The 144179-nt window shown below is 36.4% G+C and overlaps 2 protein-coding genes, 1 long non-coding RNA gene and 4 pseudogenes across 3 annotated transcripts; 2 read left to right on the top strand and 5 right to left on the bottom strand.

Annotated features, from left to right (window-relative positions):
• LOC140524905 (CCR4-NOT transcription complex subunit 7 pseudogene) overlaps positions 1–281 on the bottom strand; it is an 852-nt pseudogene extending 571 nt beyond the window's left edge.
• A 20038-nt stretch (positions 282–20319) lies between these two features.
• On the top strand, positions 20320–21360 carry LOC140514539 (olfactory receptor 13A1-like; annotated as a pseudogene).
• An 18815-nt stretch (positions 21361–40175) lies between these two features.
• On the top strand, positions 40176–40999 carry LOC140524897 (CCR4-NOT transcription complex subunit 7 pseudogene; annotated as a pseudogene).
• Positions 41000–43267: 2268 nt separating this feature from the next.
• LOC140524888 (olfactory receptor 13A1-like) lies at positions 43268–44195 on the bottom strand (annotated as a pseudogene).
• Positions 44196–71255: 27060 nt separating this feature from the next.
• Positions 71256–137819, bottom strand: LOC140517312 (uncharacterized). Its single transcript, XR_011971541.1, has 3 exons — positions 137487–137819; positions 99749–99904; positions 71256–79043 (listed from the first exon to the last, which is right to left on the bottom strand). It is a non-coding gene; the product is annotated as an uncharacterized lncRNA (long non-coding RNA).
• On the bottom strand, positions 95469–99369 carry LOC140517311 (olfactory receptor 13A1-like). The gene has a single exon (XM_072628450.1). The coding sequence runs from the start codon at positions 99334–99336 to the stop codon at positions 98407–98409; it is 930 nt and encodes a 309-aa protein (XP_072484551.1). The 5' UTR covers positions 99337–99369; the 3' UTR covers positions 95469–98406.
• Positions 127822–132036, bottom strand: LOC140517310 (olfactory receptor 13A1-like). The gene has a single exon (XM_072628449.1). It carries the CDS (start codon positions 130342–130344, stop codon positions 129403–129405), a length of 942 nt encoding a protein of 313 aa, XP_072484550.1. The 5' UTR covers positions 130345–132036; the 3' UTR covers positions 127822–129402.
• Positions 137820–144179: the final 6360 nt, after the last annotated feature.

Genomic DNA, 144179 nt, shown 5'->3' with positions numbered 1-144179 from the left:
GTTGAAGTTCCAGGAGGGTATTCTCCTTGCTCATTCATAAATGTCAATCCAAGCTCAATTATCTTTAGCAAGTCTACATTACATCTCAAAAGCTGGCACTCATAGTCAGCATTGCTTCTGAATTCTCCAATGGTTCTTGCAACCACACCTGGAAACTCGGTGTCCATGGCAACGTAATTATACTGCCGTATAACCTGAAGAATTTTCTTCATCTTTTCATCCAGGTTGCAAGCTCAAACTTCATAAATTCTTTGGCTGTGATCTATGGTTGATGCTAGCATAGTGGGGACACAGTGGATTAAATGTCAACAAGAACCAAAGTATTACACTTGATTGAAGAGTCGTCTTAAAAATTAAGCTTTTTTATCCTTTATTTTTGTACCTCCGCTAGTGCTGATGTCATCTTTGTCCTCCTCTGTCTTCTCCATGCCAGGAAGTCAAGCCTAAGCCACAGCTCCATGGACACTTCTCACTGGCCCAGGAGAAGAGGATGAGGGAGCCACACAGGGTCACCTTTCCTCCTCCTTTTTACAAGAGTAATAGAAAGAACTCAGTATTCTTCCAGGTCACATTTAGCTTTTGTTAGTATTTATATATCATCTTTCTCTCTCTTGACAGAGGCTTGATTTCACCTCGGAGACAAAAAACCCAGGCTTAATTTCAGTGTCTTACACATGCAGACTCTACAGCTCATAGTAAGCCCCTTTACTTCTTAGCACGCTAGGAAATTTTAGAGTAAGCTTTGATCTGCCTTGATGGAGGTGGTTTCCTCCCTGAATGTTCTCTCTATTAATAAAATCATAGGACCAGTTCCAATTTGATGGGTTTTACCTAAACCACTTCATTTGTTAGACATCATCCCTATTCAATTACCAAAAATTATTTTACTGAACTAGAAAAAAATGACAACAAATTTATGTGGAAGAATAAAAAGCCAAGAATATCAAAGAAATTAATAAAAATGCAAAGGAAGGAGATTTAACAATACCAGATCTGAAACTAATATGAGGGAATAATTATCAAAACTCTCTGGTACTCTCTAAGAAATAGAAATGTATGTCAATGGAGCAGAGAAGACATATACATTACAACAGCAAATAAATTTGGTAACGTATTTGACAAGTGTATAGACATGATTTTGGCCTAAGAATTAATTACTTAGCAAAAAATTTTTGGGAAAATTTGAAAGCAGTAGGGCAGAAATTTGTCATAGACCAATATCTTATTCTATTTACCGAAAAAAGGTCAAAATGGATACAAGATATAGATATAAAGCCAATAATACCTGAAAATTTGAAGAACATGGAACATATTGCTTATCAGATTTACGTGTAAGCAAATAATTTCTTTTTGTTATTTTAATTTTTCGTTTTTAACAAAGTTTACAACAGATAAAACAATTCAAACTTTTGGTCGGGTAATACTTCTTTTTAAAGCATTTGCAATATGGACCACAAAAGAATTTTTTTTTTAAGCATTAACCAACTGAGACACAAATAATATTTTTGTTGCTACCTTCATGAGCTCTTGACCTAATTGTCTCCACAGTATTACTAAGAATTAAAGGACCCTAACTTATTGTTGTTGGTCTAAAGTTCTATGCCTAACAGCTTAATTTTAAACTTTAAAGTGGCTGCTGCCACTGCCCCTGGGGCTAGGGGAGGACACTGCTCCCTTTTCACCCAGTTGAAAAAGTCCTCCCCACTTACTGTTGTAGCTACCTGGGGCATTTGTGAGTTGAGGGATCCAAGAATCACTGCTGCTACTGGGGATTCTTCCCCTGAGGCCTGTTCTGGTCCTGTTCCTCCCAGGGCCACATGGCCAAGGCTGGGCTGCACTCTACTCCTAGTCTTGTGCAATAGACCTTTCCTGTCAGCCTTCCAGGCTACCTTGGACTGGAATTCTCTTTCCCTCTGTCATGCTGTGGCTTCTGCTGCTCTAGAATTTGTTGAGTCATTTTTTACAGGTATTTTATGGGCTACTGGGGAAGAGTTAGAGTATGTGTGTCTTTCTTCTCTGCCATCTTGGCTCTGTCCCCTCTAAAAACTTTCAAACCACATTATCAATTCGTACCCCCACAACTTAAGTCTCTACACTTATTAAATAGAAGGCTAGTATATTTATTTACTGCTGCAAATTGTATGTTTATCCTAGTTTATTTATCTAACTTACTATTTTTTAGCCAGTACCAGAGAGTTTTAATAATTCCTGCCTTATAATATAGTTTAAAATCTTGGAAAGCTATATCTCCTTCCTTTACATTTTGAAAAAATTACTCCCTTTGATATTCTTGACTTGTTGTTTTTCCAGATAAATTTTATTCCAACTGAATTTTATTGAGCAAAAAAAATGGTAATGTAATTGGAATGGCATTGAATATATAAATGAGTTAGGTAAAATTCTAATTCTTATTATTTTGTCCTGCCTTGACAGGAACAATAAATAGTTCTCCAATTATTTAAATGTAATTTAATTTGCATATTTTAAAAATAATTTTGTTTATATAATTCCTGGGTTTATTTTGACTGGTCTACTCCCAGGTATTTTATACTATCCAAAGTTATTTTAAATGGGGTATTTTATTTTACTATCTTATCTTTCAGAGTTTTGTTTGTGACATATAGTAATACTGATTATCTATGTGGATTAACTTTATATCCTGCTATTTTGTTAAAATTATTGTTTCAGCTAACTTTTTAGTTGTCTATGGGATTTTCCAAGTATATCATCATATTGTCTGCAAAAAGATATGGCCTTATTATTTCATTCCCTCTTCTGATTCCATCTATTTCTTTCTTTTCTCTTGCTGTTATTGCCAGGATTTCTAATACAGTATTGAATAACACTGGTGTTAGTCTGCATCCTTGTTTCACACCTGGTCTTACTGAGGTGGCTTCTAGTATCTCACTATTGCAAATAATGCTTGCTGGTGGATTTAGTTAATTTTAAAAATGAATTTAAGGAAAAATTCATTTACACAAGCACATTTAAGTTCATTGAATTAAAATGAGGATGGAATTTTATCAAACAACATTTTTTGCATTCATTGATATAGTCATATGATTTTTAAAATTTTATGACTGATATAATCAGTTAAGTTAATAATTTTCCTTATATTAAACCATCCTTGCATTCCTGGTATAAAACACACTTATCTTTTAGCTAGTATTTTATTCAGGATTTCTGCATCCATATTCATTAAGGAAATTGGTCTATAATTTTCTTCATCTGTTTTTACTCTTTCTGGATTATGTATCAGTATCCTGTTTGCATCATAAAAAGAATTTGTAAGTCCCCTTCTTTGTCTATTATTCCAAATCGCTTATTTAATATTGAAATTTAGTTGATCTTTAAATGATTGATATAATTCACTTGGAAATCCATTTAGTCCTGGTCTTTTTCTCTCACAAAGATCATTTATGGCCTATTCAGTTTCATTTTCTAAAAAATGTCTATTTAGATATTCTGTTTTCTTTTCCGCTATTCTAGGCAATTTATATTTTTGTAAATGCTCTTCCATTTCACTTAAACTGTTAATTTTATTAGCCTATTATTGACAAAATGATTTCTTATAATTACTTTAATTTAATCTTTGCTAGTGGTGTATTCCCCCTTTTCATTTTTGATATTAGGTATTTGGTTTTCTTCTCTCTCCTTTTAAAATATGTCAATATCTAGATATAATCTTACTTTTTTTGACAAAAAGACAAGTTACCTAGAAAAATATAATAGTAAAGTTGAAAAATTTGGATTCCTAATGAAAAGAATAACCATTAGAAATCTTTAAAGTTCAAACACAGGAGTTAAAAAATAATAAATAGGTATACATATACACATATATAAGTGTGTATGCGTGTATATGAAACAAAAGAAGGAAAAGTACTTATGTTAAAATATGGAGGAATAATACAAGTGTTTTTTCTGTACCTTATCATCATCAGTGCTCATAGAGAGGGTCTGGTCTAAAAGCCTGAGAGAACCTGTTATGTATTGATGATCTTAGAAGAAAGAAAACAAAAGGGGAAATTAATACTTAGGAGCAGGAGTAGAGCAAAAAAAAGGTAACAGAAAAGCATCTTACATAATGAGAGTACACAAGTACCCATCTATTTAAACAAGGCAGGGAGGGAAGAACGACTGATATTTTAACCTCACTATCATCTGAAGTGGTAGAAGGAGGAAACACACATACACACACACACACACATACATACATTTGCGCTTCACACAGTCATGTGCTTATGACCCTTCTTTACTTCTTCATGTTGTGTACCACATCTGAACTGCTTCTTTACCCACTCATGGAAAAAGCACGATTGCCATAAATACTGTGTATTTTCTTGGTGTCTAGAGCATGCTACAGCAGTGCCCTTATTTATTCAATAAATACTATTCTGATAATGCAACTTTCCTATTGTGAACAAAATGCCATCTCATTTCCTGTGAAATTTGCTCTCCCCAACCCTCTCGTTGTCCTCATGTACTTCCATCTGTATACATAATGCCATGACCCTCTCTTGGGAGATGTCTTCTATGAGGTTGTACATTTCCTGCTTACTTTGATGTGCTATGTGCTTGTTCATTGCTATAGTATAATTAAAATACAGACAGTACTGGGGAGAAAAGACCATTTGTTGTGCCATTCTGTTATTGATATGTTTTAATTCTACTCTACATATGTAAGACCTAGGCAACTAGTTGGCAAAGTAGATAGAGCACTGAACTTGGAGTTAGGAACAAATATCTTGATGAGTTTAAATTCAGCCTCAGACACTAGCTGTGTGACCCTGGGCAAATAATTTAAGCCTGTTTGACTCTGTCCCTCATCTGTAAAACAAACTGAAGAAGGAAATGCCAAACTACTCCATTATCCTTGCCATGAAAATCCCAAATAGGATTGCAAAGAAACAATTGACAAAATGAGTAATCAAAATTTAAGGATTAAATAATGCTTACGTCTAATTAAAAGTTGTTATCATCATCACTTTATTGTTTTCATTGATGGAATACAGATATTAAGTCCACGTAATTATGTTGTTGCTGTTCTTTCGTATTAAATATGTTATGGACCTTTGGGCAGGCAGAAAACTCAATGCCTTTTGTAATTAAATATTGCTACTAGAATGTACACTGTTCTTCTGAGAATTCAGTTAAATTATCTTTAGGATATCTTAAGTAGAGTAGATAGAATGATGCAGATGTGTCATAGGGTTTAAAACTCTTCTAAGTCTTATTACCATGCTTTGAAAGATTTTTTTTTTTCAAATACTTGGGCAATTTGGAATACTTGATATGGCAGCACCTATTAATAAGCTTCTTCTCCAGCATTTACAAATTAAAGTTATATTCAGGGAGTTGTAGGCCACAGTTCTGTCTCTATTCTTGCTCAACTTCCATCATATATTTTTTAGAATTTTCATGTATGGTTTCAGGTATGCGTTTGTAGAACAAACATTTGTCTTAGTTTACAAAGCCTCACTTGCAAGCTTCTGGTGGACTACTTATCAAGTTTTTTTAGGGATCCTGCAGATTTTTATTTTGATTGTTGTTTTTATATTCTGCTATGTTTTTGTTTAATTTCTAAGATGAAAAGAAGTAATGATTTGTGTTAGTTCTGTTAGCATACCTTAGAGGCTTGTCTATTTCAGACTCCAACACCCTATCACTACAGTCAATTCACTTTGTTAATTCACTAGGGTAAAATAAACCCCCAAACATCAGTTACATCAGTTCCTTACTGTCATGTAAATCAAAGAAGAATTTAGCACTTGCATTTTCATTTGACTGGAATTATAGTGCCATAGCTTCAACATAGTTCAAGATAAGTCATAGTTTAACTGTTCCTCTAGGGGCTAAGTTGACAGCATTTCCCAGGGCTCTCTCTAGCTGACCTTTGGAAAAGGAATGGGCATAACTGGATCCCTGTTCTACCCCTACTTATAGACCAATGAGCACACAACCTAATGAGCATTGAATATTTTTTAGAAAAAAAGAATCTTCCAGTTATTACCCTCTAGCAGAAAAAGCTAAGTTTGAAAACAAACGAGAAATTGTGCTTTCTCTGTTATAAGATGAAAAAACTGACCACAAGAGGGGGGAATGAAAAAAAATGCATGTTTAAAATTTAAGCATATTAATACTTTTATGATAGATCTCTTCATATCTATGCAAATTGTGAAAAGTAGGAGTGAGAGATAGAAAGGAAAAAAGAGAGATAGTCAGATAGATAAAAAAATGAGAGATGGAGATAGGAAGGGAAGGAGGAATGAACAGGAGAGATAGAGGCAGAGACAAAGAATTTTCAATAGAATAGGAATTATATAATTGTTGATAAAAGCAAAAAGTGTAACTTCTGTCTTTCCTTTTAAAATTTCATCTTAAAGTTGGTAATTGAATCAAAGAATCAGGCTCAAGGAATTCTATATTACCAGACATTTCCTCAACCATAATTTGCTATTACTGCCACCATTACTATGACCACAACCAGGACTACGACCATGACTATGACCACCACCACCACCATCACTCCCACCACCCCTACCACCACTGCTACTACTACTGCTACTAATACTAATACTATTACCCACACCAATAATTTCATGGTGGTAGGGAACATTTAGTTTGTCACCTGCTGTAACTTAATTGTTTCAGTTGCCTGCGGTATTAAGTATAAAGCCCCTGACCCATTCAAGTAGGTGTCAGATGTAAGACTTAAATTCACTTATTCCTGATGGTGAAGTCAACCTTCTGTCTACCATTATACACTGTCTCTCATATCATATTTGAATTTGTGGCAATAATATATTATGAACTCCTAACATTTTAAAATTATCAAAGATGAAATTTTGTTGTATGTGGTTTTGGTATAAAGCATAATTTCTACATCTCTCTGTCTATAATTTCTACATCTATCCTCCTCCTTTACCACTGGTAATTTCCTTTATGCAAGCACATATTAAAATAGAATAGGATACAATACAATATAATAATATGATAGATGTATATAGATATTTATATTGTATATAGATGTATAATGCATTTACACTTACATATATATGTAAATATGTATCACATTTTAAATTTTATATATTGAATTTATATTCTATTAAAAATAATTTTTAAAAATTTATCTAGCTTAGGTCAGAGAATAGTGATTACTCCCTCTCAGTTAAGTGATTTCCTTCTTTGGGATCATACAGCCATGCCAGTGTTTAAATCCCTTATTTCAAAGATACAATGAGGCATAGTAGAAAGAGAATTGAACTTAGAAAAAGCTGGATCTGTTTAGAAATGCAGTTGATTTGATCTGATTGGCTATAATAAAATTAGAAATTGATCTGATCAGAAATTAGAATCAGAAGCATCTAGCTTTGCAACTTATTTCCATTTTCAGTAACTCAGGTGAGCTCTGGAGGCCTGATTTTCATTTCAAAAGTGAAGATAATTTCTTCTTTCCTATGTTTTGATGATGAGTGATGATGAAAAGAAAGGTTACAAAAAAAAAAAAAACCTTTGCTTTATGCAGGCTTATAGAGTTCTTTAAAATCTTAATTCTTTTATTAGAAGAGAGATAACCTGAGAGTTCCAGGAACTTTTTGTTGCATCTTTGTTAGGATTTTATGAGAGAGAGCTAGTTAACTTTTCTTTCCTAAATTATTATTTAATAGGGTCCTAATATAATTTATTGCAATCTAGCAATTGCCAAAAGCATAGAGTGGGCTATTCTGCATTTATATGGCTACACCTTTTGCTTTTACCTAATTGTCTTCTTTGGTGGGTCCAATGATAAGAGGTGGAACCAGGCATGGAGATCATAACAGAAGGATGAAAACTGAGAAATGAGAAGTAGTAAAAAACAAAACAAAACAGAAACTCAAACATTTACTGCTGGCCCACATTCTCCACCCACCCACACCCATTGCATTGCTTCATCACAGATGGTAAGTGACAACAAAGCTACCTACTCCTTTGTCTTGCAAATCTATAGTCTTAGAAACTCACCAGGCTTGTCAATTTCAAATCTTTGCTCAAGTACCTAACTCCCTTCTCTACTGGCTGTTAGTAGTGATGTATGTGTTAGCATATAAGATGAAGGGACTTACTCATCAGTGAGCAATGACTTGACATTGTTGCAATTTTAGAAACATTTTCAGGACAAGAAAGCTGTCATTTTCAGAAGGGAATATAGTCTTTCTTAACCTTCTCATTTATAAAAGCACCATGAACATATTTTTAATTCTGTTTTCTTGATGGTATAGAGGAGCTGCCATAGCTGATGTGTTTGCTCATAACAGATTGTACAGAATCAAGTCAACAAGTCAAGTTGATAAGCATTTTCAAGGGATTACAATGTGCCAGACACTATACTAAGGGCTGACAATGCAAAGACAAGTAGAAAAACAATGAAGCCCCCATTATCATGGAGTTTGTGTCTTAGCAGTGGAAGACAAACTATAGGCATGTCTTATTGAGGAAAAAGCAAAGCAAAACAGGGAAATAATCACCTCAATATTAAATTGCGTTCATCAAAGACATCTAGAATGCAGTGAATTCAGAGCTGGGAAACTGAGTCTAGAAACCTAGAATCTACTCTGAGCTCTGTCATTTGCTGTGAGTTGGAATGTCAGGGGTCCTAAATTTAGAGTAGTATTGGGGTTTATAGACTACCTATAAGCTTTTATATCATACTTTCTTACCAATACAATCTTCTCATTTTACAGGAGTTGGGGTGGGAAGAGAATAAGCAATGCAAGTGACTTGTCTAAGGTCAAAAAGCAGTAAGTTGTCAATTAACTACCTGGTTTCTCAGTTATCTGTAACTTAAAAATGAAAATAATATTATATATCCTATTTTTATCCTATTATATATTATATATCCTATATATTATCAATATATATTACTATTATATATCCTATTATTTTTATCAGATCAAATGACATAATGTATACTAAATCCTTTTCAACACTCTTATCTCTCTCTTTGCTCATTGTCTTCTACCATCCTCACCTGCAAATGTTTTAAATTTATTTTCATTATTCTTACTATTGAATAATGACAATGACAGCTGACATTATATAGTACTGTAAAGTTTCTGAATAATTTTTCATTCATTTTCTCATAGGAGTTTTATAACAGCCTCCTATAGCAGCATATGTGATATTTATCCCCCTTTTGCAGATGAGGACAATGAGATTCATAGAGGTAAAGTAAGAGACTCATCAGTGTTACCACTGGTAGTTAAATATGGAAGTGTGCTTCAGATCCATACTTCTCCAGGCTCCAAACTTACACATATAGCTATTCCTTCACATTTCTTCATTTATTGTTTTTTTAATACTCAAAAGTCAATGATTGTTAAATATCCTCTTGAGTCAATCAGCAAATTTTAAGCGCTTGCTTTCTGCCAGGCACTGTGTGCTTAGTCCTGGGAATGTAAACAAAGGCAAAAATAGCTCTTCCCTTCTGTAAGCTCAGATATGAATGAGGGAGTCAACATTCAAAAAAAAATGTGTGAACATGATAAGTAAAGGCTGAACTGTAGTTAATCTGAGAGCAACTTTTACATTAAGGGATCGAAGGGAGTGGAATATGATATTTCCGAAGTCAAAGGAACTAGGATTAAAACCAAGAATCACCTCCCCAGAAAAACTGAGTATAATACTTCAGGGGAAAAATGATCATTCAATGAAATAGTGGACTTTCAAGCACTCTTGATGAAAGGAACAGAGCCAAAAAGAAAATTTGACTTTCAATCACAAGAATCAAAAGAGATATGAAAAGGTAAACAGGAAAGAGAAATCACAAAGAACTTACTAAAGTTGAACTGTTTATATTCCTACACGGAAAGATAATATTTGTAACTCTTGAAACATTTCACAGTATCTGGGAATTGGGAAGGATTATACACACACACACACACACACACACACATATGTAAAGAGAGAGACAGAGAGCACAGGATGAGTTCAATAGGAAGGGATCATATCTAAAAAAGTAAAATTAAATAGTTAGAGAGGAATATACTGGAAGGAGAAAGGGAGAAATGGACTGGGACAAAATATCATAAAAGAGGCAAAATAAAAGCTTTTTCAAAGCGGGGGAAAAGGGGGAGGTGAGAGGGAAAAATGAAGCTTGCTCTTATCACATTTCACTAAAGGAAGAAATAACATACATTCTCAATTTGGTGTGAAATTGTATTTTACACTACTGGAAACAAGGGGAGAAGAGGATAAACAGGGAGGGGGGGGATAATGGAAGGGAGAGCAAATGGGAGAAAGGAGCAATTAGAAGTAAACACTCTTGGTATACACTCTTCATTTCCAACAGACACCCCAACACACACACATACACACACATACACAATTATGCTTTACAATCAAACATATACGATCCTTCTCTGCTTCTTCAAATAGTCTATACCATCAGAAGTGATTCTTTTCTCAGACATGGAAAAGCATGATTACTAAAAATCCTCTATATTTTCTTAGTGTCTAGAATATGCTATATTTGTGAGTTTATTTATTCAATAAGTACTCTTCTCATAATGAAACTTTCCTATTATGAACCCAATGCTATTACTCATCTTCTGTAAAATTCCCTGCCCCTGCACTCTTATTCATCTCATGCTCTTCCTCCTGTATAAATAAGGGAACTACTCTCTTGGTAGATACCTTCTTTGCGATTGTACATTTCCTGATTTTTTTGGTGTCCTATGTGTTCACTGTCTATAGTATAATTAAAATTAAGACACCACTGGGGAGATGAGAGCATTCTACTCTAAACATCTCATTGTGTTCTCCATATATTGCTGATACATTTTAATTTTACTATACATATATCAGGCTTAAGCAGCTAGATTACACAGTGGATAGAGCACTGGACTCAGAGACAGGAGAACTCATCTTCGTGAGTTCAAATCCAGGGCTGTGACGCTCAATAGTTGTATGACCATGGGAAATTTCTTCACCTTGTTTGACTCATCTGTCCCTCATCTGTAAAACAATCCAGAGAAAGAAATGTGAAACTACTCCATTATCATTGCCAAGAAAACCCCAGAAGTGGTCAGAAGGAGTTGAACACCACTGAAAATGACCAAAAAAAGTATAAGCAATACATAAAGCTTTTATCAAATCAAAAGTTGTTATCACCATCATCATCATCATCACTTATTGTGTTTCTTGATGGAATGCAGATAGAAATGTTCAAGGCAATAGGTTGTTATTTTTCTTTCATATTAATATATTATGGACCATGGTGCAAGCAGATAAAATGAATGCCTTTTGTAATTGAATTAGACTACTAGAATGTACGCTTCTCCTATGATTATTTAATTCAATTTATTTAAGAAAATCTGCAGGAGTTGTTAGGATGACATAGATGACATTCACATAACTCATGTCACAGGGCTTTAATGTCTTATAGGTCTCATCTCCATGTTTTGAAAGTTTTCTTTCAAATACTTTGGAGATTTTCAATACTTGGTCTAGCCACACCTATTAAATATCTTGTTCTTGAGCACTTAACAATTTGAAATTGTATTCAGGCATTTCTAAGCAAAATTTCTGTCTCTACTGAGGCTCCACTTCCAGCACAGATTTCTTGAATTTTCAAAGACAGTTTGAGGTTTGCATTTGTAGCATGGAGCTTTGTAGTGGTTTATAAAGCCTCACTTCTAAGCTTTTGGGGCCTATTTATTAGGTTTTGTAGGAAACCCATAGATCCTGGTTTTTATTGTTGCTGTTATATTCAACTTTTGTTTCTGTTTTATTTCTCAGGTATTAAGAACTCAACACGTGTTAGTTTTGTTAGTATGCCTTAGAGGCTTGTCTATTTAAGACTCATTTTATTAATTCACTAGTGGAAAAATACAGCCCCAAACATCAGATGCATCTGTTTTTTAATGCATTGAAAACCTAAGTACTTGGCACTTGCATTTTCTTTTGATTGGAAATATAGTGGCATAGATTCAATATAGTCCAAGTTAAGTCATAACTTAATTGCTCCTCTAGGGGCTAAGATGACAGCATTTCCCAGGACTCTCTGTAGCTGACCTTTAGAAAAGGACTAGTCTTAATTTGATCTCAGTCCAATTCCTACTTGTAGACCGATGTACACACAGACTATTGAGTATAGAAGGTTTTCTGGAATAAAAGAATCTTCCAGTATTCCCTTCTAGCAGTAAAGGGTAAGTTTGTTTATTTTTCTATGATAAGTCTCTTTATACTTAAGTAAATTGTCAGAAGGATGAGTGAGAGATAGAAAGAGAGAGAAACAGAGAGAAAGAGAGAGAGTAAGAGAGAGAGAGGGGGAGAGAGAGAGAGAGAGAGAGAGAGAGAGAGAGAGAGAGAGAGAGAGAGAGAGAGAGAGAGAGAGAGAGAGAGAGAGAGCTGGAGAAAGAAGAGACAGAGGCAGAGACAGAATTTTCAATAAAATAAAAAATGATGTAGTTGTTGATAAGAATGAAAAGAGTTATTTCTGTTTTCACTTCTAAAATTCTGTCTTAAAGTTTTTGATTGAATGAAAGAATCAGGTTCAGGGAATACTTTATTACCATGCAGTTCTTTAATCATTATTTGCTCATTACCACCACTACCAGCACCACTATTTACTACTACTCCTGCTGCTGTTAGTACTATTAATATTGCTACTACTACTACTACTACTACGACCACTACTACTACTACTACTACTGCTGCTGCTGCTGCTGCTGCTGCTGCTGCTGCTGCCACTGTTGCTGCTCCCAATACAAGTAATTGTACTACTGCCCAGACCAATACTTTCATGACAGTAGGGAACATTTAGTATGGAAATTCATTTCACTACTGTAGTTTGCCACCTGTTGTAACTTGCTGCCTAGTTGCCTAGTGTACTAACCAAGTCCCTGACTTATGCAAGTGTATGTCAGAGGTAGGACTTAAATCCAGTTCTTCCTGAGAGTGAGGCCAGCCTTCTCTCTACAGTTCTGCACAGCCTCTCTCATCATATATGAAGTCATTGTAATAATATGTAGTAAACACTCAACATTTTGAAATCAATAAAGATGATTTTTTTAATGTGGTTTTGGTATAAAGTACAAGTTCTATGTCCTCCTCCTTTAAAATTTGGTAATTTCCTTTATTCAGATACACATTATAATTCAATAGAATAGAATAATATAGGGTTGGATTATTATAACATAATAAAATGCAATAATATTCCAGATGCATATACACATTAATATTGCATATTAATGTGTAATGCATTTATACTTACATATTTATATAAAGTCATAATATGTTTTTAGCTTTATATATTACATTTATACACTACTAGTATTATTCTGTAAAAATTTATCTAGCTTAGGTAAGGTAACAATGATGAATGCCTTGCAGTTAAGGGATTCCTCTCACTGGAATCATACAGTCTTGTCAGGGTTTAAATCTTTTATTTCAAGAAAGACAACCTGACATAGTAGAAAGAGAATTAAACTTAGAAAAAGAAGGATCTAATTAGAATTATATTGATTAAATCTAAAAAGATTAGAAACAGATCTGTTTAGAAATTAGAATAAGAAGGATCTAGCTTTGCCACTAATTATTTCCCTTTTCAGACAAGATGGTTGAACTCTGCAAGCCTTATCTCTCATTTCCGAAGTGAAGATAATCACATCTGTCCCATCTTTTGTAGCAAAGTATGAGGATGAAAAGGAATGATGAACAAAACCATACTTTGTACATGCATATAGATTTCTTCAAAATTTTAATTGTTTGTATCAGCAGAGAAATAACCTGAGAGTGCCAAAAACTGTCTGTTGTGTCCTTGTTTGGATGTTATGATAGAGAACTGATTAAATTAAAGAAAGTGCTAACAATGTCTTTCAACCTAGCAGAATCCTAGAGTGGGCCCTTCTACATTTCTATGTCTATAGCTCTTCCTTTTAGCTAATTTCTTTGGTGTTCTTTGGTGGGGAAAATGGCAAGAGATGCGTCATGAGATAAGGATCACAAAGGAAGGATTAGGAATGAGAGATGAGAAGTGAGAAAAATTACTAATTATTACCAGGCAAGTATCTAATCTTCTTTTTCAATTGACTGATAATATTTTGCAACTTTGGGGACAGGGATGATAAAAACAAAGGGTGATGTGTGTGTGTGTGTGTGTGTGTGTGTGTGTGTGTGTGTGTGTGTGTTAAGGTAAAAGAGGAAGGCAATTGGAATTCACTAGTCAGTGAGGAAGGATTTGTCATTGATACACATTTAGAAACATATTCAGGAGAGGAAAATTGTCATTTGCAAATGGGAACATACTTTGTACTAACCTTTTCATTTACTAAACCCTATCAACATGTTTTGATTTTGTTGTGTTAATGGTACAGAGGAACTACCATAGCTGATGTGCTTGCCAGTAGGAGATGATATTTGAGTGAAGTCACTAATTCAAGGAATAAAGTATTTTTTAAGGTATTGCAATGTGCCTGATACTATATATAGGGCTGACAATACAAAGAGAAATAGAAACAAACAAAGCCCCTGTTATTAAGGATCTTACATCCTAATTGGGGAAGAAAAACTCTGGCCATGTCATATTGAGGAAAACAAAACAAAACAAAACAAAACAGGGGGGAACCATTATGTTAATACTAAGTTGCATTCAGCAAAGAAATTTACATTGCACTGAGTTAAAATTTGGTAAACTGAGTGTAGAAACCTAGAATCTATGCCCAGTTCTGTCATAAGTGAGCTGTAGCAGTTTGAGTAAGTCAGGGATCCTAAATTTGGAATCACAATGGCGTTTAGAGATTATTTATACGTTCTAATATCATATATCTTCTCATATATCCAATGTTCTCTTTTTACAGGGACGAGAGTATTTTAATTGTTTTAATTTCTACTCAGCCTAACCTTCTGTGAGACATTGATTAAGTTCCTCCCCTGTTTAATACACTCCTTTTCAAATGAAATTAGTAAATTAATGAGCTCTCAAGCTATTTTCCAGATTTAAAATTTTGTAGCTCTAGGAATCTTTTTATGTCCTTTCACGTGGAGAGATTGTGTGGTGTAATGGTAAAAACCTGAATTTAAAACTAAGAAGACCAGAATTTAAGTCTTATCTTGGACACAAACAGGGACTATGATGCTGAGCAAATCAATGTTTTAGGCAGCTTTCTTCTTTTTTATTTTATTTTTCATTTTTAACACAGTTTAGAACAGATAAACCAATTTAAACTTTTGGTCAGGTGATACTTCTTTTTAAAGGATTTACAACATGGTCCACAAAAGAATTTTTTTAAAGCATTAACCAACTGAAACACAAATAATATTATGTTGCTAACTTCACAAGTTCTTGACCTAATTGTCTCCACAGTATTACTAAGAATAAAAGGACCCTAACTTATTGTTGTTTGTCTAAAATTCTATGCCTAATAGCTTAATTTTAGACATAATCTTGGATGTTCCTCTACCAATAATCTATAATTTAATAGATCTGGTATTAAACTTACAAACTTTTTGACCATAGGAAATTGTCACCAAGAGTAAGAACATTGCAGGGATACAGTATCACCCCAACTTCATGTCAGTTCCAGGCAGGATTAGATTATCCATTTGCATTCAGTCAGGCTTAAATTCTGCCAGGTGTCAGTGGGAAAATTGAGTCAGGAGAATCTTACCTCAGGCCAGGATGAACAGCCACTCTCCCACCCTTCCTATGAGATCACCTTTTGCAGTTCATACCATCATCTCACAGGCTTACCAGCATCATGGATTGGAGGCTCAGACCACCTTTCTTGCTATCCATACCTGGAGTAAGACTCAGAAAAACAGTCACTTAATAGTCTCATGGGATCTAAAAGTGTCAAGTTTCAATAACGAAGTTTAAAATATGATTATAATTTCACTTTGGCTAAGGAACATCTTTTGAGGCAAGTCTTAAGTAAATTCCATGCCTTTCTATACATCTTCTAGTTCCTCATTAAATTGCAATCATAAAATCAAATTTACCATTAAAACCTTAACTTTTCCATCAATGCCAAATTTTACCGAAGGTTACCTTCCTCTAGGAAATTTAAACTAAAATTCTTTTCCCCAAACTAAAGATGTCATTGATTTATTCTCAGTAATTAATACAGTCAATTGTTTTAATACTAATTGCTTTCATCTCATTTTGTAACGTGTCCAATTTTTCTCCCCATCACTCCCCTCCTTCCGCTTCCTAATATCTTGCATTCTGATTACTCCTTCCCTCAATTCATCCTCCCTTCTATCACATCCCATCCTTCCGTTATCCCCATCTTCTCTCTTTTCTTGTAGGGCAAGATAAATTTGTACACCCATTTCCCTGTATTTCTTATTTCCCAATTATATACAATAAAAATTCTCAACATTTGTTGCTGATACTTTAAATTCCAACTTCTCTCACTCCCCCCTCCCTCCCCAGCCCCACTGAGAAGGCAAGCAATTCAATATAGACTAAATATGTGTTGTTTTGCAAAAGACTTCCATAATAATCATGCTGTGTAATACTAATTATATTGCCCTCGGTCCTACTCTATCCCTCCTTTTTTTCCCCACAGTTGACCTTGTCCCTTCTTGAAAGTGTTTATTTCTTATGACTCCCTTCTCCCATTTGCCCTCCCTTCTAACATTGCCCTCACTCCACTTGTCACCTCCTCTCCTATTTTCCTGTGGTGTCATGTAAATTTTCATATCGAATTTAGTGAACATGTTATTCCTTCCATCAGCCACATGTGAAGAGAGTACCTTCATTTTCCCCCTCTCCCCTTCTTCCTTTTCTCCTCCATTGAACAAGATTTTTCTTATCTCTTTCATGAGTTATAGCTTGCCATGTTCCATTTTTCCCTTTCTCTTCATGATATTTTCCTCCTTCACCCTTTAATTTTTATTTCATTATATTATATTTTTAGTGTGGATATCATCTCTTCTGATTCAACACACACTGTACTCTCTATCTATATATATGCATGTGTGTGTGTGCATGTACAATCTCTCCATCTATCCAAATACTGAGAAAAGATTCAAGAGTTATACATATTTTCTTTCCATGTAGTAATGTAAACAGTTCAGCTTTAGAGAGTCTTTTATGATTTTTCTTTCCTGTTTACCTTTTCATGTTTCTCTTGATTCTTTTCTTGGGAAATCAAATTTTCTATGCGGATCTGGTCTTTTCCTCAGTATGAATGATTGAAAGTCCTCTATATCACTGAATGACCATTTATTCCCTTGAAGTATCTTACTCAGATTTGCTGGGTAGGGTGATTCTTGGTTTCAATCCCAGTTCCTTTAACGTCTGAAATATCCTGTTCCAAGCCCTTCAATCCCTGAACGTGGAAGCTGCCAGATTCTGTGTTATCATGATTGTATTTCCACAGTTCTCAAATTGTTTCCATCTAGCAGCTTGCAGTATTTTCTCCTTGATCTAGGAACTCTGAAATTTGTCCACAATATTCCTGGGTGTTTCTCTGTTTGGGTCTCCTTCAAGAGGTGATCAGTGAATTCTTTCAATATTTATTTTTGTGCTCTGATTCTAGAATATCAGGCCTGTTTTCCTTGATGATTTCATGGATAATGTCTAGGCTCTTTTTTTGATCATGACTTTCAGGTCTTCCCATTATTTTTAAATTGTTTCTCCTGGATCTATTTTCCATGTCAGTTGTTTTTCCAATGAGATGTTTCACATTATCTTCTACTTGTTCAAATTTTTGGTTTTGCTTACTATCTGCTTGGTTTTATTCATAGTCATTTGTTTCCCTGAACTCAATTCTCTCTTTCAACGAATTATTTTGTTCAGTGAGCTTTTGAACCTTCTCCTCCATTTGGCCAATTCTGCTTTTTAAAACCTCCTCCTTCTCATTTACTTTTTGGACCTCTTTTTCCAATTGAGTTAGCCTCTTTTTAAAGCTGTTATTTTCCTCAGCTTTTTTTTTCTCCTGTAGTATGTTGCTAACTTGTTTTTTAAGGTCTTCTATTGCCTGAGCCCAGTTTAAGTCTCCTTTGGAGGCCCTGGAAACAGAGGCCTTGCCTTGTTCTTCCTCATCCAAAAGGATGGGGAGAGGTACCTGTTCCCCAAGAAAGTAACCTTCTATGGTATTATTTTTTTCCCTTTTTTGGGCATTTTCCCAGCCAGTTACTTGACATCTAAGTTTTCTCTCCACAACTACCTCACCTCCAGTTCTGCCAAGCCATCACTGGGGGCTGAGATTCAGATGGGCTGCTCCAAAGCCTCAGGGGCTTTAGGCAGGGGAAGGGCCGCTATTCACTGTGAGATTAAGATCAGCTGCTCAGGAGGGAGCAGTGCTGCCACACGGGGTTCAGTACCCTCAGGGGGTTTCACATGAGACCTTCAACAATGTATGTGGGCTACTGCCTTCTTTGGGAGCCCCATTTTCTACTGCCTCTACTGTTGCCACCTGAAGAGGCCTGAGTTATGGGGACTTCTTGGCCAGCTACAAAGACTCTCTCACTGACCTTTGGCACCTGTGCTTAATAGACCTCTCCTGTTGGTCTTTCAGGTCACTCTGGGATATAAATCTCCTCCACTTTGTTGTTCTGTGGCTTCTGCTGCTCTAGAATTTGTTAAGAGTTCTTCTTTACAGATATTTTATGGGCTGTGGGGTAAGAGCTGGCATATGTGCATCTTTCTGCTCTGCCATCTTGGCTCCGCCCCCTTAGGCAGCTTTCAAAGACTAAAAGTATGAGGGAAGGCAGACTCTGTAAGTAGAGGCAGTTTCTTTACCCACCAGTTTCCTATGTTAATAAGGAAAATGCCTTAACTACCAGTAGTTTTGCCACAGACAGAGCATGACTCAGGGCCAGTAGTATGGTTGGTGTTACAATCTTACAAAAGGTTTGTGCTTTACTGTACCATTTAATATGGTTTGTTCCACATGAAATCTAATCCAATAAAACAAGTAGCTATACAGATTTATGGACAAGTGATAAGTACATTTTGGTAACAATTTTAGAAAGTTCTTTTGATGAATAGGAAAATCCTCTTTCAATTTTGTGGTCATAATCATAAAATTGGTGGATAAAAGCCTTCAAGAAGTCAATCATCATTTAGTGTTGGAAAGGGAGGATTTCCTAGACTTAGAAGAGTGAGTAGCCTCTGGTCAGTTATTATATGAATTCACAGAAGGACTAGAAAAAACTCCACTAAAACCTCTATAAAGGCTGGCAGATTTTTCACATGATACTACCCTTTCTCCCAGTGGTTTTTGTCCAATCACAATTACTTATATAGCTAATATATTTGTTCTGAGATCAAATTTGCCTCTTTGGTATAATTTTAAGTCCATTTTGGTTACTCTTTGGTTTATAGGAAAAATTAAAAATGATGCCTTTTTTGAACTAATGATTTGTTAGAAGACAGTTTGTATTGAAGATGTAACTGCATAATGCCAAGACTGGTAACTAAAATGTGAACATTTCATGAATAATGGGGTATAGTACTGAGGAAAGAAAATACTTTCATCTTATGTCTAATCAATATCATATCTGACACTGAGTATATCACCAAGAAAAAGTAGGAAAAGGGGAAAACTAATCAACCTGAGTCAAAATGGCACAAGAAAATCCTTGGGGTGAGGGTGGGGGGGTAAAATTGGGTTATCTACATCAAATTTGAAATTACTTCATAGTAAATGATTTTAAACTATATTTCAAAAATTCCTTTCTGTTATGCAGATTGATAAGAGATATTGCCAGTCACTTCAAGGGACCATTGTGATGAAGAGTGATGAATGCTTTTCAAACAGCTGTCCAAGTATGGTGAGATTAGAAGAAACTGAAAAGAAAGTTGGTCCCACATAGACAGGCATAAAAGAACAATACCTATGAAGCACACTAAGTAAATTTTATATTGAAATTGCATTTTATCTATATGTTGAACTGAGAAAGGGAAGGGAACTATAGTAATGATAAAACTGAGTGTTTAAATAAAAGTAAAGATCATAATAGCAGACAGTGACTAAGTGACTTGACCAAGTCATATAAGTAACATAATATAACATGATATGATATGATATGGTATAATATAATATAATGTTATAATATGACACAATACAATTCATTATAATACAATATAATATAAATGCAATACAATACAATGCAATATAATACAATACAACATAATATAACATAACATACCACAATGTAGTATAATACAGTATAGTACAGTACAATACAGTATGATACAATTCAATGTAATAACTATTTGCCTAATTTTAATTCAGATTTTTATTTTCTTCTTTATAATGAACAAAATAATCTATTGTGGGTTGGATTTTGTGGGTGTACACAAAAGGAAACCTGACAAGAACTCATATGGCATCAAACAATTATTCCATAGTGACTGAGTTCATCTTACAAAGTTTCTCTGAAAATCCTCAGGGTCAGATCCTTATCTTCAGCCTCTTCTTAGGACTGTTTGTAGTGGCATTTACAAGCAACTTACTCATTATCACTATGATTAGTCTAAATCCAGGCCTCCATACACCCATGTACTTTTTCCTTATAAATTTGGCCTTGCTGGATATCCTCTCCACCTTAACTATGGTGCCTAAATTGCTGCATAATCTAATAACCAAGAACACCATTTTCTATGGTGGCTGCTTAGCTCAGATATATTTCCTGACTTGGTGTTTGGTGGCTGAGCTCTTGCTTTTCACAGCCATGGACTATGATCGGTATGCAGCCATCTGCCAGCCCCTCCACTATACCACTATCATGAACAAGACAGTTTGATGTCTCATGGCATCTACAGTATGGGCTAATAGTGGGGTCAATATAACAATACAAATCACCATGACTGTTCACTTATCATTCTGTGGCCCCAATGTCATTGATCATTACTTTTGTGAGATTCCTCCTCTAATACCTCTCTCTTGCTCCTCAACTAATGTCAACAATGTAATGGTAGTTGTGGCAGACTTGTTCTTTGCTGTTTTCAATTTCTTCCTTGTCCTAGTGCCCTATGGCTTCATTATCTCCAGCATCTTGAAGATTCGGACCAAGGAAGGGAAAAAGAGAGCATTTTCCAATTGTTCCTCCCACCTTATTGTGGTTACACTGTATTATTGCACTATAATTTATATATACATTCTTCCTGGTTTAGGTCAATCTCTGAAGAAAGGCAAAGTAGCCTCAGTGATTCATGCCATAATGACCCCAGCCTTAAACCCTCTGTTCTACTCCCTGAGAAACAAGGATGTGAAAATAGCACTCAATAAATTATGTCCTTTCTTAGGAAATAATTGGCCATTTGACAAACTGATAACGCTAAAAAATGGGATTGAGAATATATTTGAAAGAAAATTTTGTGTGTGTCACACCCTGAATAAGTTTACATATCATTTGTCCTGGTAGGCAATGCTTGTGAGCTCAGGATGTGTTCTTAGGTCAACCAGCAAATTTCCTGGTTGTATTTTTTCATGAAGACTTTAAGGTAGGAAAATTTAAAATGTTTCCAATGAATGGCACAGAAACATTCAAAGCACCATATCATGTCAGATCTATTGTTTAAGCAGAACAGAATTTTGTATACAAGAAGTGTTCGAAGAGATAATTCATTTGACGATGTGATTGCCTATACTCTATCATGTCAAAGAATTAGGTGAGACTCTGAAATTTTTATTATGAACTGATAGGCTTCAGGTGCAATGGAAAAGACTTCAATTAGATCTCTTACAACACAAGAAGACTTGATTTGATTTAACTATGAAGTAAAAAAACCCTCTGGTTATTCTTTCACCTCATCCAAAAGAAAAGACTTCAAGTAAGGCTGATATTACTAGAGAATTTTGGTGACTGTTGAAATGAAAAAGGAGTAGAGAAATGTCACTGTTATGAATTGGTCATCCACTCCATCTCCTGAGTAAAGGAGATATGTAACTCAGCTCATGAGACCTCAGCAACAAAAATGAGCAATCAAACAGGAAAGAGCAAGACTTTTATTGTGGCAGGAAAGATCAAAGCACCAACCCAGAAGAGAAAAATATTCAAAATAATGCCCCCCATAAATAGAAACTCAAAGAAATAAGTATGCCTTCCAGAAAAATTAGAATTCTTCAAAGTAATGATATATTTTTTAAATTATAAAAGTAATGAGATCTATGGAGTAGAAAAGAATAAGCATTTTAAAAATTAATTTTATTTATTTTCAGCGTTCTACATATAACTTAGATTATTATTTTCCCTCTCTCACCCTGTCTCCCCCCTCCCTGCTCAAGACGTCATACAATTTTATATAGGTTCTACACATACTTTCCTATTAAATACATTTTCACTATAGTCATGCTATGTAGAAGAATTAAAATGAATGGGAGAAATCATAAAACAAGCTAAAATATAATACACACATACAATGAAATGATCTGCTGCATTCTGTGACTGAATTTCATAGGTCTTTCTCTGGATGTGGAAGACATTTTGCCTTAGAAGACCATTGGGAGTTTTTTTTTAAGTCCTTGCATTGCTACGAATTTCAAGTCTTCCAGAAAAAAACTCGCATACTGTGGTAACTGCTGTGCACAAAGTTCTCCTAGTTCTGCTCCTTTCATTCAGCATCAGATCGTCTAAGGCTTTCCAGCCCTCTCTGAAGTCTTCCTCCTCATCATTTCTTATAGCACAATAGTGTTCCATTACATTCATATACCATAAGGAATAAGCATTTATATATTGGCTACTATGGACGAGGCACTATGCTAAGCACTTTGATCCTCTTAACAACCTGAAATATATGCCCTATGATTATTCACATTTTGTAGTTGAGGAAACAGAGGAAAAAGAATTTAATTGATGTGCTCAGGGTCATAGATATAGTAATTGTTTGAAACCAGATTTGAACTCCAGGCTTCATGATTCAAAACCCAGCACTGTACCTTCTACCCCACCAGCTGTCCTCAGAAAGAAGTAGAGCAAATTGGAAATAAAGCCTCATAGTTCAACAGAAGAGGTATAAAATCTTACTCTAGTCAAAAATCACTAAAAATCAGAATGGTACAAATTAATGCTTCTAGGAATCAACATGAAATCGAAAAAAAAACCTGTAAGATATTTGATAACAAATTTGATAGACTTAGAATATAGATCAAGGTGAGATAGCTGAAAACTTATTGGGTAAAATTTGCCAAGAAAGTTGATGCATCACAAATTCCCTTTTGGGATTTATAGATATTTCACAAAGAAAACTAATAGGGGTAAGCTCTTGATTGGGGGAAACGGAGGGTTGAGGTGTTTGCAGCATTTGTTTTCACTCACAGTTACATTGTGAGTATTGGGATTCTCAAAATTGTGGACCTTATTTTACAAATCTCACCTAAGTTTCCTCAACCAGGTTACAATAGGATGACCTGATCTTCACACCAAAAAAAAAAAAAGAGGAACTTGCATGTCCTTTTCAGGAAATGATTTTTTAACATACTCAAATATATGAGAATAAGTAGGAAAATTGAAAAAAGAAATAATACACTGATGATCTCCTAAAACAAACCCCAAATTTAAAATTCCTAGATATATTATTGCCAATATCCAGAGCATCTAGAGAAAAGAAAAAAAAATTGCAACCAATCAGAAAGAATTAAAATATTGAAGAACCACAATCAAGATTGAGTTAAATTAGTAGCTGTCACTCCAAAGAAATAGAAAACATGGAATGAAATATTCTATGAGGCAAAATACAAAGGTCTACAACCAAAAATATTTTCCCCATTAAAACTGGATATATATCCTATGACCAAAAATGGCTTTTGAATGAAATGGATTGTCAATTATTCTTGAAAACAATAGAACTGAAGAGCAACTTTGAAATACAGACATAGAACGGTTTATATTCTAATGGAGGTGAAAGAGAATGTTAAAAAAAAAAAACAAAAAACACTTTTGGAACCCTGTGATCACAGGGGTCATATCAGAAGTCAACTAGGAAAAGACTGATAAATAGTTTTGTTTTGAAGATGTAAGAAAAGAAGGGAAAAGAGGTGGTTGGAGAATATATATTAAGGGGACATGGGAGAAAAATGGGATCTTTGTCAAGACGTTTTTCTTTTATTTTCTTTTTTTTCTTTTTTAATGTTTAAAAATCACTGCCATACAATTGAGATTTTATCCCCCCCACCTACCCCCCATTACCCCCCTCCCTCCCCACGACTGCATACAATTCTGTATAAATTCTACATATACTTTCCTATTGAGTATATTTTCACTATAGTCATGCTATGTAGTCAGACTAGAATAAATGAAAGAAATCATATAACAAATCAAAACATGATACACAAACACATACACATACACAAACATGATCTTCTACATTTTTTGAATGGCTTCCATATTTCTTTCTCTGAGTGTGGAAGGCATTTTGCCTTGAGAACCACCATTGGGATTTTTTTTTTTTTACAAGAAGTTCTTCCATTATTACAAAATTCCAAGTCTACCAGAAAAAACTCTCGCACACTGTGGTCGTTGCTGTGCACAAAGTTCTCCTGGTCCTGCTCCTTTCACTCAGCATCAGGTCATATAAGTCCTTCCAGGCCTCTCTGAAGTCTTCTTGTTCATCATTTCTTATGGCACAATAGTACTCCATTACATTCATATACCATAATTTATTCAGCCATTCCCCAATTGATGGACATCCCCTTGACTTCCAGTTTTTGGCAACTACATAGAGTGCTGCTATAAATATTTTTGTACATGTGGGACCCTTTCCCATTTTTATGATCTCTTGGGGATATAGTCCTAGTAGCGATATTGCTGGGTCAAAGGGTATGCACATTTTTGTAGCCCTTTGGGCATAGTTCCAAATTGCTCTCCAGAATGGTTGGATGCGTTCACAGCTCCACCAACAATGCATTAGTGTTCCAACTCTCCCACATCCTCTCCAGCATTTATCATTTTCTTGTTCTGTCATGTTTGCCAATCTTATAGGTGTGATGTGGTACCTCAGAGTTGCTTTGATTTGCATCTCTCTAATCAATAGTGATTTAGAGCATTTTTTCATATGATTATAGATAGCTTTAATTTCTTCCTCTGAAAATTGCCTGTTCATATCCTTTGACCATTTATCAATTGGGGAATGACTTGTATGATTATACATTTGAGTCAGTTCTCTATATATTCTAGAAATGAGGCCTTTATCCCCGAGCTTAGCTGTAAAAATTCTTTCCCAATTTACTACACCCCTCCGGATTTTGGTTGCATTGGGTTTGGTTGTGCAAAAACTTCTCAGTTTAATGTAATCAAAGTTATCCATTTTGCATTTCATAATGCTTTCTATCTCTCCTTTAGTAAAGAATTCTTCCCTTCTGCATAGATCTGATAAATACACTATTCCTTGCTTCTCCAGTTTATTCATGGTATCAATCTTTATACCTAAATCATGTACCCATTTGGACTTTATTCTTGTGTACAGTGTCAGGTATGGGTCTATGCCTAATTTCCGCCACACTGTTATCCAGTTTTCCCAGCAATTTTTGTCAAACAATGAGTTCTTATCCCAGAAGCCGGGGTCCTTGGGTTTATCAAACAGAAGGTTGCTATATTCCTTGCCTACTGCATCTTGAGTGCCAAGTCTATTCCACTTGTCTACCTCTCTGTTTCTTAGCCAATACCAAGTGGTTTTGATAATTGCTGCTTTATAGTACAGTTTGAGGTCTGGTAGCGCTAGGCCACCTTCCCAAGCATTTCTTTTCATTAGCCCCTTTGATATTCTGGACCTTTTGTTTTTCCAAATGAATTTTGATATTATTTTATCCAGCTCTAGAAAGTAATTGTCTGATAGTTTAATTGGCATGGCACTAAATAAGTATATTAATTTAGGTAGAATTGTCATTTTTATTATATTAGCACGGCCTACCCATGAGCAACTAATGTTTTTCCACTTACTTAAATCTGATTTTATTTGTGCAAAAAGTGTCTTGTAATTGTGTTCATATAATCCCTGGGTTTGTTTTGGCAGGTAGACTCCTAAGTATTTATACTGTCTACCCTAGCTTGAAATGGGATTTCTCTTTCTATCTCTTGCTGTTGGACTTTGTTGCTAATATATAGGAACGCAGAAGATTTGTGTGGGTTTATTTTGTAACCGGCAACTTTGCCAAAGTTGTTTATTAATTCAAGTAATTTTTTACTTGAATCTCTGGGATTCTCTAGGTAAATCATCATATCATCTGCAAAGAGTGATAACTTAGTTTCTTCTTTGGCTATTCTTATTCCTTGAATATCTTTATCTTGTCTAATTGCTACAGCTAACATTTCTAGTACCATATTGAATAATAGTGGTGATAATGGACAACCTTGTTTCACCCCTGATCTTATTGGGAATGCATCTAGCTTATCCCCATTGCATATAATGCTTGCTGAAGGTTTTAGATAGATGCTGCTTATTATTTTATGGAAAGTTCCCTTTATTCCTACATTCTCCAATGTTTTTAGTAGGAATGGATGTTGTATTTTGTCAAAAGCTTTTTCTGCATCTATTGAGATAATCATGTGGTTTTTGTTAGCTTTGTTGTTGATGTGATCGATAATGCTAATAGTTTTCCTAATATTGAACCAGCCCTGTAGTCCTGGTATGAATCCTACCTGATCATAATGTATTAATCTCGTGATAAGATGCTATATTCGTTTTGCTAAAATCTTATTTAAAATTTTTGCATCTATATTCATTAGGGAAATTGGTCTATAATTTTCTTTCTCTGTTTTGTCTCTTCCTGGTTGGGGTATCAAAACCATATTTGTATCATAGAAAGAATTTGGGAGGACTCCTTCTTCCCCAATTTTCAAAAATAGTGTATGTAGTATTGGAATTAACTGTTCTTTAAATGTTTGATAGAATTCACTTGTGAATCCATCTGGCCCTGGAGATTTTTTCCTAGGGAGTTCATTGATGGCTTGTTCAATTTCTTTTTCTGAGATGAGGTTGTTTAAGTATTCAACTTCCTCTTCTGTTAATCTGGGCAATTTGTATTTTTTAAAATATTCATCCATCTCGTTTAGATTATCGAATTTGTGGGCATAAAGTTGGGCAAAGTAGTTTCTAATTATTCTTTTAATTTCCTCCTCATTGGAGGTGAGTTCACCCCTTTCATTTTTAATATTAGTAATTTGATTTTCTTCTTTCTTTTTTTTAATCAGATTGACCAAAGGTTTATCAATTTTATTAGTTTTTTCATAAAACCAACTATTGGTTTTACTTATTAATTCAATAATTTTCTTAATTTCAATTTTATTAATCTCTCCTTTGGTTTTCAGTATTTCTAATTTGGTATTTACTTGGGGATTTTCAATTTGTTCCTTTTCTAGCTTTTTCAACTGCAAGCCTAAGTCATTGATCTCCTCTTTCTCTATTTTATTTATGTAAGAATTCAAAGATATAAAACTTCCCCTAATAACTGCTTTTGCAGTATCCCATAAGTTTTGGTATGTTGTCTCACTATTGTCATTCTCTTGAATGAAATTGTTGATTATTTCTATGATTTCTTCTTTAACCCAACCCTTCTTTAGAATTAGATTATTTAGTTTCCAATTGATTTTTGGTTTCTCTTTCCATGGCCTTTTATTACATGTAATTTTTAATGCATTATGATCTGAAAAGAATGCATTGATTATCTCTACCTTTCTGCACTGGATTGTGAGATTTTTATGTCCTAGTACATGGTCAATTTTTGTAAATGTTCCATGTACTGCTGAGAAAAAGGTATATTCCTTTCTATTCCCATTTAATTTTCTCCAAAGATCTATCATATCTACCTTATCCAGAGTTTTATTTACCTCCTTAACCTCTTTCTTGTTTATTTTGAGGTTGGATTTATCGAGTTCAGAGAGGGGGAGGTTGAGGTCCCCCACTAGTATAGTTTTGCTATCAATTTCTTCCTTCAACTCCCCCAACCTCTTCTCTGAGAATCTGGATGCTATACTACTTGGAGCGTACATGTTTAGTAAAGATATTGCTTCATTGTCTATGGTGCCTTTTAGCAGGATATAGTTTCCATCCTTATCCCTTTTGATTAGATCTATTTCTGCTTTTGCTTTGTCTGAGATTAGGATTGCTACTCCTGCCTTTCTTACATGAGCTGAAGCACAATATATTCTGCTCCATCTTTTGACCTTTATCCTATGTGTATCCCCCCATTTCAAATGTGTTTCTTGTAAGCAGCATATTGTTGGATTATGGCTTTTAATCCATTCTGCTATCCGTCTCTGTTTTATGGGAGAGTTCATTCCATTCACATTCACAGTTATGATTACAATCTGTGTATTTCCCTCCAACCTCTTTCCCACCATTTGTGCTTTTAGCTCTCCCGTCTCCCTTCTCCTCCTCAATAGTATTTACTTTTCTCCCCCTCCTCCTGCAGCCTTCCCCTCCTTCTTTTAGCCCCCCTCCCTTTTACTCCCCTTTACTCTTATTGCTTCTTTCCTCCCTTTTAGCCACCCTTCCCTTTCTTCCCCCTTCCCCTCCTACTACCTATAGAGCTAGTTAGGATTATCTACTTAAGATTATTGTTCCCTCCTTTGAACAAATCAGATGAGAGTACCTCTCAAACAATGCTCATCTCCCTCCCCTCCTTCCCTCTACTATAGTTTTGTACTTCTTCCTGTGATATAATTTGCCATTTTCTGCTTCCCCCTTTTCACACCTCCTATTACAATCCCTTCTCATACTTAAATCATATTTTTGACATGACATCATGTACTTTATGCCCGTTCCCTCTACATATATCCCTTTTATCATAATAGCTGCACAGTTCTCAAGATTACCAGTTTTCATCTTCCCTTATAGGGAGGTAAACAGTTTGCCCTAATTGAGTAGCAAGTTTTTGTTTTTGTTTTTTCCCCTCTGTTTACCTTTTTATGATTCTCTGGAGACCTGCATTTGAAGATCAAATTGTCTATTGAGTTCTGGTGTTTTGGTCAGGAAGCTCTGGAAATCCCTTATTTCGTTGAATGACTTTCTCCTTGTCTGAAATGTTATGCTGAACTTTGCTGGGTAGTTGATCCTTGGTTGTAGTCCCAACTCCTTTGCCTTACGGAATATTGGGTTCCAATTCTTTCGATCTTTTAATGTAGAAGCTGCACGGTCCTGTGTGATCCTGACTGTGTGTCCTTGATATTTGAATTGTTTCTTTGTGGCTGCTTGTAGTATTTTCTCCTTCACTTGATAGCTCTGGAATTTGGCCACGATATTTCTTGGGGTTTGGAGTTTGGGATCCCTTTCGGGAGGGGAACGGTGGATTCTTTCGATGACTATTTTGCCCTCTGAGTCTAGTACTTCTGGGCAGTTTTCCTTGATGATTTCCTGGAAGATATTGTCCAGACTCTTTTCTTCATCATGGGTTTCTGGCAGGCCAATAATTCTTAAATTTTCTCTCCTGGATCTATTTTCCTGGTCAGTTGTTTTTCCAATTAAATATTTTACATTTTCTTCTATCTTTTCATTCTTTAGATTTTGTTTGACTAATTCTTGTTGCCTCATTGAGTCATTAGTTTCTACTTCCCCAATTCTAATCTTCATCGTATTGTTTTCTTCAGTTAGCTTTTTCATCTCCTTTTCCATCTGACCAATTTTTCCCTTTAAGGAGCTATTTTCTCCATTTAATTTTTGTACTTCTTTTTCCATTCGACCAGTTTTCCCAGTTAGGTTTTGGGTTTCCTTTTCCATCTGATCAATTTTCCCAATTAGGTTTTGGGTTTCTTTTTCTGTTTGATTAACTCTTCTTTTCAGGGAATTATTCTCTCCAGTTAATTTTTGAACTTCCTTTTCCATTTGTTCAATTTCCTTTTCAGAGTGATGTTCTCATCAGTGAATTCTTTTTTTATAATTTTAAGATCATTGGCCAGTTTTTCTTTTATATCCTTCTTCATATGTTCCAGGTAATCTAGTTGTGCTTGTGAGAAATTCATAGTCCCATCTGAGGTTTCAGATGGAAGTACAGTCTCAGCTCTGACCTCTTTGGTGTTTGTGTTTTGGTCCTTATCCCCATAGAAAGATTCTATGGTTTTTTCACTTTTCGTCTGCTTTTTCCGATTCATGATGTTGACTGAGTGTTGTAGCTTCTGGTTCTTTCAGTCAGAAGGTGCAGATCTTTAAACTGAGCTGATGTGTGTCTGGGCTAAAAGCAGGCTTTTGTTTTTTGTTTCCCAGATCAACCCTGGGGTTAGCTTGTTAGGTGTGTGGGAGGGGTGGTCTGGTCTCAGGAGATCTCCTCAGCTGACCTGAGGCAAAGGCAAGGTCAGGGGATGGTGATCCCAGCTTCCCTATTGTCTTCCCTTTTCCTCTGGAGGGCTGAGGCACGCCTAGATGCTAATGAGTGTTCCCGCCCCTCCTGGGGCTCGTCTCCCGGCACTGAGGCTTGCCTGGGTCTCAGTGTGAATTTTCTCTGCCCTGGGTCGTCTGTCCTTCCAGATCGCCTCCGCCACAATAGGAAGAATCCCCCTTTGCTATTTTTCTAGCCTCTGGTGTTATGAGACTATTTGCCCCCTTTTGCTGTTCCTGCTGATCCAGGATTTATCTGGGGAAGAATTTTATGGTTCTTTCACGGTCATCAGGGGGGAGGAGAGAGCATTTACTGATCACTCCGCCATCCTAGCTCCCAGAAGTTCCAATCTCAAGACAAGTTTTTCAAGTAGACATATATACAAACATGGATTGAGTGGGGAAATTGAATGTCCCTTTTATTAGACTTTAATCTAAACTGCTCAAAAAGAGAGCAGGACACACATAGACTTTAGTATATAATTATATTCAACTGAACAAATAAGAAAAAAAAAAGGTAAATTAGAAACAAAAGCAGGAAGCTATCCGGGAAGTTAATACTTTTTAAATAAAACAAACCTTAAACTTGGAGAAAGGATTGTATAGAAAAGGTTAAAAGTGGAGAAAAGAGAAATAACTTTAAAGAAACAGGAATAAAAAGAGTATAGAAAGGGAAATGTACAAGAGAACAAAACAGAGAGGAGTAAACAATTATAACTATGAGCACACATGCATTGAATTCACCTATAAAAGAGGTTAGAAGAACTAACTAGAAAGCAAATGTTTTAAAATTTTTTTTCCAATAAATATATTTGAAACAGAGAGACATATGCATTTGAAATAAAGGCTTAGAGAAAAATCTATTATTCCTCAAACGAACACAGAAAATCAGTGGTGTTGATTATAATTTCAGAAAACACATCAGAAAAATAGACTTTATTAAAAGAGTGAAATGAGTAAACTGCATTTTGTTGAAAGGTATAATGAATTTGTTTCAATATTTAGTACATATTCATCCAATGGCATTGTTTCTAAATTTTTTTTTTTTGATTATGAAAGCTTTCAAATCCTATCTATTTTTCAAATATTTATTTTTACTTTTCAACATTCATTTCCACAAGATTTTGATTGATGGTAGAACTGTATCCCCAAGAGATCTTAAAATGGGAAAGTGTCCCACATGATATTCCAGAAGGCAAAGGAACTAGAATTACAACCAAAAATAGTGTACCTGGTAAAAATGAGCATAGCCTTTTAGGGGAACAAATGTATACTTAAAAAAAGAAAACTTTCAAGGGTTCCTGGTTAAAAAAAACCAACAGAGCTGAATAGAAAATTTGACATTCAAATACCATACTCAGGAGGAGCATACAATTGTACACATGAGAAAGAAATAAGAGACTAGATGAAATTCAGCTTTTTACACCACTATGCTGGAAGACAATTTATGTAATTCCTAAGATATCTTTTATTATTAAAGCAGTTAAAAGCAGTCTACATAGACAAAGGGAAAGGGTCTTTTATGCTGGGATGTTACCAAAATAATGAAATGGGAAAAGGGCATACACGGGAAGATGGGAGAAGTGAGAAGAAAGAAGTAGAAAGGGAAATCATCTCACATAAAAAAGAAATATAAGTAAGATTTTTTAAAATGGAACAAAATGGAGTTGAGGACAATGCTTGAACCTCAATGAAATCATAAACATATATATTGCTGCTTTTTTTCCCCTCAGTTGTGTATAGAAATCTATTTTAACCAACAAAGAAACAGGAAATGAAGAGAATAGGAGAAGGGGTGTGTGTGTGTGTGTGTGTGTGTGTGTGTGTGTGTGTGTGTGTGTGAAAAGGGTGCTATTATAAGGTAGTGAGGATTAAAAAAGGCTGTAATAAGAAGGAAATGTAGTTTTGCAAAAGAACAGGATAAAACGGAGATGAAGTAGAAATAAGAGAAGGAGGAAGAAGAGGAAGAGAAGGATAAACAGATGAAAATAGAGTGAGGGAAATATATAGTTAGTAATCACAATTGTGAATGTGAATGGTATGTGCTCATGTATAAAATGGAAGTGGATTTCAGAATGGATTAAAAACCAGAATCCAAAAATATGCTTTTTTATAAGAAACATACTTGAAGCATAAAGACACACAAAGTTAAAATAATGAGATGTAGCAAAATCTGTTATAGTTCAGCTAAAGTGTAAAGGGCTGGGGTAATAACTGTGATCTCTAACAAAGCAAGAGCAAAAATAGACTGAATAAAAAGAGATGATCAAAAAAATCACTTTTTGGTAAAAGGTACCATAGAGAAAGAACATAAAAAACTTTAGGGCAATTTTCCCTTATTAAGGCCTCATTTCTCATATATATACATAGATACATACATATACATACATATATACACATATATATACACATACATACATATATATGGAAATGAGTCAAATATATTTAAACAAATAAGAGCCATTCTTCAATTGATAAATTGTAAAAATTTTCATAAGATAAAAGTGAGACTGTTGATAGAAGTGCAAGTTAAAATTATTCTGAGGTATCACTGAATATTTATCAGAAATGACAAATGGTATAAAGAATAAGGGAAAATAAGTACACTAAAGAATTGTTGATGGAGTTGTGACTAGTTCAAGTATGACAGACAAAAGTTTGGGATCATACCTAAAGGGTTATAAGACTGTGTATACCCTTTGATTCAGCAATACCACTACTGCTTCTGTATCTCAAAGAGGTTAAGGGAAAAGGACCTATATGTGCAAAATTGTTTACAGAAACACTTCTTGCGGTGGCAAGGAATTGGAAATTGAGTGGATACCCATCAAATGGGGAATAGCTGAACAAGTTGTGGCATATGATTGTGATGGAATATTGCTGTGTTATAAGAAATGACAAGAGAAATGGCTTCAGTAAACCACTGGAAGACCTATATGAACTGTTGCAGAGTGCAGGAAGGAGAATCAGCAATATTGTAATGTTGATTAGCTGTGAAAGATATAGTTTCTCTGATCAATAAAATGTTCCAAGAAAATTCCAAAGGACTTAAGTTAGAAAATATCATGCACTTCCAGAGGGGAAAAAAAACTGGATCAACTCGAGGTGAAAATTACAATTTAATTTTCCTCTGTTTGCAAAATATGGGTAATATAGAAATATTTTCCATGATTTACACATGTAATTGATCTAATGCTTCTTGATTTCTCAGTGAGTGGGGAAAGGGATTCGGGGAAGAACAGAATTTGGAAACCGAATTTTTAAAATTGAAATTAAATAATATATTAGAACAAAATATAAAAAGTACATTTATTTAGAACATTTATGAGTTCAGTATTAAATAAAATTTTGAAACAAAATTTTCTCTCTTTGAATTAAAAAAAAAACTTTTTAAAACAATGAGTCCAACTCTTAAAACTGAGGAAACTAAGATGTAGAGTGCCAAAAGAAATTGTTTAATCAGAGAGCTAAAAGGAGGATTAGACAACATATCACTGGACTCCTATTCCATCAAGTTTCAAAATCATGATATCCCTCACAATGACACCTGGTCGTTGAATATATCCCACTGGGATAATTTGCTCTTCACATAACTAAAGTTAGTCATGCAGACAACTCGGTCAAGTAAAATATAAAAGAAAATAATTTGTAAATATAGGAGTTTTTAGCTATTTCTTCAATTTCTATTTACCCTCATCAGACTATATTTTTAATTGTATTTTTGCTCTGAGGTTGACGATGGATTATGACTGTGGCCAACTGTGGGGCAGTTAAAATTATTCTCTAATCCATCCACTACAGAACTCTCTTTTCCTGCTGTTCAAATCAGGCTATAACTCTCTGTACTTGGGAAAGTGACATATGTTGCAGTAGCAGGTTGATCATGGGTTTTTCACCTTCTTTTTCTATTATTGACCTCTTTGGGTATCTGGTGAAGTTTGTGGATTCCTTTTCAAGATGTTTTTAAAAGGAGAACATAAAAGACATAGAATAACAAAGGAAGCTGTGCTTATATATATATATATATACATATATATATATATATATATACACATATATATATGTATATTTCACTGAAAGAAAAATTTTAAAAATTCTGTAGTTGGCATTTAAAGTCCCTCACACTCTAGACTTAACCTAACGTAACAATACTCACCTTCACATATTCTAGCTATGCTATCATCAAATTAGACCTTTGCCTCTCCCACTCCTACATATTTTCCATATGAGATAATAGATGCAATTTGCACTGCAAAAGTAGAGTGCTGTAAAAAATTCATTTTTATCATCTTATATTGGATGACAAGTAAGAGGAGGAAGATTTTCCCATTCTTCTATAGATCTGGAATAACTATTCCTCACTGTCTCCCTTTCCACTTCCATTCTCTCAGCACAGAAATCAGTCTTTTCTTTCAAATCTTAATTCAAGCTGAAAATCTTCTATGAAGTCTCTTTATTATTTCTTCATTCAAAGATTATAATTTTGATTCCAAATTGAAGCATCAGCTTAGAGAAATGAACTTATACGGGTAAGGTTGTAAAGGAAATTAGCATATGCCACCAGTATTAGAATGCATTCTCAAAAAATAATAACTGGTTTGTCACAACTACTTAAAATCCAAGTGATTTGACATCTACTTGTGCAAGAAATCCCAGAATTTCAGTGCTAGGGGACAGTTCAATAGCTGATATCTCAAAACCTATACTTTCCATAGGCTCTGCTCTACAACATTCCAAAAGCATTATAATTCAGTTTATACTTGAAGACCTCCAACAAGAGGAAAATTCATTGCCTTCCTATGCAGTTTAATCAGTTCTGGAAAAATACTAATTTAAAGGCATTTTTCCTCATGTATAAAACCTAAATTTATCTCTTTGTAAAGTCTACCCATGACTCCTGTTTCTGATTTCTAGGGCTATCCAGAATAGCGACTGAACCTGTAAATTCATTCATTCATAGCATTTCCAGAGAAGGAAACTTCCTCTACCCATGCAATTCATCACGTACTCTTCAATTTGGTCTTAGAGAGTTGCCTAAAACAATGAAAGCTCAAGTGACTTGTCCAGATCACATAGTCCTGGCTTCAAGGACAGCTATCTGTGCACTATGTCTGAATCCAAAGGTAGATATATCTCTCTTTCAAATATTTGAAGTCTGAGATCATGTGACCTTCCTTACAACTTCAAGTCTTGTATGAGCATGATAGAAGAATCAAACAAATGTTTGCAAACTGAGCATTGCTTTTAACCATTCCCCTGAAACATAACTCTGAGAAATGCTTGATGATGAATGATTGGGAATCCATCAGTGAATATCATTATTTTCTAAGCATTCACCAAGAATTCAATAACAATGCACACAATAAGAAAAAAAATTCAAATTGTCACTATGCATCCTATGTTATCCTGACAATTCAAATAAACAAGATTATGCCTTAGCATACTCACATATGCCTATATACTTACAGAATAAGTCTTCTGGTCTAAGCTTTCTGGATTCCTGCTTTCAATCAATCATAAATGTAAATCTTAAAAGCCATTAATCTGTGAATAAAAGTTAGCCCTCTTAAGTCAAGTTTCAACTAGTCTTTAAAAAAATTTCAATTCATCCAAACACACTGCATATATCAGCTCCAGCAGAGACAATAATTCTAAATTAAAACACTAAGGGACAATTAAATTCTCTCGCCAACTCGTTCCAAATGTGACCTTTTATTTTATGTAATGCATGGACAATGATACTTTCTGAAACCTGAGGATATGTGTGAGGGGTGTGGGAAAGCTTACTGTGATAATCAAATAAAGATTAAAATAAAGTAACTATTTCCATTTTTTATAATATGGGAAATCAGTGTTATCTTTTCTGTTGTTCATTCATGTTTGACTTTTCATGACCCTATTTGGGTTTTCGTGGCAAAAATGCTGAAGTGATTTGCCATTTCCTTTTCAAGCTCATTTTACAGATGAAGAAACTGAGGCAAACTGGTTAAGTGACTTTCCCAGGGCTACACAGTTAGTTAATGTTTATGGCCAGATTTGAATTTAGGAAGATGTGTCTTCCTGATTCTATGTAAGTCAAGCAACCCATACTCTGTACTACACAACTTCCTTCAGAGTCAGTATCACACTCCCCAGTATTTAAGCTTTAATAATATGAAACTCTAATAAATGTTTCCTTAAAATTTATTTTCCACAGGTAAATCAAGAATTTCTACAATCACTGAGAAGGGGTGTCTTGGGGAGACAATTTATGGTCTTTATTTCTTCCCCCCACCCCTACTTCTTTACAGGAGTTGCAAAATCAGTCACGTCTCCACTTCTTCTCCCAATTGCTCCTCAGTTGAAGTCTAAACCTTGAGATATTCCAATTGGTTTACAGCAAGATTTTGCTCCATCAGAAGCCACAATAATCTCCTGTCCATTTCAATGGGAAATAAAAATTTTTTCTTTGCTTTTCTTTGCATTTAGAGATGTTTGTTTCTTGATGATTACTAAGTTCATAATATTTATTTTATTTTTAATTTATGGAATAAAATAAGCATTTCTAAAACATAATAGATATGAAAAAGATGATTGTACATGAAACTAGAGGTCTATTTTGCATCACTTCCTTTCCTTTTAAATATTTAACAAAGTCATATGTTTATTTTTACCCCTTTTCTCCTTGTCACTGTGGCCTAGAGATGGCTATCATTAGACACAAATATGTATATGTATTTAAATCATTCTATGCATACCTCTGTTTATCAGTTCTTTCTCTGAATGTAGATAACCTCTTCTTTCATATATACTTTGTAATTAATTTGGGTATTTATAATAGTCAAAAGGACTTTTTCACTCAAAGTTGTTCTTAAAACAATGTTGATGTTACTGCATACAATGTTCTGCTCATTTCACTCTTCATCATTCTATTCAGGTCTATCCATGTTTTTCTAAGATCATTGAGCTCATCATTTCTTATAGCACAGTTTACTACTGTACTATATGTTCCATCACGATCACATATGACAACTGGTTTAGACATTCCCCAATAGACAACCATAATTGCCATTTCCAGGCTTTTGTCACCACAAAGAGAGCTGCTTTAAAAATTTTAGAACAGAAGCAGACCATTTTCTCTTATGTTAGGCTTTGCTTTGTTTTGTTTTATGGTTTCTCCCATTTTTAATTTTTCTATGCAACATGACTAAGGTTAAAAGGTATTAAATAAGAATGTATGTGTAGAACTTGTATAAGCTTGCATGCCATCTTGGGGAGGGAGGTTGGAAGGAGGGGGACAGATGGGGTGGGAAATCTAAGATATATGGAAGTCACAGTAGAAAACTGAAAACAAACAAAATAGTTATAAAGAAATCGAAATGCTATTCATATCTGGAGAAAGAACTAAATAAGCTTGAATTCAGATTGAAGCATATTTTTTATACTTCCTTTTTTTTTAAATCTATGTTTTCTTTCACAATATGACTAACATGGATATATGTTTTCTACAATTGCACACATATAACCTATATCAAATTGCCTTCCTTCTCAATGGTGGGAGGAGAGAGGAGAAAGGTAGGGATAGAATTTGGAACTCCAATTTTTCTTAAATATTAAAAATAGTTTTTACCTGTAATTGGGAGAAATGAAATATTAAAACAAAAAACTTTAGAACATATAAGTTCTTTCCTTTTTTCCATAATCATCATTGTAAATTGACCCAGTGTAGTATTGCTGGGTCAAAAAATATAGGTGGTTACCACTTCTAGGTCTGTATCCCAAACAGGTCATAAAAACGGGAAAAGGACTCTTAGGTAATAAAATATTTATAGCAGCTCCTTTTGTGGCAGCCAAGAATGGAAGTGGAGGAGTGCCCATCAAATGAGGAATGACTGAACAATTCATGACATATGAATATAATGGAATACAATTTATTATTCCATAAGAAATGATGAGCAGGTGGATGTCAGAAAAATCTAGAAAGACTTACATGAACTAATGATGAGTGAAACGAGCAGAACAAGAAGAATATTTTACACATTAATAGCAAGATTATGTTATGACTACTTATCTCTGCTTAGCAATGCAAGAATCTAAAGCAGCTCCAAATGGTTCATGATGGAAAAGGCTATCCACATCCAGAAAAAGAACTCTGAAGTCTAAATGAAGTTCAAATATATTTCTTATTCTCTCTGTTTCTGTCTATGTGTCTCTGTCTCTGTCTCTGTCTGTCTCTGTCTTCTTCTTCTTCTTCTTCTTCTTCTTCTTCTTCTTCTTCTTCTTCCTGTTTCTCTTCTTCTTAATCTTTCTCATGGTTTCTTCAATTGAAACTAATTCTTCTTTATCACATGACTAATGTGAAATTTCTTTTAAGTATACAAAGCTTAAAAACTCTTTGTGTGTTGCTCTCCAAAATGATTGAATCAATACCAAATGAGTTTTCCACAACGAGTTTTCCACAAAACAATTTTTCCTCTTTCCCTCCAAAATTTGTCACTTCCACTCCCAATCATTTTACATAGTCTGATAGGTGTAAAATAAAATCTTAAGGTTGCTGTAATTTGTATTTCTTTAATCAGTGATGATTTAGAGCATTTTTTCATATCACTATAAATCATTTTGATTTCTTCAATGGAAAACTGCCTGTTTCTATTTTTTGAGGATTTATTAATTGAGAAATGACACATTCTTATATACTTAAAAATGTTCTTTATATATTGAGGAATGAAACTTCTATTAGAGAAACTAATTTCCCCCCAATTTTCTGCTTTCCTTCTGATCTTGGTTACGTATGATTTTATTGTACAAAACCTTTATAATTTAATGTAATTGAAATAATCAAGTTTACACTGCATTCTTCTCTCTGCTTTATTCAGAAATTGTTTGCTTATCCATAAGTCTGATAAGCAATATTTTCCATATTCTTCAAATTTTCTGGTATTATTGGCTTTATATCTATGTCTTGTATCAATTTTGATCTTTTGTTGATAAGCAGGATAAGATATTAGTCTATGACAAATTTCTGCCCTACTTCTTTCCAATTTTCCCAACAGTTTTTTACTAAAGAAGTAATTCTTATGCTAAAATAGTGCCTATACACTTGCCAAGTACAATGTTACCATATTTATTTGCTGTTGTAATGTATATGTCTTCTTTGTTCCATTGATACATGTTTCTATTTCCTAGAGAGTACCAGAGAGTTTAGATAATTATTCCCTCATATTAGTTCCAGATCTGATATTGCTAAATCTCATTCCTTTGGTATTCTTGAATTTTTATTCTTCCAAATAAATTTTGTTGTCAATTTTCCTAATTCAGTAAAATAGTTTTTGATAATTTAACAGGGATGATATCTAATATATGAACTGATTTAGGTAAAATTATCATAATGACCATTTATACCAATCAAATTGGAATTGGTCCTATGGTTTTGCTAATATAGAGAACATTCAGGGAGGAAACGATCTCCATCAAGGCAGATCAAAGCTTACTCTGAAATTTATTTTTAAAGGATTTCCAGAGTACTAAGAAGTAAAATGGCTTACTATGAGCTACAGAGCCTGTATGTATTAAACACTGAAATTAAGCCTGAGGTTTTTGTCTCCAAGGACAAATCAGACCTCTGTCGAGAGAGAACAGGTAGATAGATGATATATAAATAGTAACAAAAGCTAAATATTACCTAAAAGAATACTTAGTTCTTTCTCTTAATCTTGTAAATGAGTGGCACTGTATGTCTCCCATGGCTTCTTCTCCACGACCAGCAAGAAGTGTCTATGGGGATGCCTCTGAGACTTGACTCAAGTTGAGGATGAGGCAGAAGAGCACGACAAAAGTATTAGCACCAGTGAAGGTACAAAAATAAAAGATAAGAAAGCTTACTTTTTAAGATGACTCTTGAATCAAGTGTAATATTTTGGTGCTTGTTGGCATCTGAACTCACCACGTCCCCACTATGCCAATAGCGACTGTAGATCACAACCAAAGAATTTGTGAAGTTTAGACTTCCAAACTGAATGAAGAGATGAAGAAAATTCTTCCAGTTATAGACACTGAGTTTCCCAGGTGTGGTTGCAAGAACCATTGGAGAATTCAGAAGTAATGCTCACTATCAGTACCAAGTTTTGAGATGTAATTCAGACTTGCTAAAAATAGTCCAACTTGAATTAACATTAATGAATGAGCAAGGATAACACCTGCCAGGAACTTCAACATGGCAATTCAACTTCAAGTTTAATTTAACTGAGAACATGTATGCCCAGGACTCCATAGGGCTCTTACAACCTCTGGAATGCAGTTTAAAAAGCATGAGGAGGAAGGGATTGAGATGCTGTATTTTGCAGAACTTCCCATGACATCGGGTGTTGTGCTGTGTGAGAGGGTTAAGTGACTTTCATTTCACAGTGGTTATGACTTTGTCTATTTAATCAAAATCCTGACCAACTCTAACTTGCCTGAGGAAGATCTGGACTTCTTTGAGATCCTCTGGCTGTTCTTTATGCTCATCTATGATGTTTAGTACCTTATGAAGAGCTACAGAAACCTCAAGGGTGGTCTGCAGGAGGTGGTCGAGCATCTGGAGTTGGAACAGATAGGACCCCAGCATCAGGCCAGATCTGATTCATTACTGACTGGAATGGCCTTTATCAAAATGAGAGAAATGTTGTTTGAAGATCACATCGATGATGCCAAGTATTGTGGGCACTTGGTTTGGGGTCCTCCTATGTGCAGAATGGTATAGGGAATGCGTATGCAGAGGAGGCCAACAAACAGTCATGACATGAGAAAGATGAACAGGCCTTGATGTTTGGAGCTACACATGAGCTTGTATATACGTTTTATCTCCAGTTAAATCCCTTGGACAGTAGACAATAAGGCTTTTTCTTTTTTTATCCTGTCTTCTCCAACCTTTTTTTCTTTTGTCTTTCAATACTAATTATGACCATTCCTTCCACAGATCCTGATAAGTAAAAGAGTCTGCAGGTTAAATTTGGCTGTATAATTGATTCATCTTTTAGCAAGCATGTGTGACCAAGGAGAACACCCATATCATATTTTTTTGATAAACATATCCAGTTAGTCTTAGTTTGTAGCCACACCTCTTCCCCCATTCCCAGATTAATAAGCACTAACTGTAACTTACTGCCCTGTTTCATGTCTGTCCCTTCAAGTATGCAAGAATTTTACGTATTTGAGTTTGTGGACCATCAATTTTGTACTTTAGAGAGTGACTCAGATCCACCGTTTTAATAGAAGTTTGGGTTTTCCTTGCTGTTACCCTCAAAGTTGATCATTTGCCAGTTTTATACAATACTATTTTGTTTTGGACCCATGGAACAGAGTCTATTTACTGTGTTGCAAATTGTTGACTTGGCAAAGCTCTCCCAAAAGGGAAAGTTGGGCTCCTGAAGAGTTTAGCCTCTGCTTACTGTCCCTGGGACTTCAGAACCCAGTTCACCAGGGTTTGGGATTGGTCTCTGAATGGGCTTTAGGACTGAAGAAGTGCTTCGTTGAAACTTCCCTCCTGTGTGCCAGAACTGCCAGGACCCCTGTGGCAAGACTATGCCTTTGCCTTGGTCCGTTTCCTGATTTGTTTTGACCCCTGGCCGTGATAGAGTCATATTTACCAAGCCCTTGTTTTAGTGACTCCACGAGTCACTAAGTCCAAAGAGAGTAAGTCACCTTAGATATGTCTTATACCAAATTAAGTTAGAAAAGACAAAATTGTGCTTTTGTAGTTGCTTCAAAGACAAAAAGGATTAAGAGATTTATTGTAAAGCAATAAAACCACAGAACAAGTTAGAGTGAATAAAGTCACCTGAGGAGTGTAATGCTTGTTCATTTTGTGTGTCTATCTTTGCAATATATTTTCTATATATTGACAGAAAAACTGTGAAATACTTTCTTAGCCATGCTAACGGGAGCATGTGAGCAGGTCAGAGCATGTGAAGGAAGACTTTGGTAGTGGGTTAACTTAAACACTACTCAGAAATGATGATGGATAGCAAGTCATGGTATATGTGTTTTTGGACTTAATTCAAGTCTCATTAGCTGTTTGCCAGATTGGCTTGTTCCCTTGTACTTTAACATTCTTTTCTTGTTGAGTTACATTGCTGTAATTTAGCGGTCCTTCTTAAGAAAAGTTACTTACAAAACTGAGGGTTATGTGCTACTTGAAGCTGCTGAACATATTCAAGGACACAAAATATGAAGTGATAGTTTAATGTCATTTTTTCCGCTTTTCCCTTTCTTTGAACCAACAGAGAACTCTTGTGTCATTAGACTGGATCCTTATGATTTATGAGACAGTTCATGGGGGAAAAGTTCATTTTTATATATTATGTTGGAGTTTAATTAGAGCAATAAGAACAAATTTACTTTGTTCATCACAGTGTTATAACTAATTTTAGAGATTTATAATCTTTGCAACTCGATTTTTTTAAGGTTGAAAATGTAATTTTGTCTTGAATTCTAGAGTATGACCTAGAGTACATGGCAGAGAAATCCAAAGTATAATTCAGTTACTGATGACCTAATGGAAACTTTTGTGTTTCTTAGTTTTTCACAAAAGGTGAACAAAAACAAATTAAGACCTTGAAATTCTTTGTCAATTCATTGAATACGTATTTGCAATAATGTGTATTTTGTGTCTGGTTTGTATTCTGCTAAATCAACTGCTCTACTTTAAAAATAGCCTGTTTTGGAATTATTTAATTTTGTATTTGTTCTAAAATTTTTTGGTAATTGTTTTTTGCTCTTTAAAATCTGAAAAACAAATCTTGCAAAGGAGAAAACTTTTCAGTCATAGAGTTATAACCCAGGTAACAATATGAAGCTGGTAGCACTATTTCAAGTTGAAATACTGCTTTAAAGAAAATAAATAAGCCCATAAATCTAAGACTTCTAACCCCAAACATATATGATAATGGTAAGCATCAAATGATATTATCAGTAATTTTATTAAAACAGTTGCATTTTCTCAACTACAGGCATAAATGGGCTAATATCACACCTTTACCCTGTATGAAGAGGCTTGAAAATTCCTACTTAATTTCTAAAGGATGAGAGGAGCTTCCCAAGAGCCATTTTGACCTCTTTGTTCCTTAGAGAATACATCAGAGGATTCAAAGTTGGGCTCAACATAGTATACAAGAAACCAGCCAGTTTATCCCTCTCTTGATTATAGCTACAAATAGGACTTACATAAGCATAGAAAACAGCTGTGTAGTACATAGACAACACAAGAAGATGAGATGAACAGGTAGAGAATGCTTTCTTCTTTCCTTCTGATATCTAAATTTTCAGAATGCTAGAGATAATGAACCCACAGGACACCAAAGTCAGAGGAAAATTTATAAAACCACAGAAGGCATCTGCTAAGAAAGTCATGATACTGTTAATATAAGTAGAAGTACAGGAGAACAGCGAGACAGGAGGAATCTCACAGAAGCAATGAGTGGTTATGTTGGGTCAACAGAAGGACTGTCATGTCATCAGATCAGTACGTATAGAAGAAATGAAGGCACAGGTGAGCCATAAGCCAGCTGCCAATACATTGCAGAGCATCTTGTTCATCATAGTGCTGTAATGCAGTGGGTGACTGATGGTCATATAACAGTCATAAGCCATGACTGTTAAAAGAAACAGTTCTGATGATGCAGACCAACTAAGGAAGTAGAGCTAGATCACGCAGCCCCCATAGGAAATGTTGTTCTCCACTGGGATCAGTCACTCCAGCACTTTGGCAGAATGGAGGAGGTACAGACAATGTCCATTGTAGCCAAGGTTAACAAAAAAAAAAATGCGTGGAGCTGTGGAGGCTTGAGTTGAGTGTGACAGCTGTGATGATCAGGACATTGCCTGAGAGGGCCACCGCATACAAGGAAAGGAAACAGTCAAATAATGGAATCCAGAGTTTGGGGTGTTCTGAGAAACACTGGAGGATGAATTCTGTCACCTGTGAGTAGTTGTCCATATGGATTATCTTTCACAATGAGAACACAAGCATAAAGAATGTTAAAGCTTCCCCATAAACTCATTGCGTAATCTGATGTCTAAAGGTTAAATCAAGAATTAATCCATATTAATACTCTCATTTTCCATTAGGTTCTCTTGCTTCATCATTCTGGCATCTCTACATATGAATCAGTTTTCTTCTATATACACTTAGACTCTAAGCCTTCAGTTACTTGGTTGCACATTACTTATATTTCCAATCCATCTCATCATGTGTATATTATTATATTGCAGATATGATATACATACGTATATATATATATTCACAAATATGTGTACTTATACATCATATATACATACATATACATGTACATATACATATATATATGTATATATACATATATAGTGTGTGTGATTAAATCAAAAGGTTATGTTAAGATATCTCATTCCTTCCTGAAGTTCATGGTCTACTGGCTTTCCCATAATTATTTTCACATTTCAAAATCTTTTTAACTTAATCACCTGGGGAAATAGGCAATATCATCAGTATTACCCATTTTATGAGAGAAAAAGCAGATTTTATGAGAGATTTAACAACTTTCTCCAGTTCCCTAAATATATTATAAGCTTCTGCCATGCAGAGAGCAGGGCTTACATTATCTTTTATGATCCCCTTAGTCCTTAGCAATGTACTATGTCCACAGAAGGTGCTGAGTAAATATTGTTCTATGCATAGTCTGTCCTCATTCTCTCTCTTGTTCATTCACTTCTACTCTCTCTCTCTCATTCGTTCTCCTTCTCTCTCTTTTATGATTTAAAGGGATTTTTCTCCTATTTGGAAATCCAAATATAATATTTTACACACGAAACTAATCTTTACATGCTCCACACAGTTCTAGCCAGATAGTTAAATACATAATATAATGAGATAATAGTGATGTGAGATATAATACCATTATCCACAGTTGTAATTTTGAAAATATTGTGTATTGTTTGGAAACATACAATTAATAAAGCAGATACATTTGTTGTACTATGAAGTTGTCATACTTTATTTGGCAAGTGTTCTTTTTCCCTCAGCTAGTGGTACAATGGACAGAATGCTAGGCTTAGAGTCAGGAAGATATGTATTCAATACGTGCCTCAGAGACTTAACTACATGCATGATTTTACATAAACCATCTACAGTTATGATCTTATATAAACTATCTATCATGATATATTATCTATATGGTATATCATTTGCTTGTTTGGAAATCAGGTTTAGAAAATTCTGAAACAATAGAGATGATGAGGAATTTCATGATGTTATATAAGCTATCATGATAGATATATTATCTATATGATTATCTATATGATATATTGCCATTATCTTTTTTTTAAAAGCCAAAGAAAACAAAGTTTATTGAAGATTCGCCAAACTGGGTTGTCTCCTAAGGAGCCTAAGCATTTGTGACGCTTGTATTCACAAACGGGCCAGATAGAATCTCAGCTAGACAGAGTCTGAGCTGGATTGAATCTTAGTGGCTGCATGGAGGCAAGATGGAACTTAATTACAGAAAAGAGTATAGGAGGGATCTGGGGAGGTGGTCTGGTAGTCCAGGGTGGTGGGAGAAGGGGTTTAGGAAGGGTCTTGAGGAGAAGTCTAAGGAGGGAATCCAAGGAGTGTCAAAGGCTGGAAACAGCTGGAGGCTATCACGAGACAGACTAGGGAGCTCCTAGGTGGGAAGCAGGTGGGGAAATCCAGAGATAACAGACAATGGTCACAGATTTGGGTATGAAAAGTCGGGTTCTGTGAAGAGATACAAGGGGAGCTCAATTTGAGTATGAAAAACCAGGTTAAGTGAGGAGATTCCAGGGGAGCTCAAGGAAGTTCCCAGAGTCTGCACTTCATCATTCCCCCCTCAAACAGATTGAACCCAAATTCTTTTGGGGTAAAGGGCGAAGGTCTCAGCTTCTGAAACTTTTTCCTGCTGGCAAGGGGCATAGAGCTGTCCCTGCCTTGATGGGTCCTGTTCAGACTTCAGAACTTGGATGGTGCCAGGTCCAGTGGGCTAGAGACCTTGGATTCAGACAGAGGTTGGTATGAAGCATGGGCTGTCATCTGGAAGTTGATGGCTTGCACTCTAGAAAAGACAAACCTGGCAAGGAGGTTAGGCAAACACACACCAAGCAGGTACAAAAGGAGTATAAAGAAGAGAAAATTTCCCTGGCATAAAAGATAATTTCTCTGGAGAGAATTAAAGATGACTGTGGCAAAGCCAAAACATAGAAGGGCATGTTTGATAGGGGATTTTTTTTTTATCAGATATCCCCTTCTTCCCAGATTGCTCCATGGGTATGTAGAACAAGGAAAACATATTTTGAGTAAATAAAAACATCAGCTGGCCTGCGATCAGGTCCTAAGGAATGGGTTAAGACTCCCAAAGCCTGTCCCCTCCTTTTATCAATCTACAGAGTGAAAGGTTTTCCAAGATTGGGAAGGTCTAGTGATGGGGTAGTGATGAAATTAGTTTTCAGAGTCTCAAAAACTTTAGCCTGGTCTGAGTCAATGCCCTGAGTAGGGTCATAAAGCGGTTTAGCAATAAAATCAAAATTAGGAATCCAGAGTCTACAAAATCCAGTCATGCCTAAAAACACTGGAACTTGTTTCTTAGTGGCTGGACCAGGGATAGACAGGATTGTTGTTTTTCTCTCAGAGGTTAAGGAGAGAGAGGTGGGTTTGAGTTCATGGCCCAGGTACTTTATGGACTAGTATGCTATCTGGACTTTGTTCAAAGAGACCCTATAGCCTGGAATGCCTAAGAAATTAAGAGCTTCTGTGGCAACAGCCAAAAAACCCACCTGAGTGGGGCTACAAATAGGAATATCATGCACATACTGAATTGAGCTACTGCCTGCTAGTTTCAGATCCCTTCCCAAAGGCTGGCCAAATAAATGAGGGTTATCTTGAATCCCTTGGGGCAAGACTGTCCATGTTAGCTGATGTGGACTTGATTACCCAGGAAACATTCAGAAGCAAAAAAGTATTCTCCATTAGACTTTTTTGTGGGAAGGGCTGCAGGATTGCATGGAGATGGACAAGGGACAAAGATTCTATACTTAAGGAATTTTTCAATTAACGGTTGTGGTCCTTCCCAGGTCTCAGTCTTAATCAGATACTGACTGAGATGGGGGAGCACTTTAGAGTCTGGGAGACTAACAATGACTGGGGTAGCAGAAGTAGCTCTCTCTGGAATTCCAGTGTCCCAAATATTTGGCCTGACTGTCTCCCATGCTCTCAAGCAAACAGGGGAAGACATAGTGAACAGCAGCAAAAGGGAGATGTGAGGTTTAACTAGAGAAAATTAGCTCCCCAATTTCACCATCAGGTCCCTTCCCAACAAGAGGGCAGGATCAGAGGAGGGCATAAGGAAGGAGTATTTAAACAACAGATTCTCAAGCAGGTTGGGGAGGGGATACGTCTGGAGATATTCCTTAGTTTCCCCTTCAATACCTATGACCCGAGGAGTCAAGGGACGGGTAGGGCCAGAGTGACTGGTTAAAGCAGAGAATTTAGCCATGTTAAAGTGGGTAACCTTACCTTCAGCCTTCGTTTTTGCCCAGGGCTTGGTGAGAAAAGTGGAGAAAGTGGGAGCACTGCCAGCACTCAGGCTTTCCTGTTGTTCCAAGTCTTGAGAAGACTAGAGGACAGGGTACTGGGGGGTGGCTCCACCACTTTTCCAACCTGAGGGGCAATCTTTCCTTCAGTGTCCCTCCTGGTTACGTGGGCACAGTTCCAAAGGCATTGATTCCTGGGGCGCCCTCTCGGGGGGGGGGGGGGGGGGGAGGAGTGCCCTGGAGGGGCACTCCTTGCACCAGTGACCCTCCTTGTAGCAACGAAAGCAGGTTTTTCCACTGCCAAGTAGTCAGCCTTCCTCCAAGGGGGCACCCTGGAGGAGTGTTCCCTGGGTCTTTTCCTGGCCAAGGCAGCAGCCAAGAACTGAGCATGCTCCCTGGCCCTGGCCCCTCTTCTTTGTTCCCTTTCCTCTGCTGCAGCTAGATCTCTATTGTTAAAGACTCCCAAGGTCATCTCCAGTAACTGGGCCTGAAGTGTTTAGGGTCCTATTGCCAATTTCTTCAGTTTCCTCCAAATATCTGGAGCAGAATGATTAATAAAATACACGCTAAAGATTGCTGCCTCTTCTATGGACTCAGGATCCAAATTTGTATGCTTTTTAATAGCTTCTACTAGCTGGTTTTGAAAAAGGGCAGGGTTTTCCTTTTCTCCCTGAGTAATTTTCCTAATTTTTTGAAAATTTGCTTGTTATTGAAATGCAGTTTTTAGGCCTTCTAATAGGCAAATTACCATAAGGTCTCTCTTTCCCCTGTTCTTACTCTTTTGATAGTCCCATCTGGGGTCACTCCTGGAACAGCAGCTGTTCCTGGGGGGTATTTTATGGGATTATTGCTAGCCATATGATCCCCAAACTTTTGGGCATGTTCCCAAATTCTCCCCTTCTCCTCAACGGTACAACAGACAGAGAAAAGAACATGCAGATCCTTCCAAGAAAGTTCAAATTGTAGGGATATGTCCCTAAAACCCTCAGTAAACATAGTGGAGTCTTCCAAGTATCACCCCAGTTTCTCTTTAATCTGGGTGAGATCTGAAAGAGAGAACAGAAACTGCACCCTGGTTGTCCCACTGGGTTGGGTAGGCACCTCTCTCAAGGGAAACAACCCAGACAGCCCAGTGGGGACAGGGGCTTGTGGAGGGAGATAGGAAGTCCCACTTCTTGTGAGGGAGGGGCTGGGGAATGCCTGCTGAACTGGACTAGGCTGCAGGGCCAGGGGATCTGGCTGGCAAGGGGAAAGATCTGCTGATACCTGAGGAAGAGTAGGGATCAAAGGGAATGCCATGGGAGTGCAGCCTAAAGACTGAGTGAATATTGCCTCAGCAAGAGGGGATGCAGAGGGAGGCACCCCAGCAAGGCTTGTAGTTGGGGACTGGCCATTATCTTATATAAGGTATCCATAGTCGTGTGAAAAAAATGAACTAAATCACTCTTGATTAGAGAAATGCACATCAAAACAACTCTGAGGTACCACATCATACCTATCAGATTGGCTAACATGACAAAAGAGAAAAATGAAAAATGTTGGAGAATATGTGGGAAAATTAGAACACTAATTCAATGTTGGTGGAGTTGTGAAATGATCCAACTATTCTAAAGGGCAATTTGGAAGTGTGCCCCAAAGAATATTAAATTGTCCATGTCCTTTGATCCAGAAATGTATCCCAAACAGATCATAAAAATGGGAAAGGTAAAAAATGTACAAAAATATTCCTAGCAGCTGTTTTTGTGGTGGCCAAGAACTGGAAATTGGGGGGATGCCCATCAATTTGGCAATGGCTGAGCAAGTTGTGGTATATGAATGTAATGAAATACTACTGTGCTATAAGGACTGATGAATAGGCAGACTTCAGAAAAACCTGGAAAGATTTATATGAACTAATGATGAGTGAAGAGAACCAAGAGAGCCTTGTACAAAGTAACAGTCACAGTGTGCAATGACTGACTTTGATAGTTTTACTCCTTTTTAGCAATCCAAGGACTTGAAACATTTTTAAAAAACTCACAATGGGAAATGCCATGCATATCCAGAGACAGAACTGTGGAGTCTGGATGCAGAGAAAAGGAGACTATTTTTCTTTCTTTCTTTCTCTCTCTCTCTCTCTCTTTCTTTCTTTCTTTCTTTCTTTCTTTCTTTCTTTCTTTCTTTCTTTCTTCCTTTCCTTCCTTCCTTCCTTCCTTCCTTCCTTCCTTCCTTCCTTCCTTCCTTCCTTCCTTCCTTCCTTCCTTCCTTCCTTCCTTCCTTCCTTCCTTCCTTCTTTCTTTCTTTCTTTCTTTCTTTCTTTCTTTCTTTCTTTCTTTCTTTCTTTCTTTTTGGCTTTGTTTCTTTCCCATGGTTTTTCCTATTGATTCTAATTCTTCGATACAACATGACTAATATGAAAATATATTCAATAGAAATGTCCATGTAGGGCCTATATCGGATTACTTGCAGTCTTAAGGAGAGAGTGGGTGAAGGATGAGAAGATAATTTAAAACTTATGGAAGTGAGTGTTGAAAACTAAAAATTAAAAAATGAAACAAAAAAATTTAAATAATTATAGGAAAGGTCATCACTAAATACTGGTTCAGTTTCTAAGGTCCAAGAGCAAGAAATAATTCCTTCTCTGCCAAACAAGCCTCAGCACTTGAATACTGAACTTTTTCTCTCTGAAATTCCATGTCTTCTTCTATCTTGATGTGGTTGTACCAGCCAAAATCTCAGGTCTCTTCCAATTGTAGTTTTCCTGGATTCTACTCTAAGTATGTTGGACCATTATTCTGCTAAGAACTCAAATGAAAAACATATACTGAGCAATAGTAGAAAATGTCTCATTTTGTCATTGCATTCAGCTATGATCTTATCATACCTGCGATGATTGCTGAAGGTACAGTCACTCACAGAAATTCTTGAATTTTGAAGGAATGTTAAATATAAGTGATTAGATTTTTTACTACTTTCAATCCAGAAGACAAAGTGATGAAAGAGAAAATATCTAGAGATATATTTAAGTTAGCTATAAAGAAAATCTTGGTTACAAGCTTCAGAGAAAATATTCCTGCTGCCTAATAGAGATTTGCAGGGGGACTGGAGCCAAGGTGGCAGAGCAGAAAGACTCATATAATCTAGCGCTTCCCAAAGCCCACAGAATATCTGTAAAAAATGACTCGATAAATTCTAGAGCAGTAGAAGACACAGAACAACAGAGTGAAAGAGGTTTCCAGACAAAGATAACCTGCAAAGCAGCCAGGAAAGGTCTATCTCATGGGATGCTGAGCAGAGTAGAACCCAGCCCTTGCCATGTGGCACTGGGAGGAACAGGACCCAAACAGACGTCCAGGGCAGAGTTCCCAACAGGGAGGGTCCCAGATCCCTGAACCCACAAGCGACAAAGAAAGCTCCAAAAGTCAGTGTGGGAGCTCTTTCCCAGCAAGGCTAGAGGGGAATGTGGTTCCTGATGGCAGCAACAGCAGCAACAGTAGAATGCATGTAGCTATGGTGGCCTGGGAAGCAACCTGAGTCCACTATCCAGGCAGCTCAGCTTAAAGCCTCTGCAGTAGGGAGCAGCTGATCTAAACCTCAGTCCTCAGTGAGGAGCCCACTCCCCAATAAAGGCCCCAGAGGAATCTAGCAGCTGAATTCAATCTCAGCCTCGAACAAGACACTATGGAGAGAAGGGGCAATAGGACCATCATCTTGACAAAGGATTCAGAAGTCAAGTAACTGGCAGGGAAAATGCCCCAAAATAGGGAAAAAAATAAGACCATAGAAGGTTACATTTTGGTGAACAGGTATCTCCTCCCATCCTTTCAGGTGAGGAAGAACAAGGCATGCTGTCAAAGGAAGTCAAGGCCCCTGCCTCTAGGGCCTCCAAAGGGAACATAAACAGGACTCAAGCAATGAAGAGCTTGAAAAGTGAGTTAGAAGCTTGCTAAAGGAGAACCAAAAAAAATGCTGAGGAAAATAACACCTTTACAAAAAGGCTAAATGAATTGGAAAAGAGGTCTAGAAAGCCAATGAGAAGAAGGAGGCTTTAAAAAGTAAAATTAGTCAAATGGAGGAGAAGGTTCAAAAGCTCGCTGAACAAAATAGTTCTTTAAAAGAAATAATTGAGTTCAGGGAAGCTAATGACTATGACATAAAACAAGCAGTTTAAAAACAAAACCAAAAGTTTGTATTTAAATTTATTTGTTAAATTTTCAACATTCATTTCCACAAAATTTTGGGTTTCAAATTTTTCTCCCCATTTCTCCCCTCCACCACCCCAAAACACCAAGCATTCTAATTGCCCCTATCACTAATCTGTCCTACCTTTTAACATCTCTCCCTTCCCTTATCCCCATCTTCTCTTTTGTCCTGAAGGGCAAGATAAATCTCTATACCCCATTACCTGTATTTATCATTTCCTAGTTGCAAAAACAATACACAACAGTTGTTCCTAAAACTTTGAGTTCCAGCTTCTCTTCATCCCTTCCTCCCCACCCATTCCCTTTGGGAAGGCAAGCAATTCAGTATAGGCCATATCTGTGTAGTTTTGCAAATGACTTCCATAATGGTCATATTGTGTAAGACTAACTATATTTCCCTCCATCCTATCCTGCCCCCCATTGCTTCTATTCTCCCTTTTGATGTTATCCCTCCCCTAGATTGCTCCCTTCTCCCATTGCCCTCCCTTCCATTATTTGCCCCCACCCTGCTTATTCCCTTCTCCCCCACTATGCTGTATTGCAAGATAGGTTTTCATACCAAAATGAGTGTGCATTTTATTCTTTCCTTTAGTTAAATGTGATGAGAGTAAGCTTCATGTTTTTTCTCTCACCTCCCTGCTTTTTCCCTCCACTGAGAAGTCTTTTACTTGCCTCTTTTCAGAGAGATAATTTGCCACATTCCATTTCTCCCTTTCTCCTCCCAATATATTTCTCTCTCACTGCTTAATTTCATTATTTTAAGATGTGATCCCATCCTATTCAATTCACCCTGTGCTCTCTGTCTCTGTGTGTGTGTGTGTGTGTGTGTGTGTGTGTGTGTGCGTGTGTGCGATCCCACCAACTACTCAGATACTGAAAAAAGTTTCAAGAGTTACAAATATTGTCTTTCCGTGTAGGAATGTAAACTGCTCAACTTTAGTAAGTCCCTTATGACTTCTCTTTATTGTTTGCCTTTTCATGCTTCTCTTCATTCTTGTGTTTGAAAGTCAAACATTCTTTTCAGCTCTGGTCTTTTCATTAAGTATGCTTGAAAGTCCTCTATTTCATTGAAAGACCAATTTTCCCCCTGAAGTATTATACTTAGTTTTGCTGGGTAGGTGATTCTTGGTTTTAGGCCCAGTTCCTTTGACTTCTGGAATATCATATTCCACACCCTTTGATCCCTTAATGTAGAAGCTGCTAGATCTTGTGTTATCCTGATTTTATTTCTACAATACTTGAATTGTTTCTTTCTAGCTGCTTGCAATATTTTCTTCTTGACCTGGTAACTTTGGAATTTGGCCACTATGTTCTTAGGAATTTCTCTGTTTGTGTCTCTTTCAGGAGGTGATCGGTGGATTCTTTCAATATTTATTTTGCCCCCTGGTTTTAGAATATCAGGGCAGTTTTCCTTGATAATTTCATGAAAGATGATGTCTAGGCTCTGTTTTTGATCATGGCTTTCAGGTAGGCCCATAATTTTTAAATTGTCTCTCCTGGATCTATTTTCCAGGTCAGTTGTTTTTCCAATGAGCTATTTCACATTATCTTCCATTTTTTCATTCTTTTGGTTTTGTTTTGTGACTTCTTGATTTCTCATAAAGTCATTAGCCTCCACCTGTTCCATTCTAATTTTGAAAGAACTATTTTGTTCAGTGAGCTTTTGAACCTCGCTTTCCATTTGGCTAATTCTGCTTTTTAAAGCATTTTTCTCCTCATTGGCTTTTTGAACCTCTTTTGCCAGTTAAGTTAGCCTATTTTTAAAGGTGTTCTTTTCTTCAGCATTTTTTGGGTCTCCTTTAGCAAGGTGTTGACCTGCTTTTCATGATTTTCTTGCATCGCTCTCATTTCTCTTTCTGATTTTTCCTCCACCTCTCTTACTTGATTTTCAAAATACTTTTTGAGCTCTTCCATGGCCTGATATCATTGAGTATTTATTTTGCATGTTTGGGATACAGAAGCCTTGACTTTTATGTCTTTCCCTGATGGTAAACATTGTTCTTTCATCTGAAAGAATGGGAGAAGATATGTGTTCACCAAGAAAGTAATCTTCTATAATCTTACTTTTTTCCCTTTTTGGGGCATTTTCCCAACCAGTTACTTGAATTTTCGGTCCTTTGTCAAGAGTAGTGTATACTCTAGGGATCTGTAAGATCTCAGGTCCTCCCAAGTGGCACAATCAAGCGTATACACTGGTCTGGGAACAGAGCTAGAATTTTGTGCCCAGAATCTTAGCAGAGTTTCCTCTTCACACCCACCTGGCTTCCAGTTCCACCAAACCAACACTGGGGGATGAAATTCAGAGAAGCTGAGGGAGCAGGGCTGCCATTCACTGTGAGATAAAGATCAGCTGCTGCAAGGCCTCTACAAAGGGCTGAGGTAAGAATCAGTTGCTCAGTGCCCCCTGGGGTTTTACGATCCAACAATGGATGTGGACTGCTGTAGGGACTGTTGTGGCTGCTGCCTGAGGCTGGAGTGATTGGAAGTCCCTTCACCCTTCTTGGCAAGCCCTTCTCCCTTCTTGGCCAGCTGAAAAAACCCTCACTTACCTTTAGCACCTGTGGGTTGAGGGATCTGTGAACCACTGCTACTGAGCCTGAAGATTCCTCCCTCTAGCCCTGTTCGCATCCTCCTCCCATAGCCATGTCATGCTGCGAGGCCAAGGCTGGGCTGGGCTCTGCTTCACCTCCCATGTGATAGACGTTTCCCGTTGGCCTTTCAGGTCACCCTGGGCTGAAAATCTCCTCCACTCTGTTGTTCTGTGGCTTCTGCTGCTCTAGAATTTGTTGAGAATCTTTCTTTACAAGTATTTTATGGGCTGTGGGGGTAGAGCTAGCATATGTGTGTCTTTCTACTTAGCCATCTTGGCTCTGTCCCCCAAAACCAGTTACTCTTAAGAAATATATGTTGTAAAGAAAACAAATTCCCTCATTGGCAATACACACACACATACACACACACACACACACACACACTCACATATATAGATAGATATAGATATAGATAGATATATAGATATACATATGTGTGTGTACATATGTACATGTGTGCACTTATACACATGCATATAATTATTATCTAATGTTCAAAGGACATCTGCTGCTTAATAAGTTTTGATAATTTTAAACTGCTTCCCACAATAGTTTTACCCACTAAAGGAGACACCGTCAGTCTCATCAATCTACCAGTTCTCCCACAACCCCATACACTCTGGATCATTTTAGTTTTTACTATTTTTGCCACTATGATGAGTGAGGTAGAATCTTAAAATTTCTCTGATTTGATCTTTTTTCTATTTAATAGTGATTTTGAGTACTTTTCATATTACCATAACCAACCTGAGTTTCTCCTTTGAAGTCTCCCTCTTTATACTTAGACCATTCATCAATTGGGGATTGGTTCTTTTTCCTACAAATTTTAACCAACTCTTTAGTTATTTGGAAATTAGAATTCTAAGAAAATTAATTTAATGAGATAAACTTGCTGCAAAGACCTTTCTTGTTAATTGTTTATCTCTCAATTTCAGTTTTATGAGATTTATTTGTTTATTATGTTTTAAATTTTATGTAATCAATAATATTCATGTTATCTTATGTAAAACTCTTCTTTGTTTGGTCATTAACCTCCATTAATCCACAGATGAGACAGATAATTTCCCCATGTTTTTCCAATTTATTTGTAATGTGACCTTTTACATGTAGATCATTTATCCATTTCGAGTTTATCTTTGTCAATGGTGGGATCTGTTCCTCTAAATCTAATTTGTTTCGTACTGCTGTCCAATTTTCCCATTAGTGTTGTTGTTGTTCTTCAATAATGAGTCTTTAGCTCAGTGGCTAAGGTCTTTGTATTATTGATTTATAAGAGGAAGCTAGGTGGCTCAGCTGATAAAGCAATGGGCCTGGAGTCAGGAATATATAGCCTCAGAAACTTAAGAGCTGCATCACCCTGCACAAATCATATTACCTCTGTTTGTCTTAATCCATTGGAGAAGGAATTGGCAAACAATTCCAATTTATTTGATAAGAAAATCCCATGGACAGTATGGTAACCAAGGTCATGAAGAGTGATGAATGAATGATGAACAGGGAATTAGATGCATTTGCTTCTCTGTGTTATGTACATAATCTGTTCCATTGTGCTCTTTCTCTTCTTTTTAAACAGTACCAAATTGCTTATTAAACTACTTATTCATTGCTGCTTAGATTTATTCAGGATTGATAGAAATAAATTGAGATTCCTTTATTATAATCACTATTATTTTTCTTCTCTGTAAAGGATTTAGATTTTTCTTTAGGAATTTAGAAAATGTGCCATTGGATGAATGTATACTAAGTATCGAAATAAATTCATTATGTGTTTCAACAAAATGTAGCTTCCTTGCTTACCTCTTTTAATAAAGTCTATTTTTCTCATGCCTTTCCTAAAAGTAAAATGAACATCCCTGCTATTCTGTGTACATCTCAGGCTTAATGAACTGTAAGTCTTATTTCAGATGTATATAAGTCTCTTTGTTTCAAATATCTTAATTGGTAGTTAATTCTTCTAATCTCTTTTATAGATGAGTTCATCACAAGTATACTGATAGCAATAATTAATTGTTTACTCCCTTCTATTTTGTTCTCTTGTACTTTTCCTTCTCTATATTCTTTTCTTCCTGTTTCTTTAAGGTTATTACTCTTTTCTCCACTTTTAACTCTTTCCTTACTATCCCCTCTCCAAGGTTAAGGTTTGTTTTATTTGAAAATAAATACCTTCCTGAATATACCTTCCCTCTCATGTTTTACATTTCCCTCTTTTCGCTTCTTTGTATCCCTGCTCAGTTGAATATATTTATATAGTAAACTCTGTGTGTATTCTGCTCTCTTTTGATCAATTTAGATTAAAGTCTACTTGAAAGGACTTTCAGTTTCCCCATTCTTTTCATGTTTGTGTAAATGTAAATATATATATATATATATATACACACATACACATTTGCATATGTATTTATATATGTGTATATGTATATATGTATGTACACATGTATACACACACATATATATATGTCTACTTGTGAAAGCTGATTATGTCTGAACAATTCTCCCGTTTTTCTCCATTGTCACTTAATGTATATTCTCCAGCTACCTCTTTTCTCTTTTTACTTACCTCTTCAAAACAAAACTATTTATCAGTCTTCTCTTCAGCTGACTTCTACTGTGATCTCTGTGATAACAGAGTTCCAAAAGAAATCTTTTAACATTCTTTTCCATCTCCATTGGAATATAAACAGTTATATATCTGTATTTCAAAGCTCCTTTTCAGTTGTGTGGTTTTCAAGAATATTTGCCAATCTGTTTCATTGAAATTCCACTTTTGTTCATAGGATATATAAACAGTTTTAGTGGGAAAATATTTTTGTTTAGACCTTTTTTGTTGCCTCATAGAATATTTCACTCCATGTTTTCCATTTCTTTGAAGTGATAGCTACTAATCTTATTCAGTCTTGATCGTGGTTCTTCAATATTTTTAATTTTTCTTTCTGGCTAGCTGTAATATTTTGTTTTTCTGCAATCTCTGGTTACTGGCAATAACATATCTAGGAATTTTATTTTGGGGCTTCTTTTAAGAGGTCATTTGTGTATTTTTTCTGCTTTCAATTTTCCCTCTTATCATTCTTATATATTTGGCTATTTAAAAAATCCTTTCCTGAAAAATCATATGCAAGTTATGAAATTCAAGTCATCTTATTGTAACCTGGCTCAAGAAACATAAGGCAGACTTATATAATAAGACCCACAATTTTGGGAATCCCAAAATTCACACTGTGAGCTTAAAAATAGTGCAGCAAATACTCCCCCACCCCTGCCAAACATACAACTGAGAGTTGATCACAATTAATAATTTTTTTTTGTGGAAAAACTCTAAATCCCATGGGGGATTTGTGACCCACCAACAAGTTTCTTTGTATATTTTACCCAATAAAATTTCAGTTATCTCACTTTATCTCACTCATTTTTTAAGTCTATTGTTTTTTGATATCAAATGTCTTACACTTTTTTCAATTTAATGTTGATTCCTACAAGCATTAATTTGTTTCATTCTGATTTTAAGTGAATTTTTACTACAGTATGGTTTTATACCTCTTTTGCTAAATTATGGGACTTTATTTCAAATTTTCTCCTCCTCTTCTTGAGGGTAGCAAGGTGGAATAGTAGGTACAGCCCTAGGTTTGAAATCAGGACACCTTGAAATCAAATGTCATCTCAAACCTTTACTGGTTCTTTTCCTCTGAGCACATCATTTACCTTCTTTTTTATTTTTTTTCCTCAACTACAAAATGTGAATAATCATGAGACTTATATTTCAGGTTTTTGAGAGGATCAAATGAGATAATATTTATAAAAAGTGTTTAGCACGGTGCCTGATACATGGTTGTTGTTGTTGTTGTGTTTGCCCTTTGTTGCTGAAGAAGAACATACCATCAAATAAATGATGACATGACTTCTTGACTTTGTTTTGAGTTAGAAAATGCTGTGCAGGTCAGCAGCCTCACTTCTCCTCCAGAGCCATCTGGATTCAGTTACCAGATATTCACCAAGATGAGTGGAGATGGCCAGGGATGCAATGGGTGACCTTGGTCCCTTTAGACCAAGGCCTATTTGGTACTCACTTAGGGTGAGGTAATGCCCATTCAGTGGATTTAAGAAGTAGTCAGGGGATGGCCCTTTAATGAGACAAGGAGAAGTAACTAAATCAGGCTGGGAGGGAAACAGCAACATTTACTATTGATAATCACTCTCAAGCCAGAAGTGTCCAGAAAACAGCCCTTAAATCGTGCTTGGGCAGGGGTCTAGTGTTGTACTATCTATGGGCTTCAGAGTGCCGTATGTTTAAGGCTTTGGGAAAGGGAAGGGAAGGGAAGGGAAGGGAAGGGAAGGGAAGGGAAGGGAAGGGAAGGGAAGGGAAGGGAAGGGAAGGAAAAAAGGAAAAAAGATCTAGCCAGTAAATCCCAAGTTAACTGGGCATTCTCTGGTCATTCAAATTTATCTTCCATTGGGTAGGAGAAGGAAGAGGAGGGAAGACAGACAGGAAAGGAGGACAGAGCTACCAACCTAGCAAGGTTCTCATTCAGGCAGCTGAGTCTCCTCACACGTTCTTGTGTTCAACCTTCATTGCCAAAGAAGACTATGCCATCAGAGAAATGATGACATGATTTGCACTTGACTTGTTTTGAGTGAAGGATGACTGTGCAAAGACACCAGCCTCACTTCTCCTCTGGAGCCATTTAAATCCAGTGACTAGATATTCATCAAGATGACTGAAGATGACCCAGGATGCAATGGAAGACCTTGGCCCCTTTAGGCCAAGGCCTATTCAATACTCACTTTGGGTGAGATAACACCCATCCTGGCATGTAGAAGCTGCTATATAAATGCTTATTCCTTTCCTTCCGTAGCTCTCATTTATTTTCTAATTCAAAAAATGTATCATTAGTCTGAAGAATTCTAATTGTTCAGATGGGCATAAATGCTTCTTTGAGGTTTTGATTATAAAAGATATTTTTTTGTCTTCTGGGTTAGTGTTGTAATCATTCCTGACAATATAAAATCTTTTGTTTTTCCTGTTTGATCCTACAGTTTTGTTGCTGAGGCATCAGATGTTGAGTTCTAGATATCCTTTACTCAGGAGATGGAATGAAATTGAGGATCTGTCTTTCATAGTGGTAGCCTTTCTCTATGCCTTTTGCATTACCACAGTCATGAAAATTCTCTAATACAATTAGTCTTAGTTGAAGACTTTTCCTTTGGATGAGGAGAGAGGGCTTTTCTTTACTCCATACTCCCTTTACTCCATACCCCATAATTAAATCAAAGGACATCCCTTTGTGGTACAAGAGACTTAATTGAAATCTTTTCAATTGCACCTAAATCCTGTGAAGTTCCTAATAAAAATTCCAGTAAGCTTCACCTAAATATTTGACATCAGAGAGAATAGGGAAGCATATCTTCAAATGAATTGTATCTTAAAATATGTCTTGGCCACAAAATTCTATTCTGCTTACACCAGGGATCTGACACGGTATGGTACCTCGAATGTTTCTGTGCCATTCTTTGGACACATGCTGAATTATTCTTCATAAGAGACTTCAAGAAACAAACGTAACCAGGGAATTTGCTGGTTCACCTAAAAACACAATCTGAGTTCAGGAGCATTGTCTACTAGAGAAATGATATGTGAACTTATCCAGGCTGTGAAACCTGTACAAATTTTGTGATTCCAAGATATTCTTAATCTAATTTTTCTAAGCTGAATCAGTTGATCAAATGCCAATTGTTTCCTAACAAATGGAAATAATTTCTTGAGTACTATTTTCATATCCTTATTTCTCAGGGAATATATCAGAAGGTTCAAGACTGAGGTCGCTGTGGTATAAAACACTGAAGCTACTTTACCTTTCTTCAGAGACTGACCTAAGCCAGGAAGAATATACATATAAATCATAGTGCGATAATACAGGCTAACCACAATAAGGTGGGAGGAACAAGGGGAAAATGCTCTCTTCTTCCCTTCCTTGGTCTGAATCTTCAGGATGCTAGGCATGATGAAACCATAGGACACCAGGATGAACAGAAAATTTATCTGGCAAAACACTATTGTGTTGTAGACATCGGCTGAGGTACAAGAGTGAGGCAATAATAGAGAAATCTCACAAAAGAAATGATCAATGATGTTGTGGCCACAGAATGACAAGTGAACAGTCATGATGGTGTTTACTGTTATACTGACTCCACTGATAGCCCATACTGCAGATGCTAGGAGACAACAAGTTGCCTTGCTCATGATAGTGGTATAATGAAGGGGCTGGCAGATTGCTACATACTGGTCATGGGTCATAACTGTGAAAAGTAAGACCTCAGCTCCCAAGTACCAATTTAGGAAATATATTTGAGCTATGCAGCCACCATAGGAAATAGTGTGCATGGTTATTAGCTTCTGCAGCAACTTAAGCACAACAGTGGCAGTGGAGAGGACATCCAACAAAGTAAATTTATAAGGAAATATTACATGGGAGTACAGAGGCCTGGATTTAGGCTAATCACAGTGATAATGAGGGTGTTACCTGTAAATGACAGTATAAAAAGTCTTAAAAAGAGACTGAAGGTGAGGATCTGAACCTGAGGATCTTCAGAAAAACTTTTGTAGAATGAACTCAGCTACTGAGGAATGATTCTTTGATGCCATATAAGAATGTTGTCAGGTTTCCTTTTGTTAGTGTCAATGCCCACAAAATCCAACCCACAATACACTGTGTTGTTCACTAAAGAGAAGAAAACAAAGATCTGAATTAAAATTATGCAAAGAAAAAATGGTTTGATATTACAAAATCAAATTTTGTCAAAGTCATCTAAATTTATTGCACCACAGACAAAAATAGAGAAACATTTGGTTAGTGAGATCTCTTTTCATTAAATTCATTCTCCCTAAAGATTTAAATAAAGCACAGGCACATACATAATCATCTTCATCTTCCTTCAGGGAAATTATGAACTTTTTTATCTGACATTTTATACATAGCACCTTCACTGTTCTGTTGAATGTTCCCTTTACTGACCTCAGCCTTGAAGTGAGCCCACTTAAGTTTAATTGTATAATCCATTTTTCTCACTCTGGGTGGCTATAATGGATGGCTATAATTGGGAATTCTCTAAACTATTAGAGAACAGAAAGAAAATTGATGATCAAGATATAGATAGTGGAGGTGCATGCCTGGAAAGTGGTGGAAAGTAGTGATGTATCTGTAATGGAAACTAGATGAGAACCAGGATCAGAAACAGAACACAAGGGTAATTCAAAGATATTTGGCCCAAGGTTAAGTAATTAGGTGGTGCAGTGGAGAAAGTGCTGGACCAAGAGTTAGTAACACAAAAGTTCAAATTTCACATCACACAGCTTAGTAATATGACTTGAGCAAGTCACTTAGTCTCTGTCTGCTATCATGATCTTCACTGTCATTTAAACACTCAATTTCCTCATTAGTATACTTTCCTTTTCCCTTCTCAGTTCAATATATAGCTAAAATGCAATTTCAACATAGAATTTACTTGCTCTTTTAGGCCTGTCTATGTGGGACCCTCACCCTTTTCAGTTTCTTCTAATCTCACCACAGTTGGAATGCTTCTAAAGGCTTCATCACTCTTCATCACAAGGGTCCCTTGGAGTGATTAGCAATGTCTCTTATCAATCTGCATAACAGAAAGGAATCTTTCAAATATAGTTTATAAACATTCACCATGAAGCAATTGCAAATGTGATCTGGATAATCCAATTTTACCCCCCAAGTATTTTCCTTTGCCATTTTGGCTCAGGTTGATTAGATTTCCCCTTTTCCTATTTTTTCTTGGTGATATGCTCAGTGTCTGACATGATATTGATTAGATATAAAAAGAAGATATGTCTTAACTAAATAATAATTTTCAATGTTTCATGTAATTACTCATCCTGACATCCTGTAGTTGTCAATACAGACTATCTTCAAACAAACATTAGTTTAAAGAAGGCACTACTTTTAATTTTTCCTATAAACCAAAGAGGAGTAAGAAGGGACTTAAAATTACATCAAGGTGTGAATTTTATCCAAAAGAAAATATATTAAGCATCTAAGTAATTGACCATTGGAGAAAAAGCACTGGGAGAGGGAGTAGGATAATATGAAAAATCTGCATGGTTTACGGAACTTTTTGTGGAGTTTATTACATGAGTCCTTCAGTGAACTCATGTGATAAATGGCCAGAGCCTAGTCATCATTCTACGTCTAGGAAATCCTTTCCAACACTGAACAAGGATGGACTACTTGAAATTTGAAACCACTAATTTTATGATTGTGACCATAGAAGTAAGAGAGAATTTTGCCACTCATCATATATAGTTTCTAAAATTGTTCCCAAAAATGTACTGATCATTTGTCCATAATGCTGTGTAGACACTTCCTTCATAAGAACAGTTTTCATATGAAACAAATATATATTAAAGGGCACAGTGGGGCACAAAAACAGTGTAAGATTACAGTACCAACCACACCAGTGGCCTTGCATCATTCTCTGTCTCTGACAAAAGTGCTGACATTTAAGGGATTTTCTTCATTAGCTTAAGAAACTGGTGGGTAAAAAAGCTATGTCTGCTAACACAGTCTTCTGCCTTCCCTCCCATTTTGGAGTTGCCTAGAATATTGATTTGCTCTGGATCAGAGTCCTTGTAACATGTGTCCAAGATCGGACTTAAATTCAGGTCTTCTTAGTTTTAAGTTCTAGTCTTTTAACATTATACCACACAGCCTTTCAATGCTAAAACAAGCTTCAGTGTTCACAGAGCTATGGAATTTCAGAGTTGGGAGAAATTGAGAGCTCATTAGTTTACTACTTTCATTTGACAAGGAGAGTCTAAAACAGGAAAAGAACTTATTCAAGGTCTCACAGAAGGTTAGGTTAAGTAGGAAGTAAAATCCAGTTCTTCTGATTGCTATTCAACTGCTTTATGTACTGTACCAAATAAATGCTAGTTTGGAATGAACATTTTCAAAATCTGAAATCAGAGCTTGTTGAAAGCAATTTCCTTATCTAAAAGAAATTGAAAGGACTCACAAATGTGCTAAACAGAAATGTAGTTACTGAATATCATGGCATCACAAAGTAGGAAATTAGTGTGTTAATGTATTCAGTGAAATCCAATTTTTTTGTTTCTGTTGAAGGCCTCCCTAATACAAATTTCAGGCCTTCCTCCTACAATGCGAAACAGACAGACAGAGATGGTTGTTTTATCAGCAGAATGAGGCAGTGAGATTAGGTGGCTTCTGATGTACTTATAGTACTAGACCTATGAATAAAAATTCTAGGTTGGGATGAATAGAAAAATAATGATTTTCAACATGGTGCTGAGGAAGGTAGGATGATTTCATACCATCAATCAACTTACATTTCTTTTTGTTTGTTTGTTTTTGTTTTTGTTTTTTTTAATTTATTTATTTAACTTTTGACGTTCATTTTCACAAAATTTTGGGTTCCAAATTTTCTCCCCCTTGTCCCCTCCCCCCACCCCAAAACACCGAGCATTCCAATTGCCCCCATCACCAATCTGCTCTCTCCTCTATCATCCCTCTCTGCCCTTGTCTCCATCCTCTTCTCTGTCCTGTAGGGCCAAATAACTTTCTATATCCCTTTACCTGTATTTCTTATTTCCTAGAGGCAAGAGTAGTACTTGACAGTTGTTCCTAAAACTTTGAGTTCCAACTTCTCTTCCTCCCTCCCTCCCCACCCCCTACTTTTGCAAGGCAAGCAGTTCAATATAGGCCAAATCTGTGTAGTTTTGCAAATGACTTCCATAATAGTCGTGTTGTATAAGACTAACTATATTTCCCTCCATCCTATCCTGTCCCCCATTACTTCTATTCACTCTTTTGATCCTGTCCCTCCCCGTGAGTGTCAACCTCAAATTGCTCCATCCTCCCCATGCCCTCCCTTCCATCCTCCCCCCCACCCTGCTTATCCCCTTATCCCCCACTTTCCTGTATTGTAAGATAGGTTTTCATACCAAAATGAGTGTGCATTTTATTCCTTCCTTTAGCGGAATGTGATGAGAGTAAACTTCATGTTTTTCTTTCCCCTCCCCTCTTTATCCCTCCACTAATAAGTCTTTTGCTTGCCTCTTTTATGAGAGATAATTTGCCCCATTCCATTTCTCCCTTTCTCCTCCCATATATTTCTCTCTCATTGCTTGATTTCATTTTTTTAAGATATGATCCCATCCTCTTCAATTCACTCTGTGCACTCTGTCTCTATGTGTGTGTGTGCATGTGTGTGTGTGTGTAATCCCACCCAGTACCCAGATACTGAATACTTTCAAGAGTTACAAATATTGTCTTTCCATGTAGGAATGTAAACAGTTCAACTTTAGTAAAATCCCTTATGACTTCTCTTTGCTATTTACTTTTTCATGCTTCTCTTCATTCTTGTGTTTGAAAGTCAAATTTTCTTTTCAGCTCTGGTCTTTTCATCAAGAATGCTTAAAAGTCCTCAATTTCATTGAAAGACCAATTTTTCCCCTGAAGTATTAGACTCTGTTTTGCTGGGTAGGTGATTCTTGGTTTTAGTCCTAGTTTGTTTGACTTCTAGAATATACTGTTCCACTGACGGGGGTCGGTCCTAGGCGCCTGGGTGGATAGGGGCCTCCCCGGGAGTGGCAGCCCACCAATCCGAGGGAGACACGGCTCCCATAGAGGAGTTGTGAGCCCACGGGATTGGTCGGGTGGGCTGGATCCAATCGGGTGGTAGGCCTCGCCCTCGGGGCGGGTTAGGATGGCAGCCCGGAAGAACCTCCCTATATAAGACAACGCCCTGAACTGCTCGGGGGACTCCTCCATGCAATAAAGCTATGAACCTCCTGCGCATTGCCTGACTATTGCCTGCCGCCGTGTCCCCCGGGGTAGGTCCGGAGATGTCCGAAGCGGTGCCCACCGAAGGGAGATTCTCACTCGAAGGTCCCGGGGACAGACCCGGGACAGCTGGCGCCTGAACAGGGACTGCAGCCCCCGCCGAGTGAGGTGAGTATAACCCTACCCAGTTAAGGGTAGAAGAGTCAGGCAACCTAGATAGTCGGGGCTATCTAGAGGAAACATGGGCTCTCAGATTTCCAAGGGAATGGAACCGGAGGATGCAGGAGTTCTCGCCTGCCAAGTGTACAAGATATGTAAGCAGGTGGGAATAAAAATACACATAAAGGATTGTAGACAGTGGGTGCAGAAAATTCTAACAGTCTCCCCGTGGTTGGCTCACACAGGCTTGGATCATGACTGGAACAGACAAGCGAAGATTTATGCAGAAGCCAATCACCCCAATGATGTAGAGAACACCATTAATCAGCTCACAGGGTTTAGAGACTATGCCAAGTTCCAACAGCAGTTAGCCCTCCCTGAACCTATAATTCGAGCTGTCCAGGAAGTAGCCATGAAGGCTCTAGATGCCCTTGCAGCGCGCACTCAAACCCTTATAAGTCACCTAAGGCAGAGACAGAGTGAGTCAGCATTGGAATTTATGACTAGGGTGCAGGAAGCGGTATGGAAAAGGTTTGAGAAGGGAGGTCCCTCATCGCAACTCATAGTTCAGCTGTTCAAGGAGGGACTCACTAAGTCAAGGGGAATACTCTCCACCCTGCCCGCAGACCCCTCTGTAGATAAAATAGTTGATAATTGTCTGGATGAGGGCGGTGGAGCAGACCCAAAACTGGTGGCAACACTAACTTCCGCCTTCCAAGCCTTCCAATTGTCCACAAGCTCCAAAAAGGGACATTATGAGCCGCCTCGGGATGAAGCTATCAAATTTTTAGTAAGGGCCATTGCTGTTGTACTGGAGTCCCCACCCTTGAATTGGAAGTCAGACACCCCGATTTGGGTGGAGCAATGGTCTCTGACTTCAGAAAAACTCCAGGCATTACAACTATTGGTTAAGGAGCAATTAGCACCCTGGAATGCTCCTGTGTTTGTTATAAAGAAAAAATCTGGAAAAGTCAGGTTCCTTACAGATGTTAATGAAGCATTTGTAAGCACCTGGCAGCAGCTATACCTAAGTAAAGAGCCAGTATGCATTCTTATCAATCTTACCTTGAAGGCGATCCTCGCTAAACAAAGAAGGGGAAAAGGTCGCCTAATACAATCAGAGCTAAGATCAAGAGGCCTAATACAATCAGAGCTAAGATCAAGAGGCCTAATACAATCAGAGCTAAGATCAAGAGGCCTAATACAATCAGAGCTAAGATCAAGAGGCCTAATACAATCAGAGCTAAGATCAAGAGGCCTAATACAATCAGAGCTAAGATCAGGAGGCCTAATACAATCAGAGCTAAGATCAAGAGGCCTAATACAATCAGAGCTTGATACAGCTGTCTCAAAAAGCGCACATACTACTCCAGCTATGAGACATTTTGTGACTTTTCCAAGACAACTCCGCAAGGAAAGTAATACCCAGGCTGGATATAAAGACACATGGGCCATGGTAAAGGATATGGCCTCAGGGAAATGGAAAGGTCCGTATAAGATACTAATATGGGGTCCAGGGTATGTTTGTGTCTCCATAGGAAAAGGTCATGTGTGGATTCCCATTAGAAGGATCCGTAAGTGGGAACCGATGTCGGAGAGCCCGGAGACCCCGGAGAAGGATCATACACCACCTGAGCCTGCTGCTGACAGCTTTAACCTTGCTGCCCAGAGAGGAAGCAGCCCTCATCACAAGCGCAGACACTGCTGCTGACAGCTTCAATCTAGCTTTCTACCCAGTGGAAAGATCCCCTACTCCCCTCTACCCCCCTGCGTGCCTACACCCAATATGTTCATTGGTATGCAAGTTTGTTCCACAGGGCATGCAGTAATGGGACAGCAGTGGAACGACACCCAGCAGATCTACTTCATGGATGGAGCGCCAGGACCGTATTATGCAGCTCCAGTGCCCCACGTCCTGGCGAGAAATGGGAGCGTAGTCATCCAAAGCCATCTCTGGAAAATGGCAGCGGCCTTTGGAAACATCACCCACATGACTGACAATAGTGGGCCGCTGACGGACAATGACACCATCCGCTCCCAATGGTGGGACCTCATCATGAAGAAAGGATTTACCTGCCACTAGGGTCAGGTCTCTGGACACTGCAATCGTTTCTCCCTTTCAGTCCAGACCCTGAAAAGGACTGATATGTTTCTAATCTGTAGGGAAGGGAACATTACTCAGACAGGGGGCAAAAATACAATGTATCCTGCTCCAATGGGACCCTCTCTAACACCTTGACGCCCAATGATGTACATTCCAATACCACCTTTGTCATACTTCTATCCATTCCCCCAGTTACCTTTCTCCCTGTTGGGTCCGATGAGGCATTTGCCGACTCTGATTTCCTTAGGGCTGTGATGGTCAGGGAGAAGAGGGGCTTGGAAATATCCTCCATAGATATGGTAGGGTTAGTGGCTAGCCTTTTAGAGCAGGTGGAAATCTCTGCCATGCAGCGGCAGGTCCACATGATGGCTGCCGACCTGTCAGATTTCATGGCAACGTCCGCTCGGGCATGGGCACTGCAACAGCAAATTAACAGGCGGGTAGCCCTAGAGCTCAGTGCGCTGACTGATGCTGTACAGGCGATCTCGACACTCCTCCGAGTAAACGCCATATTGGAGGGACTCCCATGTCACGTTGGGCTGGCACGGCCCCTGTGCATGACGGCGCTCAGACTGAACGCCAGCTAGGAGCTGGACGATGCGATCCGGCGATTGCAGGACCACAGAAATCTAGAGGTCTATATAGAGCACCTAGATGACATTGTAAGACAGATTAGGAATGTAACTGAGATATATAAGAGGGACTTGGAGAAACAACATGGGACATTTCCTGACTGGATTTCCAGATTAGATTTTACCACATTTCTGCATACCATTGGGGTTGCTGCTGGAATGGTTGTGATAGTAATACTCTTGTGTGTGCTGCTTCCCTGCCTTATTTCTTGCACGATAAAACTTTGGAAGAGGGTCCTAGAGCAGGTAAAGGCAGATGTCCTTATAATAAAACAAAAAGGGGGAGTTGACGGGGGTCGGTCCTAGGCGCCTGGGTGGATAGGGGCCTCCCCGGGAGTGGCAGCCCACCAATCCGAGGGAGACACGGCTCCCATAGAGGAGTTGTGAGCCCACGGGATTGGTCGGGTGGGCTGGATCCAATCGGGTGGTAGGCCTCGCCCTCGGGGCGGGTTAGGATGGCAGCCCGGAAGAACCTCCCTATATAAGACAACGCCCTGAACTGCTCGTGGGACTATGCAATAAAGCTATGAACCTCCTGCGCATTGCCTGACTATTGCCTGCCGCCGTGTCCCCCGGGGTAGGTCCGGAGACGTCCGAAGCGGTGCCCACCGAAGGGAGATTCTCACTCGAAGGTCCCGGGGACAGACCCGGGACATTCCACGCCCTTCAATCCCTTAATGTAGAAGCTGTTAGATCTTGTGTTATCCTGATTGTATTTCCACAGTACTTGAATTGTTTCTTTCTAGCTGCTTGCAATATTTTCTCCTTGACCTGGGAACTCTGGAATTTGGCCACAATGTTCCTAGGAGTTTCTCTTTTTGGATCTCCTTCAGGTGGTGTTCTGTGGATTCCTTGAATACTTATTTTGCCCTCTGGTTCTAGAATCTCAGGGTGGTTTTCCTTGATAATTTCATGAAAGATGATGTCTAAGCTCTTTTTTTGATCATGGCTTTCAGGTAGTCCCATAATTTTTAAATTGTCTCTCCTGGATCTATTTTTAAGGTCAGTTGTTTTTCCTATAAGATATTTCACATTATCTTCCATTTTTTCATTCTTTTGGCTTTGTTTTGTGATTTCTTGGTTTCTCAAAAAGTCATTAACCTCCATCTGTTCCATTCTAATTTTGAAAGAACTATTTTGTTCAGTGAGCTTTTGAATCTCCTTTTCCATTTGGCTAATTCTGCTTTTGAAAGCATTCTCCTCCTCATTGGCTTTTTGAACCTCTTTTGCCAATTGAGTTAGCCTATTTTTCAAGGTGTTATTTTCTTCAGCATTTTTTGAGGTCTCCTTTAGCAGGGTGTTTACTTGGTTTTCATGCTTCACTTGCATGCCTCTCATTGCTCTTCCCAGTTTTTCCTTCACCACTCTAACTTGATTTTCAAAATCCTTTTCAAGCTCTTCCATGGCCTGAGCCCATTGGGTGGGCTGGGATACAGAAACCTTGACTTCTGTGTCTTTCCCTGATGGTAAGCATTGTTCTTCCTCATCAGAAAGGAAGGGAGGAAATACCTGTTCAACAAGAAAGTAACCTTCTATATTCTTATTTCTTTGCCCTTTTCTGGGCATTTTCCCAGCCAGTGACTTGCCTTCTGAATATTCTCTTCACACCCACTTGGCCTCCAGATCCTCCCAGCCAGTGCTTGGGGTCTGAGATTCAAATGCTGCTTCCCAGCCTCAGGGCTTGGGGTGGGGGCAGGGCTGCTATTCAGTGTGAGATTAAGTTCAGGTGCTCAGGTGGGGGTGGGGCCGCCTCACGAGGCTTAGTTCCCTCAGGGGGTTTATGCAGAGACCTTCAACAATGGATCCTGGCTCCTGACTGCTTGGGGAGCCCCAGTCTGCTCCCGCCTCCGCTACTGCCTCCCAAGGGGGCCTGAGTTATGGGGGCACCCCACTCCCCTCTTGACCTGCCAAAGAGCCCCTCTCACAGACCCCCGTGACCTGTGGGTGGAGGGACCCACGTGGCCGCTGGAGATTTCGTCCCTGAAGCCTGCTCAGATCGGCTCCTCTCCACACTGCGCAGCCAAGGCAGGGCTGGACTCGGCTCCTGGTCCGCAGCATGAAGGACCTTTTGCGAGAGGTTTTCAGTCTCTCTGGAACAGAAATGTCCTCAGCTCCGTTTTTCTGTGGCTTTTGCTGCTCCAGCATTTGTTGGCAGTTCTTTTTTACAGATATTTTATGGGCTGTGGGCTCGGAGCTAGCGTATGTGCGTCTGTCTACTCCGCAATCTTGGCTCCGCTCCCCCAACCGACATTTCTTTAGCAACTCCCATGTGCCAAGTACTAGGTTAGCTGCGGGTGATAAAAAGATGGACATTTGGAATAATTAGCAATAATAGTAGCTGCCATCTAGATATGTAGCTAGAGATACAGACATGGAGAGAAAAATGCCATATCCCTCTGAGATCAGCCTTTATATATCACGTTTATCCATAATTATTTCCATGTTGCCTCCCACATTAGTATCTGAGTTTCCCAAACACAAGAAAATATTTTTGTATTTCTTTCAATTCTCAGCACTTAGCACACATTGTCTGGTACAAAAAATGTGCTTAAAATTTGCTGATACATTCATGTGAGGATATTTAAAAATCGTTACTTATGAGTGGGGAAAAAAATCAATAAATGAAGAAAGGTGAAATAATACCTAGTCATCTAGATTTGGAGACTGGAGAAATCTGAATCTGAAGCTGGCTTTGATATTTAACTAACTCTGGGATCATTAATGAGTGTCTCAATTTATCTTTTTTTTATTTATTTTTTAAATTATTTTTTTAATGTTTTACAATCACTGCCATAAAATTAAGATTTTATGTCCCCCCCCACCTATCCCCCACTACCCTCCTCCCTCCCTACGACAGCATACAATTCTGTATAGGTTCTACATATACTTTCCTATTGAGTATGTTTTCGCTATAGTCAGGCTATGTAGTCGAACTAAAATAAACGGAAGAAATCATATAACAAATCAAAACATAGTACACAAAAACACACACACACACAAATATAATCTGCTATATTCTGTGAATGACTTCCATATTTCTTTCTCGGAATGTGGAAGGCATTTTGCCTTAGAAAACCACCGTTGGGATTTTCTTTTTTAAATAAGTTCTTGCATTATTACGAAATTCCAAATCTACCAAAAAAACTCTCGCACACTGTGGTCATTGCTGTGCACAAAGTTCTCCTGGTTCTGCTCCTTTCACTCAGCATCAGATCGTGTAAGTCCTTCCAGGCTTCTCTGAAGTCTTCTTGTTCATCATTTCTTATGGCACTATAGTACTCCATTACATTCATATACCATAATTTACTTAGCCATTCCCCAATTGATGGGCATCCCCTTGACTTCCGGTTTTTGGCCACTACAAAGAGTCCTGCTATAAATATTTTTGTACATGTGGGACCCTTTCCCATAGTAGCGATATTGCTGGGTCAAAGGGTATGCACATTTCTGTAGCCCTTTGGGCATAGTTCCAAATTGCTCTCCAGAAGAGTTGGATGCGCTCACAGCTCCACCAACAATGAATTAGTGTTCCAACTCTCCCACATCCTCTCCAGCATTTATCATTTTCTTGTTCTGTCATGTTTGCCAGTCTGATAGGTGTGATGTGGTACCTCAGAGTTGTTTTGATTTGCATCTCTCTAATCAATAGTGATTTAGAGCATTTTTTTCATATGATTAAAGACATCTTTAATTTCTTCCTCTGAAAATTGCCTGTTCATATCCTTTGACCATTTATCAATTGGGGAATGACTGGTATAGTTATACATTTGAGTCAGTTCTCTATATATTCTAGAAATGAGGCCTTTATCCCCGAGCTTAGCCATAAAAATTCTTTCCCAATTGACTACATCCCTCTGAATTTTGGTTGCATTTGGTTTGGTTGTGCAAAAACTTCAGTTTAATGTAATCAAAATTATCCATCTTACATTTCATAATGCTTTCTATCTCTTCTTTAGTAAAACATTCTTCTCTTCTCCATAAATCTGATAAATACAGTATTCCTTGCTCATCCAGTTTATTCATGGTATCAATCTTTATACCTAAATCATGTACCCATTTGGACTTTATTCTTGTGTGTGGTGTCAGGCATGGGTCTATGCCTAATTTCGACCACACTGTTAATCCAGTTTTCCCAGCAATTTTTGTCGAACAGTGAGTTCTTATCCCAGAAGCTGGGGTCCTCGGGTTTATCAAACAAGAGGTTGCTATATTCCTTGCCTACTGTGTCTCGAGTGCCAAGTCTATTCCACTTGTCTACCTCCCTGTTTCTTAGCCAATACCAAGTGATTTTGATAATTGCTGCTTTATAGTACAATTTGAGGTCTGGTAGCGCTAGGCCACCTTTCCAAGCATTTCTTTTCATTAATCCCTTTAATATTCTGGACCTTTTGTTCTTCCAAATGAATTTTGATATTATTTTATCCACCTCTAGAAAATAATTATCTGATAGTTTAATTGGTATGGCACTATATAAGTAAATTAATTTAGGTAGAATTGTCATCTTTATTACATTAGCACAGCCTACCCATGAGCAACTGATGCTTTTCCACTTAAATCTGACTTTATTTGTGCAAAAAGTGTCTTATATCTCACTTTTTCTCTGAGTCTCACTCACCTCATTTGCAAGAGGTGGATAAATATTAGAGATGCCTACTGTAGGAGGCTGTTATAAAACTCCATTGAGAAAATGAATGAAAAATGATTCACAAATTTTCAAGTATTATACAATATGAGTTATCATTATTATTAGTCAATGATAAGAATGATGAAAATAAATTTGATACCTTTACAAATGAGGATGATAGAAGAACAACAGGCAAAGAGAAAGGGAGATAAAGCTATTGAAAAAGGATTTCACATATACTGCTTCATTTGATATGAATGACAATACCATGATATAGATAGGAGATTATTACTCTCATGTTGAAGCTAAAGATACTTGAGAAAGAGGGCAGTTAATTTTTGTTATTATTTTATTTTTTTCAGTGTTCTTCAATCACTTCCTTATTATTTAGATGTTTTCCCCTCCCTCCTTCTCTTTTCCCCTCCCTTTCCCCTCCCTCCCTGAGACAACATACAATTTTATATAGGTTCTACATACATGTACATTCCTATTAAATACATTTTCCCCTTACTCATATTGGATAGAAGAATTAAAATGAATGGGAAATAATGATAAAACAATCAAAACATAATACAAAAGAAAATGATCTGCTACATTCTGTGATCAAATTTCACAGTTCTTTCTGTGGATGTCGATGGGATTTTACTGTAAGAGACCATTGGATATTTTTTAAGCCCTTGCATTACAAGGAAGTTCTAAGTTTACCAGAAAAAAATCCATGCACACTGTGGTTGTTGCTCTGTACAAAGTTCTCCTGATTCTGCTCCTTTCACTCAGCATCAGTTCATATAAGTTCTTCCAGGCTTCCCTGAAGTCTTCTCGTTCATCATTTCTTACAGTACAATAGTATTCCACTACATTCATATACCACAATTTATTCATCCAGTCCCAAATTGATGGGCATCCCCTTGATTTCCTTGATTTTTTGGCCACCACAAAGAGTACAGCTATAAATATTTTTGTACATATGGGTCCCTTTCCCATTTTTATGATCTCTTGGGATTACAGTCCTGGAAGTGGTATTGCTGGGTCAAAGGGTATGCACATTTTTGCAGCCCTTTGGGCATAATTCCAAATTGCTCTCCAGAATGGTTGGATCAGCTCACAGTTCCACCAACAATGTATTAATGTTGCAATTCTCCCACATCTTCTCCAATATTTATCATCATCCTGTTTTATCATGTTGGCCAATATGATAGGTGTGATGTGGTATTTCAGAATTGTTTAGATTTGCATCTCTCTAGTCAACAGTGATTTAGAACATTTTTAGTATGACTATAGATAACTTTGATTTCTTCCTCTGAAAACTGCTTCTTCACATCCTTTGACCATTTATCAACTGGAGAATGATTTGTATTCTTGTACATTTGACTCACTTCTCTATATGTTTTAGAAATGAGGACTTCATCAAAAACATTCCCTCCTAATCTTGTTTGCATTGGATTTGTTTGTGCAAAACCTTTTTAATTTAATGTAATTAAAATTACACATTTTGCACTTCATAATGTTTTCTGTTCCTTGTTTAGTCAAAAATTTATCCCTCCTTCATAAATCTGATAAATAAATTCCTTGCTGCATTAATTTGTTTCTAGTATCAAAATTTATTTCTAGATCATGTACACTATTTTTTATAGTATCCCTGTATTTGTTTATACTATTTGCTCCTTAATTTATTTATAGTGTCAGTCTTTATACCTAGATCATGTATCCATTTGCACTTTATTCTTCTGTATGGTGTCAGGCATTGGTCTATGCCCAGTTTCTGCCACAATGTATTCCAGTTTTCTCAGCAATTTTGCCGAACAGTGAGTTCTTATCCCAGAAGCTGGGGTCCTTGGGTTTATCAAACAGTAGATTGCTATATTGATTGACAACTGTGTCTTGGGTACCTAACTTCTTCCACTAGTGTATTCTTTTGTTTCTTAGCCAGTACCAAGTGGTTTTGATGATTGATGCTTTATAATACACTTTGAGATCTGGTAGAGCTTGGCCACCATTCCTAGCATTTCTTTTCATTAATTCTGTTCATAATCTGGACTTTTTGTTCTTCCAGATGAATTTTGATATTACCTTTTCCAGCTCTAGAAAATAATTTTCAGATACTTTTATTGGTATGATGGTGAATAAGTAAATTAATTTAGATAGAATTTGTCATTTTTATTTTATTGACTCAGCCTACCCACGAGCAACTGATGCTTTTCCACTTATTTAGATCTGACTTTATTCGTGTGAAAAGATTTTGCAATTGTGTTCATATAGGTCTTGGGTATATTTTATAGTGTCTTCCATAGCTTTAAATGGGATTTCTCTTTCTATCTCTTGCTGTTGGACTTTGTGATTGATATATAGAAATGCAGAAGATTTGTGTGGGTTTATTTTTTAATCTGAAATTTTGCCAAAGCTGTTTCAAGTAGTTTTTTACTTGATTCTCTGGAATTCTCTAAGTATATCATCATGTCATCTTCAAAGAGTGTTTGTTGTTGATATGCTTAATAATGTTAATAGTTTTCTTAACGAATCCTACCTGATCATAATGTATTCTTCTCCTGATATGTTGCTGTATTCTTTTTGCTAAAATCTTCTTTAAAATTTTTGCATATTTACTCATTAGAGAAACTGGTCTATAATTTTCTTTCTCTGTTATGGCTCTTCCCGGTTTAGGTATCAAAAGCATATTTGTATCATAAAAAATTTGAGAGGACTCCTTCCTCCCCAATTTTCACAATTAGTCTACATAGTATTGGAATTAGCTGTTCTTTAAAGATTTGCTAGAATTCATTTTGAATCCATGTGGCCGTAGAGATTTTTTCCGTGGGAGTTCATTGATGGCTTCTTTAATTTCGTTTTCTAAAATGGGATTATTTAAGTATTTATCTTTCTTTTCTGTTAGTCTGGGCAATTTATATCTTTTAAAATAATTTTCCATCTCATTTAGATTTTCAAATTTATGGGCATACATTTAGGCAAAGTAGATTGCTTTTATTGCTTTAATTTCCTCCTCATTGCGGGTGAGTGAGAGCTTAGTTTCTTCTTTGCCTATTCTAATTCCTTCAATTTCTTTTTCTTGTTTTATTGCTGCAGCTAACATTTCTAGTACTGTGTTGAATAGTAGTGTTGATAATGGACATCTTTGTTTCACCCCTGATCTTATTGGAAATGTATCTAGCTTATCTCCATTGTATATAATGCTTGCTGAAGGTTTTAGGTAGATGCTGCTTATTATTTTATGGAAAGTTCCATTTATCCCTATGTTCCCAAGTGTTTTCAATAGGAATGGGTGGTGTATTTTGTCAAAAGATTTTTCTACATCTATTGAGATAATCATTTGATTTCTCTTAGGTTTGTTGTTGATGTGATCAACAATGGTAATAGTTTTCCTAATATTGAACCAACATAGTGCAGGAGTCAGAAGGACCTGACTTCATGTCTCACCTCAGTCACTTGACACTCACTAGCTGTGCGACCTTGGGCAAGTCACTTAACCCCAACTGCCTCATCCTGGGTCATCTCCAGTCATCCTGATTCAGATGGATTCTGGATTCAGATGACTCTGGAGGGCAAGTGAGGCTGGTGACCTGCACAGACCTCCCTCAGTCAAAACAAAGTCAAGTGCAAGCCATGCCATTATTTCTCTGATGGCCTGGTCTTTGGCAACGAAGTTTGAAGGTACACACATGTAGGCATTCAAAGATATAACACTTCCCCTAAGAACCGCTTTTGCAGTTATCCATAAAATGTGTAGATTGTCTCATTATTGTCATTCTCTTGAATGGAGTTGTTGATTGTTTCTATAATTTGCTATTTAACCTATTCATTCTTTAGGATTAGATTGTTGATTTGCCAAATAGGTTTTGGTATATGTTTCCATGGCCTTTGATTACATATAAGCTTTATTGCATTATGATCTGAGAAGAATGCATTGATGATCTCTGCCTTTCTGCTCTGGATTGTGAGGTTTTTATGGCCTAGTGCATGGCCAATTTTGTATATGTGCCACGTACTGCTGAGAAAAAGGTATATTCCTCTGTATCCCCATTCAGTTTTCTCCAGAGATCTATCATATCTACTTTATCTAGAGTTCTATTCACCTCCTTAACTTCTTCCTTTTTTATTTTGAGGTTAGATTTATCAAGTTCAGTGAGAGGGAGGTTGAGGTCCCACACTTGTATAGTTTTTCTATCTATTTCTTCTGGTATGTCTCTTAACTTCCCCTCCAAGAATTTGAATGCTGTGCCACTTGGATCATATATGTACAGTAATGAAATCACTTCGTTTTCTATGGTTCCTTTTAGGAGGATATAGTTTCCTTCCCTATCTCTTTTGATTAAATCTATTTCTGCTTTTGCTTTGTCTGAGATTAGAATGCTATCCCTGCTTTTTTTTACATCATCTGAAGCACAAAATATTCTACTCCACCCTTTTACCTTTTTCCTGTGTGTATGCCCTCTTTTCAAATATACTTCTTTTAAACAACATATTGATGGATTATGATTTTTTATCTCTTCTGCTATACATCTCTGTTTTGTGGGAGAATTCATTCCGTTCACATTCACAATTATGATTACTGTCTGTGTCTTTCCCTCCATCCCCTTTCCCTTTGTTTATGCTTTTAGTTTTCCCTTTCCCCTTACCCTCCACAATAGGGTTTTGATTTTTGACCACCAAATCCCTGTCTTCTCTCCCTTCTTTCAGCTCCCCTCCTTTTTAATTCCATTTTACCTTATCATTTCTTCCCTCTCTTTTAACCTCCCCTCCCTTTTCTTTCTCCCTTCCCCTCCTTCTGAATATAGAGCTAATTGTATTTCTATACATAATTGAGTTTGTTGTACCCTCCTTGAATCCAATCAGATTAGAGTACCTCTCAAACAATGCTCATCTACCTCCCCTCTCTTTCCTTCTACTGTAATATATTTTTGTGGCTCTTGCTGTGTGTGGAATTTATTTTGTTTCTGCCTCCTCCTTTTCACATCTCCCGTCTCAATCCCTTCCCACTCTTAAATTACATTTGTTATCACCACATCATTTAATTTATACCCACTTCCTCTATCTATGTATATCCTTTATACATTCATAATAAATACACAGTTCTCAAGATTAACAAGTATCATCTTTTCTTATAAGAATCTAAACAGTATGCCCATATTGCGTAACAAGTTTTTTTTTCCCCGTTTATCTTTTCATGCCTCATTTGAGACCTGCATTTGAAGATCAAATTTTCTGTTGATTTCTGACTTTTTCATCAGGAAGGTCTGGAAATCTCTTATTTCATTGAAAATCCATCTCCTTCCCTGAAATATTATGCTCAGTTTTGCTGGGTAATTAATCCTTGGTTGTACTCCCAGCTCTTTGCCTTATGGAATATCACATTCAAATTCCTTTGATCTTTTAATGTAGAAGCTGCAAGTCCTGTGTGATCCTGACTGTAGCTCCTCAATATTTGAATTGTTTCTTTCTGGCTGCCTGAGATATTTTCTCCTTCACTTGATAGTTCTGGAATTTGGCAATGACATTACTTGGTGTTTTTCGTTTGGGATCCCATTCAGGTGGTGAATAGTGGATTCTTTTCATGACTATTTTGCCCTATGATTCTAGGATTTCTGGGCAATTTTCCTTGATAATTTCTTGGATGATATTGTCCAGTCTCCTTTTTTTCATCATGTCTTTCTAGTAGACCAATAATCCTTAGATTATCTTTCTTGGATGTATTTTCGAGGTCAGTTGTTTTTGCAATTAGATATTTTACACTTTTGTCTATCTTTTCATTCTTTAGATTCTGTTTGACTGATTCTTGATGTCTCATAGATTTATTGATTTCTATTTTCCCTATTCTATTTTTATCCAGTTGTGTTTTTCAGTTAACTTTTGCATCTCCTTTTCCATCTGTCTATTTTTTTTCCTTTTAAGGAATTATTTTCACCAAATAGGTTTTTTACTTCCTTTTCCATTTGTCAATTTTTCTTATTTAAGGAACTGTTCTCTCCTGAGAGACATTCTCTGGGCTTGGCAAAGTGAAGAAGGGGAGGGAGATAGCAATTACCGATCATTCTACCATCTTGGTTCTTGAAACTAGAAAAAATTTAACTGACAACTTACTGACTTGTCATAGTCAAGTTACTTGCATTGCTTCTTCTCTATCCTTCTTTCTTTATGCCATCTCTCCTGAAAAATGAGAAGTTTGGAAGTATAAGAAGATATAAGATATCAGAATTTATAAATAATCTCTAAATTCCATTATAACTCCAAGTTTAGTATCCCAGACTTACTCAAACTCTCACAGCTCTCTTATGACAGAACTGGGCATAGACTCTAGGTTTCCAGACTCAGTTTCCCAGATCTTAATTCAGTGCATTTTAAATGTTGTTGCTGATTGCAATTCAGTATTAACATGCTTTCTTTGTTTGGTTTTGCTTTTTTATCAGTAATACATGTCTAAAGTTTGTCTTCCACCATTAGGATATAACCTTAGTGGCAGGGACTTATTTTGTTTCTACTTGTCTTTGTACTGTGAGCCCTAAGTATAGCATCAGGCCCATTGTAATCCTCTAAAAAATACTTTTAATCTTGAGTTCCTGACTTGACTTCTATATCATCTGTTATAGGCAAGCACATAAGCTACAATAGCTCCTTTATGCCATTAAGACAATAAAATCACAAATATGTTCATGGTGCTTTTATAAATGAAAATGTCAGTACAGACTATATTCCCACTAGAAAATGACAACATTCCTCTTCTGAATATGTTTCTCAAGATGTATCAGTGTCACCTCCTTGCTCACTGACTAATGAGCCCTATTTTCCTACCTCTTCTACTTTAACACACATATCACCCTCTGTTTTCATAATCCCTGTCCCCAAAGTCCCAAAATATTAGCAGTCAATTGAGAAGAGAGATTAGACACTTGACAAAAAGATTTGAAATGTACAAGACTGGTGAATTTCCAAGACAATGAAATTTCCACACAAAGGAGTGGGCTATTTTGGTGTCATTTAGCATCTGTAATAAAGCAATGCAGAGGGGAGTGGGGAGGAAGAAGGTGGGCCAGCAGTAATTGTTATTTTTGTCACTTCTCATCTCTCACTTCTCATCCTTCCTTTGTGATCCCCATGGCTGAATCCACCCCTTGCCATTGTCTCCAACAAAGAAGACACAAAGAAATCGCTAAAAGCAAGAGTTCTAGTCATATAACTGTAGAAGAGCCCACTCTGTGCTTCTGGTAGTTGCCAGATTGAAATAAATTAGGACCTTATTAAACAATAATTCTGGAGGGAAAAATTAACCAGTTCTCTATCATAACATCCTAACAAGGACACAACAGAAATTTCCCGAAACTCTCAGATTATTTCTCTGCTAATACAAAAAAACCCCAAAAGTTTGAAGAAATCTATACGCTTGTATAAAGCATAGTTTTATGCATCATTCCTTTTTATCCTCACACAGTGCTGTAAAAGATGGGACAGAGGTAATAATCTTCACTTTGAAAATGAGAAATCAGTCTTATGGATCTCAACTAACTTGCCCGACAATGGAAATAATAAGCAGCAAAGCTAGATCCTTCTGTGTCAAATTTCTAATCAGATCAGTTTCTAATCTAATTACATTTAATCAGATCTCATCAAGCATAATTCTAATTAGATCCTTCCTTTTCTAAATTCAATTCTCTTTCTACCATGTCAGGTTGTCTTTTTGAAATAAGGGGTTTAAACAATGGCATGGTTTGTATAATCCCAACAAGGAGAATCCCTTAACTGCAAGGCAGTAATCACTATTACCTTACCTAAGGTTGATAAATTTTTAGAAAATATTACTAATAGAGTAAAAATATACTATGTAAGGATATAAATGCATTACATATTTATAAATAATATGTAAGTAGAAGTGCATTACACATTTATATACAATATAAATGTCTATATATATCTAGAACATTATTGTATAATATTGTGTTATAATATATCCAATCCTATCTTATCTTATTCTATTGAACTATAATGTGTATCTGAATAAAGAAAATTGCCAAGTTGTAAAGCAGGAGGACATAGAACTTACACTTTATATCATAACCACATTTAAAAAATTTCATCTTTTATAATTTCAAAATGTTAGGAGTTTACTATATTTTATTGCCATGAATTCATATATAATGAGAGAGGCAGTGCAGAATGCTAGACAGAAGGTTGGCCTCACTGTCAGGATGAACTGAATTTAAGTCCTACCTCTGACACATACTTACTTGAATGAGGGACTTAATGTTTAGTGCCCCAGACAAATAAGACAGTAAGTTACAACAGGTGGCAAACTATATTAGTGAAGTGAATTTCTATACTAAATATTCCTTGGTGCCATGAAATTATTGGTCTGAATGATAGTACAACTACTAGAAGTGATAACAGCAGCAGCATCACTAGTAGTAATAGTAGTAGTAGTAGTAGTAGTAGTAGTGATATTGGTGGTAGTACTAGTGGTAGTGGTAGTAGCAATAGTAGTACTAGTAGTACTAGTAGTAGTAGCAGGAGCAGCAGCAGCAGTAGTATTAGTGGTGGTGACGATAAGGGTGGGAGTGATAGTGCTGCTGTTGTGACAATAGTAAATTATTGTTAAAGAAATGCCTGATAATAAAGAATTCTATGAGCCTGATTCTTTGATTCAATCACAGATTTTAAGGTGGAATTGTAAAAGGAAAAACAGAAATAACACTTTTCATTCTTATCAATAATTATATCATTTCCTATTTATTGAAAGTTCTCTCTCTTCCTCTGCCTCTCCTGTTCCTCCCTCCCTCCCTTTCTATCTTCATCCCCCTCTACCTGTCTTTATTTATCTATCTGTCTCTTTCTATCTCTAACTCATCCTTTTGACAAATTACATAGATATAAAGAGATATATCATAAAAATTTAAACATTTGGAGTTTAAATAGGCATTTTTGTCCTGGTTCTTGAAGTCATTTTTTTCATCTTATAAGAAAAGAAGTACCATTTCTCACTTGTTAGCAGACTTACCTTTTTCTGCTAGAGGGTATTTACTGGAAGATTCTTTTTTTCTAGAAAGTTTTCAGCACTCTATAGATTGTGTTTTAATTGGTCTATATGTAGGAATTGGACAGAGATCCAGTTATGACAAGTCTTTCACCAAATGTCAGCTAGAGAGAGCCATGGGAAATATGCCATCTTAGTACCTAGAGGACCAATTAAAGTATGATTTATCTTGGACTATGTTTAAGCTATGACATGATAATTCCAGTCAAAAGAAAATGCAAGTGCTAAGTTCCCCTTTACTTTACATGGCACTAAACAACTGATGTGACTGATGTTGAAGGTGTATTTCTCCACTAGTGAAATAACAAAACTAATTTATTGAAATGATAGGATGTTGGAGTCTTAAATATACAAGACTTTAACATATACTAATAGAACTAACACATGTTATGAGTTCTTTATACCTGAGAAATGTAAAAAAAACATAGTAGAATATAATAACAACAATTAAAAGCAGAATTTACTGGTTCCCTAAAAAATCTGATAGGCCATCAAAAGATTGCAAGTGAGTCTTTATAAACTAAGACAAATTTTCACACTACAAATGGAAATTTCAAGTCATCCTAGAAAATTCAAGAAATGTGTGATGGAAGTAGAGCAGCAGTAGGGACAGAAATGTTGCCTACAACTGCCTAAATATAATTTCAATTTGGAAGTTCTCTAGAACAAGATTCCTAATAGGTGCTGCCATATCAAATATTGAAAATCTCCAAAGGATTTGAAAAAAATGTTCAAAATATGGAGATGAGACTGAGAAGAGATTAAAATCCTATGACAAAACATTATGTGAATGTCATCTATATGATCCTATGGACTCCTGGAGATATTTTAAAATTAATTTGACTGAATCCTCACAAGATCATCATGCATTCTAGTACTCTTATTCAATTACAAAAGGCATTCATTTTATCTGCCTGCACCAAAGTCAATAACACATTAAATATTAAAGAATAAAAACAACACAGTGCCTTGGACTTTTCTATTTGTATTCCATCAAAAAAGATAAGAAGTGATGATGACGATGATGATGATGATGATAATGATGATAAGAACTTTTGATTAGATACAAGGCTTATGTAATCCTTATTTTTTTTCATTTATCAGTGGTGCCCAACTCTTTATGACCTTCTTTGTGGTTTTATTTACAAAGATAATAGAATAGTTTGACATTTCCTTCTCCAGTTTGTTTTATAGATGAGGGACTGAGGCAAAGAGGGTTGAAAAATTTGCTACGCTCCATGTCGGGTGTGAAATTAAAATGTATCAGTAATAAATGAACAATACAATGAGGTAGGAAGGGTAGAATGTTCCCACCTCCCCAATGCTGTCTGGGTTTTAATTATACTATCGATAATGAACACATAGGACAACAAAGTAAGTAGGAAGTGTACAATCCCAAAGAAGGCATCTGCCAAGAGAATCGTGGCATTGCTTATTATATGAGGAAGTATGTGAGAACAAAAAGAGAAGGATGGGGCCAGGGAATTTCACAGAAGATAAGCAATGACAATGAGCTCACAAGACGAAAGATTAATTATCAGAATAGTAGCTATTGAATAAATACAGGCTAAGATGCAGCATACTCCAGACACCAAGACAATGTGCAGTATATTTGGCCATCATATTTTTCCGTGACTGGGAAAAGAAGCAGTTCAGATGATATAGATTATGTGAAGAAGTGAGAAGGGTCATATATGCTTGGATGGGTGAAGCACAGTTGTGTGTGTGTGTGTGTGTGTGTGTGTGTGTGTGTGTGTGTGTGTGTTAAGGTGTCTTTGTTGTAAATGAAGATTACTTGGGGGGCACAGCCAAGATGGCAAAGTAGAAAGACAGATCTGCAGAAGCTCCCCCCACCATAGCCCATAAAATATCTGTAAAAAATGACTCTAAACAAATTGTAGAGCAAAAGAAGCCACAAAGTGACAGAGTGAAAGAGATTTCGACTCCAAAACAGCCTGGGAGTCTGACAGGAAAGGTCTATCACACCCAGCATGCAGCGCAGCCCAGCATGGGCCATACAGTCCAGGAAAGACAGGATCCAGAACAGGCTTTGGGGAGCCAACAGCAGCAATTCTCAGACTGTTCAACCCACAGATGGAAAAGACAGCTTCAAAAGACAGTGAGAAAACTCTTTCACCTGGAGGAGAAGGGAATGCCTTCTGGACCCATTGGAAGCAGCCACTGCAGTGGGAGCATTCAATTTTGGAGCTCTCTGCTTGGAGCCCCTGCAGGAATTGAAGAGCTGATCTGAGTCTCAGCCCTGAGGGACTTACTAAAGACGAACTGTTTACATTCCTACATGGAAAGATAGTATTTGTAACTCTTGGAACTTTTCTCAGTATTTGAGTAGTTGGAGGGATTGTACACACACACACACACACACACACACACACACTGCACACACATCAACCGCACACACATGTGTATATATGTATGTGTGTGTGTGTGTGTGTGTGTGTGTGTGTGTGTGTATGGAGAGAGAGAGAGAGAGAGAGAGAGAGAGAGAGAGAGAGAGAGAGAGAGAGAGAGAGAGAGAGAGAGAGAGGAGAGAGAACGAGGACAGGGTGAGTTGAATGGGAAGGCATGATATTTAAATAATAAAATTAAGCTGTGGGAGGGGAATACGTTGGGAGAAAAAATGGAGAAATGGAATGGGGTAAATTATCTCTTAAAAAAGAGACAAGAAAAAGGTTTTTCAGTGGAGACAAAAAAAGGAGGAGGTGAGAGGGAAAAAGTGAAACTTACTTTCATCACATTTAGCTAAAGGAAGGAATAACATGCTCACTCAATTTGGTATGAAAATCTCTCCTACACTACAGGAAACTAGGGGAGAAGGGGATAAGTGGGGTGGGGAGATGATAGATTGGAGAGTAAATGGGAGGAGGGAATATTTAGAAGCAAACCCTTTTGGAGAGGGACAAGATGAAAAGAGAGAATAGAATAAATGGGGGGGATAGGAGGGAGGGATATATAGTTATATATAACATGTAATATAGTTGTATATAACATGACTATTATGGAAGTCTTTTGCAAAACTACGCATATATAGCCTATATTGAATTGCTTGCCTTCTCAGTGGGGATGGGTGGGGAGGAAGGAAGAGAAAGAAGTTGGAACTCAAAATCTTAGGATCAAATGTTGCATATTGTTTTTGCATACATCGGGGAAATAAGAAATAGAGGTGGTGGGGTATAGAAATCTATCTTGCTTTACAAGAAAAGAAATAAGATGGGCATAAAGGAAGGGAAGGGTGTGATAGAGGGGAGAGCAGAAAATCTGGAACTCAAAATTTTGTGGAAATGAAAGTTGAAAACTAAAAATAAATATATAAACATTAAAAGCAGAAATGAAGCTTGCTCTCTTTATCTAGATATTTTATGCCCCCAAACCATGCCAAAACAAAAATGTTGGAGACCTATTTGCTATGTGACTCTGGGCAAATCACTTTCTCTCAAACCCATTTTTAATTCTGTGGAGGGAGGAAAAGTTTTTATTCTGCCTATATCATAGGTTTGTCAGAAGTATCTACTGAGAGAAACCATTCTGATATGCATTCCCTTTTTTGATGGCAAGCAATTTTTCTTTCTTTTTTTCTATTATCCAAGAATTCTTGTCTTCAATTTATTTATTTTTAGTTTTCAACATTTATTTCCACAAGATTTTGAGTTCCAAATTTTCTCCACATCTTTCCTCTCCCTCCACCCCCAAATACTGTGCATTCTGATTATCCCTTGTCCCAATCTACCTTTCCTTCTCTCACACCCCTCCCTTCCCTAATCCCCATATTGTCTTTTGTCCTGTAGGGCAAGATAAATTTCTATACCCCATTACCTGTATTTCTTATCTCCCAGTTACATGCAAAAACAATTCTCAACATTCATTCCTAAAACATTGATTTCTAACTTCTCTCCCTTCCTTTCTCCCCACCAATCCCCACTGAGAAGACAAGTAATTCAATATAAGCTATATAAGTGTAGTTTTGCTAAATAATTCCATAATAATCATGTTGTGTAAGACTGACTATATCTCTCCACCTTATCCTGCCTCCCACGTTTAATCTATTATCTCTTTTGACCTCATCCCTCCCCAGAAGTGTTTTCTTCTAATTCCCCCTACTTCTCATTTGCCCTCCTTCTATCATCCCCCACACCCCACTCATTCCCTACTCCTCTACTTTCCTGTAGTGTAAGATAAATTTTCATACCAAATTCAGTGCTCATGTTATTCCCTACTTAAGTCAAATGTAATGAGAGTAAGCTTCACATTTTCACTCCCACCTTCCACTTTTCCATTGAAAAAGCTTTTTCTTGCCTTTCTTATGAGGTAATTTGCCCAATTCCATTTCTCCCTTTCTCCTCCTAATGTATTCCTCTGTCACATCTTTATTTTATTTTTTTGCATATCAATCCTTCCTATTCAACTATCCCTATGCCCTCTGTGTATGCAGATATATATGTATAATCCCTCCAACTACCCAAATCCTGAGAAAAGTTTCAAGAGTTACAAATATCATCTCTCCATATAGGAATGTAAACAGTTCAACTTCAGTAAGTTCCTTTTGATTTGTCTTTCCTGTATACCTTTTCATACATCTCTTGATACCTGTGTTTGAAAGTCATATTCTCTATTCAACTCTGGTCTTTTCATCAAGAATATTGAAAGTCCTCTATTTCATTGAATGATCATTTTTCCCCTTGAAGTATTATACTCAGTTTTGCTGGGTAGGTGATTCTTGGTTTCAATCCTATTTCCTTTGACTTCTGGAACATTGTATTTCAAACCTTTCAATCCCTTAATGTAGAAGATGCTAGGTCTTGTGTTATCCTGATTGTATTTCCACAATATTCGAGTTGTTACTTTCTAGCTGCTTGCAATATTTTCTCCTTGACCTGAAAACTCTGGAATTTGGCTACAATATTCCTAGGAGTTTCTGTTTTCTTATCTCATTCAGAAGGTGATTGGTGGATTCTTTCCATATTTATTTTGCCCTCTGATTCTAGAATATCAGGCAGTTTTTCTTGATAATTTCATGAAAGATGATATCTAGGCTCTTTTTTTCATCAAGGCTTTCAGGTAGTCCCACATCTTTTAAACTATCTCTCCTGGATCTGTTTTCCAGGTCAGTTGTTTTTCCAATGAAATATTTCACATTGTCTTCCATTTCTTCATTCTTTTGACTTTGTTTTGTAATTTATTGGTTTCTCATAAAGTCATTAGCTTCCATCTGCTCCATTCTGATTTTTAAGAACTATTTTCTTCAGTGAGCTTTTGAACCTCCTTTTCCATTTGGCTAATTCTGCTCTTTAAAAATTTCTTCACCTCATTGGCTTTTTGGGCTTCTTTTGCCATTTGAATTAACCTGTTTTTAGAGGCGTTAATTTCTTCAGCATTATTTTGAGTCTCCTTTAGCAAGCTGTTGACTTGCTTTTCATGATTTTCTTGCATTGCTCTCATTTCTCTTCTCAGTTTTTTCTCCATCTGTCATACTTGATTTTCAAAATTCTTTCTGAACTTTTCCATGGCCTGAGACAATTGAATATCTATTATTTACGTTTTGGATTCAGAAGCCTTGCTTTTTAGGTCTTTGTCTGATGGTATGCATTGTTCCTCCTCATCTGAAAAGATGGAAAGAAATATCTGCTCACCCAAAAGGTAGAATTCTATAGTCTTATTTTTTCCCCTTATTTGGGGCATTTTCCCAGCCAGTGACTTGACTCTGTGTGGACCTGGAAGTTCTCAGTTCCTCCAAAGTGGTACAATCAAGGGAGAGGAGTTCACTCCTCTTCTGGCCTGCACTCTGGTCTGTGAGCAGTGTTTCCTCTCCAGAGTCTCCACTAACTCCACCACACCAGCCATCACTCCTCCTCTCCCCAGGGCCCTCACTCAGGGCTGAGATTCAGATCAGTTACTCAATTCCTCCAGGGTCTTTAGACCAGGATTCCAACAATGGAAGATGCTGCTGCCTGTGGCTGGGACTAGACAGCAGTGTTCCCTTCTCACACAAGTGAGAGAGCTTTCTCACTGACCTTAGAATATGTTTTTGGTGTTTTGAGTTGAGGAATCTGGGACCTGCAGGTACTGCCAATGGTGCCTTGAAAGCCTCTAGAGTCCTTTCCTTGCCATGGCACAGCCAAGGCTGTGCTGCACTCTGCTCCATGCCTGGAGCAATAGACCATTCCTGTTGGCCATCCAGGCTGCCTCGGGGTGGAAATCTGTTTCACTCTGTTGTTTCTTGGAGTCTGCTGCTCTAGAATTTGTTTAGAGCCATTTTATAAGTGTTTTATGGGCTTTTAGGGGAGACCTTCTAGAGGTGTGTCCTTCTCCACCATCTTGGCTCTGCCCCCAAGGCAAGCAACTTTTCAATGAAAGTACTTGCCCCCATTTTATCAGTGGAAAAACGGAGGCACAGAAACTTTCAGTAGGATGCATTAATCTCGATAGTAATTGCCTTGCAAAGCTTGGAATGTTTTCTGGGGTTTTTATTTCCATATACGGAAAAATTTCCACTGTCACAAGCTGTCTCCTTTAAAAATGTGAAAATGCTTTAAAACACCACACATTTTATTCCTGCTATATGAAAGTTCTCATAATTTTTAATTATTATTATTATCTTTTCTATCTTAGTAAAGAAATCCCTTAGTAGTTCAATGGGCATAGCACTGATGAAATAAAAGGCCTCATTCTAAAATACATAGAGAGCTGAGTCAAATTTATAAGAATATAAGTCATTTCCCAATTGATCAATGGTCAAAGTATATGAACAGGTAGTTTTCAGAGGAAGAAATTAAAGACATCTATCATCATATGAAAAAATGTGCAGTATCACTATTGGTTAGAAAGATGCAAACCAAAACAACTCTGAGGTATCACATCATACCTATCAGTTTGGCTAATCTGACGAAACAGGAAAATGATGAAGGTTGGAGTCGATGTGGAAAAATTGAAACATTAATTCAATGTTGGTGGAATTGTGAAATGATCCAACCATTCTGGAGAACAATTTGGAGGGGTCCTGAAAGGACTATAAAAATGTGCATACTCTCACCCAGTAATGCTACTTCTAGGTCTCCATCCCAAAGAGATCATAAAAATGGGAAAAGGACCCAAATGTACAAAAATATTTTTAGCAACTATTTCTTATGATGTTCAAGAACTGGAAATTAAGGGGATGCCCATCAATTCGGGAATGACTGAGCAAGTTGTGGTATATGAATATAATGGAATACTATTATGCTATAAGAAATGATGAATAAGCAGACTTCAGAAAAAACCTAGAAAGATTCATATGAACTAAGGCTGAGTGAAGAGAACCAGAAGAGCACTGTACACAGTAAACGCCATAGTGTGCAATGACTGATTTTGATAGTTTTAGTCCTTCTCAGCAATACAAGGACTTAAAACAATTCAAAAAACCCATATTGGGAAATGCCATCCATATCCAGAGAAATAACTGTGGTGTCTGAATACAGAGGGAAGCAGATTTTCTTTTTTTGTTTCTTTCTCATGGTTCCTCCTGTTCATTCTAATTTTTTAATATAGCATGACTAATGTGAAAATATATTTAATAGGATTGTCCATGTAGAACTTATATCAGATTGCTTTTCATCTTAAGGAGAGGGGAGAGGAAGGAGGAGGAGGAAATTTAGAACTTATGGAAGTGAGCGTTGAAAACTAAAAATTAATAAATTGTCCAAAAAAGAGAGAAAATAATGGGGAAGGTCATCACTTATATACTGTTTCAGTCTTTAGGGGATATGAGCAAGGAGTAATTCCTTCTCTGTCAAAAAAGCCACAACACTTGGCTATGGAATTTTCTCTCTGTATTTCCATGTATTCATCTACCTTGATGAAGTTGTACTAATCAGAATCTAAAGTCTCTTTCAGTTCTATTATTTCTAGATTCTACTCTAAGCATATTGGATGGGCGGAGCCAAGATGGAGGAGTAGAAAGACACACATACTAGTTCCAAACCCACAGCTCATAAAATATCTGTAAAAAAGAACTCCCAACAAATTCTGGAGCAGCAGAAGCCACAGAACAATAGAGCAGATGAGATTTCTGTTCCAGAGAGCCCTGAAAACCTCTCACAAAAGGTCCTTTGCACTGCGGACCCAGAGCCGAGCCCAGCCCTGCCTTGGCCGCGCAGCGCCGAGAGGAGCCAATCCGAGCAGGCTTCAGGGATGGAATCTCCAGTGGCCAAGAGGGTCCCTCCACCCACAGGTGACAAGGGTCAGTGAGAGAGTCTTTTTGGGTGGCCGACAGGGGAGTGGGGTGCCCACGTGGCTCGGGCCCCCTAGGGAGGCAGCAGCGGAGGTGGGAGCAGACGGGGGCTCCCCAAGCATGCAGGAGCCCAGATCCATTGTTGAAGGTCTCTGCATAAACCCCCTGAGGGAACTGAGCCCTGTGAGGTGGCTCTGCCCCCACCTGAGCACCTGAACTTGATCTCACACTGAATAGCAGCCCCGCCCCACCAAAGCCCTGAGGCTGGGAAGCAGCATTTGAATCTCAGACCCCAAGCACTGGCTGGACGGATTTGGAGGCAAAGTGGGTGTGAAGTGGACGCTCAGAAGTTAAGCATATTGGACTACTATGCTGTTAAGGACTCAATGAAAAATAATTATTGAGCAACTGTAGAAAATGTCTCGGCTTGTCATTGCATTCACCTATGATCTTTTCACACCTGGAATGATTGCTGCAGGTACAGTTATTCACAGCAATCTTTGAATTTTGAAGGACTGTCAAAAATAAGAAGGATTAGATTTTTTTACTCCTTTGAAACCAGAAAACGAAGTGATAAGAGAGAAGCTATCTAGAGATATATTTCAGTTTGCTATGAAGAAAATCTTCCTTGCAATTAGAATGTACCAGAAATGTACCAGGCATCCTCCAGATGTCTGCCTCAAGGTTTTCAATCAGACCATGTAATAATAATTTCATTCTCCCCACCCAAGACAATGCACTGGCATAAAAAATCAAAACAAAACAGCACGGAAATGTCTGTATCTATTTATGAAAGATTGACATATACAAGAATACCCTTTTTTAAAAAAAGTACTTGATATTCTTTTTTTATCTTTCAAATATATTAAAACACAATTTTTATTTTTAGGCTTATTTTATTATTATATATGTATGTATATATATATATATATATATATATATATATATATATATATATATATATTATCAGTTACTTCTACTTCATGAGACATTTCCTATTATGAAATAAAACTAACAGTACAGTGGCTTTATATTAAAATTCATTCAGCATTTAGCATCTGTAACATTTCTACTTCTCTATTTAAAAATAAATTGAAGATCCATTTTCTTTCCCTCTCCATAGCCTCACTGAATAAAAAAAAACACAATCCTTTGAACAAATATGTATAGTAAACAAAACAAATTCCTTCAACGGCAATATACATACATTTTCTATGAAACAGTGCACATATGTACGTGTGTACATATCCACATGTATATAATTAATATTTAATGTTCAAAGGACACTTGATTTTAGTAAATTTTGATAATTCTAAACTGCTTTCTAAAATAGATTTACCCACTAAAAGGGACGCTGTTAGTCTCGTCAATCTGCCAATTTTCCCACAACCCCATACACTCTGGATCATTTTCTTTTTTGTCTTTGTCAGTATGATGAGTGAGATGAAATTTCAAAAATTTCTCTGATTTAATTTTTTTCTATTTAATAGTGATTTGGAATACTTTTCATATTACCATAGCCATCCTGAGTTTCTCCTTTGAGATCTATCTCTTTCATCAGTTGAGGATTGGCTATTTTTTCTATAAATTTTAATCAACTCTTCAGTTATTTGGAAATTTGAGTTTTCTAAACAAATTGCTTTAATAAGATAAACTTGTTGCAAAGATTTTTAGTGTTAATTGTTTATCTCTCAATTTTAGTTTTATGAGATTTAGTTGTATATTACATTTTAAATTTTGTATAATCAAAAATATTCATGTTATCTTCTGTAAAAATCTTCATTTTTTGGCCATGAACCTCCTTTAATCCATAGATATGAAAGATAATTTATTTATAGTGTGACCCTTTATATGTATATCACCTACCCATTTGGAGTTTATCTTAGAATACAATGTGATGTGTTCATGTAAATCTAATTTGTTTCATATTGCTGTCCAATTTTCCCATCAATGTTGTTGTTTTTGATCTTCAATAATGAGTCTTTTTCTCAGCAATTAAGGTCTTTCTATTTGTTGATTTATAGGAGGAAGCTTGATGGCTCAGCTGATAGAGCACTGAGCCTGGAGTCAAGAAGATATTATCTCAGAAACTTAAGAGCTGCCTGGCCCTGGGCAAGACACGTTACCTCAGTTTGTCTTTATCCACTGGAGAAGGAAATGGTAAACAATTCTAGTATATTTGCCAAGACAACCCCATGGACAGTATGGTCCCTAGGGTCATAGAGTTATGAATGAATGATGAACAGGGAATTAGATACATTTGCTTCTCTGCGTTATGTACATAATCTGTTCCACTATGCTTTTTCTCTTTGTTTTAAACAATACTAAACTGCTTTTTAAACTACTTATTTATTTCTCTTTATATTTATCTGGTATTGATAAGGATAAATTAAGAATCCCCTATTAAAATCCTTTTATTTTTTTACTTTTCTGTAAAGCATGTAGATTTTTCTTTAAGGATTTAGAAGAAAGGAGTGTGGAGTCAAGATGGAAGAGTAGAAAGATTCACATACTCTAGCTCTTCCAACACAGCCCATAAAATACCTGTTAAAAATTACTTTAAACAAATTCTAAAGCAGCAGAAGCCACAAAAAGACAGAGTGAAAGAGATTTTCAGCCCAATGTACCCTAGAAAGTTGGCATGAAAAGTCTATTGCACAGAGAATGGAATGCAGCCCAACCTTGGCTGTGTGATGCAAAAGGGACAGAACTAGAACAGGCCTTGGAATTGGAATCCTTAGCAGTAGCAGTGATTCTCAGATCCCTGTACCCACAAACTCCAAAGACACTTCAAAGGTCAGTGAAAAAGCTTTTCTTCCTGGGTCAGAAGAGAGCAGGGATCTCACTTAACCCCAGCCCCAGGTGACTGCTGCAGCAGTAGCAGCAGCATCCATTTATATATCCCTTAGCCTAAAGCCCTTGGGAAAATTAAGTTTCAGATCTGGGTCTCAGTCCTGAGTGGTGGTCTGGGGGTGAGGAAGACTGCTGGCTGCCATGGTAGAGCTCGTGGAGGCTCTGGAAAGGGAATTCTACTTGCAGACCCCAGACGGAAAAGCTTTGGTAGCTCCCAGACCAAAGCACAGACCAGGACAAGGGTGCACTACTCTCCTTTGATTGAGCCATCTGGGAGGAACTGAGAACTTACAGGTCCCCAGGGAATACCCTACTCTTGACAAAGGACTGAAAAGTCAAGAAACTGCTTGGGAAAATGCCAAAGAAATGGAAAAAATATATAGAAGGTTACTTTCTTGGTGAACACGTATTTTCTTCCATCCTTTCAGATGAGGGAGAACAATGCTTACCATCAGAGGCTTCCAAAATAAATATGCAGTGGTCTCAGGATGTGAGAAACCTCAAAAAAGATTTTGGAAATCAAGTAAGAGAGGTGGAGGAAAAATTGGGAAGGGAAATGAGAGCAATGCAAGAAAATCATGAAGAGCTAGTCAAAAGCCTGCTAAAGGAGTCCCAAAAGATTGCTGATGAAAATAACAATTTTAAAAATAGGATAACTCAATTGGCAAAAGAGGTCCAAAAAGCCGATGAAGAGAAGAATGCTTTAAAAAGCAGAATTAGTCAAATGGAAAAGGAGGTTCAAAAGCTCACTGAAGAAAATAGCTCTTTAAAAATTAGAATGGAACAGATGGAGGCTAATGACTTTATGAGAAACCAAGAAATTAAAAAATGAAGCCAAAAGAATGAAAAAATGGAAGATAATGTGAAATATCTCATTGGAAAAACAACTGACCTGGCAAATAGATCTAGGAGAGACAATTTAAAAATTATGGGCCTACCTGAAAGTCATGATCTCAAAAAGAGCCTAGATATCATTCATGAAATTATCAAGGAAATCTGCCCTGATATTCTAGAACCAGAGGGCAAAATAAATATTGAAAGAATCCACCGATCTCCTCCTGAAAGAGATCCCAAAAGAGAAACTCCTAGAAATATTTTATGAAATTCCAGAGTTCCCAGGTCAAGGAGAAAATATTGCAAGCAGCTAGAAATAAAAAAAAATCAAGTATTGTAAAAATACAAATTGGATGCACAAGATGTAGCAACTTCTATATTAAGTAAACAAAAGGCTTGGAATACGATATTCCAGAAGGCAAAGGAATTAGGATTAACACCAAGAATCATCTACCCAGCAAAACTGAGTATAATACTTCAGGGGGAAAATGGTCATTTAATGAAATAGAGGACTTTCAATATTCTTGATGAAAAGATCAGAGCTGAAAAGAAAATTTGACTTTGAAACACAAGAATCAGGGGACGTATGAAAAGGTAAACAGGAAAGATAAATCATAAGGGATGTACTAAAGTTGAACCATTTACATTCCTACATGGAAAGATAATATTTGTAATTCTTGAAACTTTCCTTATTATTTGGGGAATGGGAGTGATTATACAAACATACACACACACACACACACACACACACACACACATATACAGAGAGAGAGACAGGGACGGGGCAGAGGGAGAGCACAGAGTGAGTTGATTAGGAAAGGAACATATGTAAAAATATAACTAAGGGTAAGAGAGTAGGATATTGGGAGCAGAAAGAGAAAAATGGAATGGGGCAAATTATTTCTCATAGAAGAGACAAGAAAAAGCTTTTTGAATGGAGTTGAAAAAGGGAAAGGTGAAAGGGAAAAAGTGAAGTTTACTCTCATCACATTTGGCATAAGAAAGGAATAACATGCTCACTCAATTTGGTATGAAAATCTGTCTTACACTACAGGAACACAGGGGAGCAGGGGATAAGCAGGATGGGGTAGATGATGGAAGGGAGTGCAAATGGGAGGAGGAAACAATTAGAAGTAAGCACTTTGGGGGAGGGACAAGATCAAAAGAGAGTAGAATAAAAAGGGGGCAGGATAGGATGGAGGGAAATATTGTTAGTCTTACACAGCATGGCTATTACGGAAGTTGTTTGAAAAACTACACATATATAGTCTGTATTGAATTGCTTGCCTTCTCAGTGGGGATGGGTGGGGAGGGAGGAAGAAAGAGTGGTTGAAATTCGTAGTTTTAGGAACAAATGTTGAGAATTATTTTTGCATACAACTGGGAAATTAGAAATACAGTAATGGAGTACAGTAATTTATCTTGCCCTATAAGACAAGAGAGAAGATGGCGAAAAGAGAAGGAAGGGGTGTTAGAAGGGAGAGCAGGTTGGGGGAAACCATAATCAGAATGCACAGTGTTTTGGGGTGGGGGGAGGGGAGAGATAGGGAGAAAATCTGGAACTGAAAATTTTGTGGAAATGAATGTTGAAAACTAAAAATAAATAAACAAATATTTTAGAAAATAGGCAAGATTTGACAACTTTCATAATAAAAAAAAAAGAAAATAAGAATTTAGAAAAAAATGTCATTGGATGAATAGGTACTAAATATTGAAACAAGTTCATTATTCCTTTCAGCAAAATGCAGTTACTCTTTAACTGTTTTAATAAAGTCTATTTCTCTGATGCCTTTACTGATTTATATTTGACACCCCCAGTTTTCTCTGTTCATCTGAGGAACAATGGATGTTACTCTAAGTCTTTATCTCAAATGTACATAAGTCTCTCTGTTTCACTTATATTTATTGGGAAAAGTACTTTTAAAAACATTTGCTTTCTAATTAATTCTTCTAACTTCTTTTATAGGTGAATTTATTGTGAGTGTGCTCATAGCTATAATGGTTTACTCCTCTCTTTTTTATTCTCTTGTACTTTTCCTTTTCTATACTCTTTTATTCCTGTTTCTTTAAAGTTATTTCTCTTTTCTCCTTTTAGCCTTTACCTTACAATCCTCTCTCCAAGCTTAAGGTTTGTTTTATTTAAAAAGTAATAACCTCTAGAATATGTCTTCTTGATTTTGTTTCTAATTTACCTCTTCTTTTTTTTTAATTTGTTCAGTTGAATATATTCATATACTAAACTCTGTGTGTGTCCTGCTCTCTTTTGAGCAGTTTAGATTAACTTATGTCTACTTGTAAAGGTTGATTGCCTTGACAAAAATCCCATTTTTCTCCCATCTCCCCTTGGTATGTATTCTCTAACCACCTTTTTTCTCTTTTTTATTACATCGTCAAAACAAAACTATTTGTCAGTCTTTTCCTAGTTGACTTCTGATATGACCCCTGTGATCATAAGGTTCCAAAAGAAATTTTTTAACATTCTCTTTCATCTCCATTAGAATATAAAAGTTCTTTGTGTATATTTCAAAGTTTCTTTTCAGTTCTGTTGTTTTCAAGAATAATTGACAATCTATTTCATTCAAAGGACATTTTTGGTCATAAGATGTATACCCAGTTTTAATGGACAAAACATTTTTCGTTATAGACCTTTGTATTTTGCCTCATAGAATACTTCATTACATGTTTTCCATTTCTTTGAAGGAATAGCTACTAATTTAATTCAATCTTGGTTGTGGTTCTTCAATATTTTAATTCTTTCTGGTTGGTTGCAATTTTTTTTTCTTTTCTCTGGATGCTCTGGATACTGGCAATAATATATCTAGGAATTTTAAATTTGGGGTTTATTTTAGGAGATCACCAGTGTATTATTTTTATTTCCAATTTTCCTACTTATCATTTTCATATATTTGCCAATTGTAAAAGCTCATTTCCCAAAATATGATATGCAAGTTCCTCTTTTTTTGTTTTTTGTTATGAAGGTCAGGTCATCCTATTGTTACCTGGCTCAAGAAACACAGGTAAGATTTATAAAATAAGGGCAACATTCTTAAGAATCCCAATACTCACACTGTAACTGTGAGTTAAAACAAATGTTGCAAACACCTCCACCCCCAACCCCACAATGGAGAGCTTACCCCTATTAGTTTTCTTTGTTAAATATCTATAAATCTCAAAAGGGAATTTATGATGCACTGGCAAATTTTTGGCAAACTTTACCCAATATGTTTTCAGGTATCTCACCTTGATCTATCTTCTAAGTCTATCAAATCTGTTATCAAATATCTTACAGTTTTTCTTGATTTCATATTGATTCCTAGAAGCGTTAATTTGCAAAATTCTGATTTTTAGTGAATTTTGACTAGAGTAGGATTTTATACCACTACTGTTAACTACTGTTTAACTACTGTTAAACTACAAGGTTTTGTTTCCAATTTGCTCCGCTTTTTCCTGAGGACAGCTGGTTGGGTAGAAGGTATAGTACTGCGGTTTTGAATAAGAAAGCCTGGAGTTCAAATCTGGCCTCAAACAATTACTGCATCTATGACCTCATACATACATATATGCTGACCCTCAGCACATCCCTCAACTTCTGTTTTCTCTCTGTTTCCTCAACTACAACATGTGGGTAATCATAGGGTGTATATTTCAGGTTGTTGAGAGTATCAAAGTGCTTAGCATAGTGCCTGGCCCATAGTAGCCAATATAGAAATGCTTATTTCTTTCCCCTCCATAGATCTCATTATTTATAGAATTTTTAAAAAGGGTCATTATTTTGACAAACTCTAATTTTTCTCATAGGCATACATTTTTCTTTGAGCTTCTGTATATGGGGAGGTTATTTTGAATATTTTTCTATTCTGGATTGGTTCTTTGATCATTCCTATCACAATAAAAGTCTTTTTTTTTTCTCATTTGATTGATCATTTTTGTTGCTGAGGTCTCAGGAGTTGAGTTATACATCTCCTTTACTCAGAAATGGAAAGTTGAGGACCTATCGTTCATAATAGTAGCATTTACTTCTCTATTCTTTTTCCATTTCCACAGTCACCAAAATTCTCTAGTAATATCAGCCTTAGTGGAAGTCTTTTCTTTTGGATGAGTAAGGCTTTTCTTTGCTTCCTAGTTAAATAAAAGGAAGTCTTCTTGTGCTGTAAGAAACCTCACTGAAGTCTTTTCAATTGTACCTGAAGTCTATCAGTTCATGATAAAAATTCTAGAGTCTCACCTAATTATTTGACAACAGAATACAGGCAATCACATGATCAAATGAATTATCTCTTAGAATATTTCTTGTCACTAAGTTCTGTTCTGTTTAAACAATGGATCTGACATGATGTGGCACTTTGAAGGTTTCTGAGTCATTCATTGAAACATTGGAACTTTTCCTTCATTAACGTCTTCAGGAAAAAATGTAACCAGGTAGTTTCCTGGTTGACCTAAGAACACATCCTGAGCTCAGGAACATTGCCTACTAGGAGAAATGATATGTAAATTTGCCTAGGGTGTGATACATACAAAATTTTGTTTCAAAGATATTCTCAATCCCATTTTCTAGCTGTATCAGTTTGTCAAATGGTCAATTATTTTCTAAGAAACGGACATAATTTATTGAGTGCTATTTTCACATCCTTGTTTCTCAGGGAGTAGATCAAAGGGTTTAAGGCTGGGGTCACTATGGCATAAATCACTGAGGCTACTTTGCCTTTCTTCAGAGACTGGCCTAAACCAGGAAGAATGTATATATAAATTATAGTGCAATAATACAGGGAAACAACAATAAGGTGGGAGGAACAAGTGGAAAATGCTCTCTTTTTCCCTTCCTTGGTACGGATCTTCAAGATGCTGGAGATGATGAAACCATAGGACACCAGGATGAGCAGGAAATTGAAAATAGCAAAGAACATGTCTGCCACAATTTCCATTACTTTGTTGACATCAGTTGAGGAGCAGGAGAGAGGCAATAATAGAGGAATCTCACAAAAGTAATGATCAATGGTATTGGGACCACAGAATGATAAATGAAGAGTCATGATGATTTGTATTGTTATGTTGACCCCACTGATAGCCCACACTGTAAATGCCATTAGAAAGCAAACTGTCTTGTTCATGATGGTGGTATAGTGGAGGGGCTGGCAGATGGCTGCATACCGATCGAAGGCCATGACGGTAAAAAGCAAGAGCTCTGCCCCCAAGCACCAAGTTAGGAAATATATCTGAGCTAAGCACCCACCATAGGAAATGGTGTTCCTGGTTATTAGGTTCTGAAGTAGCTTAGGTACCACAGTTAGAGTGGAGAGAACATCCAGCAAGGCCAAATTCATAAGGAAAAAGTACATGGGAGTATGGAGGCCTGGATTTAGACTAATTACAGTGATAATGAGTGAGTTACCTGTAAATGCAACCACAAAAAGTCCTAAGAAGAGGCTGAAGATAAGAATCTGAACCTGAGGATTTTCAGAGAAACTTTGTAAGATGAACTCAGTCACTGTGGAATAATTATCTGATGCCATATGAGTCGGTTGTGAAGCTTACTTTTGTGAGTGTTCACCCACAATATCCAACCCACAATAGATAATTTTGTTTACTAAAGAAAATAAAGAAATGTCTGAATTAAAATTTGGCAAATAATAATTATATCATATTATATCATATTACATTATATTATATTATGTTATATTATGTTATGTTTTGTTATGTCAGGTTATATTACTTTACATCATATCACATCATATATCATAAAATATCATATCATATCATATTATATTATGTTAGTTATATGACTTCGGTAAGTCCTTTACTCACTGTATTCAATTATGATCTTCACTTTCATTCAAACACTCAGTTCCTTCATTAATATAGTTCTCTTTCCCTTCTCAGTTCAACATACAGATAAAATGCCATTTCAACTTAAAATTTACTTACTTTTCATAGGTATTGTTCTTTTATGCCTGTCTATGTGGGACCAACTTTCTTTTCAGTTTCTTCTAATCTAATCATACTTGGACAGCTGCTTCAAAAGCATTCATCACTCTTCATCACAGTGGTCTCTTGGAGTGACTGGCAATATCTCTTATCAATCTGCATAACAAAAAGGAATTTTTCAAATATAGTGTAAAATCATTTACTGTGAAGTAATTGCAAATTTGATCTAGATAACTCAGTTTTACCCCCCCAAAATATTCTTGTGCCATTTTGACTCAGGTTGATTAGTTTTCCCCTTTTCCTACTTTTTCTTGGTGATATACTCAATATCAAACATGGTATTGATTAGACATAAAATGAAACTATTGTCTTTCCTGAATACAGGGCCCCATTATCCATGAAATGTTCACATTTCAATTAACATTCTTGACATCACATAGTTACATCTTCAATACAAACTATCTTCTAACAAATGATTAGTTCAAAAAAGGCACCATTTTTCGTATCAACCAAAGAGTAACGGGAATAGGCTTAAAATTACACCGAGGAGGCAAATTTGATCTTGGAAAGTATTTATTAGCTATATAGGTAATTGTGATTGGACAAAACCCATCAGGATAAGGGGTAGTATCCTGTGAAAAATCTGCCAGCTTTTATAGAGATTTTAGTGGAGTTCTTTCTAATCCTTCAGTGAACTCACATAATAACTGACCAGAGTCTACTCACTCTTCTAAGTCTAGGAAATCCTCCCTTTCCAACACTGAATGATGATTGACTACTTGAAGGCTTGAATCCACCAATTTTAGGATTATGACCACAAAATTGAGAGAGGATTTTCCTATTCATCAAATGAACGTTCTAAAATTGTTACCAAAATGTACTTATCACTTGTCCATAAACCTGTATAGCCACTTCCTTCTTCAGATTAGGTTTCATATGGAACAAGACATGTGAAATGATACAGTAGATCACAAACATAGTGTAAGATTATGCTCTCAACCATACCACTGGCCCTGAGTCATATACTGTCTGTGGCAAAACTGCTGATAGTTAGGGCATTTTCCTTATTAACGTGGGAAATTGGTGGGTAAAGAAACTGCCTCTACTTACAGAGTCTGCTGCCTTCCCCCCTACTTTTAGTCTTTGAAAACTGCCTAAAACATTGATTTTCTTATCATCATAGTCCCTGTTTGTGTCCAAGATAAGACTTAAATTCAAGTCTTCTTAGCTTTAAATTCAGAGTTTTACCATTATACCACACAACCTCTCCAAGTGAAAGGAGGTAGAAAGATTCATAGAGCTACATAATTTCAGATCTGGAAAATAACTTGAGAGATCATTAATTTACTACTTTCATTTGAAAAAGAGGGTATTAAACAGGGGAGGAATGTAGCCAACATCTCACAGAAGGTTAGGCTGAGTAGAAATTAAAACAATTAAAATATCCCCATCCCTGTAAAAAGAGAAGATTGGATCTATTGGATCCAATCTATGATTGGATATGATATCAGAACTTATAAATAATCTCTAAGCTCCATTATGTAAGATTCCTGACTTAAATTGTTGCAGCTCACTTATGACAGAACTGGGCATAGATTCTAGATCTATACTCAGTTTACCAAATTTTAATTCAGTGCATTCTAAATGTCTTTGCTGAATGAAATTTAGTATTAACATGATGGTTTCCCTGTTTTGTTTTGCTTTTTCCTCAATAAGGCATGCCTAGAGTTTTTCTTCTCCAGTTAGGATGTAAGATCCTTAATAACAGGGGCTTTGTTTGTTTCTACTTGTCTTTGTATTGTGAGCCCTACATATAGTGTCAGGCATATTGCAATACCTTAAAAAATACTTTTTTACCTTGAATTGGTGACTTGATTTAAATACCTTCTCTTATAGGCAAACACATCAGCTATGGTAGTACCTCTGTACCATTAAGACCACAAAATCAAAACATGTTGATGGGGTTTTAGTTAATGAAAAGATTAGTACAGACTATGTTCCCATTTGAAAATGACAACTTTCCAGTCCTGAATGTTTCTAAGAGTATATCAATGACAAGTCCTTCCTCACTGACTAGTAAATTCTAGTTCCCTTCCTGTTCTACCTTAAAACACCCCCCCACACACACATTCGCACATCACCCTCTGTCTTCATAATTCCTGTCCCCAAAGTCCCAAAATATTAGCAGTTAATTGAGAAGTGAGATTAGATACTTGAGCAAATATTTGAAATTAACAAGTCAAATGACTTTCCAAGACAATGAGTTTTTCACACAAAGGAGTAGGTTGCTTTGGTGTCACCCTCTCTGATGAAGCAATGCAAATAGGAGGGGGAGAGGGTCGGCCCGGTAATAATTGATATTTTTTCTCACTTCTCATCTCTCATTCCTCATCCTTCCTTTGTGATCCCTGTCTCTTGATCCATCTCTTGCTATTTTCCCCACCAAAGGAAACCAAAGAAATTAGTTAAAAGGAAGTGTTGTAGATTTAGAAGTGTAGAAGGGCCCACTCTAGTATTCTGGTAGCTGATAGATTGAAAGAAACTGTTTTAGAACCTTCTTGAACAAAAATTAGGAGTGAAAAGTTAACCATTCTCTATTAAAGCATCCTAAGAAAGATGCGACAGAAAGTTTCTGGCACTCTAAGGTTATTTCTCTGCTAATAAAAACAATTAAAATTTTGAAGGAAGTTATATGCCTGTATAAAGCATGGTTTTGTTCATCATTCATTTTCATCCTCACACTTTTCTACAAAAGATGGGACAGATGTAATTATCTTCACTTTGGAAATGAGAGATCAGGCTTGCAAAGTTCAATCAATTTTTCTGACAAGGGAAACAATTAGTGGCAAAGCTAGATCCTTCTTATTCTAATTTCTAATAAGATCTGTTTCAAATCTTACCAGATCTAATCAGATTTAATCAACTATAATTCAAATTATATCTTTCTTTTTCTAAGCTCAACTCTATTTACACTATGTCAGGCTGTCTTTCTTGAAATAAAGGGTTTAAACCTTGACAAGACTGTATAATCCCAATGAGGGTAATCCCTTAACTGCAAGGCATTAATCACTATTACCTTACCTAAGCTAGATAATTTTTTACAAAATAATACTAGTAGTGTATAAATGTAATATTTAAATCCAAAAATGTGCTATGACTTTATATAAATATATAAGTAGAAATGCATTACAAATTTATATGCAATATTAATGTATATATACATCTAGAACATTATTATAATATATTATGTTATAATATATCCAGTTCTATCTTATTCTGTTCTGTTGAATTATAATGTGTATCTGAATAAAAGAAATTACCAAATTTTTAAGGAGGAGCATATAGAACTTGCACTTTATACCAATGCTACATTAAAAAATATCATATTTATTGATTTCAAAATGTTGGAAGTTTTCTATGTATAATTACAATGACTTTATATACAATAAGTGAGGCAGTGCAGAATGGTACACAGAATGCTGGCCTCACTCTCAGGAAGACCTGGATTTAAGTTCTACCTCTAACACATACTTGTTTAGTACACTAGGCAACTAGGACAGCAAGGTACAACAGGTGGCAAGCTACATTAGTGTAGTGAATTTCCATACTAAATGCTCCCTACTGTCATGAAATTATTGGTCTAGACAATAGTACAATTATTTGTATTGGTAGCAGCAATAGTGGTAGCAGCAGCAGCAGCAGCAGCAGCAGCAGCAGCAGCAGTAGTAGTAGTAGTAGTAGCAGTAGTAGTGGTAGTACTAGTAAGAGCAGCAACAGCAGCAGGAGCAGTAGTACCAGTGGGGTAGTGGTGGTAATATCAAATAATGACTAAAGAAATGCCTGGTAATAAAGTATTCCCTGAACCTGATTCTTTCATTCAATCACAGACTTTAAGGTGGAATTTTAAAAGCAAAAACAGAAATAACCCTTTTCATTTTTGTCAACAATCACATCATTTTCTATTTTATTGAAAATTCTGTCTCTGTCTCTATCTCTTCTATCTCCAGCTCTCTGTCTCTCTGTCTCTCTGTCTCTCTCTCTCTGTCTCTGTCTCTCTGTCTCTCTCTCTCTCTCTGTCTCTGTCTCTCTCTCTCTCTCTCTCAGTCTCTCTCTATCTCTAATTCTTCCTTTTGACAATTTACATAGATATAAAGAGATTTATCATAGAAATATAAACAAATTTAAATTTTAAACAGACTTTTTTTTCCTTCCCAGCACTTCAGGAAATTTTTTTTTTCATCTTATAAGAAAGGAAGCATTATTTCTCATTTGTTAGCAAACTTACACTTTCCTGCTGGAAGGGAATAACTGGAAGACTCTTTTATTCTAGAAAACCTTCCATGCTCCATAATCTGTGTATTCATTGGTCTACAGGTAGGAATCGGACAGGGATCCAGTTATGACTGATTAGCCCTTTTCTAAAGGTGAGCTAGAGATAGCCCTGGGAAATTCTGTTGTCTTAGCCCCTAGAGGAGCAATTAAACTATGACTTCACTTGGACTATGTTGACACTATGCCACTGTAATTCCATTTAAAAAAAATGCAAGTGCCAAGTACTTAGGTTTTCAATATATTAAGAACAAAATGTGACTGATGTCTGGGGGTGTATTTCTCCCCTAGTGAATTAATAAAATGAATTGACCATAATATGATGTTGGAGTCTTAAACAGACAAGTCTCTAAGATGTACCAGCAGAACTAACATATATTATGAGTTTGTAATACCTGAGAAATAAAACAAAAACATGATTGAATATAACAGCAACAATAAAAACCAGAATCTACGGATTCCCTAAAAAAACTAATAGGCCCCCAAAAGCTTACAAGTGGGGCTTTAAAAACTTCTACAAAGCTCCATGCTACAAATGCAAACCTCAAACCTTCTTTGAAAATTTAAGAAATCTGTTCTGAAAGTGGAGCATCAGTAGAGATAGAAATGTTGCCTAGAAATACCTGAATATAATTTCAAATTGTAAGTGCTCAAGAACAAAACTTTTAATAGATATTTCCAGATCAAGTATTGAAATCTCCAAAATATTTGAAAGAAAAGTTTCAAAACATGGAGATGGGACCCATAAGAGATTAAAACCACGTGACATAAGGGTTATGTGAATGTCATCTATATCATCCTATCAACTCATTGAAAAAAACTTTTTCTTACCTCTTTCATGAGAGATCATTTGCCCCATTCCATTTCTACCTTTCTCCTCCCAACATATTTCTCTCTCACATTATAATCTTATTTTTTAGATATGATCCCTTCCTATACAGTGAATCCCAAGAGAATCATATGTTCTAATAGTATTATTCAATTACAAAAGGCATTCACTGTATCTGCTTGCACCAACGTCTATAACATATTAAATATGAAAGAAGAATAAGAACCTATTGCCTTGAACATTTCTATCTACATTCCATTAAGAGAGCTAACAACTCCCCTTGACCCAGCAATATCAGTACTAGGACTGCATCCCCAAGAGATCATAAAAAGGGAAAGGGTCCCACACGTATAAAAATATTTATAGCAGCACTGTTTTTATAGCTGCCAAAAACTGGAAGTGAAGGGGATGCCCATCAATTGGAGAATGGCTAAATAAATTATGGTATATGAATGTAATGGAGTACTATTGTGCCATAAGAAATGATGAACAAGAAGACTTCAGAGAAGCCTGGAAGGACTTATATGATCTGATGCTGAGTGAAAGGAGCAGAACCAGGAGAACTTTGTGCACAGCAACAACCACAGTGTGCGAGAGTTTTTTCTGGTAAACTTGGAACTTCGTAATAATGCAAGAACTTATCATAAAAAAAAAAAATCCCAATGGTGGTTTTCTAGGGCAAAAGGCCTTCCACACTCAGAGAAAGAAATATGGAAGTCATTCACAGAATGTAGCAGATCATGTTTGTGTGTGTGTGTGTTTTTGTGTATTATGTTTTGATTTGTTATGATTTCTTCCATTTATTTTAGTTCGACGACATAGCATGACTATAGTGAAAACATACTCAATTGGAAAGTATATGTAGAACCTATACAGAATTGTATGCTGTTGTGGAAAAGTGGGAGGTAGGTGTAGGGGGGATAAATCTTAATTTTATGGTAGTGATTGTAGAACATTAAAAAATAATGATAAAATTAAATTAAATTAAAAAAATAAACTACTTTCACATATATAAAAAAAGATAGCAACTTTCGATTAGATAAAAGCCTTATGTTTTCCTTATATTTTGTTTAGTCATTTTCAGTGGCATTCAATTCTTTCTGACCCCTTTTGGGATTTTCTTGGCAAAGATAACAGAGGAATTTGACATTTTCTTCTCTGGATTGTTTTCTAGATGAAGGACGAGCCAAAGAAAGTTAAAAAATTTACTCATGGTCATACAGCTATTGAGTGTCTTAGGCCTGAATTTGAACTTATGAAGATGAGTATTCCTGATTCCAAGTCCAGTGCTCTATCCACTTTGCCATCTAGCTGCTTAAACCTGATATATGTGTAGCAAAATTAAAATGCATCAGCAATATGTGGATAACGCAATGAGATGGTTAGAGTAGAATGCTCTCTTCTCCCCAGTGGTGTCTGAATTTTAATGATACTATAGACAATGAACACACAAGATACCAAAGTAAGCAGGAAACTTACAATCTCAAAGAAGGCATCTGCCAAGACAGTAGTTGCATTATTTATACAGGAAGAAAAGCATGAGATCAATAAGAGTGTAAGGGCAGGGAATTTTACAGAAGATTAGCAATAGCATTGGGGTCATAATGGGAAAGTTTCATTATCAGAAGAGCACTTACTGAATAAATAAAGGCACAAATGTAAAATCTTTGACACTAAGAAAATATAGAGGATTTTTAGTAATCATGCTTTTTCATGTCTGAGAAAAGAAGCACTTCCAATGATGCGGACTATGTGAAGAAGTAGAGAAGGATCGTATATGCTTGACTTTAAAGCACAACTGTGCCTGTGTGTGTGGATGCTGGGGTGTCTTTGTTGCAAATGAAGTTTATTGTCTTTATCGAGACATTGTGTGTCCACAAACAATAACAAAACAAAAATCTCAGTCACCTATTTGCTAAGTGATCCTGGGAAAATCATATTTTCTCAAACTCGTTTTTAAATTCTTTGAAAAGAAGAAAACATTTATTTCATCAATCTCATGGGACTGTCAGAAGTGTCATATGAGAAAAATCATTCTAATCGGCAATCCTTTTTTTCTGAGGTCAAGTAACCTTGCAATGAAAGTAATAGGTCCCATTTTATCAGTGGAAAAATGAGGCAGAGAGATGGTCAGTAGCATGCATTAAGCTACCCAGTAATTGTGTTATAAAGCTTGGAATCTTTTACAATGTTATATCTCCATATTCAGAAAAATTTCCACTCTCCCAGGTTCTCTACTTTAAAATATGAAAATGACTTTTTATTTTTCTTTCTTTTCTTTTTTGTATTTAAAGTTTTCAACATTCATTTCCACAAAATTTTGAGTTCCAATTATTTCCCCATCTCTCTCCTTCTCCCATCCCAAAACTCCTTGCATTTTGATTACCCCTTCCACCAATGTGCCCTCCCTCCTAACACCCCGTCCTTCCCTTTTCCCCATCTTCTTTTTTGGCCTGTAGGGCAAGATAAATTTCTATGTCCCATTACCGGTATTTATTGTTTCCCAGTTGTATGCAAAAACAATTCTCAATATTTGTTCCTAAAACTTTGTGTTCCAAATTCTCTTCCTTCCTCCCTCCCCAGCCATTCTCACTGAGAAGGCTAACAATTGAATGTACACTGTATATGTGTGGTCTTGTAAATGACTTCTATAATAGTCATATTGTGTAAGACTAGCCAAATTTCCTTCCATCCTATCCTGCCCCCCATTTCTTCTTTTCTCTCTTTTGACCATGTCCCAAGAGTGTTTGCTTCTAATTGTTCCCTTCTCCCATATGCCCTCCCTTCCATCATCCCCTCTATCGTGATTATACCCTTCTCCCCTACTTTCCAGTAACGTAAGATACATTTTTATACCAAATTGAGTGTGCATGTTATTCCTTCCTTGAGGCAAATGTGATGAGAGTAAGATTCACTTTTTCCCTCTCACCTCCCCACTTTTCGCCTTCTTTGAAAAAAACTTTTTCTTACCTCTTTCATGAGAGATCATTTGGCCCATTCCATTTCTACCTTTCTCCTCCCAACATATTCCTCTCTCACACTGTAATCTTATTTTTTAGGTATGATCCCTTCCTATTTAACTCACCCTGTGTTCTCTGTCTCTAATTCTCTCTCTTTCTGTATATACATATATATATACACATAAATGTGTATGTGTATATATATGTATATGTGCACACATATATACATACATACATCTATATGTATATGTATGTGTCATCTATATGTATATGTGTGAATAATCCCTCCAAATACCCAGATACTGAGAAAGGCTTCAAGAGTTGCAAATATTATCTTTTCATATAGAAATATAAACATTTCAACTTTAGTAAATCCCTCATGATTTCTCTTTCCTGTTTATCTTTTCATGCTTCTCTTGATTCTTGTGTGTGAAAGTCAAATTTTCTTTTCAGCTCTGGTCTTTTCATCAAGAGTACTTGCAAGTCCTCTATTTCACTGAATGACCATTTTTTCCCTTGAAGTATTATACTCATTTTTGCTGGGTAGGTGATTCCTGGTTTTAATCCTAGTTCCTTTGACTTCTGGATTATCATATGCCATGCCCTTCGATCCCTTAACGTAGAAGTTGCTAAATCTTGTTTTTATCCTGATTATATTTTTACAATACTTGATTTTTTTTCTTTCTATCTGCTTGCAATATTTTCTCCTTGACCTGGAAACTCTGGAATTTCGTAAAATATTTCTAGGAGTTTCTGTTTTTGGATCTCTTTCAGGAGGACATCAGTGGATTCTTTCAATATTTATTTTGCCGTCTGGTTCTAGAACATCAGGGTAGTTTTCCTTGATAATTTCATGAAAGATGCTGCCTAGACTTTTTTTGAGATCATGACTTTCAGGTAGTACCATAATTTTGAAGTTGTCTCTCCTGGATCTATTTGCCAGGTCAGTTGTTTTTCCAATGAGATATTTCACATTATCTTCTATTTTTTCATTCTTTTGGCTTCATTTTGTAATTTCTTGGTTTCTCATAAAGACATTAGCTTTCATCTGTTCCATTCTAACTTTTAAAGAATTACTTTCTTCAGTGAGCTTTTGAACATCCTTTTGCATTTGGCTAATTCTGCTTTTTAAAGTATTCTTCTCCTCGTTGGCTTTTTGGACCTCTTTTGACAATTGAGTTAGCCTATTTTTAAAATTGTTATTTCATCAGCAATTTTTGGGACTCCTTTAGCAAGCTGTTGACTCGCTTTTCATTATTTTATTGCATCACTTTTATTTCTCTTCTCAATCTTTCCTCCACCTCTCTTTCTTGATTTTGAAAATCCTTTTTAAGCTCTTCCATGACCTGAGGCCAATGCATATTTGTTTTGGATGTTTAGAAAGCAGGATCCTTGACTTTTATGTCTTCCCCTGATAGTAAGTATTGTTCTTCCTCATCTGAAAGAGTGAGAGGAAATACCTGTTCACCAAGAAAGTAACCTTCTAAAGTTTAATTTATTCCCCTTTTTGGACATTTTCCCAACCAGTTACTTGACTTTTGAGTCCTTTTTCAAGAGTAGAGTATACTCTGGGGACCTGTAATTTCTCAGTTCCTCCAAGGTGGCACAGTCAAGGGAGAGGAGTTTACTCCCTGGTGGAGCACTGGGCTAACATTTAGATCAGCTGCTCAATTCTCCCAGGGCCTTTATCTAACAATGAAGGCTGGTTGCTGTGTACTGCAGCCAACCTCCACCACTGCTGCTGCTACCCACTGCTGCTGATTCTGCCACCCGCAGCCACCACTGCTTCTTCTGGGGGCCAGAAGTAGATGATGATTCTCCTACATTGTCACTGAGGTGAAAAAGCCCTCTCACAGACCTTTGAAGTGTCTTTGTTGCCTATGGATTGAGGGATCTGACAACCACTGCTGCTGCTGGCTATTCCACCCCTGCTGCTGGAGATTTCACCCTGTAGGCCTGATCTGATCCTGCTTCTCCCAGTGGTGCCTGGCACAGGCTGGGTTGTGCTGTGCTCAGTGTCTGGTGTGACAGACCTCTTCCTTACCAGTCGTCCTGGACTGAAAATCTCCTCCACTCCATCATTCTGTGGTTTTAGCTCCTCTAGAATTTGTTGAGAGTCATTCTTTACAGATATTTTATGGGTTGTGGGGGACGAGCCATAGTATGTGCATCTTTCTACTCCACCATCTTGCCTCTGCCCCCAATATGAAAATGTTTTAAAATACTATACATTTTGTTCCTTCTTTCTGCAGATTCTTACTATTTTTAATTATTATTATCTTTTCTCACTTTACAAAATAATCCTTTCGTAGTTGGCATGGGACAGATTAAGTAAATGGATTGAAGTGGTGCTTTTTATTTGGTTAGCTTAGCCTACCTTTGAGCAATTAATATTTCCTCAATTAATTTCTGTGAAAAATATTTTGGAGTTTTATTGATAAATTCAGTTGGAAGGGCTGCAGGAGAAGTTCGAGTTTCATTTTTGTCAAATACAATCACAAATATTTTCCTTTTGTAATTTGAAAAGAAATTTCGTTTTCTATCTTTCCCTGTTGGAGTTTGTTGCCAACATACATAAATGCTGATGACTTATGTAAATTCATTTTTCCAAACCAATAAATATTGATTCAGTGCTTACTATTAACCTGAAAATGTGCTAAGCAGTGGAGATATAATTAATAACAAAGCTACACTTAAGGAAATTACAAATAATGGGAAGGGACAACACAAAAGCAGATGTAAAAAGTCTAGGAGAGATATTGAAGGGTACCAAGCAGAAGGATATCTTTTTCTATGCAGATCAAAACCAAATAGAACAGCTAATGAAAAGTGGAGTGTACTTTCTGCCCTCTACAAAGGATAGTAATGGGAAGGGTTTGGTTTTACATCGTTCTGTCCTCCAGTCAGAGAGGAGAGGATGCTGAATATGTGTTGTTCTTCAACACGTGATTTAGCTGTCTGCCAATGAGATTCTTAGTGATGCAGTTATCCCAGGAGGAAGATCTAGTTCCATGGAGTTCAAAAACAGGCAGAATAGCAGTTGCTAAGTGAAATGTAAGCCTGAAAACTTCATTGAAGTTGTCAATTGTTTCAATTATTTTATAGTTCAGGATTTTCTAAGTAAATGTTTATATCACTTGAAAAAAGCAATCATTTTGTTTCTGCTTACCTGAGCTTATTCTGTTAATTAAAGTTTAATTGACATTCTTTATCTTTAAATTATAATTACAGGTTTTGTCCACTCTAGGAGAACTTGCTTTTAACAGAGTTAAGAAGGGAAATGTAAATCAAAACAGTTCTGAGGTACCACATCACACCTGTCAGATTTCCAAGATGACAAAAGAGGATAATGATAAATGTTGGAGAATATGTGGGAAAACTGGAACATTAATTCAATGTTGGTGGAATTGTGAAAAGATCCAACCATTCTGGAGAGTAATTTGGAAGTGTGTTCACGGGTCTATAAAAATGTGGACACACTTTGATCCAGCAATGCTACTTCTAGACCTGTAACTCTAAGAGATCATAAAAATAGATAAAAGACCCATATGTACAAAAATATTTACAGCAAGACTTTTTGTGGTGGCTAAGAACTGAAAAGTGAGGGGCTGTCCATAAACTGGGGAATTGCTGAGGAAACCACAAGTGTATGAATGCAATGGAATACTATTAGGCTACAAGAAATGATGAACAGATGGATTTCAGAAAAACCTGGAATAGTGTATATGAAGTAATGCTTAGTGAAGCGAGCAGAACCAGGAGAATATTGTATACAGTAAAATTCACAGTATGCAATGACTGACTTTGATAGACTTAGCCCTTCTCAGTAGTCCGGCTTGAAACATTTCCAAAGGACTCATGATGGGAAATGCCATCCATATCCAGAGATGGAAATGTGGAGTCTGAATGCAGAGGGAAGCAGACTATTTTCTTTTTTGTTGCTGTTGTCCTTTGTTTCTTTCTCATGGTTCCTCCACTTCATTCTAAGTTTTTGAAACAACATGATTAATGTGAAAATATACTTACTAGGAATGTATATGTAGAGACTATGTCAGATTACTTGCCATTTTAGGGAGAGGAGAAAGGAAGGAGGGGAAGAAAATCTAAAACTTGTGGAAGTGAATGCTGAAAGGTAAAAATAAAAAAAAGGAAGTTCATTATTAAATTATTTATTATTTATTAAAGTACTGGTTCAGTCTCTAAGACTTAAGAGCAAGGAGTAATTCATTTTCTGCCAAATGAACCCAAACACTTGGCTATGGAACTTGCTCTCTCTGAATTTCCATGTCTTCATTTGTATGGATGTGATTGTACCGATCAGAACCCAGGGTCTGTTCCAATTCTTGTATTACTGGATTCTACACTAAGTATGTTGTATCTCTATGCTATTAAGGACTCAAATGAAAAATAATTACTGAGCAATATTAGAAAAAGTCTCATTTCGTCTTTGAATTCAGTCATGATTTTTTATACCTCAAATGGTTACTGCAGGCACAGTAGCTCACAGCAGTCTTTGAATATTGAAAGGCTATCAAAAATAAGGATGGTTAGATTTTTTTCTATTTGGTACCCAGAGAACAAAGTGATGAGAGGAAAGTTTTCTAGAGATATGTTTAAGTTAGTTATAAGTAAAATTTTCTTCACAATTATACTTGACCAGAAATGTGCCACACTTCCTCCAGATATCTCCCTAATGGTTTTTTAACCAGACACCTGCAATGGTAATTTCATTGAGAAGATCTTTCCCATTGGTTAATATGCTGATGTGACCTTCCTGGGTCACATGGAAGTCTGAATCACAGGGAACTTGTGGTTTGGCGAATGGATGGTACAGGAAGAGCAGAATAGGAAGAGGCAGAGCTAGAGTAGAACTGAGAGGAAGTTAGTTATGAGACCAATCAGAGCTAGGAAGGATTCAAGCAATCAGGCAGCTGACTAGCAGGAGGGAAAGAGCTTTTTTGTGATTTGTTTAGTGAAACTGATTTGGGGGAAGCCTAGAAGGCGGAAGATTTAAGGATGGTGTTGTCTTTTGCATTGTTACTGTGTATAGATTATGATGACTTTGGCTTTCTGGTGTCTGAATAAATGTTTTGATTCTCTCTTCTGTGTGGAGAGTCTGCTGTACTTCATGACTCAGAGTTTCATTGTAGATTCTGTGAACATCATGTTGGCACTATGACAACCAAGTTGTTTTATTTATTTTTAATTGTAATTGAATTATTTTACTTGTTTTCAGTGTTCAACAATGACTTCCATACATCTTAGATTTTTTTTCATTCCCCCCTCTTAGTCCCCCCTCCCTCCCTGTTTCCTCCCTGAGATGGCATGCAATCTTATATAGGTTCTACATATACATTCCTATTAAATGTATGTTACATAGAATAATTAGAATGAATAGGAGAAACCAAAAGCAAAATGAAATATAAAATAATACAAAAGAAAATGGTCTGTTTCTGTCTGCAATCCAACTCCATAGCTGTTTCTTTGAATGAGGAAGGTGTTTTGCTTCAAGACTCCATCAGAAATTTTTTAAGTCCATGCATTTCAATGAAGTACAAAGTCTACTAGAAAATTTCCTTGAACACTGTGGTTGTTGTTGTGTACAAAGTTCTCCTGCTTCTTCTCCTTGCACTCACCATAAGTTCATATAAGTCTTTCCAGGCTTCCCTGAAGTCTTCCTGCTCATCTTTTCACAGAGCAAAACAGTATTCCATTACATTTGTAAACGACAGTTTATTCAGCCATTCTCCAATTGAGGGGCGTCTCCTTGATTTCCAGGTTTTGCCCACCACAAAGAGAGCTGCTATAAATATTTTTGTACATGTGGGACCCTTTCCCATTTCTATGATCTCTTTGGTATAGACTCTCAGAAGCGATATTACTTGGTCAAAGGGTATGCACATTTTTGTAGCAGTTTGGATATTTTTCCAAATTGGTCTCCAGAATGTTTGAATCAGCTCACAGCTCCACCAACAACGAATTAGTATTCCAACTGTCCTACATCTTTTCCAAGATTTATCATCTTTTTGTTCTGTCATGGTAGTCAATCTGGTAGGTGTGATATGGTACCTCAGAGTAGTTTTGATTGGCATCTCTCTCTTCAATAGTGATTTAAAGCATTTTTTCATATGATTAGAGATAGCTTTAGTTTCTTCCTCTTAAAATTTCCTGTTTATATCCTTTGACTATTTATCAATTGGGGAATGACATGTCTTCTCATACCTTTGACTGAGTTTGCTATATATTTCAGAAATGAGGCCTTTATCACAGACACTAGTTACAAAAATTCTTTCCAAGTTTTTTGCTTCTCTCCTAATCTTGCTGCTTTGGGTTTGTTTCTGCAGAACTTTTTCAATTTAATGTAATCAAAATTATCCATTTTATACTTCATAATGTTCTCTATCTCTTGTTGGGACATAAATTTCACCATTCTCCATAAATCTGACAAATACACTATTTCTTGTTCCCCTAATTTTTTTATAGTATCAATCTTCATACCTTGATCATGTATCCATTTGTATTGTATTCTTGTGAATGGTGTCAAGCATTGGTCTATGCTCTATTTCCAGCACACTGTTAGCCAGTTTTCCCAGCAAGTTTTGACAAACAGTGAATTCTTATCCCAGAAACTGGAATCATTGGGTTTATCAAACAATAGATTGCTGTATTCTTTGACTGCTGTGTCTCAGGTACCTAACATATTCCCTACCCTAACAGAGGTCTACCCCTCTGTTTCTTAGCCAGTACCAAGTAGTTTTGATGGTTACTGCTTCATAATGCAATATGAGTTCTGATATGGCTAGGCCACCTTCACTAGTGTTTCTTTTCATTAGTTACCTTGTTATTCTGGACCTTTTCTTCTTCCAGATGAATTTTGATATTATTTTTTCTAACTCTAGAAAATAATTATCTGATAGTTTTATTGATGTGACACTAAATAAGTAAATTAATGAGGGAGAATTATTATTTTTGTTATATTAGCCTGGGCTACCCACGAGCAACTGATGTTTCCCCTTTTAACTTATACCTGACTTTATTTGTGAGAATAGTGTTTTGTAGTTGTGTCCATATAGTCCCTGGGTTTGTTTTGGCAGGGAGATTCCCAGATATTTTAAAATGTTTACCACAGCTTTGAAAGGGATTTATCTTGCTATCGCTTGCTGTTGGGTTTTATAAGTAATATATAGAAATGCAGAGAATTTGTGGGGGTTTATTTTGTAACCTGCTACTTTGTCAAAATTGTTTATTATTTCAAGTAGTTTTTCACTTGATTCTCTGAGATTGTTTAAGTATATCACCGTAACATCTGCAAAGAGTGATAACTTAGTTTTTTCTTTGCCTGTTCTAATTCCTGCAATTTCTTTTTCTTTTCTTATTGCTACAGTTAGCATTTCTTTTAACATATTGAATAACAGTGGTGATAATGGATATCCTTGTTTCACTCCTGATATTATTGGAAATGTATCTAGCTTATCCCCATTGCATAAAATGTTTGCTGATGATTTTAGGTAGATATCACTTATTATTTTATGGAAAGTTCCATTTATTCCAGTGCTTTCCAGTGTTTTCAATAGGAAGGGGTATTGTATTTTGTCAAAGGCTTTTTCTGCATCTATTGAGATAATCATGTGGTTTCTGTTAGTTTTGTTGTTGATATGATCAATAATGCTAATAGTTTTTCCAATATTGAACCAGTTCTGCATTTCTAGTGTAAATAATACCTGATCACAATGTATTATTCTAATGGTTAATTGCTGTATTCTTTTTGCTAATACTTTATTTAAATTTTTTGCACCTATTCTCATTAAATAAATTTATCTGTTATTATCTATCTCTGTTTTGGCTCTTCCTGGTTTAGGTATCAGAACCATATTTGCATCCTAAAAAGAATTTGGTAGGACTTCTTCAGGAATTTTCCCAAATAGTCTACATAGTATTAGAATAAACTGTTGTTTAAATGTTTGATAGAATTCACTTGTAAATTCATCTGGTCCTGGAGATTTTTTCCTAGGGAGCTCATTGATGGCTTCTTCAATTTCCTTTTCTGTGATGTAGTTATTTAGGTACTCAACTTCCTCTTCTATTAGTCTGGGCAATTTATATTTTTTAAAATATCATCCAGAATATTCTAGAGCAGCACAAGCAACAGAACATTGGAGTGAAGGAAATTTCCAGCCCAGGGTGACCTGAAAGGCCAACGGGAAAGGTCTGTCACACCAGACGCAGAGTGGAGAGTAGTCCAGACTTGGCCACATGATACCAGGAGGAGCAGGATGACAGAAGGCCTGAGGTGCAGAATCCCCAGCAGCAGGGGAGGTTCACAGGTCCCTCAATCCACAGGCAACAAAGGCAACTTCAGAGGTCAGTGAGAGGGTTTTTGCAACTGGGAAAGAAAGGAGCAGGGTCCACCCCCTAGCTGCAGTCCCAGGTGGTGGTACCAGAGGCAGCACCCAGCATCTTTTGTTGGAGTCCTCAGTTTAAAACCCCTGAAGGAATGGAGCAGCTGACCAGAACCTCAGTCTGGAGTGCTGACATGGTAGAACTGGAGGTGGTTGTGGAGAAGGAATTCTACTACTCACAGATTCTAGGCAGAAAAGTGACTGGTTGCTCAGAGAGTAGTGTGCAAGCTTGATTGTGCCACCTTGGGGGAACTGAGATCACACAGGTTCCCCTAGTATTCCCTAGTCTTGACAAAGAACCCCAAAGTCAAGTCGTTTGTTGGGAAAATGCCCCCAAAAGGGAAAGAAATAAGACTATAGAAGGCTACTTTCTTGGCGAACTAGTATTTTCTCTCACCCCTTCAGATGAGGAAGAACAATGCTAACCATCAGAGGAAGATATAAAAGTCAAAGTTTCTGGATCCCAAACATCAAAAATAAATATGCAATTGGTTCAGGCCAGGGAGGAGCTCAAAAAGGATTTTGAAAATCAAGAAAGCTAGGTAGAGGACAAATTGGGAAGAGAAATGATTTTGATGCAAGAAAATCATGAAAAACGAGTCAACAGCTGGCTAAAGTAGACCCAAAGAAATGCTGAAGAAAATAACACCTTTAAAAATAGGCTAACTCAATTGGCAAAGCAGGGGCAAAAAGCCAATGAAGAGAAGAATGTTCTAAAAAGCAGAATTAGCCAAATGGAAAAGGAAGTTCAAATGCCCACTGAAGAATATAGTTTTTTAAAAATTAGAGTGGAAAAGATGGAAGCTAATGAATTTACGAGAAACCAAGAAATTATAAAATAAAAAAAGAATGATAAAATGGAAAATAATGTGAAATATCTCATTACAAAAACTACTGACCTGGAAAATAGACCCAGGAGAGACAATTTCAGGGACTACCTGAAATTCATGATTGAAGAAAGAACGTAGACATCATCTTTCATGAAATTATCAAGGAAAACTGTCCTGATATTCTAGAACCAGAGGGCAAAATTAATATTAAAAGAATCCTCCAATCACATCTTGAAAGAGATCCAAAAAGAGAAACTCTAAAGATTGTATCCCAATTCCACAGTTTCCATTTCAAGGAGAAAATATTGCCAGAAGCTAGAAAGAAACAATTTGAATATTGTGCAAATACAATCAAGATAACACAAGATCTAGTATCTTCTACACCAAGGGTTTGAAGGGCATGGAATATGGTATTCTAAAAGTGAACGAAACTAGGATTAAAACCAAGAATCACCTACCCAGCAAACCTGAGTCAACACTTCAGGGGAAATAAGGTCGTTCAATGAAATACAGGACTTTCGAGTACTCTTGATGAAAAGATCGTGGCTGAGAAGAATATTTGATCTTCACACAGAAGAATCAAGAGAAGCATGAAAACGTACACAGGAAAGAGAAATCATAACGGACTTACTAAAGTTGAACTGTTTACATTCCTACATGGAAAGAAAATATTTGTAACTCTTGAAACTTTTCTCAGTATATGGGTAGTTGGTGGGATTATACACACACACACACACACACACACATATATATATGTATATATATACATATATATGCATAAACAGAGAGAGAGACAGACACAAAGAGCACAGGGTGAGTTGAATAGGAAGGGATGATATCTCAGAAAATAAATTTAAGGGATGAAAGAGGAATATATTGGGAGGGGAAAGGGAGAAGTGGAATGGGGCAAATTATCTCTCACAAAAGAGGAAAGAAAAAGTTTTTTCAATCTAGGTGAAAAGGGGGAAGGTAAAAGGAAAAAGTGAAGCTTACTCTTATCACATTTGCCTCAAGGAAGGAATAACATGTGTACTCAATTTCATATCAAAACCTATGTAACACTACAGGAAAGTAGGGGAGAAGGGGATAAGCAGAATGGGGGGATGATGGATGGGAAGCCAAATAGGAGGAGGGTACAATTAGAAGTAAACACACTTGGGGAGGAACAAGGTCAAAATAGAGAATAGAAGAAATGGGGGGCAGGATAGGATGGAGGGAAACATAGTTAGTCCCACACAACATGACTGTCATGGAAGACATTTGCAAAATTACACATATATGGCCTATATTGAAATGCTTGCCCTCTCAGTGGGGATGGGTGGGGAGGGATAAAGAAAGAGAAGCTGAAATTCATACTTTCAGGAACAAATATTGATAATTGTTTTTGAATACAACTGAGAAACAAGAAATATAGATAATGAGGTATAGAAATTTATCTTGCCCTACAGGACAATAGAAAGATGGGGAAAAAGGAAGGGTTGCGTGTTAGAAGGGAGGCCAGATTGGTGGAAGGGGTAATCAGATTGCTGACGTTTTGGGGTGGGGGAGGGGAGAGAAAATTTGGACTCAAAATATTGTGAAAATGAATGCTGAAAACTTAAATAAATGAATGACGGAATAAATAAATAAATGAATAAAACAATCATCCATCTCATTTAGATTTTAGAATTTATGGACATACAGTTGGGTAAAATAATTTCTAATTATTATTTTAATTTCTTCCTCATTATAGGCAAGTTCACCCTTTTCATTTTTGATACTGGTAATTTGGTTTTGTTCTTTTTTAAAATCAAATTGACCAATGGTTTATCAATTTTATTGAGTTTTACTAAAAATCAACTCAATTTTATTTATTACCTCATTATTTTTCCTGGATTTCAATTTTGTTAATCTCTCCCTTGGTTTTTTGCATTTCTAATTTGGTATTTACTTGGTGATTTTCAATGTTTTGGTTTTTTTTTAGCTTTTTCAGCTGCATGCTCAATGTATTGATCTCCTCTTTCTCTACTTTATTCATGTAGGCATTCAAAGAAATAAAACTTCCCCTTAGAACTGCTTTTGCAGTATCCCATAAGATTTGGTAGATTGTGTTATTATTGTCACTATCTTGGATGAAGTTGCTGATTGTTTCTGTAATTTGTTGTTTAACCCACTCATTCTTTATGATTAGATTGTTTAGTTTCCAATTAGTTTTTGGCTAATTTTTCCTTGGCCTTTGAATACATATAAGTTTTATTGCATTATAATCTGAGAAGGGTGCATTTACCATCTCTACCTTTCTGCTCTGAATTCTGAGGTGTTTATGGCCTAGTACATGGTCAATTTTTATATATGTGCCATGTACCACTGAGAAAAAGGTATATTCCTTTCTATCCAAATTCACTTTTCTTTGGAGATCTATCATATCTACCTTATCCAGAATTCTATTTACCTCCTTAACACTGTTCATATTTATTTTGAGGTTAGAGTTATCAAGTTCAGAGAGTGGAAGGTTGAGGCCCCCACTAGTATAGTTTTGCTGTCTCTTTCTTCCAGTAACTCCCTTAACTTCTCCTCTAAGAATTTGGATACTATACCTCTTGGACCATATATGTTTAGTAATGAAATTGCTTCATTGTCTATGGTCCCTTTTAGCAGGATATAGTTTCCTTCCTTATCTCTTTTGGTTAGATCTATTACTGCTTTCGCTTTTGTCTGAGATTAGGATTGCTACTCTTGATTTTTTTATATCAGCTGAAGCACAAGAAATTCTGCTCCAACCTTTTACCTTTATACTATGTGTATCTCCACTTTTCAAATGTGTTTCTTGTAAGCAACATAGTGTAGGATTATGGTTTTTAATCCATTCTACTATCTGTCTTGGTTTATAGGAGAGTTCATCCCATTCACATTCATGATTAATATCTATATCTTTCCCTCCATCCCCATTCCCCTTGTTTATATTTTTAGTTCTCCTTTCTCCCTTCCTTTCCCCGACAGAGTTTTAATTTTTGACCATCACTTCCCTCAGTCTTCCCTCCCTTCTTTCAGCCCCCCTCCCTTTTAATCTCCCTTTCCCTCACTAATTCTTCCCTTGCTTTTAGCCTCCCCTCACTTATCTTTCCCCCTTTCCCTCCTACTTCTTATAGAGCTAATTGTATTTCTTTGCTTAACTGAGTTGCTTGCACCCTCCTTGAATGAAATCAGATGAGAATACCTCTCAATCAATGCTCCCCTCTCTTTCCCTCTATTGTAATACATTTTTGTGCCTCTTCCTGTGATGGAATTTATTTTTTTTTGCCTCCTCCTTTTCACATCTCCCATTACAATCACTTCCCACCTTTAAATCACATTTATTATCACCACATCATTTAATTTGCACCCACTACCTCTATCTATGTATATCCTTATTACATTTCATAATAAATATAAAATTCTCATGATTAACAAGTATGACCTTTTCTTACAAGTACGCAAACAACTTGCCCATATTGTGTAACTAGTATGTTTTTCTACCTGTTTATCTTTTTGTCTTTTGTGAGACCTGCATTTTAAGATCGAATTTTCTAATGAGTTCTGTACTTTTCACTATGAAAGTCTGGAAATCCTTTATTTCATTGAATGTCCATCTCCTTGCCTAATACATTATGCTCAGCTTTGCTGAGTTATTTATCCCTGGTTGTAGTCCCAGCTCCTTTGCCTTATGCGATATCATATACCAGTCCCTTCGATCTTTTAATGTAGAAGTGAAAGGTCCTGTGTGATCCTGACTGTAGCTGTTCGATATTTCAATTGTTTCTTTCTGGCTACCTGCAGTATTTTCTCCTTTACTGGATAGTTCTGGAATTTGACAACAATATTCTTTGGTGTTTTCAGTTTTGGGTCCCTTTCAGGAGGTGAACAGTGAATTCTGTCAATGACTGTTCTGCCTTCTGGGTCTTGAAATTCTGGGCAATTTTCCTGATTTCTTGAATAATATTTTCCAGGCTTCTTTTTTCATCATGGCTTTCTGGTAGACCATCACCCTTAGATTTTTCCCTCCTGGATCTCTTTTCCAGGTCAGTTGTTTTTCCAGTTAGATATTTTACATTTTCTTCTAACTTTTCTTTCTTTAGACTCTGCATGATTATTCTTGATGTCTTATGGAGTCATTATCTTCTATTTATTTGACACTATTTTTTATCCAATTATTTCTCCAGTTAACTTTTGCATCTCATCTTCAATCTGTCCAATTTTTCCTTTTTAGGAGTTATTTTTTCCAGTCAGGTTTTGTACTTCCTTTTCCATTTGTCTATTTTTCCTTTGAAATTCTTCTGTGCTTTTTTTTCTTCACATTTTTAAAGTCATTGGTCAGATCTCTTCTATTTTTCTACTTTGGCTTTTAAAATCCTTTCTGAGCCCTTCCAAGAAGGCTCTTTGTGCTTGCAACCAGGTCATATACCCTTCTGAAGTTTCAGATGGAAGTATAGTTTCAATGCTGACCTCTTCGACATTTGTGTTTTGGTTCTTATCTCCATAGAAAGATTCTATGGTCTTTTCTTTTCTACTTTGCTTCTTACTCATGATAATAACCATTTTTCCTGGCTTTTAAAGTAGTTCTCTGTGTCTATGACACAGGGAGCTCTGTCCCACATTTCTTGTGCCTAAAACTTGAGACTTTGTGCGTTGTGGCCTCTGATTCTTTCAGCTAGAAGCTAAAATGCTTCAGCTTACCTGGTGCTGAGGTGATTGGTGTTGGAAAGCAGAGGCCAGGTGAGATCTTTCTGGGTTTCCCCACAGTTACCCTGGAGCCAGCTCATTAAGTGTAGGTGAGTGGTTTTCTGGCTACAGGAGGTCTCCTTTGATGAACTAGAACATAGGCAAGCTCAGCGGTTGTTGATGCCATCTACCCTAGTGTCTTCTTGATTCGCTTGGGGTGCCGAGGCATGCCTGGGGGCCTGGTGTTGGCAGCTTCTGGTGTCACCCCCCTGGGGCTCAGGATCTTCTCCCAGTTTGTTGAGGTGGAGCTATCTGGGACAACTCTGATCCTGCATTGATGCCCTTCAGCCACAGCAAGAGGAACCCTCCTTAGCAATCTTTCTAACCACACAGGAAAAGAGTCTGTTTACCCCTTCTGTTGCTCCCACTGTTCCAAAATTTTCCTGGAGAGAATTCTCTATGCTCAACAATATTAACAAGGGGAGGGAGACAGCAATTACCAATCATTGCCATTTTGGCTCCCAGAACCAGAAATCTACCTAAGGTATTTAAGAGGGGATTTTTATGCAGGGACACTATTTTATGCATAATCTATAAGTTTCCTTCTATCTCTGAAACTAATAAGCATATAGTGCTCTTTTTCCCCCAAGAAGCTGCACTGGCAAAAAAAAATACTGAAGTGTCTGTATCAATATTTGAATGACTAAAATATATAAGATTTCTCTTTTTAAAATGTTCTTTAGATTCTACTTTTACCTTTCAAACATATTAATACACAATTTCAGTCATAGATTTATTTTGTTATATATATGTGTGTGTGTGTATATATATATGTGTGTGTGTGTACATATACATATATATATTTACAGATTACTCCCACTTCATGAAGCATTACTTATAAAAAAATAAAACTAAGAATAGAATAACTTCATATGAAAATTCATTCAGCATTAGCATCTGTATCATCTCCACCTCTCTATTTAAAAAAAAGAATTGAAAATCCATTGTGTCTCCTTAACCTCACTGAAAAAAAGCACACATTTCTTTTAATAAATATGTATAGTAAGCAAAACAAGTTCCCTCAATAGCTATATACATATTTTGCATATGCGTGTATACATATATGCATGTGTATGTGTATATGTGTATACATGCATATATATATATACACACACACATTCATATAACTAATATCTTATGTTCAAAGGACATTTGCTGTTGAGTAACTTTTGACAATTCTAAACTACTTTCCACAATAGTTGTACTCACTCAAAAGAACATTTTCAGTCCATCAATTCACCAATATTTCCACAACCCCTTGCACTGTTGATAATTTTCTTTTTTATTATCTTTGTCACTATGATGAGTGAGATGGAATCTCAAAATTACTCTGATTTGCTCTTTTCTAATTAATAGTGATTTGGAGTACTTTTCATATTACTGTAGCTATCCTGAGTTTCCCCTTTAAGATCTATCTCTTAGACCATTCATCAGCTGGGGAATGGCTCTTTTTCCTATAAATTTGAATCAGTTCCATAGTTATTTGGAAAATGTTTTTTTTTTTTTAGTAGACATAAGTTTATTACAAATTGTACTGATATAAAGGATGTGTAGCATATGATTTACAAATAATAAAATGTGCAAACACTAATTATTGTAAATTCCACAGAGCTAATTAATTCTTTTTTTAATTAATTAATTAATTAATTTTTTTTTATTTTGTAATGTTTAACAATCACTGCCATACAATTGTGATTTTATCCCCCCCACCTACCCCCCACTCCCCCCCTCCCTCCCCACGACTGCATACAATTCTGTATAAGTTCTACATATACTTTCCTACTGAGTACATTTTCACTATAGTCATGCTATGTAGTCAGACTAAGATAAATGAAAGAAATCGTATAACAAATCAGAACATGATACACAAACACATACACATACACAAACATGATCTGCTACAATATGTGAGTGACTTCCATATTTCTCTCTCTGAGTGTGGCAGGCATTTTGCCTTGAGATCCTCCATTGGGATTTTTTTTTTTTTTTTGGTAAGAAGTTCTTGTGTTATTACAAAAATCTAAGTCTACCAGAAAAAATTCTCACACAATGTGGTTGTTGCTGTGCATAAAGTTCTCCTGGTTCTGCTCCTTTCACTCAGCATCAGGTCATATAAGTCCTTCCAGGCCTCTCTGAAGTCTTCTTGTTCATCATTTCTTATGGCACAATAGCACTCCATTACATTCATATACCATAATTTATTCAGCCATTCCCCAATTGATGGACATCCCCTTGACTTCCAGTTTTTGGCAACTACATAGAGTGCTGCTATAAATATTTTTGTACATGTGGGACCCTTTCCCATTTTTATGATCTCTTGGGGATATAGTCCTAGTAGCGATATTGCTGGGTCAAAGGGTATGCACATTTTTGTAGCCCTTTGGGCATAGTTCCAAATTGCTCTCCAGAATGGTTGGATGTGCTCTCAGCTCCACCAACAATGAATTAGTGTGCCAACTCTCCCACATCCTCTCCAGCATTTATCATTTTCTTGTTCTGTCATGTTTGCCAATCTTATAGGTGTGATGTGGTACCTCAGAGTTGCTTTGATTTGCATCTCTCTAACCAATGAGCTAATTAATTCTTACAGAAGGCTTTTAGTAATTTCAAATTCCTCTACCCATAGCTAATCTACAGATGCTCATCAACTCTGATTTGACACATGCAGTTGCATCTTGATCTGCTCTTTCCCCCTAAAATTTACTGTTATTAAATCTGATATATGAAGTACTGCTAAACCATTTCTCACTCTTGCACAAATTGTATTCGTTAAACTTTGAAAGCACTTTCAGTTTCTGTTCTGAGTGCAACACTGTTAGTTTTTTAGTTATCCATACAGTTGTAGGACCTGGGAACATCTTTTGATTGAAATTATTTACAAAACCTCAGAAATCACGCAAAACAATTTCATGTTTAAAATTTCATTTTTATGTGTGTATGTATACACATATATATTCACATACACATTATATGCATACATTTTACTAGCAATTCATAGTGAAGTTAGTTCTTCCTAAGGCCAAGGAGTTTATTATATGTTAAAAGGAATGTAAAAGGAATGTCCGTAAATTTGTCTGACTTTATCAGATCTTCAGTTTGAGATTTATATTTTCCAGTACCAATTTAAGTTTCCCAGAGCTCTTATATATCGTACAGCTCTTTATGTTTCTAGGGCACTTGACTAATTCTTGTGCTTTCTGAAAGTTAGTCAATTTTGACTGCAAATGAAATGCAGTAGTTGAAAGTAATGAAAATTCTTCAAGAATGACATTTATTAAAATAAAGTCTTACAGGAAAATAATGTTAGCTTACTTCTTTGCAAAAGTAGAATTCGGATGAAGAAAACATGGATAATGCAGGCTCCGCATGCCATGCAACAGTAGCAGCTTGAAATCTCCATACCATCCATCCGTCTCATCCCAGTGCTTCCCAATTTCAGATTCCCTAGCTACCATTTCTAGACTAATTTTTGTTAGACTGATGAAAAACAATAAATTTTATACAGAATTTTTCAATTGATTAACTTGCTGTATTTCAGATTCTGAATCATCAAGTGCTAATTGCAATTGGTGATTCAAACAGGGCCAAATGACAATTTTAGGAGAAATTTCTGACTTTGTAGTTACTTCAGAATTTCTTCCCAGCCCTTTATTAATGTAGTTAACTTTGTTTTTCAAATATTCATTATCAAAGTCACAATCATTTAAAGTAGAAAATAACGTACTGAAAATATACTCAGCTGTGGCTGACAGCAAGTTTTTCAAATCAATAATATTACCACTATGGAAACTGACTGAATTGAGCAATGGAAATAAATCATTAGGATCATTTTCTTTAAAATTGTGGGTGCCTGTCAATTATAATATAGATTTTGGCATACTCTTCTATAATTTTTAAAGGTATTTTTATCTTAATTTCTTTTACTATATGTTCTGCTGTCTTCTTGCATTATCTACGTCAATGATTTCCTGCTCCAATTTTTCTCCTGTAATTCTATTGCTTTCTCAGTATTGATAAAAGGCTTCTTACATTTTACTAAACTGCAAACAACACTGAAAGTTTTGGGGGCAGCGGTACACTTATTTATTATTATTATGTTATTTATTATAGTTAGTTCTGAACAGGACATACATATTCCTAAAACTCACTACACTATGTATAACTGCCCAAAAAAAGCCACAGGACTTATGGGAAAAATGAGATGAGGTGTACAAAATTAAAAAATTTTTATGACATTGAAAAAAAGAAATTTTTAAAAAGCAGCAGTTTTATACATACTAGTTAAGAAATACATAAATACTACAATAGTGGCAGAGGTCTCCATTTGCAGCCCCTGTTCATGGTGACTGCTTGAACAGTAACTCTGGGAAAGAAGCCAGTGTGCACTGGGGAGGAAGGAGGAGGCCTGGTCTGATCCTCCTCTGTCCATATCTCCTACTGTACCAGTACACAGGCAATAAATATACTTTTACTTTGAAAAAAGACCTGCAATTTGCTTTCGAAAGTGGACATGGGAAGGGTTGTAGCTGGTGAGTTATTACAAAGTGGTGTTGGAGAACACACTCAATGAAATGAGGTAGCTGGCAGATGTTTGATGTCTGTGTGTGGGCATTTTGTGCTCAGTTCAGCTGGATGTAATTTGTTTCTTGCTGATGAAATCATGTATAAGTAACCACGAAATTTGTACTATACTCAGCTTGTTTCCTTAGATGTCAACTGCATTGGAACAAATTAGAATTTTCAAAACAAGCATTATAGTAGAACTGGTTTCATTTAATTTCTGCACTACATTCGAAACTGAGTCATTACTTTGAGCAAATCTTGAATGTTAGCATTGACTTTGGAAATATATTATTTCCAAATTTTTTTTCCCACAGAGAAGCTTGCCTAATAGTTTTCTGATTGCTATTTGAGGTTACTCAATATGCGCTACACTCCTTGGACACATGGAGATGCTTTTCCCACGCATTCCGAAATGCTGATCTGCCAAACAATCCTTATATCCTAATTTGCTTTCTTTTACTTTAAGTCATTTGTACTGCTTTGTACATATGAAAAGCACATGATTATCTGTTTCTTTTTCTGATGAACATGATGGTTTTTCTTCAGTGATTTGAAATTTGATTCTGTAGGCTTTGTTGTTGCACACTGATTTCCATTCCTAACATTTTCTTTATGTTTTCACCTTCACATTTAAAAAAAACTTAACAGATACTGTCATTTTGTCATTTCATGGATCACAATCTTACCTACTCAGAAGAAGCCTGGAAAATGGAATTTTTCTAGACAAATAAACTTAATGAGACTAATTTGGATTTTTCTTGTTAATTATCTCACAATGTTATTTAAAGAGATTTATTTGTATATGTACTTTTAAAATTTTATATAATTAAAAATATTCATATTATCTTCTATAAAATTATCATACATGTTTGATCATGAACCATCATTAATTCATAGATATGACATAATTTTCGCCATGTTTTTCTAATTTGTTTATAGTGTGAATTTTTACACGTGCTCATCTATGCATTTGGAGAGTATCTCTGTCTATGAAGTGGAGTGTTAGTCTAACTCTAATTTCTTTCAAATTGCTGTCCAGTTTTCCCATCAGTGTTGTTGTTGTTCTTTTTCTTAAATTATAATTCCTTACCTCAGCAGCTAAGGTGTTTGTATTTATTGATTTATAGGAGGCAGCCTGATGGCTTAGCTGACAGACCACTGGGCCTGGAGTCAGGAAGATATAGCCTCAGATATTTACTAGTTGTGTGACTCTGGGCAAGTCACATTACCTCTGTTTGCTTTATATCACTGGAGAAGGAAATGGCAAACCATTCCACTATATTTTCGAAGAAAATTCCCTGGGTCATGAAAAGTAAAGAATGAATGAACAAAAAGGAATTAGATGCTTTTGCTTCTCTGTGGCAATATATATATATATATATATGTATACACATATGTATGTATGTATGTATGTATGTTTGTATGTATGTATAATCTGTTCCACTGCAGTCTCTTAGATTTTTCTTTAAGAATTTAAAAAATATGCCACTGGATGAATATATACTGAGTATTTCAATAAATTCATTTTACCTTTCAACAAAATGCAGTTCATTTATTTAACTCTTTTAATAAAATCTATTTTTCTGATGTCTTCCCTGAACTTTTAATGGACACTCCTGCTTTTCTGTGCTCATCTGAGGCATAAAGGACGTTATTCTAAATCTTTAATTCAACTGTATATGTCTTTGTTTCAACTATATTTTTTGGAAAAGGAATTTTTAAAAATTTTGCTTTCTGGTTAATTCTTCTAATCCCTTTTATAGGTGAATTCCCCTCCCCCAAGGATGCTCATGACTATGATAATTCATTGTTTACTCCACTGTATTTTATTCTCTTGCACTTTTCCTTCTCTATACTCTTTTCTTCCTGTTTCTTTAAAGTTATTACTCATCCCCACTTTTAAACGTTCTCTTACTATCTGCTCTCTAAGCTTAAAGTTTGTTATATTTAAAAACAAATAACCTCCTGAACACATCTTCCCACTTATGTTTCTCCTATCCCTCTTCTTTTTCTTATTTCTATCCCTGTTCAGTTGAATGTATTTATACACTAAACTCTCTGTGTATCCTGTTTTCTTTTGAATAGTTTAAAGTCTAATTCAAAGAACATTCTTTTTGTACCCACTCTATCCATGTCTGTATATATGTCTATTTGTAAAAGTTGATTATGTTTCAGTAAAGTGCCCATTTTTCCTCTCATCTTCCCTTAATGTATATTTTCCAACTACCTCTTTTCTCTTTTTTCTTTCATCTTCAAAACAAAACTATTTATCAGTCTTTTCCTAGTTTACTTTCTCTATGACCCTTGTACGAATAGGATTACAAAAGAGATCTTTTAATATTCTCTTCTATCTCCATTAAAATATAAATAGTTCCATATCTATATTTCAACATTCCTTTTCAGTTTTGTTGTTTACAAAACTATTTCAAGTCTACTTTTGTTCATAGGATATATACTCAGTTTTACAGGGAAAGATATTCTTGACTGTAGACTTTTTTATTTTGATTCAAAAGATATTTCACTCGATGTTTTACATTTCTTTGAAATGATAGGTGCTATATCTTATGAAGTCTTAATTTTGATTCTTCAATATTTTAATTCCTTCCGACTAATTATAATGTTTCTTCTTTTTTTCTGGAAGTTCTGAATATGGACAGTAACGTATCTGGGAATTTTTATTTTGGGGTTTCTTTTAGGAGATTGTCAGTTTATTCTTTCTGTTTTCAATTTTCCTTCTTATGATTCTTATATGTTTGGCTATTTTTAATGGTATTCTGAAAATGATATACAAGTTCCTGTTGTTTTATTTTTCTTGCTTATGAAGTTCAAGTCATCTTACTGTAATCTGGCTCAAGAAACATAAGGCAGATTTATAAAATAAGGCCCACACTGTCTCTGTGAGTAAAGAAATTGTCTCAATAGCTCCCCCCACCACACACACACTTATAATTGTGGGCTGATTCCAGTTAGGTTTCTTAATTCCATTTTTCTAAGCTGTATCAGTTTGTCAAATGTCCAATTGTTTCCTAAGAAGTAGATATAATTTATTGAGAGCTATTTTCACATCCTTGTTTCTCAGGGAGTAGATCAGAGGGTTTAAGGCGGGGGTCACTATGGTATAAAACACTGAAGCTACTTTGCCTTTCTTGAGAGACTGACCTAAACCAGGAAGAATGTATATATAAATTATAGTGCAATAATATAGGCTAACCACAATAAGGTGGGAGGAACAAGTGGAAAATGCTCTCTTTTTCCCTTCCTTGGTTCGGATCTTCAAGATACTGGAGATGATGAAGCCATAGGACACCAGGATGAGCAGAAAATTGAAAATAGCAAAGAACATGTCTGCCACAACTACCATTGCATTGTTGACATAGGTTGAGGAGCAAGAGAGAGGCAATAGAAGAGGAATCTCACAAAAGAAATGATCAATTACATTGGGGCCACAGAATGACAAGTGAGCAGTCATGATGATATGTACTGTTGTATTAATCCCACTGATACCCCACACTGTAGAAGCTATGAAAGAGCAAGCTGCCTTGCTCATGATAGTTGTATAGTGAAAGGGCTGGCAAATGGCTGCATACCGATCATAGGCCATGGCTGTGAAAAGCAAGGCCTCAGCTGCCAAAAACCAGCTTAGGAAATATATCTGAGCTAAGCACCCACCATAGGAAATAGTGTTCTTGGTTGTTAGATTATTCAGCATCTTAGGCAACACAGTGGAGGTGGAGAGAACATCCAGCAAAGCCAAATTTATAAGGAAAAAGTACATGGGAGAATGGAGGCCTGGATGTAGACTAATCACAGTTATAATGAGAGAGTTACCTGTAAATGCCACTGCAAAAAGTCCTAAGAAGAGGCTCAAGATAAGAATCTGAACCTGAGGATTTTCAGAAAAACTTTGTAAGATGAACTCAGTCACTGAGGAGTGATTGTTTGATGCCATATGATATGGTCGTCAGGTTTTCTTTTGTCAGTATTCACCCGCAAAATCCAACCCACAATAAATTATATTGTTCACTAAAGAGAAGAAAGGAAAGATCTGAATTAAAGTTAGGCAAAGTAAAAATGTTTCAATATTCCAAAATCAAATTTTGACAGTCATCTTTGCATCATATTGCACCAAAGACCAAAAATATAGAAACATTTGGTTAGTGAGATCTTCTCTCATTGAATTCATTCTCCCTACAGAGTTACAAAATAGACAGGAATATACATCATCATCATCATCATCATCATCATCATCATCATCATCATCATCATCTCCCACCAAGTAAATTATGTACTTTTTCATCTGACATTTTATACATACCAACTTCAATGCTTTTGCTCATTACTACCTCAGCCACTAGGAAACACCAAAGTTTAATCATATAATTCATTTATCTCAGTCTGGGATGAAAGGAATGGCTATAATTGGAAATTCTCTGAACTATTAGAGGCCAGAAAGAAAATTGGTGTCCAACATAAAGATAGTAGAGGCGCATACCTGGAAAGTGATGGAAAGTAGTGCTATGTCTGTACCGAAAACTATATCAGAACCAGTATCAGAAACAGAACACAAAGGTCATACAAAGAGATTTGACCCAAAATTAAGTAGTTAGGAGGTACAGTGGATAAAGTCCTGAACCTAGAGTTAGTAATACTTAACGTCAAATCTCACATCACACAGTTATTAGTTATGTGACTAGAGCAATGCACTTAGTCTCTGTCTACTATTATAATCTCCAGTTTCGTTTAAAGACTCAGTTTCTTCATAAGAAGAGATCCCTTTACTCTTCTCAATTTAATATATAGATAAAATTCAATTTCAACATAGAATTCATTTAGTGTTCTACTTAGGTACTGCTGTGTTTACTACTGTCTATTTGGGACCAACTTTCATTTTCAGTTTCCTCTATTCTCACCATAGTTGGACAGCTGCTTCTAAACCATTCATCACTCTTCTTCAAAATGGTCTCTTGGAGTGGCAGAAATTTACATTATCTCTGATCACACTGCATAACAGAAAGGAACCTTGAAGATATAGTTTATCAACATTCACTCTGAAGCAATTGCAAATGAGATCTAGATAACCCAATTTTAAGCCCCAAGGATTTTCTCATGCCATTTCAGCTCAGGTTGATTAGTTTTCCCTTTTGCCTACTTTTTCTTGGTGATGTGCTCAGTGTCTGACATGATATTGATTAGACATAAGATGAAGCTATTTTCTTATCTGAATATTAGAACTCATTATATATGAAATGTTCATATTTCAATTACCAGTCCTGCCTTCATGTAGTTAGATCTTCAATACAAACTGTCTTCTAACAAATTGTTAGTTTAAGGAAGGGAATATTTTTAATTTTTCTATAAACCAAAGAGTAGCAGCCATGGGCTTAAAATTATACCAAGGGGGCAAATTTGTTCTAATGAAAAATATACTAACAATATAGGTAATTGACCATTGGAAGAAAAACCTACTGGGACAAATGGTTGAATCATGTGAAAAATCTACCAGCCTTTATGTAACTTTCTAGTCCTTCATTAAACTCATGTAATAACTGGCCAGAGACAATTATAATGAAAATAAATTTGAGACCTTTGTAAACAAGGTTGATGGAAGAAATTGAGAGAAAGAGAGAGATAAGACTATTGAAAAAAGATTTCATATACTCTGTTTCATTTTGGCTAACAATATCATCATAGAGACAGGATATACATACATATATATATATATAAATTCTATATATAGGTATATATATAGAAATTATATATGCAATATTTTATTATATATATATAAATTTATATATATATAAATTCTATATGTATATAAATTCTATATATATATGTATATATATATAAATTCTATATATAAATTTCTATATATAAATTCTCATGATGAAGCTAAAAATACAGAGAAACAGAGTAGTTAGCTGATAATTTACAGCCTTTTGACCTTAGGCAAGTCACTTCCACTGCTTATCCTCTATTCCCACCACCACCACTATAAAATGAGAATGTTGGAACCATAAGAAGATATGATATAAAGAATTATAGACAATCTATAAACTCCCATTACCATTCTAAATTGAGAACCCCTGACTTACTCAAACTCTCACAGCTCTCTTATGACAGTGCTGGGCATTGATTCTAGGTTTCTAGACTCAGTTTTCCAACTCTTAAATCAGTGCATTCTAGATGTTTTTGCCAAATGCAATTTAGTTTTAAGATGATGTTTTCTTAGATTTGTTTTCATTTTTCATCAAGAAGACATGCATACAGTTTGTCTTCCCCCATTAGGATATGACTTCCTTGATAGCATGAGTTACTTGTTTTTATATGTGTATTACATTTTCAGTCCTTAGTATGGTATCTGGAACATTGCAATTCTTTAAAAAATACTTTTAACCTTAAATTGGTGACGACTTCTATACCATCTCTTATGCGCAAGTATATCAGATATGGTAGTTCCTCTATACCATTAAGACAACACAATCAAAATGTGTTCATTGCTCTTTTATAAATGAAAAGGTTAGTACAGACTATATCCCATTTGAAAATGACAGCTTTCGTGTCTTGAGTATATTTCTAAAAGTGTATCAATGTCAAGTCATTGCTCACTGACTAGTTAGTCTTAGTGCCTTTCCTCTTTGACTTTAGGACACACACACACATACACACACACACACACACACACACACACACACACACACACTTCACCCTCTGTCTTCATAATCCATGTCCTCAAAGTCCCAAAGCATTAGCAGTGAGTTGAGATTTGATCCTTGAGGAAAGATTTGAAATTGATAAGTTTGTTGAGTTTCCAAGACAATGGGTTTCCAAAACGAAGAAGTACGTTGCTTTGTTGTCAGTGACGATCTGTTATGAAGCAAAGTAAAAGGCGGATGGGCAGAGAAGGTGAGCCAGTAATAATTGTCTTTTTTTCACATCTCATCTCTCACATCTTATCCTTCCTTTGTGATCACCATGTGTTTATCCACCTCTTGTCATTGTCCCCACCAAAGAAGACACAAGGAATGAGATAAAAACAAGAGTTGTAATCATATAAAGGCAAAATGGTTCTCTCTATGTTTCTGGCTGTTGTTAGATCGAAAGAAAATTATATTAGTACCCTACTGAACAATAATTTAGGAAGGAACCAGTTCTGTTTCACAACATCCTAGGAAGGATGCAACAGAACGTTTCTGGATCTTTTGGATCATCTCTCTTCTAATAAACAAATTAAGATTTTGAAGAAATCTGTATACCGTGTATCATGTTCTGATTTGTTATACGATTTCTTTCATTTATCTTAGTCTGACTACATAGCATGACTATAGTGAAAATATACTCAATAGGAAAGTATATGTAGAATCTATACAGAATTGTTTGCAGTCGTGGGGAGGGAGGGGGGTAGTGGGGAGTAGGTGGGGAGGGATAAATCGCAATTGTATGGCAGTGATTGTTAAACATTACAAAATAAAAAATAAAAAAAAAAAAGAAATCTGTATACCTATATAATGCAAAGTTTTTTCATGACCTTTCTTCTCATCCTCCACAGTCCTTCAAAACATGGGACATATGTAATTACTCTCCCTTTGGAAATGAGAAATCAGGCTTACAGATCTCAATCAACTTGTTTGTCAAGGAAAATATTAAGTAGCAAAGCTAGATGCTTCTGATTCTTTTCTAATCAGATCTATTTCTAATCTAATTAAAGTAATGAGATCTAATCGACTCTAACTAATCAGATGCTTTTTTTATGAAGTTCAATTCATTTTGTACTATGCAATGTTATCTTTTTGAAATAAATGGTTGAGCACTGGCATGGCTATTTGTTCATAAAAAAGGGCAAAGATTATTGCAAGACAGTAATCATCATTATCTGACCTAAGCTAGATAAATTTTATAAAATTATTATTAATAGTTTATAAATATTACATATAAAGATATAAATGTGTTACATAATTATATCTCATGTAAGTATAAATATATTATACATTTACATATAATATAAATACCTACATACATCTATTATATTATTATATTATGTCATATTCTGTTCTATTTCAATGTGTGTTTGCATAAAGGAAATTACCATGTTGTAAAGGAGGAAACATAGAACTTACATTCTACTTTGGAACAACATAGAACAAGATTTCTTCTTTGATGATTTCAAAATGTTAAGAGCTAACAATATATTATTGCCATGAATTCATAAGAGGCAATACAGAATGGTAGACAGAAGCCTGACCTCACTGTCAGAAAGAACTAGATTTACATCCTACCTCTGACATATGCTTGATTGAATCGGGTACTTAATGATTAGTACCCCAGGCAACTGAGACAGCAAGTTATAGCAGGTGTCAAACTATATCAGTGAAGTGAATTTCTGTACTAAATATTCTCTACCATCATGAAATTATTAGTTTGGACAAGAGTGGTAGTAGTACTAGGAGTAGCGGTAGTAGTAGAAGTAGCAGTAGTAGTAGTCATGGTGGTGGTAGTAGTGGTGATGGTAATACCAAATTATGGTTAAAGAAATGTCTGATAATAAAGAAATTCCTTTGCCTGATTCCTTGATTCAATGACAGACTTTAAGATGAATTTTTAAAAAAACAGAAATAATACTTTTTATTCTTATCAACAATTACATCATTTTCTATTTTATTGAAATTCTCTCTGTCTCTCCCTTCTTTTCTGTTTCTGCCCCTTCCCCCTTTTCCTCTTCTCATTCTCTCTCTCTCTCTCTCTCTCTCTCTCTCTCTCTCTCTCTCTCTCTCTCTCTCTCTGACTTTCTCAGTCTCTCTTTTTCTCTTTCTGTCTCCCACTCCTATTTTTGACAATTTATATAGATGTATAGAAATCTGTCATAAAAATGTAAGCAATTAAATTTTAAACATGCACTTTTTTCTTTCCCGTGTCTTGGGTTAAATTTTTTTTCCTCTTATAACAAAGGAAGCACTATTTCTCGTTTCTTAGAAAACTTACCTTTTTTTGGCCAAAGGATAGCAACTGGAAGATCCTTATTTCTAGAAAACCTTCAGTGCTCAGGGATTTGTATGTTCATTGGTCTATAAATAGGGATCGAACAGGGATCCGGTTATGCCCAGTTCTTTTCCGAAAGTCAGCTAGAGAGAGACCTAAGAAATTCTGTCATCTTAGCCCCTAGAGGAACAATTAAACTATGACTTATCTTGGACTGTGATGAAGCTATGACATGGTAACTGCAGTCAAACAAAAATGCAAGTGCTAAGTTCTTTGGTTTACATAATACTAAGCAATTGATGTGACTGGTGTTTGGGGCGTTTATTTTTTCATTTAGTGAATTAACTAAATGAATGGACTATAACAATAGGATGTTGGAGTCTTAAATAGACAAGCCTCTAAGATGTGCTAAAAGAACTAACACATGTTATGATTGCTTTACACCTTAAAAAATAAAACAAATACATACAGAATATAACAACAAAAAAATCAGAATCCACACTTTCCCTAAAAAACTTGATAAGTAATCCACCAGAAGCCTACAAGTGAGACTTTATAAACTAAGACAAATTTCCATGGTAAAAATGAAAACCTCAAGCCATCCTTGAAAATTCAAGAAGTCTGTGATGGAAGTGGAGCATCAGTAGAGAAAGAACTGTTGCCTATAGCTGGCTGAATATAACTTTAATTTTAAGTGCTGGAGGACAAAATTTCTAATAGGTACTGCCTATAAGAATATTAAGTATTCCAAATCTCTAAATATGTTTGGCAAAAAGTATTTCAAAACATGGAGATGGGACTTAGAAGAGATTAAAAGCCTCTGACAAAAGGGTTACATGAATATCATCTATATCATCCAATCTAATCTACTTAGATGTTCTGAATTTAATTTAGCTGTATCCTCAGGAAAGCAGCATACATTCCCATAGTACTACACAATTACAAAGGGCATCCATTTCATCTGCCTGCCCCAAAGTTTATTATATGATATATATTATATTATACATAATATATGTTAAATATGAAAGAATACTAACAGCATAATAACTTGGACTTTTCTATCTATATTCCATCAAGACAGATAGGAAAGTGGTAATGACCATAATGATGGTGATAACAACTTTTGATTAGATGTAAGCATTATGTAATCCTTGTATTTTATTTAGTTATTTTTCATTTCTTTCTGACTCTTTGTGAGCCCATTTGGGGTTAAATAATTTGCCCAAGATCACACAGCTAGTGTCTGAGGCCAGATTTTAACTCATGAAGATAAGTATTGCTGACTCCAAATCCAGTGCACTATGCACTGTGCCATCTGGCTGCCTAAGCCTCATATTTGTATAATATAATTAAAATGTATCAATAATATATGAATGACACAATGAGGTGGAAAGAGTTGAATAATCTCTTCTCCAGTACAGTCTGAATTTTAATTATACTATAGATAATAAACACAGAGGACTTCGAAGTAAGCAGGAAATATATAATACCATAGAAGACATCTACCAGGACAGTCATGGCGTTATTGATATAGGAGGTAGTACATCAGAACGATAAGCAATGAGTCGGAAAGAGGAAATTTTGCAGAAGATGAGTAATGGCATTGGATTCACTATAGGAAAAATGCCTTAACAGAATAGTACTTAACTGATTAAGTAAAGGCATCAATGTAGGATACTCTAGACACCAAGACAATACAGAGTATCTTTGACAATCATGCTTTTACATGACTGGGAAAAGAAACAGTTTAGATGATATCAACCATGTGAAGAAGTAGAGAAGAGTTATGTGTACTTGACAGGGGGAAGATGAATTGTGAGTGTGAGTGTGTGTGTGTGTGTGTGTGTGTGTGTGTGTGTGTGTATCTATTAAGGTATCTTTGTTGGAAATAAAGCTTACTTTGTTTATCTAGGCATTTTGTGTCCCCCAAATAATATTAAAACAAAAAAGGCTGCAGCATATTTTCTATGTGACCCTGGACAAATCTCTTTCCTCAAACTCATTTTTATGTTCTGTGAAGGGAGAAGAATATTTATTCTCTCTATGTTAAGGAGTTGTCAGAAGCATCAAAAGAGTAAAAAGGTTAGGGGCAGAGCCCTAACTACCGCATCAACTCACCCTGCCCAAGGGTCTTCAGACGTCTCTGGCTCCCCTCGGGGGGTCGAGGGGAGAATCACTAGGCAGAACACCAGAGGTGGGTAAGAGCAGCTTTATTACATGACGGTCAGCAAGAAATCCCCCCGAGCCCCTCCTGGTCAGTGAATATATACCTTAGGTTTCTCCCTCCCATTCGGGGAAGTTCTCCTCCCATTCCGGGTAGGCTCCTCCCCAGTTCCTCCCTGAGGGCGGAGCCCAGCCCAGTCCAGTAGAGCCGCCCCAGTGCCAGCGTGGCAATGCCTCGTCAGCAGTGCCACCGTGGCAAAGCCACGTAAGCAGGTCCAGACTCTTGGGCGTCTCCTATCCACCCAGGGGGCCCAGGTCCAGAGCGCCCCTCACATAAAAATATTCTGACATGCATTTCTTTTTTGTTAAGGGCAAGCAATCCTGCAATGAAAGTACTCAGTCCCATTTTAAGAGTGGGAAAATGAAGGCAGAGAGATGTTCAATAGCATGTATAATGCTACACAGTAATTACATGGGAAAGTATGGTATCTTTTACAGGGTTATATCTCCATATTCAGAAAAATTTCCCCTGTGCCTGGCTATCTCTTTAAAATGCAAAAATACTTTAAATACCATACATTTTGTTCCTTCTATATGAAGGTTATTATTACTTTTAATAATTATTATATTTTCTAGCTTTATAAAGTAATCCTTTGGTAGTTCAACTGGCAAGGCACAGAAAAAGTAAATGGATTTTGGTAGTACTGCATTTTTATTTTGTTGATTTGGACTATCTTTGATTAATTATTTACCCAATTTATTGGTATTAAGAATATTTTGTGGTTTTATTCATAAATTCCTGAAGGTGGGGCTGCAGGAGAGATTCAAATTTGACTCTTGGCAAATAAAAATCACAAGTATTTTATTTTTAGTAATTGTTAAGGGAATTTCACTTTCTGTCTCCAAATCCTGAAGTTTGTTGAAAACATACATAAATGCTGAGGACTTATGTAAGTTTATTTTTTCCAGTCCAGTAAATATTTATAAAGTATCTCCTATGTGCCATGTCCTGTGCTAAGCACTGGAGATATAATTAATAAAAGGGAAAGACAGTCCCTACCCTCAAGGACCTTACAACTAAGGAACAACACAAAAGGAGGCAGAAAAAGGGTAAGAGACAGCCAAGATGGCGGAGTGAAAACAACGACTCACCTAAGCTCCTGGAAAAACTCCTCTGGATATCTCTGAAAGGAGAATCTGACCAAACTTTGGAGGTGCGGAATCCAGTAGGTGACAGACTTTGACGGATTCGGAGCCCAGGTTAGACTAGAAGGTCCATGGGAAGGATCTGTTCCGTGGGGGTGAGCCCCCAGCGCACAGCGCAGCGCGTTCAGCGCAGCAGGGCGGAAGGGACCTGAGAAGCCTGAGAGTGGCGGACGGAACCAGCGGAGCAGGAGACCAGCCAAACTGAGCCGGTGAGAGCCGCTGAGAGCCAGATATCAGTGCAGCAGCCCTTGAAACCTTCAACCTGAAGACTAAACTTTGGTAAGTCACCTATTTGAACTTCTGGGAACCAGAATGGTGGAGTGATCAGTACATGCTCTCTCCTCCCCCCTGATGACCATGAAAGAACCATAAAATATTTCCCCAGAAAAATCCTGGATCAGCGGGAACAGCAGAAGGGGGCAAATAGTCTCATAACACCAGAGGCTAAGAAAATAGCAAAGGGGGATTCTTCCTACTGTGGCGGAGGCGATCCGGAAGGACAGAGGACCCAGGGCAGAGAAAATTCGCACTGAGACCCAGGCAAGCCTAGGAGCCGGGAGACAAACCTCAAGAGGAGCGGGAACACGCATTAGCTTCTAGGCATGCCCCAGCCCTCCAGGGGAAAAGGGAAGACAATAGGGAAGATGGGATCACCATCCTCTGACCTTGCCTTTGCCTCATTTCAGCTGAGGAGATCTCCTGTGACCAGACCACTCCTCCCACACACTTAACAAGCTAACCCCAGGGTTGATCTGGGAAACAAAAGACAAAAACCTGCTTTTAGCTTTTTCACACATCAGCTCAACACAAAGTTCTTTACCTTCTGACTGAAAGAACCAGAAGCTACAACACTCAGCCAACATCATGAATCGGAAAAAGCAGAAGGGAGAAAAAACCATAGAATCTTTCTATGGGGATAAGGACCAAAACACAAACACCAAAGAGGTCAGAGCTGAGACTGAAAACTTCAGAAGGGACTATGAACCTCTCGCAAGCACAACTAGCTTTCCTGGAACAGGTGAAAAAGGAAATAGAAGAAAAACTGGCCAATGATTTTAAAATTATAAAAAAAGAATTCACTGATGAGGACATCACCTTGAAAAGGAAAATTGAACAAATGGAAAAGGAAGTTCAAAAATTAACTGGAGAAAAAAATTCCCTAAAAGGAAGAGTTAATCAAACGGAAAAGGAAACCCTAATTTGGAAAATTGATCAAATGGAAAAGGAAACAAAAAACCTAACTGGGAAAATTGGTCGAATGGAAAAGGAAGTACAAAAATTAAATGGAGAAAATAGCTCCTTAAAGGGAAAAATTGGTCAGATGGAAAAGGAGATGCAAAAGTTAACTGAAGAAAACAATACGATGAAGATTAGAATTGGGCAAGTAGAAACTAATGACTCAATGAGGTAGCAAGAATCAGTCAAACAAAATCTAAAGAATGAAAAGATAGAAGAAAATGTAAAATATTTAACTGGAAAAACAACTGACCTGGAAAATAGATCCAGGAGAGAAAATTTAAGAATTATTGGCCTGCCAGAAACCCATGATGAAGAAAAGAGTCTGGACAATATCTTCCAGGAAATCATCAAGGAAAACTGCCCAGAAGTACTAGACTCAGAGGGCAAAATAGTCATTGAAAGAATCCACCATTCCTCTCCCGAAAGGGATCCCAAACTCAAAACCCCAAGAAATATCTTGGCCAAATTCCAGAGCTATAAAGTGAAGGAGAAAATACTACAAGCAGCCAGAAAGAAACAATTCAAATATCAAGGACATACAGTCAGGGTCACACAGGACATTGCAGCTTCTACATTAAAAGACTGAAAGAATTGGAAGCCAATATTCCGTAAGGCAAAGGAGTTGGGACTCCAACCAAGGATCAACTACCCAGCAAAGTTCAGCATAACATTTCAGGCAAGGGGAAAGTCATTCAACGAAATAAGGGATTTCCAGAGCTTCCTGACCAAAACACCAGAACTCAATAGACAATTTGTTCTTCAAATGCAGGTCTCAAGAGAATCGTAAAAAGGTAAACAGGGGGGGAAAAACAAAAGCAAAAACTTGTTATTCAATTAGGGCAAACTGTTTACCTCCCTATAAGGGAAGATGATACCTGTTAATCTTGAGAACTGTGCAGCTACTATGATAAAAGGGATATACATAGAGGCAACGGGTATAAAGTAAATGGTCATGTCAAAAATATGATTTAAGTATGAGAAGGGATTGTAATAGGAGGTGTGAAAAGGAGCAAGCAGAAAATGGCAAATTACATCACAGGAAGAAGTACAAAACTATAGTAGAGAGAAGGAGGGGAGGGAGATGAGCATTGTTTGAGAGGTACTCTCATCTGATTTATTCAAAGGAGGGAAAAATAATCTTAAGTAGATAATCCTAACTAGCTCTATAGGTAGTAGGAGGGGAAGGGGGAAGAAAGGGGAAGGACGCTAAAAGGGAGGGAAGAAGCAATAAGAGTAAAAGGGAGAGGGGCTAAAAGAAGGAGGGGAAGGCTGCAGGAGGAGGGGGTGAAAAGTGAATACTATTGAGGAGGGGAAGGGAGACAGGAGAGCTAAAAGCACAAATGATGGGAAAGAGGATGGAGGGAAATACACAGATTGTAATCATAACTGTGAATGTGAATGGAATGAATTCTCCCCTAAAACGGAGACGGATAGCAGAATGGATTAAAAGCCATAATCCAACAATATGCTGCTTACAAGAAACACATTTGAAACGGGGGGATACACATAGGATAAAGGTCAAAGGATGGAGCAGAATATATTGTGCTTCAGCTCATGTAAGAAAGGCAGGAGTAGCAATCCTAATCTCAGACAAAGCGAAAGCAGAAATAGATCTAATCAAAAGGGATAAGGATGGAAACTATATCCTGCTAAAAGGCACCATAGACAATGAAGCAATATCATTACTAAACATGTATGCTCCAAGTGGTATAGCATCCAGATTCGTAGAAGAGAGGTTGGGGGAGTTGAAGGAAGAAATTGACAGCAAAACTATACTAGTGGGGGACCTCAACCGCCCCCTCTCTGAACTCGATAAATCTAACCTCAAAATAAACAAGAAAGAGCTTAAGGAGGTAAATAAAACTCTGGATAAGGTAGAGATGATAGATCTTTGGAGAAAATTGAATGGGAATAGAAAGGAATATACCTTTTTCTCAGCGGTACATAGAACATTTACAAAAATTGACCATGTACTAGGACATAAAAATCTCACAATCCAATGCAGAAAGGTAGAGATAATCAAGGCATCCTTCTCAGATCATAATGCATTAAAAATTACATGTAATAAAAGGCCATGGAAAGAGAAACCAAAAATCAATTGGAAACTAAATAATCTAATTCTAAAGAAGGGTTGGGTTAAAGAAGAAATCATAGAAACAATCAACAATTTCATTCAAGAGAATGACAATAGTGAGACAACATATCAAATCTCATGGGATACTGCAAAAGCAGTTCTTAGGGGAAGTTTTATATCATTGAATGCCTACATAAATAAAATAGAGAAAGAGGAGATCAATCACTTGGGCTTGCAGTTGAAAAAGCTAGAAAAAGAACAAGTTGAAAATCCCCAAGTAAATACCAAATTAGAAATACTGAAAATCAAAGGAGAGATTAATAAAATTGAAATTAAGAAAACTATTGAATTAATAAATAAAACCAATAGTTGGTTTTATGAAAAAACTAATAAAATTGATAAACCTTTGGTCAATCTGATTAAAAAAAAGAAAGAAGAAAATCAAATTACTAATATTAAAAATGAAAGGGGTGAACTCACCTCCAATGAGAAGGAAATTAAAACAGTAATTAGAAACTACTTTGCCCAACTTTATGCCCACAAATTCGATAATCTAAATGAGATGGACGAATATTTTAAAAAATTGCCCAGATTAACAGAAGAGGAAGTTGAATACTTAAACAACCCCATCTCAGAAAAAGAAATTGAACAAGCCATCAATGAACTCCCTAGGAAAAAATCTCCAGGTTCAGATGGATTCACAAGTGAATTCTATCAAACATTTAAAGAACAGTTAATTCCAATACTATATAGACTACTTTTGAAAATCGGGGAAGAAGGAGTCCTCCCAAATTCTTTCTATGATACAAATATGGTTTTGATACCCAAACCAGGAAGAGACAAAACAGAGAAAGAAAATTATAGACCAATTTCCCTAATGAATATAGATGCAAAAATTTTAAATAAGATTTTAGCAAAACGAATACAGCATCTTATCATGAGATTAATACATTATGATCAGGTAGGATTCATACCAGGATTACAGGGCTGGTTCAATATTAGGAAAACTATTAGCATTATCGGTCACATCAACAACAAAGCTAACAAAAACCACATGATTATCTCAATAGATGCAGAAAAAGCTTTTGACAAAATATAACACCCATTCCTACTAAAAACACTGGAGAACGTAGGAATAAAGTGAACTTTCCATAAAATAATAAGCAGTATCTATCTAAAACCTTCAGCAAGCATTATATGCAATGGGGATAAGCTAGATGCATTCCCGATAAGATCAGGGGTGAAACAAGGATGTCCATTATCACCACTATTATTCAATATGGTATTAGAAATGTTAGCTGTAACAATTAGACAAGATAAAGATATTGAAGGAATAAGACTAGCCAAAGAATAAACTAAGTTATCACTCTTTGCAGATGATATGATGATTTACTTAGAGAATCCCAGAGATTCAAGTAAAAAATTACTTGAATTAATAAACAACTTTGGCAAAGTTGCAGGTTACAAAATAAACCCACACAAATCTTCTGCATTCCTATATGTTAGCAACAAAGTCCAACAGCAAGAGATAGAAAGAGAAATCCCATTTAAAGCTAGGGTGGACAGTATAAAATACTTAGGAGTTTGCCTGCCAAAACAAACCCAGGGATTATATGAACACAATTACAAGACACTTTTTGCACAAATAAAGTCAGATTTAAGTAAGTGGAAAAACATTAGTTGCTCATGGGTAGGCTGTGCTAATATAATAAAAATGACAATTCTACCTAAATTAATTTACTTATTTAGTGCCATACCAATTAAACCATCAGACAATTATTTTCTAGAGGTGGATAAAATAATATCAAAATTCATTTGGAAAAACAAAAGGTCCAGAATATCAAAGGGACTAATGAAAAGAAATGCTTGGGAAGGTGGCCTAGCGCTACCAGACCTCAAATTGTACTATAAAGCAGCAATTATCAAAACCACTTGGTATTGGCTAAGAAACAGAGAGGTAGACAAGTGGAATAGACTTGGCACTCAAGACGCAGTAGGCAAGGAATATAGCAACCTTCTGTTTGATAACCCCAAGGACCCCAGTTTCTGGGATAAGAACTCACTGTTTTACAAAAATTGCTGGGAAAACTGGATAACAGTGTGGAGGAAGTTAGGCATAGACCCATACC

The sequence above is a fragment of the Notamacropus eugenii genome, chromosome 1 (assembly GCF_028372415.1).
Source record: "Notamacropus eugenii isolate mMacEug1 chromosome 1, mMacEug1.pri_v2, whole genome shotgun sequence".
Taxonomy (NCBI): domain Eukaryota; kingdom Metazoa; phylum Chordata; class Mammalia; order Diprotodontia; family Macropodidae; genus Notamacropus; species Notamacropus eugenii.
This window is presented reverse-complemented; position numbering and strand designations above follow the sequence as displayed.

Coding starts and splice junctions, on each gene's coding strand:
- LOC140517311 (XM_072628450.1), bottom strand. CDS start 99,336: ATGGCATCAGATAATTATTCCACAGTGACTGAGTTCATCTTACAAAGT.
- LOC140517310 (XM_072628449.1), bottom strand. CDS start 130,344: ATGGCATCAAACAATCACTCCTCAGTGACTGAGTTCATCTTACAAAGT.